The sequence below is a fragment of the Osmerus mordax genome, chromosome 11, assembly GCF_038355195.1.
Source record: "Osmerus mordax isolate fOsmMor3 chromosome 11, fOsmMor3.pri, whole genome shotgun sequence".
NCBI classification, from domain to species: Eukaryota; Metazoa; Chordata; class Actinopteri; order Osmeriformes; family Osmeridae; genus Osmerus; species Osmerus mordax.
Window position 1 is genome coordinate 16710966 of NC_090060.1, and position 144179 is coordinate 16855144.

At 46.2% G+C, this 144179-nt stretch overlaps 6 protein-coding genes across 6 annotated transcripts in view; 3 read left to right on the forward strand and 3 right to left on the reverse strand.

The window, feature by feature from the left end:
- Positions 1–239: 239 nt before the first annotated feature.
- col4a4 (collagen, type IV, alpha 4) lies at positions 240–28130 on the forward strand. The gene is made up of 48 exons (XM_067245690.1): positions 240–549; positions 1263–1397; positions 1802–1844; positions 3978–4049; positions 9605–9739; positions 9837–9881; positions 10051–10167; positions 10745–10813; positions 10911–10946; positions 11054–11116; positions 11209–11244; positions 11335–11376; positions 11900–11980; positions 12063–12107; positions 12226–12288; positions 12974–13018; positions 13176–13229; positions 13328–13427; positions 13721–13729; positions 14053–14157; positions 14443–14598; positions 18830–18919; positions 19235–19395; positions 19492–19564; positions 19648–19754; positions 20064–20247; positions 20372–20440; positions 20536–20643; positions 20979–21197; positions 21365–21523; positions 21809–21976; positions 22183–22326; positions 22412–22519; positions 22637–22818; positions 22926–22989; positions 23305–23382; positions 23472–23579; positions 23665–23772; positions 24296–24367; positions 24846–24974; positions 25067–25174; positions 25279–25434; positions 25568–25675; positions 25777–25914; positions 25990–26106; positions 26232–26420; positions 26560–26843; positions 26950–28130. Exons 2-48 carry the CDS (start codon positions 1351–1353, stop codon positions 27205–27207), a joined length of 5052 nt encoding a protein of 1683 aa, XP_067101791.1. The 5' UTR covers positions 240–549; positions 1263–1350; the 3' UTR covers positions 27208–28130.
- On the reverse strand, positions 15715–31803 carry LOC136951337 (zinc finger protein 678-like). Its single transcript, XM_067245691.1, has 2 exons — positions 30691–31803; positions 15715–15903 (listed from the first exon to the last, which is right to left on the reverse strand). Exon 1 carries the CDS (start codon positions 31801–31803, stop codon positions 31030–31032), a length of 774 nt encoding a protein of 257 aa, XP_067101792.1. The 3' UTR covers positions 15715–15903; positions 30691–31029.
- LOC136952298 (zinc finger protein 135-like) lies at positions 16247–18411 on the reverse strand. Its single transcript, XM_067247021.1, has 2 exons — positions 18296–18411; positions 16247–17452 (listed from the first exon to the last, which is right to left on the reverse strand). Exon 2 carries the CDS (start codon positions 17228–17230, stop codon positions 16349–16351), a length of 882 nt encoding a protein of 293 aa, XP_067103122.1. The 5' UTR covers positions 17231–17452; positions 18296–18411; the 3' UTR covers positions 16247–16348.
- Positions 31804–38093: 6290 nt separating the features above from the next.
- Positions 38094–50292, forward strand: irs1 (insulin receptor substrate 1). The gene is made up of 2 exons (XM_067247008.1): positions 38094–41673; positions 47815–50292. Exon 1 carries the CDS (start codon positions 38540–38542, stop codon positions 41657–41659), a length of 3120 nt encoding a protein of 1039 aa, XP_067103109.1. The 5' UTR covers positions 38094–38539; the 3' UTR covers positions 41660–41673; positions 47815–50292.
- A 7421-nt stretch (positions 50293–57713) lies between these two features.
- nyap2a (neuronal tyrosine-phosphorylated phosphoinositide-3-kinase adaptor 2a) lies at positions 57714–71702 on the reverse strand. The gene is made up of 6 exons (XM_067246921.1): positions 71500–71702; positions 65564–65856; positions 63814–64929; positions 61065–61277; positions 60298–60410; positions 57714–57941 (listed from the first exon to the last, which is right to left on the reverse strand). The coding sequence occupies exons 1-6, from the start codon at positions 71700–71702 to the stop codon at positions 57714–57716; spliced, it is 2166 nt and encodes a 721-aa protein (XP_067103022.1).
- A 10815-nt stretch (positions 71703–82517) lies between these two features.
- Positions 82518–144179, forward strand: part of LOC136951810 (histone-lysine N-methyltransferase MECOM-like) — a 113806-nt gene continuing 52144 nt past the window's right edge. The window contains exons 1-2 of the mRNA XM_067246418.1: positions 82518–82576; positions 118804–119144. Coding sequence (XP_067102519.1) covers positions 82540–82576; positions 118804–119144 — 378 coding nt within the window. The 5' untranslated portion in view covers positions 82518–82539. The remainder of the gene's footprint in view (positions 82577–118803; positions 119145–144179) is intronic.

Here is a 144179-nt window from a genome sequence, read left to right on the forward strand (position 1 = left end):
GTGAAGTACCTGCTGAAGATTGAGCGGCTGTAAGACTCAGCTCATTGGCCGAGCTTCTGTAATGCCTTTAACCTAACTAAGATCCGATTTGTCTGTTTAACTCGCAAGTTTTTTTTCTTTTTACGAAATTGTTCCAAATGTTGTAAGGTGCACCTTATTGTCTACTCCAACATGTCACACGAAGTGCCCTATGAAGTAACCCGATGTGAAATAGAATTAAAGTGTGCATGATCTGACAAGATACTTTGCGCTTTGGGGGATTGATAGGGTAACAAGTGCGGTTGCTCAGCGATGGAGTGCTTCCTTCGCACTTGTTGAAGTCTAGAGTGTTTCTGTAAGGTTTAAGGCTTGTTAGTTACATTTTTTTGTTGTTTTATTTTCTGCAACATGAAACTATTGGACATAGGTCATTTTTAAGTAGGTTCTTACTTTAATCATAGGTGAATGTGATGTTTTTCTACTCAAAAAGCAAGTGCAGGGACAACGACAGTGATATTTAAACTTCTGAAACAGTGTCTGCGTCGAACATCACAGTGGACAACGCTTAGGGTAAGTCTGATTTGACTTTAAAGAAAATGTTTTATCTTGTCAAGGTGTGTGGACGTGCCTCGATGCACATTATTTAGTTGTTCAGTATGGCAATGGTCAGAATTTCCTCTAGGCTACGTAGTTTCCGTGAATGCGTCTTTTTCATTGATATATCGTGGGATTCTGCAATTTATTAGGCTAATATACTCCCTTTTTCCGTTACTTGTTACATTTTTACATAGCTACATTAGACTACTTGGTTTTTAGGCATTTTGTGGCCATTTACAGACCATTCAATTTATATGCATTCCTATTCTGCAAGACCAGATTTTTTTCTAAACCCGCCAAATCATTCAAGCACCAAATTCCTGTTTCTTTCCTGTTTCAATGCAATTTGAAGTCATTTACATCTTAGAGTTATGTGGAGTGAAGTGTACAGACCATGTCTGTGTTGAAGATCATGATCATGCCGATGAGATGGGCTGTATCTCAGCTTGTCATCTATTAATCAGTGGCTAAATATTTTAATCCAGTGCCCTTTTGTGATAAACCCAATCTGTGCACCAAATTTATTTTTTCTGTAATGACATTCAGTTCATTGAGAAATTAGCTGATGGTCACCTCTATAATTGTTGAAACAGCATTGAACTGACCAATACCCTGATCAGATCAATCTACCTGGCCTCTACCTGTGGAGATAATCTACTAGGCTACCATATGTGTTCGCATCCTAGGAGAGGACAGGAGGTGGGGGTCGCATCCTTGGCTGTGGAACAGTCAGAGGCCAAGGACTTGAAACAGGAAACGCCCCGAGTGGCGCAAATGACATTCTCTATCTGCTGGACCACCTGTTGCAGCCGCCATCTGGGGTGAGATGCCTAAACGTTCATATTCTCTCCCATCGACAGACTGACTGTGCACTCTCACTGGTCGGTTTCTCTGGATCGGAAATAAATAGTTGGCTGATACTGTGTCTGGTTCATGCTATCCACCAAACCCAGTTGTTTTAAATCCAAGGAGAGGCGTGAATGTGTGTACACTGAATAGAGGCCTGTACTTGAAATTGTACTTTTGCACAATGTGTTTGCCCAGTTTGTCTTGCTGATCCATCCGTGCTTCATGCTATAAACAGAGAGGATCTGCATAGGCTACATAGCAGAATGAACATTCAGCATTTTTGTAGATGACAGAACAGGGATGGGATGTAATGAAACTACATTTGAGTAAAACAAAAATATTTTGACCTAATTCCTGTCCCTTTTCTTCTGTCCAGGTGGCTTGTGTTCATGTTGGTGGTGGGACAGACCGTATTTGGGGTGAGTGTATGCATTTTAGTATATGACTAAGGTTTTACACAAGAGTTATGTATTATTATTGTTCTACAGTATTTAGGCATAATTATTGATGGCAGTCATGTGATTCACATGATTACTTCCTGACTCCCTCCTTAGTTCCCAGAGGTTGAGTAAGGTTAGGTGTTGGGAACCTTACTCAAACCTTTTTGGAGGACCTATGAAAGACCATGTACAGAACCAAATGTGATATTATATATTTCAAATAGTTCCCTGTATGTCCAAACATGTCAGAAAGAGTGAGAGCATGACCAAGATGGATACAGAACATTACTCCTGATTTGACAGAACTCCAGATATGCACATTCTTTCATTGCATATGAAAATTAAGCCTTGAGAGTAGAGGCTTATCGCCAATCTAACAAGATAAAGGCATCTCGTCTGCATGCCTGACTAGTGCTCCACAAGCACAAGGAATTTTACAAGCCTCTTTTAACAGAGGCAGGCTAAGGAACATGTTGCTGTACCACATAGGTGTTCCACTGGTCTGGCGGTTAAGACCCTCTCCGATCCCCCATTACCACCCTACATACTGGGGTAGGTGTTGTGGGTGGTGCTTATGCAGAACAGGAGGTGATGGGGGTGGAGGGGAAGGTGCAGAGAAGGTGTGGGGTACAGAAGAACTGCACTTTGGTATATAACTGATTAAGTACCATTAATCCTAAAGACTACCTACCTTTGTTGAGTGGTGTGTATGTGTGTGTATATGTGTGTGTAATGAGGGAACCATGACTGTCAGTCATGCGTCCACACGAGTTCTCTCCATCCTCTAATCAGTAATCTGTGAGAGATTTTAAAGTGAAGCATGCAATCACAATGATTTGAGATTCATCAACCTTCACATCTCTAAACCCACAGAGGTGATGTCATCATGAATACTTACATCATTAGATCCTCCATAAACATCTGTCTCTGTTTAGTGTAGAAGTGTTAGGACGGTGTGAGATGATGGTGCATGCTTTCTTTTGAGCAGAGCTTGGTGTGCAGCAGGGCCTAACTGTCACAGAGGGAAACAGTAGTGTAAAAACTCCTATGTTGTGGGTAGCAGTGTCTAAGACTGTTGCCATGGCATCTCCAATGCTGTGGTAATTATGGGATAGAGGAAAACGGTTCTTCTCCACACTTAAGTGTTAACACCTCATTATTCACTATGCTTTGTCTAAGGTAGATAGTACCATATGCTACAACGAGCATGTGCTCTATGCTGTTTGGGATACGTTTTTTATGTGTTTCATGATGTACTTTAGGCCGTTAATTTCAAAGTTTTCATTATTTTGTTTTACACATTATAATGTTTTATTATCATATAAATATTTCAGTGGTTGGGACTGCTGGTCATTTGGAAGTCTAATACTAAGGTTGTTATCCAACCTTGTGTCAAGAAGTTAGGTTAGATAAAGGTAAAGCGTAGAATACTTTATTGTTATTGAATACAACGTCATTTTGTTCGGCAACTCTCAGACAGCTACAAGAGCAAGAGTATTTAAACATAAACCACTCAAAGGGATTTAAATTAAGAAGATAGAAATAATGATGTAGTATAAATAAACAAAGAGAACACACTGTAAAATGTATACACAATTGCACATACATATTATGCCAAGGATGGGCAAACAGTCAGTTACCCCCTAATTAAAGGTAAACGGATCCAGGAGATGGAGAGATGGAAGATAAAATGAAACGTGATTTTCAGTTGGTTGATTGAGCTCTGTCTGAGCTCATTGCAGAGGTCAAAGGGCAAGTTAATCATCATCCCCCTGGCTCAGGTTGTTCTGGGATTAGAGCAACAACAACTGAATTGTTGTTCCTCAGATCGTCAACATTGTATCCTTGATGATTATTTACTAAGCTCTGTTTACTGGATCATGTGGGCAACACAAATGTAACAGCAGAAACCACTAGATATTAATGCCCTGTGTTAACAACAGTACTGTTGTATGTTTTCATGTTCTCATGTTAGTTACAAATGTTCTTTGTTTTTGGAGTTCCAAAGAGATAGTTACTGATGATGTGTGACTCTTAGTTATAGTTACGTTAACTCACTAATGTGTTTCTGTTTTTGCGTTCTGTGTGATACTGATCAGTTATGCCTTGCAGGGCGACATATTGGAAGAATGTGGTGGACGGGACTGCACCACATGCCAGTGTTTCCCTGCCAAAGGAGCACGGGTACGACTTCACCCCCCAACACCATCCACTCACACCTCCATCACCCCAACCTTCGCTTTCACCCTCCACCATGCACAACACCACCCTTAACCTGACTACAGATCAATCATCCTCTACATTGTTGCTCTATGCTACCGTCTCGCTAGGACTATGAGGCAGCATGGCTGTAGATAGACAGAGGTAAATATTATAATTGTAAATCCATATTTTCTCATGCCATCTGGCCTCATCACCCACCGACCGTTTTTCAAAGTACACAATGTTTGCTATTGTAAACATTGAAATTGGTCCTTGTGATTTCAATCTGGCATTAGGCGTATAAGCATAAATCAACAGGGGTCTTTATGTGAGGGCCTGGAGAACAAAGAAAGGTGTTAAACTTCTCCATGTGTGTTTCTGGGGAGAGGGAAGTGAAGCATAGCCCAGTGGTGTGTTAATGGAGTAAAGAGGATTAGTGTGAGACGCAGCTAATGGGATTAGCAGTATTCTGTGTCAGGAGGCGATATCCCTCACAGAACAGCCCAGCCTTCTCCAGGCCCCCCAAGTCCGGTGAAATGTTGGCACATTGACCTGCTTCTGTGTCAAGGGGCCGTAACACTCATATAGCCATATATAGGTATAGGTATAGGTGCCCGTGTCCAGCGCTGCACTCCCACAACCAGGTGTGCCTCAGTGAGGTGTGCGTCCGCACAACGCTACACTTTCTCATCACATTTTGTTTAGTTTCGTACTTTTGAAATGTTTAGTATATTCCGTACGTTAACAGTGTGACGAGGCATAAGCGTGCTGGTTTCCGTTTGGTGGAATGTGGCAGTGTGAGTACACAGATGTTGCAAAGACGCCCAGAACCCCAATGATATCCTTTAACAGAAAAGTGACATATTTACTGCCCCCTTGTAAAGTAGAGGTGCACAATTACAGTGGGATCCGCAGTAAAGTAGTCCACACAGGTGCCCGGAGAATCTTCAAGAGCCTAAACGCACACTTACACTTACACGTGTTACTGACACACGCTGGACAAGGCAGACACGCAATATTCAAATGTACAGCACTCAATTTACAAACGCACACACTCTCACACACCTGTTCCTTGATGGACAGCCTTTTCCAGAGTCTCCCTCTTTAATCAGAACCCCTGTTTGAGGAAGACCGGAGACATCTCTGGAATGTGGAGCTCATAAATTAGTGATGATCCTCCTAAAATCCCCTCCCCAGATTCCTGCTACCACCAGCAACCTACCCCGACAACCTCACCAGTCCTCAACCATTTAACAGGGCCTGGAAGTGGGTTCAGCCATTTAACAGGGTCTGGAAATTGGTTCAGCCATTTAACAGGTCTGGGAATGAAGGAATAGTGACCTAACGGGGAAAGTTGCAGGCACAGCCATCTGCAAAGTCCAGGATGCTTAATCTGCAGTCACCCAACATCTGGGAGTGTTATATATCTATATTTGTTATATAAAGACATGTTCATACCAGTGCAATTCCCATTGGCGGCACATTTGTGCAGATCCATGGCTCCATCAGTTAGTTCAGCTCAACATGGCGGCAAACGCGTTTTAATATTTATTTCTCGCAAGCAGCTCATCCAAACAGTCACATCCTTGGGTCCTGCTGACTTGTTTCATCAACTGCCAGTTCTATTTGTAATTGAGTTAATTGAGATCATTAAAGGCAGGGTAGGCAATGTTGTTGAGAAGCACTTTTTGTCATATTTGCCGAAAGTAACTTCACTTCTTATATACATTTACATTTAGGCATTTAGCAGACGCTCTTCTCCAGAGCGATTTACAGTAAGTACAGGGACATTCCCCGGAGGCAAGTAGGGTGAAGTGCCTTGCCCAAGGACACAACATCATTTGACACGGCCGGGAATCAAACCAGCGCCCTTCTGATTACTAGCCCGACTCCCTAACCGCTCAGCAATCTGATCCCCTATATATATAATATATCTAAAGGTTTGATGGTAATATTACATCATTCCGACATCTGTGGGCGTCGCAATACTGTAATAAACACCAATCTTTAAGGGGTACACTGACTATTGATTGGACGGGCTACCTGTTTGTTTGTCTACCTACCTGCGCGCACTCTGCCCCTCCACTCAATGCTCGTTACTGTAGTTTTGTGGGAGTGGCTTTAAAGGGAGGAGGCGGTATATTTTTGTTTGAATCGTGTCAAAAAGAAGCTAAAATATCTAGCTTCGCGCAACTTGCCTACCCTGCCTTTAATATAGTTAGATAAACAATTTTATGGGAACGTTGAAGGGAGACTGTGTTCATCTTCTCTCCCGTCAGCTCACAGTAATACAAATCTTATTTGCGATAAAGGTTGAATTTCTAATTATACTGGCATTATATAAACATGACATTAGACAGATCAGATGGGGACACTGTCTCCTAACCTCTTTAAATTCATACACAGCGAAGCTGGACAAAGTAGTTAAATCTACTTTTATTATGTTTTGTCTACAGGTGATATTTATTATCATATAATGTTAATAACAGACCAGCATCCTGGTCTATAATGATAATCTTAGAAGAACACTAATAGTACTCCCTCTCTTGCTAACTTCACTCAGTGGGACTAAATAGACCATGTCCCTCATGCTAGCCCTGACAGTACTGATAAGTAGACCAGCATAGAGGCAGGACTTCTCTGCATGTTCTGACTTGTAGTCGTTCTCGCCCCATTTGCACTTTTTTGGGTCGTTTGAAAAAGGATGTGTGACTGACGGTTGACACAATCATTACCACTAGCTAGATCAGGTCATGCTACGAAGAAAGGCTTTTGGAGAAGAGTTAAATGCACTAAATTAAATGGGCTGAGTGATTGGTGTTTTTACATTGGAAGATCTTAATTCTGTTGTGTATGTATGTGGAGGCCCTATAGCCTATCTTTGGCTCTGGGGAGATTACTGGTCAACTCACAATAAGCTACAGAGCTCATTTGTGATGAAGATTGAATTTGTAAAATGTAGCCTACTTAAGACACTATATAATGCTAAAAGTAGATTTAATAAATTCCACCTTAATACTGTATAGTATTCCAACTATTTTATAGAAGAGGAAAGCATGCAAAATCACAAGTTGGAAAGTTTGTGTTCAAGACATTGAAGTCCTGTGACTCCGACTGTGCGTATAGTTTGTTGTTAGTTAAAACTCTTCAAACTCTTTGAAATGTTTTTGCGTCAATACGACGCGCGCAAACCATCATTTGAACAAGAACACAAATATTTTCATCGTCAGCTGCGCCTATTGTGAGAGCTACGCAGCCAGTATTTTGGCCCAAGAGTAGCAGTTTTGCATACAGAGAAGAGGGAGGAGGAATGGGGGTTTACATTTAGTCATTTTAGCAGAAGCTCTTATCCAGAGCGACTTACAGTAAGTACAGGGACATTCCCCCCAAGTAGGGTGAAGTGCCTTGCCCAAGGACACAACGTCAGTTGGCATGACCGGGAATCGAACTGGCAACCTTCGGATTACTAGTCCGACTCCCTCACCGCTCAGCCACCTGACTCCCCAGGGTTGATGAGGAGGGGTCTCTGGTATGGTGGCACAGTGTTTGTTTGGCCCAGAGGGCGGAAGACAGAGGAATGCCTGGGATTATGGAGGAGTCTGATGGCATTTTTGATCAGAACATGGAATGTTTGTGCAGTTGTGTAGACTCTAGGCTACTGCACAAACCAGACCAGAAATTCAATTATAGTTCCGACCTCCCTGGTTGGAACTCTAATTGAATTTCTGGTCACTCCTTTGTGGAAGTGATGGACCATTTTGTAAGAGAAATGCAGCGACTACTATAAGCACAGACAGTGAGGAGTGTGTTTTTCAAAGAACAATGTGGAGAACGTGATATTGAAGAAAGTGTTGACGTGTCAGACACACTAGAACACACAGGGACACAGTCACATGCTTCACGGTTTGAAAAAAAGACCACAGAAGCTAAAATATACTGGTACTTACTACTTATACTTACTTACTACTTAGTTCTGAAAGCTCAAAAAGAAAATCTTGTTCCTGGGAAAAAATGTTGACCCTAATAGACACAGGCTTGTGTATGCTGGTTCACACACACACACACATACACACACACACACACACTCGTATACACACTCTGACCCAGACATTGACCTGTGTCTCACATTCCCACAAGAGGCAACGGACTGACCTCTCCATCATGTTCTTCACTTCTACACAACACTGTAGCCAACGTGTAATTATATATGATTTGTGAAGAGAGTGACATTCAACAGTCCTTTGATGCTTCTAGTTAGGACCATGACTAGTGAGTGTCCATGTAGAAACACTCCAGGGCCGGGTGAGAAGTTGCATCTCTGGAGGCGTACGTGGACAGCTGGCTGTCCAAATACGCCTGTGTTTGGCGCGGCTGCAATTCGCTGTGCCAGCCTCCCTGGCCAGGCTCACACAATGGTTGTTGTGACAAGGACTACGGGGGAATCAGGGGGTCTTAGTGATTATCACAGTTCTGCGCACCCGGAGAAAGACAGCATGCTTAGCATAGAGCTGCTGTCACATCCACTTCAAGCACACTAGTCACACCGGCTGTAACCCCTGGAGCAACACACACTCTCCCTAAACATTGACCAAAATACACACACAAATACACACACACATATATACAAACATACACACACTCAGTCACACACATACTTACATACATCCCTCTTTTATACAGATTCATAATGAAGTTAAACACACTGAACTGGGCTATGGATTCGACATGCAACAGTTGCCTACCCTGTTAACTGGAAGGTATACTGTATCTAGTGTCAGAAGAGGTAGATAAAACAAAGTGAAGCAGGCTTGTCTGTCTGGATACAGTCAGACCCTGAGCCTGGTCGCTGTTTCAGTTTAGAGAATCAGAATAAAACAGGATAAAAGTCAGGAAGTAATTCAGTCATAATTGTCTGTGCGTGTTCATTTCTGCTATAGTGCCGACTAAACTTTGCATTATTCTCCTGTCACAACCAGCTGTTAGACCTACCATTAGACTAATTCTACCCCTCCTCGCAGCAAGGTGTGCGATTGAAGGTTTGTGTGTTTTACCCACTTAGTGCCCCCTATTGACAAAAATGTGTCAACTTTAAAACACAGTATTTTACATTTTGTAATTTAGCTGACACTTGTATTTAAAAGTCATGGTATGTTGTAGAGGGGTTAGTAGTAAGTGAATACCATTCATCTTCAATAGAGTCAACTTTAAGAAGGAGTGACATTTGCAGTCATGGTGCTCGATTTTCTGTACTTTTTATATTGGAAAACATTGTATAAAAGTGTCTGTCAAATGGATAAAATATCAAATGTAAATGTAGATCATTATTTTATCAATACATTTTTCTCTCATGCATACATTCTATGTTCTATAAGGGTAGAAACTTCCACCATCTGGTAGGTTGGCCTAATGAATCCTATATGTTTACAGCATGAGCACCTCTGTCATTCTGTCTGTGACTGAAAAATGTAGGTATTCAAATTCAATAAAAAATATCTATTTCATCCATTTAAAATAACTTGCTGTTTTGTGTGGGCTAGGGTCCCCCAGGTGCTCCAGGTAATCAGGGCCCGGAGGGGAACCCAGGCTCCTATGGCCCTCAGGGGCCACCAGGAGAACCTGGACATCGTGGGGAGGAGGGGTTCCATGGGGTGTCCGGTCCGAAAGGAGATGAGGTAACATCACTTTATTACCGACCTTATTATAAACACAAACAGAGAAAAACGTTTGTATTCCTAAATCCTTACCTGGGATTTCTTGGTGCTGTTTCAGGGTATCTCTGGGGCTCCAGGATATCCCGGATTAGATGGTCTTCCTGTGAGTATCGTTCAGACCATTCCTATATGCCGAACTGTAACGCATAATATGGTTGTAATTGTAAAAAAATATGTTATAATGTGACTGTGAAAATCAGTACTCGGTGTGTTTGTGGTCATGGAATGGAGCCTGTGTTCATCCTGATAGGTCTACTGTTTGTGTGTTGCAGGGCTATCCTGGGCCAGGAGGTATCCCAGGCCTTCCAGGGCTGGATGGGTGTAAAGGGGCTATGGGGGACGCTGGGTTCCCAGGCATCCCTGGCCTTAACGGGCCTATTGGAGCTGTGGTGAGTAAAAACCCCCATCTCAATCCATAAGGCTAACATGAATGTCCACAAGGCTAACATGAATATCCATAAGGCTAACATGAATGTCCATAAGGCTAACATGAATGTCCATAACGCTAACATGAATGTCCATAAGAATATCATGAATGTCCGTTGTTTAACATTGGTATCGTGTAATTGTGAGGAAGTATGCATCACTGGACTGGATAAATCACTTGGCCGGAAAGTTGAAGAAACTTCTTACTACATTCCTTGAATGTTTCTGTGTAGGTGCAGTAGCTTAATTTGTCCACTAGGAGGAAGTACAAAACAAAGCATATTTCCTGTTCTGGTTCAGGGGCTACAGGTTTCAGACAAATCTACTTAGAAAAGCCTACCATTTATGTGACAGAGAAAACATGCTTACTTAAAGTAAAAAATAATACAATGTAAAAATCTAAAATGTCACTAGTAATTAAAAAGCTAACTCATCTATTTAAATTGGCTTGATTTAAATCAGCGATGTGAATGCTGCATTGGAGTAGGTTTACTGTGCCTCTGTGGTTTTACCTGAGGCTGTTGGCATTTGTATCTACAGGGTTTTCCAGGAATTAAAGGAACACAAGGAAGCTCTGCTCTTCAGTTCATCCAGTACCCTGGCATACCTGTAAGCATTCTCTCCCAAATATTGTAGTTGTACAGTAAATTATTTCACTGTCACATGTCCAGGATATACTGTATTAGTAAACTTGCTTCTCTGATAGGGTGACCCTGGGCCTCCAGGAGTGTCTGGCCTGCCTGTGAGTATGAGGACCACTTAACGATACTGTACCGTCGTTATATTGTGTATGTACAGTTGGTCATTTTCATATTTCACACAACTGCATTCAAACTATCTCACTGGCAGGGTGAACAAGGCCGTCCAGGTCTAAGAGGTTCTATTGGGCCAATTGGTTATGATGGGGAAGATGTGAGTAGTACTATTTCTATCAAGTCAATAACTATATTGGTTCAGGAGCATGAATTTGAGATGCATAATACTTCCTGTCTTTCTCCAAGCAGGGTTTCATTGGTGCACCTGGGCTAAGGGGGTCCCCAGTAAGTTCACCAAATACTTTTGTGTTTAGGTTGACGTTTTACATACCGAGATCTGCTCCAACCCTGTGCTTTATCTTCCTGTTCTTCTAGGGAGAGAAAGGAAGATCGTTACCAGGACAAAAGGGAGATGAGGTAAGCCCCTGTTTGTATGTTTGTGTGGTTAAACGCCTGGAGAGTCCTGGAATAAAATCTGCTCAATGAATAAATGTAAATAAAATCTCAGAATAGTAATGGAACTGCCAAACCTTGTTTTAATAACACAAACGTTTGAGGAAATTATGTTGTCATGGAAAAACAAAGGAAATCCGTTTGTCCAAAGGCATGGGCACCCCAACTACTGCTCTTCATTGGACTGTTTTTACATTTAGTCATTTAGCAGACGCTCTTATACAGAGCGACTTACAGTAAGTACAAGGACATTCTCTCCGAGGCAAGTAGGGTGAATTGCCTTGCCCAAGGACATAATTTAATATTGCACGGCAAGGAATCAAACCGACAAGCTTCTGATTAATAGCCCGATTCCCTAACCGCTCAGCCATCTGACCCACCTTTTTGGAGTATGTGTGCACCACAACGTACTAAGTCTCTTTGTGTATAGGTTAAGATATCATAGACAAAGACAGTAGTTTGACATCCTCCTTTTTGTTTCTGACAGGGAGACCAGGGAACGCAGGGCCCCCCTGGTCCATTTGAATTTGTGGACCCTCCAGAAGATTTCTACATCAAAGGAAGCCAGGTGAATATAATAAGACATGCCTATATGCTTTTGTTACACATTTTTCTTTCATGCTTTCATGTGATGCTTGTTTGTATTTTAGGGGGACCAAGGTATGAAGGGGGAATGTGGGCCCAGAGGAATGAATGTGAGTGGGTGCTCAACACGATACACAATGAGCATGTGTCCATGGGTGTATAGATTCACTTGTTGGTGTATCTGTTCAATTGCCGAATCAAATTGTAAATTATCCTTTCATTTTCCAGGGACTTGACTCTTCCCTAGGAATTAAAGGAGAAATGGGAATTGTTGGATTTCCCGGAGTCAGGGTAAGAGAAGTAAACCTTGGTTTAAATACTTTATTTTTTTCAGCTACCTAAAACTAATGTTGGTTTACTTGTCTGGCACAACCAATGGGATGCTTCCCAAAATCCAACCCACCTGACTTTCAGATGTCCATGCATGACCGTCATGTTGACTCAAGCACATGCTTGGTCGCCATCGTGTGGTTTTTTCCCAGCATTGCATGGTTGAACATTTTCTTTTTCTTAAGGGCAGTGTTTTAACCCTTGTGTTATCTTCGGGTCATTCTGACCCATCAGTCATTGTGACCCACCGTCGTATTGCGACAGATTTACCGCATACAAAGACAAAGTGAAGCATTTTCTTTTAACAGCTAGGCTGTCTCAGACCCCCCACATTGCAAAGGTTAAAAGAAAATTATTTTAATTTGTTTTTGTATTGGGTAAAATTGGGTAAACACAACGATGGTTCGTTATGAACCTTTGGGTCATGTGACCCGAAGGCAGCACGAGGGTTAAGACATCTTTGGGGTGATTGTTATTCCTTTGCCAGAATTACAATTTTTTGTACAATACAAATTGTCAAGATGTTCCCAATCGTACAAGCTTGATATGAAGGCAGGTTTGCATGTTTGTACCTAGCACTGAGTCCTCTAAACACTAACTACCGCCATTGTCATCCTCAAATCCTCACAACTATTATAATGTTTAGGGCTTTCCTGGATTCCCTGGTCTACCTGGCTTACCTGGAATAAAGGTATTTGTCCTTGCCAAGTCAACTTGAACACCCTTGCATATGCATACATATTCTGTAGATGATTTCTAAATATTGATCTAAATTCAATGTTTAGCTTATGGAAACACAGCTATTTGTACTTTATACTTTATACTTTAATAACCGTGATTTTATCCAGGGGCTTTTCGGGAGCCGTGGACTACCTGGTCTGATTGGAAATGAAGGACCGAAGGTAAAAAAAACTATGCCCTGGTGTCTTGATCATCACTATTAGTCCCCAACTTTTAATGCCCAGGTCATTAACAGGACTTGTTTGGGGTTCTATCCAAGGGCTTTGCAGGGGACCCAGGCCTCAAAGGAAGCACAGAGTTCCAGTACATCAATGATACAGGTCGGGGGGCCCCTTTCTGTGGGACTCACTATCTTTGTTGTTAACAACCATCTTCTCTTCTTTGTAGCTAGAACATAATAAAGCATGGAACCTCATGCACTCATGTGGGACATGTCCAAGTAGATGTATGTCTGTTCCTTACTCTCTGTTTACCTCACTATCAGCTTTCCTCCATTGTCACGTCAGATTGTTTATGTTCATGTTGTTTGTTTTGCATGCTGGCATGATGTGGCTGTTGTTTGTCTCTTTATATGATGTCGTTGTTGTTTGTCCCTGGCATCACCATCATGTGTGTCATGTGTCATGATGTGTCTTCCCTGGGCATCATGCAGTCTGTAGAGGTGAGCACATCATTCTGCCTAACATCATCCTGTTTCCTAAGACACACCTGTACAATACAGATCAATAACATGTACCAGCAGATGAATAACTGTTGATTATGTACTGTGTGTCCGTTGATCTGTACCCATCTCACAGTTGATCAATAGCCATCAAAAACATCTTTACCTATTATTCTTCTCGGTAAAGAGGATGGACTATTTGTTATGCTTGTGTATAGCTGTGCCACATAAACGAAACCCCTTAGTAACACTTCACATTCTCATCTTAATATTGTCAGTGAGCTGCCTCAAAATTCTAATAGTCGTAACCATCGTTCTCACAGGACCTATGGGAGAGCTGGGGTTACCAGGACAACCTGGTCTCCCAGGAGATGTTGGGGAGATGGGGATGCATGGTCCCCCAGGATTTCCAGGAATATCCATCCCAGGTGAGTGGTCGGGCACACTTGCAGCACCTCTCTCGTCCCTTTCTGGATAGATAAATACTTTATTGATCCCTCAGAGGGAATTTTTTATGTCACAGCAGCATGTACAGAGATACAAAGTATTAAATATAATTTTAAAAGATGCACATTCTACACAATAAAATACAATTATTGAATACAAATAAATAAAATAAACATAAACTAAACTTAAACAACAGTGCAATGAATTGGGACAAAACAACATACAATGGTTTGTGTTTAACCAGTGTTTGTTGCTACTCTGCTAAGGTCCAGATGGGAAACCTGGTGGACGTGGAGTTCCTGGGGAAACAGGGTCTCAGGGAGAACCTGGGAGGTTTTATTCTGATGGGCCTTCAGCGGGGGAGCCTGGTAAACAGGGCCTTCTAGGAGCTAAAGGACAGAAAGGGCAGCAGGGCTTCCCAGGTTAGGCTCTGTTTTTTCCCCTCCTCTCTTCACAGTGGCTCTCACAGTTTCACATACACATTCCATAAAATATACTTACATTTAGTCATTTAGCAGACGCTCTTATCCAGGGCGACTTACATTAAGTACAGGGACATTCTCCCCGAGGCAAGTAGGGTGAAGTGCCTTGCCCAAGGACACAACGTCATTTATCACTGCCGGGAATCGAACCCAACAACCTTCTGATTAATAGCCCGACTCCCTAACCGCTCAGCCATCTGACCCCCTAATTACATGACATCAGTGTGAAAATTATTTCGCTTCACTCTGTTGTGGATCATGGGATGGGGGTGTGGGGTGTGGCTACAGGTACAGTTAACATTTTGAGTAATATATATTTTTTTTTCAAACTAAAATATACCGACAATATGGTACTCGGGAGGGGGTGGGGGGCAGTGAGGGGTGATTGCATCAGGGGGGCCGTGCCCCAGGCCCATGGTGTTGAACCTGTATACACCCACTTAAATGAATCCTGAAGTTAAAAAACCAGCATTGACATAATGAATTTTATGTGCTTATATGTATGTGCGTTTCAGTGTCCTTTTACAAATAGAAATGGGTAGAAACTGGGGGGACGGTATGAACGGCAATGAAATATACCGGTATGAATTAGGCCTACAATATGAATCTTGACTATACCGTGAAATCCACGGTAGAGCCATCCGGAAATTGTATTGTCACAGCCCTATTCACACCAGGCATGGCATAAAACTACCGTATGGAACTTAAACCCAAATATCGCGAGCAATCTATGCAAACGTTGCAATCAATCTTCCGCACACTCATAATCAGTGGTGTAGATGGAGTAGTTTAGACCATCGTTTTCGGCCTTTGTCGTTCATTTTTTAAACTACACAACTTCCGACATTTACAGGGACTTAAAGGTTGGTTAGAATTGTGAAATGTTTATTGTAGAGATTTGTTACCACCAGTTTACTGCAAATATTGAACAAAGTTTTCTTCTAATCCCATAAAAGTAGGCTACTGTTGAAAGCTACATGTTAGCTCTTCTTCCGTGGCAAAAGCACTGTAGACAAATTCTCCTCATGTGACAAACCTGCCGTAGACTACTCCATCCAAAGTATTCTTCAACAATGGATAAAGATCGGTGGTGCATTGGACAACTGATCATCAAATTCAAGTCAAATTTATTTGTACAGACATTTTTACAAGCAATGTCACAGAGGGCTTCACATACGCCCATAGAACTGCCCCTCAACCAACCTAAACCCTCAAGGAAGACAAGACAAAAAAAATAGAAGAATCCTTCAGAGGAGCAGTTCAGTGCTCCCCTCCAATTACAGTTGGTGAAAGAGAGGTGCAGAACACAGCCTGTTACGTCCCTCGCCCTGTTTGCATGTGTGTTCTGTCTTGTGTGTTTGTCTAGTGTTACGGCCTTTACCCCAAGACAAGGTTCGTAACACAGGCTAAACAGTCTTACATCAATAAAAGTTAAACAAAATGGAAGAAACCTTGGGAGGAGCAGTCTAACAGTAGAGTATTTTAGCTGTTTTAGTTGTAGGCCGGTAGTTCTTCCAGCTGTAGGTCATACAGACAGCTTGGCCCCAGACATCACTGCTTTGGAGTTTTTCTACTGTGCAGGTGACTCTTCAGATGGACCTTTGTTTTACCTGAATAGTCACAGAGGTCACAGCTGTAGGGCTAATCTCCAGTATGGATCCTGAGGTGATTTCTCAAAGTGGAAGTCTGGCTAAAGGTTTATCACAGAGATCACAGCTCTAGGGCTTCTCTCTCCATTGTGAACCCTGCAGTGATCTGTGAAACTTCTATCACTGCTAAAGGTTTTACAACATAGGTCACAGCTGTAGGGCTTCTCTCCAGTGTGGATTCTGCAGTGAGTTCTCAAATTGGAAGCCTGGCTAAAGGTTTGTCCACAGAGATCACAGCTGTAGGGCTTCTCTCCAGTGTGGACTCTGCTGTGAGTTCTCAAATTGGAAGCCTGGCTAAAGGTTTGTCCACAGAGATCACAGCTGTAGGGTTTCTCTCCAGTGTGGACTCTGCTGTGAGTTCTCAAATTGGAAGCCTGTCTAAAGGTTTTATCACAGAGGTCACAGCTGTAGGGTTTCTCTTCAGTGTGGATTCTGCTGTGAACTGTGAAACTGCTAGCACAGCTAAAGGTTTTACCACAGAGGTAACAGCTGTAGGGCTTCTCTCCAGTGTGGATCCTGCGGTGATATGTGTAACTGCTGGCACGGCTAAAGGTTTTACCACAGAGGTCACAGCTGTAGGGCTTCTCTCCAGTGTGGGTTCTGCGATGAGCTGTCAATTCCCCAGTCTGTTTAAAGGTTTTACCACAGAGGTCACAGCTGTAGGGCTTCTCTCCAGTGTGGATTCTGCGGTGAATTGTGAAACTGCTAGCACTGCTAAAGGTTTTACCACAGAGGTCACAGCTGTAGGGTTTCTCTCCAGTGTGGATCATGAGGTGACGTCTGAAATGGCCAGTGTGGCGAAAGGTTTTACCACAGAAGTCACAGCTGTTGGGCTTCTTTCCAGTGTGGATCCTCATGTGCTTCTTGAGGTAACTGGATGAGGAAAGGCTCTTCCCACATGTATCACAGTGATGTGTCTCCATAACTCAGCTCTCTTTTTGTTCTCTGTCTGGTCTCTCTGGATCATGTATCTTGTCTCTGGAAGTTATTTTCTCTCTGGTTGATCCTCTCTCTAGTTACTGCTGTTTCTGGTTGAGTCTCTCTGTAGTCTCTCTGGTTGAGTCTCTGTAGTCTCTCTGGAGTCTTAAGGTGTCTCCTCTGTCTAGTCTCCGCCCATGATCAAGTATGATTGGCCAGTAGGAGATCTGAAAAAAACACTTCAAAGTTAAAGGCAAGGTAGACAAGTTTAGCAAAGCTAGCAATTTTAATTTCTGTTTGACACGATTCAAACCAAAATATCCCATCTCCTCCGTTCAAAGCCACTCCCACAAAACTACAGTACACAAACAGGTAGCCGGTCCAATCACTAGTCAGTGTACCCCTTAATGATTGGTCATGTTAATTACAGTATTAAGACGCCCTCAGATGTCGAAATGATTTCATATTACCGTCAAACCTTTAGATATATTGGTTGCTATCAAGACATGAAGTTACTTTCGGAAAATATGAGAAAAACTGCTTCTCAACAACATGGCCTACCCTTTCTTTAATTACTACACAATAATCATTAAATGTAAATTAACAATAAAATGACTTTGGATTGGAATTGCAAAGTTTTTAATCCAATAATATTAATATATCTATTGCATGTGTCTCATTTTCTATATAAAAACGGATAGTTACAACATAAATCACGGAATGTTATGAGCACTCAACTATTGGCTCCACTGCAGCAATACAGAACACAGCACACTATCTTTATGCTGCCCACGAGGGCGGTCAAATTAAAGTTCACAAAACAGGAGTAGCTACGTACCTTGAGACTCACAAGACTGTCTGCATCTAAACAACATAACATAACATTACATACCCTTTTTTACAACGTACTATAGTAACATATACCCAAGACAAACACTGAATCTAGCTAACAACACAATGGAAATAAAGCTAGGTACCGTAGCTAGCACCGAAATGAGTTTAAAACCAAGCACAAAGTCGCAAATCCTGGATACAACGTCAAAAGCAACGCATATAATGCTAGCACTTACCTTCATAGTTGTTAGAACTGCAAGAGTTTTGATCTATAAATACATTAGGTCTCAAAATAAATGTTAAAACGTAGGGAAACTTCCCGTTACGTATGACAAACTACATTGATTTAAAGCTCACGTAACCGTGGATACAAACTAATGACTGTAAAAAGTCAATGATACAAAAACTCGAGATGCAGTTACACATTTGTAACACCAGGTGGCACCAGAACGGTTAAAAGGCTACAATGATAGGATTCTTCTCATTTAGTCATTTAGCAGACGCTCTTATCCAGAGCGTTCTCACCAGATCACTGTTGATACAGTTGACAATATCAATATGAATCCGTTTACATTTCATACTGGTTGAAGCTGTTTTCTTGCGGGTCAAGATGGTAGCCTTGGTAACCACATTTGAAAAAAGTTGATCAAATGTGTTCCTTACTGCGTATGTAGTTCATGTGACGGATGGGCTGGTAAGAGATCAGTCTGATTTCTGGTCATTCAGTTGGTGTTTAGGAACCCATACCCTGTGCTCTGGGATTTTGGCAGGTCTGTACTGCACAGCAGGAGAGCCAGGGGAACCAGGGCAAGATGGAGACCAAGGTCCACCTGGGGGTAGAGGGTTCCCAGGTTACAAAGGTGACTTTCTGTTATTTATTAATGTGTTTGTTGATTGATTCACTTATCTTTCATGCACCTTGTTTAGTACATGTCATTGATCATATAAATATAGTACAAAGTTAGCTTTTGGCTTCCTCATCTTCCCCATAAGAGCATCAGTTCCAAATAAAATTGGGAAAAATTCACATAAACAACTTTTCCCATGCATTTCGGTACATATATCTCCAGTCAGTGATCTATTTACATTTGACACACTCACATCATTGCTACCGCTCACATCTGTTGCAGTGTGTGGGGGCGAACACTGAGATGTGTGTGTCCTGGTGTCTTTAGGTAGTGCTGGTGCCTGTGACTGTGGGCCTTCAATACCTCTGGTGGGGGAGCCTGGTTCTATCGGACCCCCAGGGTTTCCTGGGTTACCTGGCATCTCAGGGCCAACTGGACTGAGAGGCGACAGCGGTTTTTCAGGAGAACCCGGAGAACGTGGACCAGCCGTGAGTGGCGGTATCGCTCCTCATGTGCCTTAGTTCACCCAATGTTCTCTCGTTCATGAACAAAAACGTTTAATGTACCGTGTGTTTTTCTGTCAGGGACTGCCAGGGTTTCCAGGGGCTCGAGGGTTCAAAGGTTCGAAAGGGAACCTCTACATAATGGATATCAAAGGTAAGGGCACATGTGAAAGAATCTTGTTTTGGATGGATTTTTGTGACTTTGAATGGAAATATGTTGGTCTGTATTGTCTCTAGGAAAGAAGGGAGCAATGGGCTCCCGAGGGCCCCCTGGTCAACAGGGAGCCACAGGAATGAGGGGACCAGATGGTTTCCCAGGTACACCTGGCGATGAAGGCCCAAAGGTATGTCTCCCAGGTCTGTCAGCTGGGTTCAGTTTGCCAGTCTACAAATGAACATGGCCCAAAATTAAATGTGTCAGGTGGCTGAGCGGTTAGGGAATCGGGCTAGTAATCTGAAGGTTGTCAGTTCGATTCCCGGCCGTGCCAAAATGACGTTGTGTCCTTGGGCAAGGCACTTCACCCTACTTGCCTCGGGGGGAATGTCCCTGTACTTACTGTAAGTCGCTCTGGATAAGAGCGTCTGCTAAATGACTAAATGTAATGTAAATGTTTTTCCTGTTTGTCTGTTGGTTCTCCGTCTGACTGAAACAGGGGGATAGCTTTTCAGGGTTTCCTGGTGAGAGAGGTTATCGAGGATTGGATGGGCCTAAAGGGTTCCCCGGACCCGCTGGTTCCCCAGGTTTGGATGTCATAGGTGCTGTGGGACTCAGGGGGCCCGCGGGGGATGCGGGCCCCCCAGGATTCAGGGGGCCTGTTGGCCCCAAAGGAGTCCAAGGTCAGGAGCCTGCTCAATGCTTCACTTTGTAATTCATGTTTTATAGTATTGTAATGATCTCGTCTGTACTAATGACTGTCCTCCATTTTGTGTTTTCCTTCCCTGGCCCCCTTGTTGACTGAAGGAGATACTCTGCCCTGTGTGCCCAGTAATCCCGGAGCACCTGGAGAGAAGGGAGATGCTGGACAACAAGGTAACGTTGCCTAACCACTGTCTTCTCACCAGGGTTGGGGTCAGTTTTGTTTAAATCCAGTGGCCGTGTCTCAAGAAATTGTATGTGCTCTCTAGGACTCGCTGGTGGGACAGGTCCCCCTGGGTACAGAGGACTTCCTGGACCTGACGGCGTAAAGGGACAGAAAGGAGACTTAGGGCAGGCAGGACCAACTGGAATCAAAGGTATATCTTGTTTTACATATACAATCACAGTAAGAACACAGTGTGAAGAACACAGGGAGTCAGGTGGCTGAGCGGTTAGAGAATCAGGCTAGTAATCAGAAGGTCGCTGGTTCGATTCCCGGGCGGCAAAATGACGTTGTGTCCTTGGGCAAGGCACTTCACCCTACTTGCCTCGGGGGAATGTCCCTGTACTTACTGTAAGTCGTTCTGGATAAGAGCGTCAGCTAAATGACTAAATGTAAATATGCTTATATATAAGACGCATAAAAACATATACTTAAAATGTGATGGAATATGGTTAAATAAGGCATTATGCTCTCACCCCCCCCATGCAGGCTCTGTGGGGTGTGAAGGAGACGTAGGAGATCCAGGCAAAGAAGGCCTGAGCTATGATGGTTCTCCTGGGTCCCCTGGCCTAAGGGGCCCTACGGGGCTCAAGGGCCCAGTTGGAGACTCAGTCCCTGGAGCTCCAGGACCAATAGGACTCACTGGACCACTGGGCCTATCAGGACCTAAGGGAGTTCCAGGGCCACCTGGTCCAACTGGATTAACAGGTACCAGAAACAGACAATATGCAAATCCATATTCCTTGTATCTCAACTTTAGTTTTATAGATACGATGGTTGTTACTATATTAGACCGTAAGGATTGTGTCAGTTGTTAATCATTGAGCAAATAGTATTATATGACTTGCATAGTTTAAAGGACTGCCATTGCACAGGTGAAGCAGGTTTGCCAGGTTACGTGGGGACTAAAGGGGAGCATGGAGAGAGTGGTGCTACAGGCAGAACTGGATCTCCTGGACCCTCCCCCTTGTGTGAAAGCGGGGCCAAAGGCATCGCAGGGCCCCCTGGACCAGCAGGGGATCAAGGCCCTCCAGGTAAGTCAGGTGGCTGAGCGGTTAGGGAATCGGGCTAGTAATCTGAAGGTTGCTAGTTCGATTCCCGGCGTTGTGTCCTTGGGCAAGGCACTTCACCCTACTTGCCTCGGGGGAATGTCCCTGTATTTACTGTAAGTTGCTCTGGTAAAGAGCATCTGCTAAATGACTAAATGTAAATGTAATGTAAGTACCGCCTACATGTATGTGTTCATCGCAGGCACCTGTGATGAGGTAATTTTGGTCTGTTGGCAAGTAGTCAGGTCATTCTGTGTGTGGCTGTCTCAGGTTGCGCTGGTGTGAAAGGTGATGTCGGACCAGAAGGTTTGCCTGGCACCGGCCCTAAAGGGATGGTTGGGAAAAATGGATCTCCGGGCTTTCCTGGGTACCCCGGGGCACAGGGTCCCACCGGCCCTATAGGGGACTCAGGTGTACCAGGAGCAGATGGGCAGAAAGGTTAGAGAAACAGTGCTGTACCAAGCGAAGAGAGCTTGCTTTTCCAACAATGTCATACAATTGCAGAAAGTTATGAATAATACATAGTAAATCACAATTTCCTCATGTGGCAGACACTTTTATCCAAAGCAACATACCAATAGTGCATTTAGAACGTACAGCAGTAGTTCTAGGTTGATTGCCCCAATGTGACTTCTAACGTGAAGGTCAGAGAGGTGCACCTGGAAGAGAAGGATCCTCAGGGGACCCAGGGAGGAACGGGGCCCTAGGACCTCCAGGGAGGAAAGGGGAGAGAGGCTTCGATGGCCAACCAGGCTTCCCTGGAGACGAAGGAGTCAAAGGAGGAAAGGGTATGTTTATCTAATCTTAGTATTTTAGCTAGCATCATGGCAAATGGAATCGAATGGATTCTGATGTGAGGAGCTTATCTTCCAGGTAGCAAAGGGGCCATTGGGAACCCTGGAAACACTAATCCTATCCCCATCAAAGGATCGCCAGGTCCTCCTGGGGCACCTGGTCTTGATGGTTTCACTGGGCAACGAGGTGAGAGAAAGACGCAAATCTGTTTACCCTGATTAATTATCAGTTTAATTAGTATGTACTGTATGTGTTTTCCAAAGCATGATCCGAGGTAGCTAAACATTGTTATTCCCCTCTCAGGGAGTAAGGGTGTTATGGGAAGACAGGGTGAGCCAGGATATGCAGGGGCTGGTGGACCCCCTGGTGTGGAGGCTGGACCTCGCGGGCCATCTGGCTCCTGTGGGCAGCAGGGGGACACTGGCCTACCAGGTTTTACGGGACAGAGGGGCATCACCGGCTTCCCTGGAGAACCTGGAGACCAGGTAGATGCTCACAGTTAACTGTGTTTAACACATTCCTTTCCTGTTTGAGTTCCTTTAGCTGGAGGGTTCACCTTGTGCAACTTGTGCGACTATGTTTCTGCCCAAAGGGTGACCCTGGGTTAACAGGTCCGTCTGGCACGCCTGGCTTCCCAGGATACACTGGCATCAAAGGTATGAGCATTCCCACAACACTGGGAATACTGTTTATTTAACAACATGAATCATTTGTGGAGTGTGGAGTCAGTTGGCTGAGCGGTGAGGGAATCGGGCTAGTAATCCGAAGGTTGCCAGTTCGATTCCCGGTCATGCCAACTGACGTTGTGTCCTTGGGCAAGGCACTTCACCCTACTTGCCTCGGGGGAATGTCCCTGTACTTACTGTAAGTCGCTCTGGATAAGAGCGTCTGCTAAATGACTAAATGTAAATGTAAATTTGCCAAGATGTGGGTGCTTAGCTGAGGGTCACACATAGTACACTCCTTTACAGGTGACAGAGGGGACTCCATTGGTGCTCCACCTGGTCCGCCTGGTGACAGGGGACCCCGTGGGGAAGACGGGATACCTGGTAATGTAGAAGTAGGAGAAGCACATGACGAATAGACAGCAACAAGGAAGTTTTATCTCTGAGGGATCTGTAACTGTCCCCTCCCATAGCTTCATCTGGTGAGAAAGGTGATCAAGGAGAACCAGGATTCTCAGGCGCACCAGGGCCTAAAGGGTTGCCTGGCCCTCCGGGATCCATTGGGCCACCTGGTCCTCCAGGTAAGAACATGCATTGGAAAGCCTTGTAGATAGACATACACACGGTGAAGCAGCAATGGTGTCCTCACTCCTTTCTCACTGGCAGGTGTCTTTGGACCACCAGGACCTGGTGGGAGGCCGGGGGCCGAGGGCCCCCAAGGAAATCCGGGAGTGCCCGGTCTCGAGGGAGAGCAGGGGCCCCAGGGACTCAAAGGTTTGTTTGAGTAGAGTTGAGCAGAGGTTTAGTTTTAAATCATATATATACACAATCATTTTTTTTCTTCATATTTAAAAAAACATTTTACATACAAAAGTACAAAGTTGGCCTTGCTGACATTTTTCCCCAAATTTACTAATTTAAAACTACAATCAAAGACACTGACACAATAGTACACAAAAACATTTTTGATTAATTGTTGGTATTGACTTTTTATTACAAACCCAAACTGAAACATATGCCGTACTCTCAAATCAGAAAATGCATGAAACAAAATCAACTCAGTCAAAAGCATCAAAGCAATGGATGCCAACAGACTGAATAAACTTAGATAGAAGAATGGGTCTGTCAAGTCAACTGATAAAGAGTCTCAAAGAGTCTCATACTCAAGTCTAAATCTCTTCAAATGAAGCTGTACAGTCAACAGGAAGTTGCACTTCTACCATAAAACTCTACTGTAAATACCCATTCAATGAGCTTGACATTGTCCTGACTGGAACATTGTTGTGTTTGCCACCAGGTCCTCCAGGGCCGCTGGGCCTACATGGGCTGGATGGGCTGAAGGGTGTGAAGGGAGATGTTGGAACAAGAGGTAAGTAGGAGCAGAGAAATCTGTATTTTCTACTTCTTACATTTTCAAGCCAGGCTCATTACTTTTTTTGTCGTGTCTGTGTGACAAAAACATTTGGGGGGACCAATTTTTTTTGAAAAAGGTTTACTGAAAAAAAGAAATTGTGAAAAGTTTCCAAAAAAAAAATTGGCGAAAAGTTTCCAAAAAAAAAATTGGCGAAAAGTAAAAAAAATAAATATTTGGCCGAAAACTTTCAAAAAAACATTTTTGCAAAAACTTTCAAAACAATATTTTTGAAAAAAGTTACAAAACTATTTTTTTAAACAGTCCAGAGTCTTTCAAAACATGAGTATCTGACGTCTACTTGAGTGAAGGATGTGTGTGTACTTCTGCCATCTCTGAGTAGGAGTCAGCATTTGTGTGTTCTGAAGAGAACAGAATTTTATTAAAACTTGGATTGATTGTATTATACACACACACACACACACATATGTTTCAGGACCTGGTGTGCCAGGACCTCCAGGGTATGTGGGGCCAAAAGGAGACAAGGGATCCAGAGGCTGTCAAGGCCCCCAGGGGCCAATCCAGTCTGGGCCACTGGGGCCAAAGGGCCAATCAGGATTCACAGGTACAGATATCAAACATATTGGCAACCTAGATGTCTGTGACGGTAAAGTGGACTTCTGTGACATGGTGTGACAACCGAATATCCCCGTGCAGGTAGTCCAGGACCTATGGGTGCCACAGGCCAGCCAGGTGTTGATTGTACCAACCCCATTCCAGGGCACTGTGGAGAGGCAGGCTTCCCTGGGCGAGATGGAAACCCTGGTCAGAACTCGCCCCCACCCCGCCACCCCACCCACCCCCGATAAACAAACATTCCATACCGTTTTCTTTTCATGCAAAGTTATTGTGTTGTTATTTTAATTCAGGCCCACTTGGGGACATTGGGCTTCCTGGTCGTGCTCTGCCAATGACTGGAGACGAGGGGGATAATGGTGCGCCTGGGTTTCCTGGGCTGAAGGGGGAGAAGGGGTCTCTAGGAGTCTATGGGCTACCTGGCATTGCAGGATTACCTGGCTTCAAAGGTAACCCTTACTCTGAAGCCAGCTGGTATTATGTTTGTAATTACTCATCTATCAGTTTAACCATTGCTGTCAAATATATTGATGTTGACATGTGCTGTATCATGTCTAAACATTTGTGTGGCATTTGCATTAGGTGAGCTTGGTAGTCCTGGGTTAATGGGGATTCCAGGATACAGAGGACCCTCTGGAACTTGCGGCCCACCTGGATGTAAGGGGGCCCAGGGCCAGAAGGGAGACCCAGGTGAGCTAGTGGTGGTTATTTTGAAAAATTGACACAACTGTGAACTAACGAAACACTACTACCCCCTCCACTCTATCTGACTGCTAGTTCTCTATCCACAGGACCAAAAGGAGAAGTAGGGTCAGTGATGTTTCAGGACAGCACATCAGCCCCTCCTGGGCCCCCAGGAGCTCCAGGTGTACCAGGCCAAGAAGGCTTTCCTGGAGCCCCAGGAGTAAATGGCAGAGACGGACCAAAAGGTAAGGTCTAAAAACAGAAACAACATAATCTCCATTAAAATACTGCATGCACCGATTTGCATAATACTCTTGCAGGGAGGAATGGACCTTTGGGGTCCCCGGGTTTTCCTGGGCCAGATGGTCCTCCAGGTCCAGGTGGGGCCCCTGGAAACAGAGGAGCCCAGGGAGATAGGGGGGTCTTGGGTCTACAGGGTGAGTCACAAGAGCCTCTGCATTTAATTATTGATCGTAGCATCATATAACCATGATTGTGTTCCTGACACATGCATTGTGACTGGTCTCGAGTCTTAAGTCTCTCAGTCAATGTTTCATCACAGGGGAACAAGGTCCCACTGGAGACCCTGGAAGCCCAGGACCAAGCACCGTCTTCAACGCTGGCTTCCTTTTAGTGATGCACAGCCAATCAGAGACTCTCCCTTCGTGCCCAGCTGACATGGCAGAGCTGTGGACGGGCTACAGCCTCCTCTACCTGGAGGGCCAGGAAAAAGCTCACACACAGGACCTTGGTATGTGGCCCTACAGCACTACTCTCTCAAAAACACACTTATGTCTGTTTCTAGCCGACGTAGATGGTGAAGGAGAGTGTATCTAACCAGTGACCATACAAGGGGAGTCATCAGATGTTTCCTGTGTACCCCTCACCAGGCCAGGCAGGCTCCTGCATGCGCCTGTTCAGCACCATGCCCTTCTCCTACTGCAACATGGGCACCTGTGACTACGCCAGCCGCAACGACAAGTCCTACTGGCTTTCCACTACGGCAGCTGTGCCCATGATGCCTGTGGCTGGCACAGAGATAAGGGAGCACATCAGCCGCTGTGTGGTGTGTGAAGTGACCTCCCCGGCCGTAGCTATACACAGTCAGGACACCAGCACGCCACAGTGCCCCCCCAAATGGAGGAGTTTGTGGATGGGGTACTCTTTCCTTATGGTAAGAATAACAATGTATTTTGGGCCTTAACGTGTTTACCTCTCGCCTTATGCAAGCCTGTGTGTGGAAGTGCCTGTTTGTAACGCATACGCACTGAACCTTCCAGCACACAGGCGCTGGTGATGAGGGGGGTGGGCAGTCTCTGACATCGTCAGGAAGCTGCCTCCGAGACTTTCGTGCCCAGCCTTTTGTGGAGTGTCAGGGACCGCGTGGCACGTGCCACTACTTTGCCAACGTCTACAGTTTCTGGCTGACGCGTGTGGACAGGAGCGGACAGTTCAGCTCCTCCTCACAGGCCACGATCAAGGATGAGAGGCAGCAGCGCCTGAATGTGGGGCGTTGCAACGTCTGCATGAAGGAGTAGTCCAGTCCTTCTTGGTCGGGTGCCTTCAACAAGGTCTGCCTCCAGCACACATCCTAACAAGAACTGCACTGAAAATGCACTGCGATTGGTACAAGAGGCAATTTCACACCCCTACTGGTCACAGAGGCTGTGACCGTGCTTGCTGGTTACCTGCAAGTCTGTGAACATTTACTATTATATTCCTAACTTGTTTTATCCAAAGCTTCTTCAGCAAACATACTTGATTATTATCCTTTATATTATCCTGTGCTGATTCATTTACAAGGATACAGTAGTATTAGATTCAGCAACTGCAGTATTTTGTTTTGTAAATTGGCTGAAAGCTAATAATCATGTATTATGTACCCAGGATTTAATATTTTTGTCAGATTACCTCAATGGAAAGGTTTAAAACAAGTGGCCTACACAATTATAATATGTCAAAAGTCAATTAGATCAAAAACTTTTGCACATTTAAAAATAAAAATAAATGACAAAGATAACAAACAATATTACACAGTGCGGGGAGAGACAGAATACCCATACATAAAGCTAACAATTTCACAATAGTACAGAGTACACAAAATTAATGGACGGAAAAAAATTATATGACTACATGAAAGTGATGACAAACTAACAGCAACAACATAAAAATACAAAATTACTCTGTGTGTGACGTGCAAGAGTGTTTGTTTGTGTGTGTGCGTAAGTGTATGCATTTATTTGTGAGAGAAATACTGGTTTATACGCCTGTATTGACTCCTGAGCAAGAGTAATGAAACATGTCACTTTGAGTGAAACAAAACATGGATGCATGAACAATACATGGGGGAAATAACTTACATAACAGCAGTTAATTGTTTTTTTCAAGAATCTTTTGTAACATTTTATATAACATTTTTTCCAGGTTGAAAAAGCCATGCCAAGATTTGGTACTCATAGATCTTATCTTATGTTCTCATGCTCTCATGTTAATTACACTGCTGTGTTGCTTAATCAGATCAGTTAGTGAATCATCACATTATTTGATAATATTCCATCTGCAGATGTTATATACAGCAGATTTTCAAGTAACTATCAAAACGTATTAATTAGTCATATAAAACTTACTTTAACACTGAACAGTTGCTGTTTCTGCATAAAAATGGTTTCTTTTTGAGCATCTACAGAAAATCTACAGGGGATATTTGAAAGTTTTATTATGAATTATTCTACGTCACCTCACTCCCGCTTTGTCAGACATGAACATGTTGTACCCACCGAATGCTCTTTTTAAATACTTTCTTTTACTATCTTGATGTGTGTATAGTACTTAACTCAGTATCATTAATTCATAATTATGTAGAGATGTATGTATTAGTTGCCATTCTGTTTTCATTTTAGATTGTAAGAGCTGTTAATGAGAGGGCTGTGGTCAGTAAATCATTTAGATTTCAGTCATCTCCCTGATTAACTAGGTTATTTTCAGTTGTTCACCCATCTTAAAAAAAAAAAATCCTCCTCATTAAACTCCCCATACTGTTTCATACGTGTCTGAGTCTTCAGACCTTTAACACACAACATATGTAATCTAATCACACACATAATTCAGTACACTTTATAATATTCTACATAACATGGAGTAAGACTGAAATTGGAGTCTTTAAATATTTTCCTGTAGGTTTTGGCATTATTTTCTGTTGTATGTAAATATGTTTGAACTGTCGAAAGTACAGGATTGCTTTATATTTTTACTGTAAATGTCAAGAGTATTTATTTAGGTAGGAATTATTGTGGTGCTATTTTTTAAAATGGTGAATGCATGTTATTTCTCGACGAGAGAAATCAAGTATAATGTTAGGTGACTGACAATGTTTGAATTGACTTTAGGCTGTGGATGAGAAAAATGAAAACATTCACATCATTTTTGAAAGTCTATTAGAGATTGCAGGTGTATATAATAACCATAGTTGCCTGTGAAAGGTTATCCAACTCTAATCCTCTTCCTTGGGGCTGCTCCTCAGAGCAGCAGAGTAACAGCTGGACTAGAGCATTCTAGTGTCACTGGAATGTAGTTTGTACTTGGTGTACTCACTCAGCTGATCTCTCAACTTGACTGACATAAATACACCCTCCTCTTCACAAAGCAGTGTCCTGAGTGTATTTGATGTTACACGCAGCAGCTCTGAGTTTAGTTTGAGTTACGAATGAGAGGAGTTCTTCACAGCACATTTCCATTTCCCCAAATTTAAGAGTTGTACCAAATGTTCAGCTAATGTCCTGCTCTCATTTGAACTGACAAATAAACACAGACTGATGCCCCCCAAGACACTCATCTCTGAAACATTGATGACAGTTCTGTCAGCACTCTTCAATCCTTATAGGATAACCCTTTCACTAACAAACATATTCCTAATCAAACAGTATTATTAAATACATTATATGTGGACTGTTTTATGGGTAAATAAATACATGTAATTCCCAAGATCAATTGTCCTTGTGTTATTCTAGAAAAACCCTGTTTGTATTTACATATCCTACTGTGTTCTGATAGAAATATGCCGGTATGAATTATGTTTCCCTGCTCCAACACACCTGATTCAAATGAATGGTCGTTAACAGGCTTCTGCATAAGTAGTTAACGACCCATTTATTTGAATCAGCTGTGTTGGAGCAGGGAAACATCTAAAACGTGCAGGACAGGTGGTCCCTGAGGACCAGGGTTGAAGACCTCTGGTAGACCATCGTTTTCAACCTTTGTCGTTCAGTTTTTAAACTACACTTCCGACATTTACAGGAACTTAAAGGTTGGTTAGAATTGTGAAATGTTTATTGTAGAGCAACAGATTTTTTTACCACCAACTTATTACAAATATTGAACAAAGTTTTCTTCTAATCCCATAAAAGTACTGTTGAAAGCTACATGTTAGCTCTTCTTCCGTGGCAAAGCACCGCAGACAAATTCCATTCATGTGACAAACCTGCCGTAGCCTACTCCATCCAAACCCAGCCGAGTGCAGCAGATTATGGCCGGTGCGGATTGCATTCTATTGAAACAAATAGACTACAAAAATAAAAACTTATCTATCGTGATATATAGCCTAGTTACCGTCCGTGCTACACAATTATAGTTTTGTACATTTTAGGACATAGGGCTGCCTATGTTTAACTAATCATTGTTCCTGTCTTCATCTTCCAGTGACGTAGGAGAGAAGGGTGTTAACTGCCCTATAATTAGGCTGTTATCTGGTAAATAAGACAGTAAACCCTTTTTTTCAGAACCATCCAGTCTCTTGACCCTTTACTTACAAATGTAAATACAGAGAAGTGCGTCTGTATTCTCCAACAATGGATAAAGATCAGTTTGCATTGGACAACTGATCATCAAATTCAAATGGATTTATTCGTATAGCCCCTCTTACAAGCAATGTCACAGAGGGCTTCACATACGCCCATAGAACTGCCCTTCAACCAACTGAAACCCTTAAGGAAGACAAGGAAAATTTGAGAAAAAATTGAAGAAACTTTGGGAGGAGCAGTTCAGTGCTCCCTTCCTCCAAAGACAGTTGGTGAAAGAAAGGTGCAGAACACAGGCTGTTATGTCCCTCGCCCTGTTTGCATGCGTGTTCTGTCTTGTGTGTTGGTCTAGTGTTACGGCCTTTCCCCCTGTACAAGGTTTGTAACACAGGGTAAACAGTCTTACATCAATAAAAGTTAGACAACAAAATGGAAGAAACCTTGGTAGGAGCAGTCTAACAGCAGAGGATTTTAGATTTTTTAGTTGAAAGCCGGTAGTTCTTACAGCTGTGGGTCATACAGAAGTTCTCTCAGGTGGTGACTGCTGGGACAGCTTGGCCCCAGACATCACTGCTTTGGGGGTTTTCTACTGTGGACACGCATGTGACTCTTCAGATAGACCTTTGTTTTACCTGAATAGTCACAGAGGTCACAGCTGTAGGGCTTCTTTCCAGTGTGGACACTGCGGTGAACTGTGAAATGGTTAGCACGGCTAAAGGTTTTACCACAGAGATCACAGCTGTAGGGCTTTTCTCCAGTGTGGATCCTGCGGTGAACTGTCAATTCACCAGTCTGGCTAAAGGTTTTATCACAGAGGTCACAATTGTAGGGCTTCTCTCCAGTGTGGATTCTGCGGTGAATTGTGAAACTGTTGGCATGTCTAAAGGTTTTACCACAGATGTCACAATTGTATGGCTTCTCTCCAGTGTGGGTTCTGCGGTGAACTCTGAAATGGCTAGCTGTGCTAAAGGTTTTATCACAGAGGTCACAACTGTAGGGCTTCTCTCCAGTGTGGATTCTGCTGTGAATTGTCAAACTGTCAGCACGGCTAAAGGTTTTACCACAGAGATCACAGCTGTAGGGCTTCTCTCCAGTGTGGATACTGCGGTGAACTGTGAAATTGCTAGCACGGCTAAAGGTTTTACCACAGAGATCACAGCTGTAGGGCTTCTCTCCAGTGTGGATTCTGCTGTGAGCTCTGAAATCACCAGCCTGCCTAAAGGTTTTACCACAGAGGTCACAGCTGTAGGGCTTCTCTCCAGTGTGGATCCTCACGTGCTGCTTGAGGTTCCTGGATGATGAAAGGCTCTTCCCACATGTATCACAGTGATGTGTCTCCATAACTCAGCTCTCTTTGTTCTCTGTCTGGTCTCTCTGGTTCCTGTATCTAGTTTCTGGAAGCTTGTTTCTCTCTGGTTGATCCTCTGTCTTGTTACTGCTGTTTCTGGTTGAGTCTCTCTCTGTAGTCTCTCTGTGTGGGTCTTTGTGTAGTCTCTCTGGTTGAGTGTCTGTAGTCTCTGTGAAGCTTTAAGGAGTCTCCTCTTTCTAGTCTCCGCCCATGATCAAGTATGATTGGCCAGTAGGGGATCTGGAAGAAACAGTTCCAAGTGAATGAGAACTCAGCTTTCACATATGAAAGAACTCCTTTGTCATAATGGGCCACTTTGCATTTGTAATGTTGATCATTTGGTGAGAGGTGTATGTTTCTCAGGTTTATTTTTTACTGGAGAAACACAACACAGTGATAAAAACGTTATCTCTGGCATACAACTCATCACAGTAACTTGGTTTTCTTCAAAATACTGTTAGCATGTATGATTATTACTACACAATAAGCATTACATGTACATTAACAATAAAATTACTTTGGAATGGAATTGCAAAGTTTGAAATCCAATAATATTAAATATCTATTGAGTCTCATACTGTATGTGTCTCGTTTTCTACTTAAAAAGGATAGTTACAACATGGAAAAAAAATCACGGAATGTTTATGAACACTCAAGTTACAGTATTGGCTCCACTGCAGCAATACAGAACACAGCACACTATCTATGCTGCCCACGAGGGCGGTCAAACTAAACTTCACAAAACTGGAGTAGGCTACGTACCTTGAGACTCACAAGACTGTCTGCATCTAAATAACAAAAATAATATTACATACTGAAGGATTCATGTGTCTATTCCAATATGTAATGATGGTATTCAATGACACAAATCTGTGTTCTAGAAAGAGTGGTCTGGAGTCGCAGAGGTCCGATAATATCAGCTTTAATGCAGCAGTTGGAAATCAACAAGTACAGAGCTCTGGGGTTGTCTACGTTTCCCTACCCGCAACAGAGTTTGGTCTGGTTCACGAAGTCCAACTGGCTATCTGTCCCTCCCCAGCATATATTTATACAGTGCAATTGAAACACAAGTATCAAAAAAGGGTTCAGCTTGTTCTCTCGTGCATCAGGGAGTTGTTCTTGCCTACGCGCGTCCCACCTGCTCGGGTGCCGTCTCCACCCGGTTTCAAGGTTGTTTCTGAAAATGAAGAGATAGAGACACAAAGAACAGCCTGCTTCCCACACCCAGTGTGATACCCGATGTTTAAGCCTGAGCACACTTCTAATTTCATAACTTTAATAAGCACAATGCATAACTTTAATAAGCACAATATGTTCTTTAATACACTTTTCACAACGTACTAACATATCCCCATAATAAAGACAAACACTGAATCTAGCTAACAACACAATCGAAGTAAAGCTAGCCAGCTAGCACCGAAATTAGTTTAAAACGTGTGTTAGAACTGCAACAGAGCTTTGATCTTTAAACACATTAGGTCTCAAAATAAATGTTAAAACAACAAACAAAAAAGTCAATGATACAAACACTCGAGATGCAGTTGCACATTTGAAACACCAGATGGCACCAGTACGGTAAATAGGTTGATGCATGCATCATCTTATTAAATCGTTCACTTGAACTGTTGAGAGCATATTGAAGAGAAGGGCATTTCAAATTCTATGAATGTATGTGTGATTATTTAAGGAAAATCATCCTTTATCAAGAAAATTTTCAAAAAGCAATTTTTACAATAATCTTCGCCGTCCGTACAACTTCATTTTCAACCACTTTTATTACAAGATAGAGGAAAACGTATGGCATATGAAACACAGGCCTACTTTTTTCCACAATCAAATTGGCCAAACAAGTAATATATATTTAGCTTAAAAGGTACTGAAGTTTCACAGAAATCTTCAAAAAACGAGGCTATACAGTAGGCTACTACTACGGTCAGTAGCTCACTGATCGTATAACTTTGTCCGAAACTCGCGTTACTCCTTAAAACAAATGCTTCATAACTAAAAAGTTTAGACTTTTAATTGACAAAATGGACATCTTCCAGTGAGGTAGGAGAGAAGGGTGTAAATTGACCTGTTATCAGGCCATCATCTGGTAAATAGGACAATACACCATTTTGTTTCAGAACCATCCAGTTTCTTGAGCCTTTACTTACAAATGTAAATACAGAGAAGTGCGTCCGTATTCTCCAACAATGGATGAAGATCAGTGTGCATTGGAGACTGATCATCAAATTCAAATGTAATATATTCGTATAGCCCTTTTTACAAGCAATTTCACAGAGGGCTTCACATACGCCCATAGAACTGCCCCTTAACCAACCTAAACCCTCAAGGAAGACAAGGACAATCTGAGAAAAAATTGAAGAAACCTTGGAAGGAGCAGTTCAGAATGAGAATTGTGTTTAATCGGCAAGTAAGTGGTCATAAACAAGTAATTTACTTTAGTGGGCAGGTGCATACAGTAAACATACAATGAATAAAATAAAAATGTAGAAAATGTATAACAAAATACTGGCAGAGCTATACAAGGTAATATAACATACTCAGTGCTCTCCTTCTCCAAAGACAGTTGGTGAAAGAGCTGCAGAACACAGGCTGTTATGTCTCTCGCCCTGTTTGCATGTGTGTTCTGTCTTGTGTGTTTGTCTAGTGTTAGGGCCTTTCCCTGTACAAGGTTCGTAACACAGGCTAAACAGTCTTACATCAAAAAAAGTTAGACAACAAAATGTTAGGAGGAGCAGTCTAACAGGAGATGATTTTAGATTGTTTAGTTGTAGGCCGGTAGTTCTTCCAGCTGTGGGTCATACAGAAGTTCTCTCAGGTGGTGACTGCTGGGACAGCTTGGCCCCAGACATCACTGCTTTGGGGTTTTTCTACTGTGGACACGCATGTGACTCTTCAGATGGACCTTTGTTTTACCTGAATAGTCACAGAGGTCACAGCTGTAGGGCTTCTCTCCAGTGTGGATTCTGCTGTGAACTTTCAAACTGCTTCCACTGGTAAAAGTTTTACCACAGAGGTCACAGCTGCAGGGCTTCTCTCCAGTGTGGATTCTGCGGTGAACTGTGAAATGGTTAGCTCTGCTAAAGGTTTTATCACAGAGGTCACAGCTGTAGGGCTTCTCTCCAGTGTGGATTCTGCGGTGAATTGTCACACTGCTTCCACTGGTAAAAGTTTTATCACAGAGGTCACAGCTGTAGGGCTTCTCTCCAGTGTGGATTCTGCGGTGAATTGTCACACTGCTTCCACTGGTAAAAGTTTTATCACAGAGGTCACAGCAGTAGGGCTTCTCTCTCTGGATCCTGTATCTAGTCTCTAGATGCTTGTTTCTCTCTGGTTGATCCTCTGTCTGGTTACTGCTGTTTCTGGTTGAGTCTTTCAATAGTTGAGTCTCTCTCTGTAGTCTCTCTATGGTTGAGTCTCTCTGGTTGAGTCTCTCTGGTTGAGTCTCTCTAGTTGAGTCTCTCTGGATGAGTCTCTGCAGTCTCTCTGGTTGAGTCTCTGTAGTCTCTCTGGTTGAGTCTCTGTAGTCTCTCTGGTTGAGTCTCTGCAGTCTCTCTGGTTGAGTCTCTGTAGTTTCTCTGGAGCCTTAAGGTTTCTTCTCTATCTAGTCTCCGCCCATGATCAAGTATGATTGGCCAGTAGGGGATCTGGAAGAAACAGTTTCAAGTTAAAGGCAGGGTAGGCAAGTTGCACGAAGCTAGCTATTTTAGCTTATTTTTGACATGATTCAAAACAAAATATCCCACCTCCTCCCTTCAAAGCAACTCCCACAAAACTACAGAAACGAGCATTGAGTGGAAGGGCAGAGTGCGCACAGGTAGGTAGGTAGACAGACAGGTAGCCGGTCCAAACAATAGTCAGGGTACCCCTTAATGATTGGTCGTGCTTATTACAGTATTGCGAGGCCCACAGATGTCGGAATGATTTCATATTACCGTCAAACCTGAAGATATAGTGGTTGCTATCAAGACGTTCAGTTACTTTCGGCAAATATGACAAAAAGTGATTCTCAACAACATTGACTACCCTGCCTTTAATTACTACACAATAAGGATTACATGTAAATTTACAATAAAATTACTTTGGATTGGAATTGCAAAGTTTGAAATCAAATGGATTAATATACTCTAATGCATGTCTCATTTTCGATTTAAAAACGGAGTTACAACCTAAATAAGAAATTACGGAATGTTTCCACTGCAGCAATACAGAACACAGAACACTGTCTTTATGCTGCCCACGAGGGCGGTCAAATTAAGGTTAAAGTAAAGCTAGCTAGCTAGCACGGAAATGAGTTTAAAAACAAGCACAAAGTCGCAAATCCTGGATAACATCTAAAGCCATCTGGGAGTCAGATGGCTGAGCGGGGGAATGTCCCTGTACTTACTGTAAGTCGCTCTGGATAAGAGCGTCTGCTAAATGACTAAATGTAAATATAACGATAACACTTACCTTCATAGCTGTTAGAACTGCAACAGAGCTTTGATCTTTAAACACATGAGGTCTTAAAATAAATGTTAAAACGTAGGGAAACTTCACTTTACGTATGACAAACTACATTGAATTAGAGCTCACGTAACCGTGGATTCAAACCCATGACTGTAAAAAATATATGATAAGGACGCCCTGTGACACAGACGGCTTCTCTTGCAGCGCGGAGCCGTACCGAGCATCTACCACTAGCCACTGTCACGTACCACTCGCTCCACTGGCACGTAACACTAGTTTACAGTACAGTACAGTTTCGGTTCTAACTGCCTCTCCAGATTAATGTAGAATTGTAGTTCTCTAAAGTCACTGTTGTAGTTGTCAAAAGTGTGCAGACTTGGGTTTACGTAATCGCAACATCGATCAAAATACAACTTGTCTACAAAATCCAAAACTGTAAAAAAAAAAAAAATAGACATACAAGTTGACATGTGTAAAAATGTTTTATTATATTACTCCGTCTCTGCTAATCTGTCGATACGACGAGGGAGTCCCAGCCAGGATAGCTAGTTACCACAGCAGAGAACCACCACCTCTGAATTGGTGTTACATTTTGATGCTGCTGTTGTGTTGGTATTGAGTTATAGCCAATTTATTATTTATTTATTTATTTTTTATTTGGTAATAAAAAGTTAAACTGGCAAAAACAATCGCGTTTTTTTCGGGAACATAAAGGAATTATGCTTATAGGGCACCAAAATAGCTAGCAGTGGCACTGGGTGTTTGCCCAGCCCAACCGTCAATATTTTACGAGTTGGGATGAAATTGGGTTGGAATATCACAAATCGGGGGGAAAAAAACCTTCTGCCGCCTCTCACTGAAGTTATTGGTCACACGTGGGCCCGTGGAAATGGAACGGTAGATGGCAGCATATAGCCTAGCCAATAATAGGCTACTATGTTTTGATAGGACTTTGATAGTTGTCTACGTTAACACTGGTGGTCCCCGAAATTAGCATGTTTCAACAAGGCTTGCTGTCAAGATCTAGGCCTACTCGGTGGCATATGCAAATAGGGGACATTTTGTCTAAATGTACCTCAAATAATTTTATTACTATATTAGACATAATTCTGCTGATACATTCATTCTGCTGATATATGTTACGTAGGACGTTTTTTTAATATATTTTTTTACACCGAACGGATATAGATGCAATTGTGATTGATTGACTTTTAGCCAATGAGATCATTACACCGAGTGTCTCTACCTATAGGGAAAGGCTGCTAAGATTTTGGTGCCAAGGTAGGTTGTGTCCCAGGCATTTTCCGATGTAGTCAACACGTTTTGTAAGCCGGCGTTCGCCGCTTTTTTTGTCCAATATAGATGACAATCCGCCCAGAGCAACAGCAGGCACCGGTCTTGTCACTAATAAGGAGGACCAATCATATTCATCCTATATCTATAAAATTATTGATTATAACAAACAGATTATGTCTTTCCGCTGTGATATTTTTGGACAGTTAATTGATGTATCTTAAATGTTGACGTGGCATCGGTAGGCATATTGCGGTCTTTAGTATTATTCGTTTTATTTAAGTGTAGGCTACACCCTTCACCGGCATTTCCAGTGTAGGTTACTGGATTTTGACGGCAGTGGAATCTCATGAACCTCGTTTTATAAAATAGCGGCTGTTCCTGTGAAACAAAACGTGCATACCTACCCTAGACTCGCCACTCATTAATCTCCAGCTCAGACTGGGATCGGTGGACAAGGATCCACACAAACAACCACGGTGCCAGCCAAATCGGTAGCCAAATTATACCTGGATCCGTCACGCCCGCTCAAATTTGATTACGATGGACTTGTTTTTTAGGAAGCGATTGCTTACGTTCATAGCTATATGTTTTTTATCTTGCAGTTTTGCGGAATAGCTACAACAAACTTGGGTTCCATAATAATAATGATTGTCTTGATAAGAACTCTGGACTGAAGAGTAAGTTTACACCATCAATAGATTTGTTTGAATATATCATGGAGCATAATTTTCAAAGATGTGGAGCCTGGAGATTGTACCTCAGTGGCGACAGTTTGACAGGGTCCTTTCTGGCTGCTTGGGCCACTTTATAGCATAACAAGGCTTAATAGAAATTCTCCGAAGCCAATTGGAGAGCTGAATTTCCAACCATGGTACGTTCATAGAAAGCAACCGAACGTACGTTCAAGTAGTAGTCCAGGCTACCATATGATCTGGAGAAAACATACCTGCTTTGCACCCGGATGTACATGTTTCCAAAATGGCAAGTCTTATTACTGAGCAGAACTGTTTTTCAGACGTAAGAAAGGTGGGCTATTTAAGGAAACCTAAAAGCATGCACAAGAGGTTTTTTGTCTTGCGCGCGGCTAGTGCTGCAGGACCCTCGAGGCTCGAGTACTACGAGAACGAGAAGAAATGGAGACACAAGTCTGGAGTGCCCAAAAAGGTGATTCCTCTTGAGACATGCTTCAACATCAACAAAAGGGCTGATTCTAAAAACAAACACCTAGTTGCCCTTTACACCAAGGAGGAGTATTTTTCCGTTGCTGCAGACAGTGAGCAGGAGCAAGATTTATGGTACCAAGCACTAGTGGATCTACATAATAGAGGAAAGGTTCACAATGTTGTAGCTGGCAGTAGGATTGGGGAAGAGAGTTCTGGAGAACACATGCCAGGACCAGCCTTTTCGGAAGTCTGGCAAGTTATTTTAAAACCAAAAGGCCTTGGACAAACCAAAAATTTGATTGGGATTTACAGATTGTGCCTCACCAAAAAAAACATCAGCTTTGTAAAATTGAATTCAGATGCTGCAGCTGTCGTGCTCCAGCTAATGAACATACGTAGGTGTGGCCATTCAGAGCATTTCTTTTTCATTGAAGTGGGGAGATCAGCAGTCACCGGGCCTGGAGAGTTCTGGATGCAGGTGGATGACTCTGTAGTTGCTCAAAATATGCATGAAACTATTTTGGAGGCCATGAAGGCAATGAGTGAAGAGTTTCGTCCCAGGAGCAAAAGTCAGTCCTCCTCAAACTGCTCCAACCCTATTACAGTGCCTTTGCGACGACATCACCACAACAACCCGCCCCCTAGTCAGGTTGGGTTGGGCAGGAGGTCCAGGACAGAGAGTGTCACCGCTACCTCGCCTGTAGGCCCGAAGCACAGCCAGTCTTTCAGAGTCAGAGCATCGAGTGATGGTGAGGGAACCATGTCCAGACCCCTCTCTGTGGAAACAGGACCAGGAAGCCCCAGTCCCGCCAGGACCCAAACTCAAAGACACCGAGGGGCATCCCGGCTGCACCCTCCCCTGAATCACAGCCGGTCTATTCCCAGGTCTTCCCGGTGCTCCCCCTCCGCCATCAGCCCTGTCAGCCTGTCCTCTAGCTGCACCAGTGGGCACGGCTCCACCTCCGACAGCCTCTACCCCCGCCGCTCCAGCGCCTCCATGTCTGGCTCCCCGAGTGACGGAGGGTTCATCTCCTCTGACGAGTACGGCTCGAGCCCCTACGACTTCACAAGCTCCTTCCGCAGTGTCACACCGGATTTGCTAGGCTACACACCGCCCACGACGGAAGAAGAACTGAACAACTACATCTGCATGGACAAGCAGGCCGCGCTGCCCGAAGGGAGGTCTGGCTGCAGTCGTCCTTGTGGTGCATCCCACTGTCTGGAGGATGCAGAGCAGGAGAAGTGTTTCAGAAAGCGAACGCACTCCTCGGGGACCCCTCCTCCTCCGACACTTAACCAGCGAAACACCCCGTCTCAGTCATCCACGGCTTCTGTCAAGGAGTACACGGAGATGATGCCTGCTAACTCCTGCAGCCACGGGTCGACTCACAGGGAGGCGTCCTTACCAGCCTCAGACTCGTGTGCAGACAAGGGCCTCAGCAACCTCACTAAGGGGAACGATAAGGTGCCGAAAGACGACGGATACATGCCCATGTCTCCCGGTGTGAGCTCTGCCTCCAGTAAAGGCACAGACTACATGCCCATGAGCCCTACATGTGTGTCTGCACCCCAGCGCATCATCAACCCCCGCCAGCACCTCAGAATTGACCCTAACGGCTACATGATGATGTCACCCAGTGATAGCTGTTCTCCAGATATAACTACCTTTGGTAAAATCTGGGCCCACGGGGATCATCTTAAACCCTCTGTGGACAGCATAGACGAGAAGGTGTTATCATGTGGAGATTATATGAACATGTCCCCAGCCAGCGGCTCCACCACCAGCACACCGCCTGATTGCTACTTTAACTCTGTCGATGAGCCAAACAGGTCCATGTACGCCTATTTCTCTCTGCCTCGCTCCCTCAAAAAGGGTCACAGGGAGGCAGAAGCGAGCCCCCTGCACCTCTCTCTCAGCTCTGGACGCCTGGCCTTCGCCGACGACTCGTCATCCACAAGTAGTGACAGTCTGGGCGGACTCGGGAACTCCCAGTTTGCAGCCAATCCCAAGAGAGCTGAACGGATAAGACTGGATAGACCAGCACACCTCTCTCTGGAAGACAAGTCTAGCACTCTGTCCAGTGCCCAAGATGGCCCCTTACCCTCAGAGCCCAAAAGCCCCGGTGAGTATGTTAATATTGAATTCGGTGACAAGGTGTTCTCAGAAAACACCCCGTCAGAGTACATGAACATACACCTGGGAGCCCAGGGCAGCACGCCCAGGACTGCAGACAAATCTCCACTCAGCTCAGATGATTATGCAATACAGAGAGAAGATTACGCCCCTCCTTCTCCAGTTCTGGTCTGTGAGAGCCTGCAAGGCCGGGGCTACAGCACTATTAATCCGGGGGCTTCCTGCACAGAGTGCTCTGACACACAGAGAATATTAAACACCTCAGTGTCCAACGATGAAGCCAGCTCATCCTGTGTGTTGCCTGGTCCCGAACTATCCTGGCTGGGGGCGGGTCCTTGCTCGGGGCATGTAGGCCTTCTTGGCCCTTCGTCGGGGCTGAGCGCTTTTACCAGGGTAACGTCCAGCCCCAACTGGAAGCAGGGAGCCAAAGTGATCCGGGCAGACAAGCAGGGCCGGCGTCGTCATAGTTCAGAGACCTTCTCCTCCAAGGGGAACAAGGGGACAGTCGGCTCGACCGCGACCAACACGCAGGAAGTGAAGCGTCACAGCTCTGCCTCGTTTGAAAACGTGTGGTTTAAGTTGGAGGAGTCGCAAGTTGCCCACGGGAAGAGGGAGTCTTCACTAGGCGCCGGTGCCAAGAATCATAACGAGTTGAACTACATGGACCTGGACCTGGACAGAGTACAGCCCCCTCCTTGGTGGGGTTGTAGCCAGACCAGGTGGCAGGAGCACCTTGGTAGAAGTGGGCCGGAGGACTTAAGCGCCTATGCCAGCATCAGCTTTAACAAAGCTGAGGAGTAACAACTACAGAAAAGGTGAGAGGCATTTTTTTCCACTTTTTTTTTTTTTTTTTTTTACTTCACTCAGCTTCGTGGGGTTCACAGTAAACAATTTGGTATCATTGGACCACGAATAAGTGTCAAGACGTGATGCATTCAGTGTCGTTGTGTAGGCAGGAAATGTATCCCGTGAGTAAACTTAATTGACGGAAGAAGCGTACTTGGTCACAGAACGTCATCTATGCAGCTGACCCACATGTGTCTGCGTAAGGGTTAGCCGTCGCAACTCTTTGAGAAACCGTGACTTGAAAAATTCGGTCCGAATCTGCACAGCAAGTGTTGTAGACCAGTGAGCAGACCACTGGGCTGGTGCACTTGGGTGTCACTTCATGTTGAAAATAAGGTCATCCTTGTAATGTGGGGAGACTGTGCATACGAGGAAGTATAGCAACTAACTCCATCTTTTATATAACCATCTATGAGCCAAGGTCTGGGGATGAGGTAAAGATGATCCTGGTTCAAATGAATATGGACTGTGGTTTCAACAATATTAGCACACGATTACTGGATCAGAAAAGAAAAGAAATGTCCATGAGGGTTAGTAACAACAAACCATCTTTGGCAACAGTGCAGGCATGAACATAAGTGCCTGGAATTGTGTATCATAGTGGAGGATCTCCAGGGGTGACATCTATAAAGGCGCATACATACAGGAAATGGCCCTCTGAAACATGCTTATGGCTGTTTCTACTGTCAGATGTATATCAATAAAACTCCTATGTTCGAGAATACTTGTACCTTTGCACGGTTTCGACATCATGCTTAAGCAATGATAAAGACAATTTACTGGGCGTGTAATGGCTATTTCTTAATGAATATTTATAGCTCACTCCTATTTATTGTAAAATAGATTGTTTTCATTTGGGCCACTAGTGAATTATGCAAAACACAACCAATGAATCCAAATTCCCCACGTTATCGAGAGGAAAGAAGAGTTCCTACTCATCTAACCTGGGGTCCTTCTCCGCCCTCTGCTCTCACTCTCCAGTGGCAGAATAAACGTCCCTCTCATTCACACACCTGTCATTGACTTTACGATGAGTAACAAGCGAGTGTATGAGTAAAGTTCATTACTTTCCCTGGTATATGCGAAACTGACCCTTTTTTTTAATGTTGTATTTGAGATGCATGTAGCCTGCAATGCATGTCTTGTATCAGATGGGTCTGGTAAAACACAAACAGTCCCTAATCACTTTAATCCTATTAAAACTCTGCACATTTTGGTTTTGTCAAATGCTTTTATACATTTGGCCACGGGTTGTGCTTCTGCAAGGCTTGAGCTCTGCACGCTGAATCTTCTCACGGTGGCGTCGCCCTCCCTTTGTTGTGCCCAATCCTGTCTTTATTGTACGAAACTTGCTCAAAATCGGGTGGCCTTGACACTCATTTAAGTAGACGCAAAGCAAACTAGGAGGGGGAACGATGGACATAGGAAAGCGGGTTTAAAAATGTTGGAGGGGGGTTGGGGGGGTGGAATAGCCAGTGGAATGTGTGTAAAAGGCTAAATGAGCACATTGTTTGTAGCTCCAGGGATAGAAATCTGCCTCTAGAATTTACACCGGCTTTTGTACCTGTTTTACTGGGGGCTTATTAAAGCTTCTTGGTGGAGCAGTACGAGGCTGAGAGGAGGGACGAGGAAAGGGAAGACGACAAACAGAGAGGGGAAAGAGCACCTAATATTTCTCCTTGATGATACCTCAGTAGGTGTACAGTATAACGCTGTCTGGTCTATCTGTTTCCGTTTTCTACGGTTAGATCAAGCCTCCAGCTATACAGCTTATTGAACATAGAGCTGCTTTGATGTGACGCCAAAGCACAGACCATAATAGAGACTACATGCGTTTCAGCTCTCAGGGCTTGCTGCCCGGTGAACCTGAGGATCTGAGAAGGGTTAGCTGTGCTGCTAAACCAGGGAGCTGCTAAACCAGGCTGCGGCGGGAGCAGGCTCGGTCCCACCCCGCCCCACCTTTCTCCCCGACTCACTTCCATGGAGTCTGCCTTGCCAACTCCAAGTCCCCGAGTGCATTGTCCTCGCATCACCTCCTCGGCCTGCAGTACCGGGCCAACAGGCTTGGTTGGACTGCATACACTACACTTACTGTTTAGCCGTGAGGTCCAGCATGTCTCCACCATGGTCACCATCACTGGGTTCCTGTAACTCGGTTATTGAGTGATCCTTAATATTGAGCACAGGCGTTTGTCTCTGTGTGTTATGGCTTTTTATAATCGTGCAGACTGCGGCCTCAGGCTTTGCTTAGTAGACTAGGTTTCTGTCTTCAATCCTTTCCTACCTAGTGGGTATATAACGTTGATAACTAAATTAACATGTTGGATCAGTGTTTCCTTTTTCTTTAAATAGTTTGAGTTCTCGTCCAACAAAGGACACAGAAAAGAATCTGTGATGTCCTTCAGGTATGTGGTTTAACACTGAACCTTGTGGACCACCCCCCCCTCCCTCCATCACCCACACAGAGACTGTTTGATCAGCTCTGAGATCACCCTGTGGCCTCTAAACCAGGACTGGAGCACAAGCTGAAAGAGTTTGGTTTATATCCTTGCCGCTCTCTAAACCCTTCATAACAGGGGGGCGTCAGGTGGCTGAGCGGTGAGGGAAGCGGGCTAGTAATCTGAAGGTTGCCAGTTCGATTCCTGGTCATGCCAAATTACGTTGTGTCCTTGGGCAAGGCACTTCACCCTACTTGCCTCGGGGGGAATGTCCCTGTACTTACTGTAAGTCGCTCAGGATAAGAGCGTCTGCTAAATGACTAAATGTAAATAACAGTAACCACAATAATGGTGAACTGGAAGCCAAGCACAAGGAGAGGGTGAGATGTTTGGATCTAGAGAGTGTCTAGAAAAAGTATATTGTACTAAATGCATTTTTAAAGTATGTATTTCCAGCATGATACACCCTCTAGGTTGCTATGTCTGGTTCCCAGCAGTCCCTAACATGGCGTCCTGCCAGTGTATAAGGTTTCGAGAAGTGCGTATGTCCTATTTGAGGTCACAGAAACATGAGTGGAAAGTTTTTGTGACGTTTGCCGGCCGTGGCATTCTTCTATGTGCACCTACTACATTAAGGCGCTATGTCGATCTGTGATGTCTGTGCTCAGGTACTTCAAGCTGCTTGACTGAGACACAAAGCTTTTAGTGACCCTTTCATAAATCTACCCCACTCTGTTTCACATTGTTTTGCCTTTTGTTTGACTGCTAAGTCTAGTGATCTCCAGAAGACTCACAGATGCATGCGAGTTGTTCAGTTCTATGTTGCATTTTATTATTGTATAGACTGAATTCAGCTGATGCAGAAAACGGTGCCAATGATGAATGAAAATGGTACCTAATAAGAATGTAGTTGTTGAACTAATTAGTGACTTGTGGTAGCTTTGAAAGGACAGTTCAGGCATTTGATTAGCCATCTTGGTTTCTCTGTGGAAGTATTTGGGAGTTGCTGCGGAAAGGGGCCAAGTAGGGAGCGTGTGTCTCAGTCTCGACTTGTTTAAGTAGGAAAAACATCTGGATTGTGTGGGAGTGGGAAGTTTTTCCTTTGCTCAAAAGAATGACATATAGGCATATAGTTCTCTCCCACATCAGACAAATGTTAATACTAGTGTTTGGTTCTCTTGATGAAAGCCACTGAGAAGGTGTGCCGTTTTACATATATATATATATATATATATATATATATATATATATATATATATAAAAACACAGATTTTCGATTTTGGTGTTAACTAAGTTTGGGACATCGAAAATCCATTTTTCTAATCTCAGTAGCATCAAACAGCTTAACAAACAGTGTGATCCTTTATGTGATGGTTTGTGCTGAGGTGTGGTCTGTGTGTTTGTCACTGGTGTTACATGTTTGTTTCTGCTGTGCAAGGGAGAAGGGAGTCAGTTAAAGGGTCACATACATGCACCCTAACCCTAACCCAGACATAGTGAAAGCCTATGTAGAGGGAAAGTTTATTTATGTTCCTTTCCAAAGTAGTTCCCCTTTCAATATATATATATTTATTTATTTAACTTTACAGACCACTAGAAAATGCATGCCTTTTTCTATTGTTTGTTGTGAGTGAGAGAAGATCAAATTGAGAGAGATTTTATTGATATTTTTTCGTATTATTTAATTAGATGTAAACCAAATACAGAAATATCTTGTCTGCCTGAGTATTTTGCCCATTGCATCCCCTGATTCTTTATATCTTATTGGCTGTCCTGCCTCTTCACCCTTGATGGCTTGCTGTCTTTTAATCAACTTATTGTTTGATACTGTCCCTGAGTGATAGTATTAAGAGCATAGCCTGCTCCGCAGGAGAATTGTCATACAAAATGTATGAAAGCTTATTGTAGATGTAATCATCTATGGGTTTAATACAAATAAAATATTACGCTAGTAAAATATTCATGCATATTTTTTTAAAAATAATAATGCAGTGTACTGTTTGTAGTTGAAAAGGGCGTTTGAATTTCAAAGCCCCGCATGTCCGCATCTGTTCTAGTGTGTGCGTTAAGCACAGTATGCTACTACACGGGCGAGCGACGAGAGAGGGAGGATCGTTGAGTGTTCTGTCGCTGAACATGACCTGCGCTCTGACGTAAGTCGGAGAAAATGTCAACGCACTTTGTGGTCACTCATCTGTAATAGTAATGCTATCCTCTTACTGGGGATATGCTGGCTAAATGTGGTCCCATGCTCCCCTCTCACGCCCCCCCCCCCCCCCCCCCCCCACACACACACACACACACACACCCTGATTCTGCTTCCTGCTGTACTGTAAAGCCAGCAGGAGGAGATTAGGTAGCACCCCTAGCTCACTACCGTATTAGGAGCTCCTGAATCTATGACCAGGTTCCTTTTGTATGTGTGATTGCGTGCACTGTATGTAGTGTACCGTATGCATGTGTGCATACATGATTTCACTCTCAGTTCTGCCTGCTGTTATTGCTATGCAAGCGTAGGGTGCTTAATCATGTTGGCTATTTCAGACATGATGAGGTGTGTGTGTACGTACGTGTATGATTTTTGAGCACATGCAGCATGTGCTCATTGAAAAGCTTCTTAGTTGAAGAAGCGGACCAAGCGACCACAGTTTACCATCTGGAAAATTCCTGTACTAATAGCAGCATCTAGAGCTTTATACTTTGGCAGTGTTGGAATGTCATCTTAAACTGTCAGTTATGTGTTTGGACTTGTGGCTTTCAAGTTCATTCTTTGCAGTGTACTGTAACATTTAGGTTTTCTAAGTAAAGAGCAGAAAGCCAAATCAATTTCAGATCTAAAGAAAGTAAGGTTGGGTGCATAGGGCTGCTGTCCTCATATCCTTGTTTTGCGCTAAGGCTAGGAGCAGGGCATGTCTTTATAATATTATATTTATAATAGTCTTTTTTACTAGGGTTTACAGTGTCACTTATTGCATTACAGTATATTTCTCATATCCATCCAGTATGGAACAGCCAATCAGCTCTTGAGTTGAAGCTCACTCCAGCTGGTCTGGTCTGACACCCTTTTCAGTCTCCTCAAGTACATGCTGTTTGTCTAATGCAGGGGATCAGGTTTGCCCACGTCAGTTTCCTCGGCAAGGGAATGACGGAAAACTAGTTTTGATGAATCCTAAATGAAAGGTTGAGTTATTTAGTTATTATCACAGTATCTTCATGCACAAACAATGTAGAGCTGATCAGGGAGAGTCAGGTGGCTGAGCGGTTAGGGAATTTGGCTAGTAATCTGAAGGTTGCCAAATGTCGTTGTGTCCTTGGGCAAGGCACTTCACCTTTCTTGCCTCGGGAGAATGTCCCTGTACTTACTGTAAGTCGCTCTGGATAAGAGCGTCTGCTAAATGACCTGCTGATGCCCCACGTCAGGCAGTAAAATAACGCCGTACTACACAAGGATATCATTGCATAACAGAAACGTTAAATGGTCTGGACAGACTCATCCCTTTGATGTGCTAAAGGACAAGGACAGAAATATAGTAGGCCTACATTCTTACACTGACACACTGAACAGATTCTTTCAAATCCTCTTGATGTCAGGCCAAACGGTGATGTCACCCAAATATTGTCCATGTCTAAGGTGCTATCCGTTTTCTAATGCTGTTTTTCTCTTCATTACAGAATAACGATCCAGCTCTTCAGATGGTTCCAGGCTGTAGATCCTTCCACGCCTGAACGTATCTTTCCACTGGGTGTTGCTGATCGCACGTCACAACACGTATCTAATCTATAGCCATCACCACTCACAACCTCACAAACTGAACCTAGGTACAGCGGTGCTGCGCACGTCAGTACATTACATTTACATTTAGTCATTTAGCAGACGCTCTTATCCAGAGCGACTTACAGTAAGTACAGGGACATTCCCCCGAGGCAAGTAGGGTGAAGTGCCTTGCCCAAGGACACAACGTCATTTGTCACGGGCGGGGAATCGAACCAGCAACCTTCTGATTACTAGCCCGATTCTCTAACCGCTCAGCCACCTGACTCCCTAGCAGTCGCCTGCAGCTCAATGCCACGCCGCCTCCGCTCCGCCGCTTCCTCGAAGAAGAAGCGGCAGAACCAGGCGGCTATCTGCCCAACCTCACCTCAGGACACAGATCGCTGCCATACAAAACCGCACTGGAATCCCTCCCCCCCCCCCCCCACCCCAAGACCTTCCAGCCTTATTCTCTTCCATCTCCGCCCGCATACATTAGCTTTAGTCCATTTTAGTTATGGTATTTGTATCAGTTTGAATACTGTTTCTCCTATCCCTCTGGTCACGTCTGCCTTTTTTTTAGCTTTTTATTGAAAAACAAGTTGGCGCAAGTCGGCTGCTACCATGACAACAAAGGTGCTTTGCCTGGGACTCCATTGCATTCTTCAACGGATGAGGTACTTGATCTAGAGCCTTACAAGTTCCATGTTCCAGTGGGACTAGACCTCAGCATGTCAATGTTACATCAGTAAGACACTCTCTGACATATCAGGGTCCTATCTACAGATTGGATGACACAGCAAAGCTTTCGGTACTAATAATGATACGAGACTGTAACTCTTTTAATGTCAGTCTGACTTGTGTGTTTGACTGAATGACTGCTAGTAATAACCATTTTGGGCTCCTTTTTGTGTTGCGTTGCTTTTCTTTAGACATATCAAACAAGAAACCTCAGGCTCTGCTCAGAATTGTTGAATAATAACAAGGCCAGTCACTAGTATATTACTCGGGAAAGGTACTGTAGAATCACTAGACGATCTAAGGCTATCCCACCTGTCTCTCAGATAGCGATACATCTGGAGAGACTTGGAGACCAGTTGAAGGCTGTGATAACATTAAATTAATTAAATTATTATAATATTTTTCAGGAGAAAAAAAACGGTAACCGATTCGCAATTCAAGATGTATGAAAAATAATAAATTATACTTACTGCGGAAAACTGTTATGAGAAACATTTGTATAACATTTTAAGGTTTGCTAACAAATTGCTATATTTAAGCTATAAAAGTGCTTGCTTTAAATTGTTTGTTTTTTTGCTTTAAGAGTTGATGACATTTATGTTCCTGATATTTGTATGTTGATGATGTAATAGAAGCTTGCCTTGTCTTATTACTTAGAGTTGGGTTGCTTTTGAGTTTTTTTTTATTGGAGGAATCAAACTGATTCAAGGTACTGCTTCCATAGAGTGCAAATTAATTTCATACACGCATCACAGTGGGCCAGATCCTGGGAACTTTGAACTCTTGATTCTGTGTGCACATCATCTGTTAGTGGCAGTTGGGCCTGTGTGCCATTTTAATAGGCTCTGGCTGTTTCTGTCACCTAACAGGCTTAGCTGTGCTCAGACATCAGCCCTCAGTGCTATTTTCACAAGCAGAATAGCTCCTTACTGGGACGCAGTGCAGAAACACTGCTCTCACAAGCAGAGTAGCTCCTTCTTACTGGGACGCAGTGCAGAAACACCGCTCTCACAAGCAGAGTAGCTCTTTCTTACTGGGACGCAGTGCAGAAACACTGCTCTCACAAGCAGAGTAGCTCCTTCTTACTGGGACGCAGTGCAGAAACACTGCTCTCACAAGCAGAGTAGCTCTTTCTTACTGGGACGCAGTGCAGAAACACTGCTCTCACAAGCAGAGTAGCTCCTTCTTACTGGGACGCAGTGCAGAAACACCGCTCTCACAAGCAGTGTTTCCTTTTCACCCTGCTTCCCCTCATCATGGGAATCACCTTACAGTACATTTTATATGGTCTCACACGGGATCAAGTAGCTGTATTAATTGACATTGAAACATTTCCACCAACCCGGTCATTCACTGTAAATAATGTATTGCAAAAAAAAATATGGATCAGTGAAATGCATGAATGGATGAGTTGATAAACTGAATGATGGATGAATGGTGTGAAACATCCACATGGATGACAAGTGACTGCATGAATATTGGATTAACTATTGAATGACCAGATGATGATGATGATGATGAACAACTGAATAGATGTACAAATATGGGAAAGGTTGAATGCAGGAGATGGGGCTCTGCTTGTCCCTAACCTCTCTTTTAGTCTAAGAAATTCATTCAACTTTCTGGAACTTACTCTGTAATAAAATCTTTTTCGCACATTGAGGTCTTTATTTTTGACGGTATTTGCTTGGTGTTAAGGGTGCGGGGAAGGTGTGTGTACATTTCTCTCTTTAAAGTTTGTGATACGAAAGGTCACAAATACCATCTGTCATGAGACATCGGTCACAAAGTGGAAAAGGAATTTTGTACTTAATTCACTTTGAATGAGGGTGACTCAAATTAGCTCTAAACATCAGGCGCATCAGCAGTTAACAGTGAATTAGACGGTCATACTTTGGATGAGACGGGGGCAAGAACAGTGGAAGGGGGCATTCACGATACACTACAACACACACAAACACGTCTCTGCTTTGACCTACCAGTGGAGCCATGAGTCAGGACTGTCAACCTTGAGGATTTTCTCTGAGTCATCTCAGCCCAATGTTCTGTTCTCTTTAATCTACCTTTCCTCCAACTATCACAATGTCTATGCACCCCTTTATTGCTAAATCAACTAAATTGACTTTTGTTTTTTATACTGCCTCAATATATTCTAGTTTCATTGTACACACACGATAATATACTGGCCTTTAATGGAGTACGACAACTGCACTCAGTCTAAGTTTAGCCTGGCATCTGCACAGCACCCGGCCAAGCCTCCACACAACTGCACCGTGTGTCAGTGGGCGGAAACAGAATTTGAGAATGACTGGAGCAATGTCAACACAAACACTCAAGTAGCTTTGTACGGGTGTAATTATTGATCAAACAAAAATACATCAAAGACTTCAACAGAGGTCAATAACCTAAGTAGAATTGTGTAGAATTAGAGAGAGACACAGAAAGAGGGAGAGAAAGATTGAGAGAGGGAGGAAGGGGGGGAGCAGAAAGAGGTAGAGAGGGAATGGTTTTCCTCGTCCTCCTTCACATAGAGTGACCTGGACAATGTCGTGGCAGTATGGAATGACGGCGGTACCCTGATCAGAAAGCTCACAGTTGCACTCTACCCCAGACACCTTAATGTGAAGTCCAAAGAGAGAGTGCTTACCCTCTCTGGCCTTGATGAACCCCTTCACCCTGCTAGCTCTGGGATAAAAACCAATAGCTGCCAAAACCAATAGCAGGCTGCTAGCCTGGCTAGATCATACAGCCTGCTAGCCTGGCTAGGTCATACAGGCTGCTAGCCTGGCTAGGTCATACAGGCTGCAAGCCTGGTTAGGTCATACAGCCTGCTAGCCTGGCTAGGTCATACAGTACCAGCATGCTAGCCTGGCTAGGTCAAACCGTACTAGCCTGCTAGCCTGGGTCCAGCTATAAACTTGGCTCTGCTGGGCTGTGAGTCTGGAAGGCTGATTAAGAGCCTCTCTGAGACGGTGGATTGAGACAAAGGAAAGGACAGAAACAGTGAAAAAGGGGGGTGGAATTTGAGTGTTAGTGTGGAAAGAGTTGTTTTTCTATAGTGAAGTGAAAATATTTAATGTAGGTTATCACCATAATGTGGGGGGGAGAGGTGATTGCTTGTGTTCCCAATCAAACGTCAGTATCCAGTTTCAAACAAGTTTTGCCAGTCAAGTTAATTTTCAGTAGACAACAGGCTTTCTTCCTATTTCTGTGTTTTGTTGTGTCTTTGCTTGTGTTTTTGCTGGAGTCGACGGCCGGCATTGTTTGTGTCACATTCACGGTCAGTTTCTTTGGACACTGGCCCTTCTGGGTGGTGAGACTGTTACCACGACGACCGCCAGGCATGCGACTCTCCTGGCCCTCATCCTGGCCCCCTACACACTACAGATCTCCCATAAGCCTCTGCTCTCCCCACACACCCTACCAGGAACAACAGGTCTCAACATTCCATTCCCGTTTCCAGGGCTACCCCCATACCGACAACACAGCCAAGCTTCTTAACCCTTTGCTAACCTTCCCTCGCCACTTCCACTGTCACACATGCCACACACAGGCGCATACGCACCCCCCACCCTCACACGCATCACACCCTCTTACACACACCAAAAATAAAACACTTACCATTCACTTTCATGCGTGTCACACACGTCACTCACACACACTTCTTACATATTACACGTTTCTCTTTTAAGCTGCCGATCATTTACCGTGACGCAACGTGACACGATGTAACGCAAAGCACCGTAACATAACATGTGCTCGGGGGTCCGCTTCATGTTTTTACCTCAAGGGGGAGTTAAGCTGCATTCAAATTTAAATTTAGTCATTTAGCAGACACTCTTATCCAGAGCGACTTACAGTAAGTACAGGGACATTCCCCCGAGGCAAGTAGGGTGAAGTGCCTTGCCCGAAGGACACAACGTCATTTGGCAATCGAACCGGCAACCTTCTGATTAATAGTCGATTCCCTAACCGCTCAGCCATCTGCCCCCTCAAATGATCACTGGAACATTCATAGCTTAGTCTGGTGTAAAACTTGATTGCATTAATGAGCTTTTTGGTTGGCTCCAACCATTCACATTCCATGAGCCTTTTAAAACTTAAGTTCTTTGACTCAAGCATGTGACAACCACCTCTCATATAAACATTGCTTTAGCCAGCTAAATCACCGAAAAGCAAGGTTTTCAATGGTCACACTACTCGATTGCACGAGAGACACAGAGAGAAATAAAAACTTGTATGCAACATCAGGATCCAGGCCTGGCTTTGAACCCTAACCCTAGCCCCATTTGTCTCTGCACATGGGAAAAACAAAAGCTCACATGTCTATTTGCTTATGTGTGTTTGTGTGTGTGAAAGTGAGAGAGAGATTTAAAGGAAAGGAAATGGTTGAAACAAATAGACATAGATAGCTGCCATTAGTTGGCGTGTAGGTGACTGTGTTGGGTTGACCCTGACGACATGTGAGTGTGAGGGAGAGGGCAGGTGAGGTGAGATGTTGTTGGTCAGAAGAGGGGGTTGGTGTGAAAATGCCTGAAGAGCCCTTCGGGGGTTGTTGTTCCCCCTTGGAGCCAGGAACAAGTGAGTCTTAACAGGCCAGACACATCAAAGGATGCCTGCCTGCCTCCAGCCTATTGACGAACGTAGGAAGAGGGGACACACAGGGGAGAAGGCCTTGGGGGTCAGTCTGCTTTGTCTAACAGAACATGTGCAGTGCTGGGAAGGCCAGGATTGAAGATGACAAAAGGTGGTTGGTAGTTGATTGTGAATTTACCCGTTTCTTCCTACCCCATGACGCTACACATCCCTACACATGTTTTTCGTCCTGTCATGCCATTGTCCTGTCAGGGTTTGAGGGGTGACCTAGTGGTCACTGTGTTTCATGGCAGCGCTCAGCTGAAGTGCATCTTTCTGTCAGCAGATTTTTCCTTCTCACCACCTGTTCCCTGTTGTGCGCTGATTACACCCCTCTTTAATACCCTCTTTTTTCCCTCCTTCTTTGCCGAAGACTTTTGCGATGTGTAAAGACCAGTTCCATATCCTGCGATACATTCTTTTGTTCCAGCCACGTTGAGCCGCTTCCCTACCCTTCCCTGGACATATTGGACTGCCTTCCCGATCTTGGACCCTGCCTTTCTCGTCTACGTTTTTTGGATCACCCCTCTTTGAGTTACCTTCTACGGCTTGCTTTCTGTTTTGTTTCCAGAGCCTTGCTTGTGAGATTTCAGTTGTCCTTTAATAAACTTTCCGTTCCGCACTCCGCTTTTGGGTCCTCCTTGCAGCCAGCCGTGACATGTCAGTTAAATGGGACGTCTCTCCTACAACTAACACCACGTGTCAGACAAAGCTTTTGATAATTTAGGTGTTTTGCTGTTTACATTTGTGAGATTTGTGGTATTTCTGTGGTGATCTCATAGGGCAGGAATGAATCTCACTGGGACTATTTAGCCTGCTAAATGAGGGAGAAAGGGAGCCTTGGCAGGATACATGGGCCCAGAATCAAGATTTTCACTGGGAAATGCATCTTTGTTCATCACCAGCCCAGCCTGACAGCCAGAGCCTGTTTGAACTAGTCTTCTGGCTGGCTCAAACACTGGACAGGCACATATAACAAAAATACACTTTTTGTTGAAAGTTTAGAAGGTAAAAAAAAATTGAATAAAGTTTAGAAAAGTTTTCAAAAGGTTAAAACATACATCGATATATTTTTCCCATCAGGACCTGATATCTGTGGTCAGAATATGTGACCTCCCTGTTACATGTCTGAAAATGTCTGACACACCAACTAAACCATTTCAGTTGTCTTATCTGTCCTTGCTATGTATAACCTGAAGAAGATCACCCATCTGGTTAAGGTCTGGACCTGGAAACAAGAGGTCACATATTTTGATAGCTGTCGTCAGGTTGAATTTTTTTTTTTGATAGCTGTCGTCAGGTTGAATTTTTTTTTTTGAAAGGTTAAACAAATCTTTTTGAAAGAAAGTTTTGATTTTTTTTTCTCTCAAAAGGCTTGAATATATTTTGAAACTTTTTCTTTGAAACTTTTTTCCCTCCATCTTGACCTGATAGCTGTCGTCAGAATATGTGCTCGCTAGCTGCTATCATTTAGACTGGCAAGGCAACCTGTATGTTGATTTAAGTTCCAGATGAGCTTCAAACTCTCCATGTACTGTGAGTGGTTAGACTCGTTACCAGGGCATAACAAGCACACCACACTGAAATGCAAAAACATTTATTTCTCCCATAGTCAATTAATTCCTCAAAGGAATACATTGTTACAATGATCATAATCTTTTTTTGTCTTTTGACATATTCAGAAAAATAAATACTCAAACACTCTCAGTGCAAGAAAGACAAAACTGTGACATCACTGTGTTTTCATTTTCATCTCTTTCACAGTGTGAAAGTTTACACAAAATAGAATATATATACATCCTTAGATTCAGTATTTACCTTCTTGGGAGCGGGCCAGTGGAAGCTAGACAATCATAACAGAACTTTCCTTTGTACATTACAGTTGATAAACATACTGTTTAGAGATGGTTTGAATGGAATGGACATCACCGACAATGTAGTCACTTGTTAAACTTCAAACTGTTATGCACCGAATGTTACAGACACAAAATAGTATCATTTGGTGTTAGACATGCTGTGTCCTTTCCATTTATTACATTTTTTAAGAAACAAACCTTGTGCATAACTACCTGTATTGTGCCTTTCTAGAACTCAACAGTAAGATAAACTCTGTGTGTTCATCTGGCCGCATTTTTTAAATGTATTTTTATGCCATCAATGTGAAAAATAATACTATGTTGTTCCCCCTTCAAACACAAGCTATGTGTTGATGTAACCTGTAATCCCATCCTAACTCTCATCATTTGTCTGATTATGTCATCAGATTATTTGTACCCTTTCGGCTCACAAGTGACCATCTTTCTTAGTCACAGTGAAATCTGGTCTCCAAGGCAATGCATTTATCAATCGATTCATCAATTGATCTCTTTAGCACACACTCTATGCTTGTTTGTGTATGTGTGCAGGTGTGTGTACATAAGGTCTGTTTCAGGATAGTGTGTATGTGAGTGGGTTTGTCATGGGGGGGGGGGGGGGGGAGGGGGGCATTGTTACAGGAGACAATAAGTCAATAATAAATTGATAATAATAAAGTCATTGATAAATCAAACATGGGACCAATAATTCTGCCTCAAAGGATGAAGAACAAGAGGAGAGAAGAGGACACAGCAGGCACCTACGGCTCAGTAGATACTATCCTTATTAGCAGGCATATCTATCACCGTTATGGTCTCACAATTCCCACAAACTCCCACCAGGCAGTTACCCTATCCATGTCCATATCTGATCCCATGGCTGATTACCGTAAATGACACATCTCGCCAATCAGTTAAATGGCAACAAATAATTGTGAAACGTTAAATTACACTGTCCACCAATCACCAATGACTGTCAGATTCCTCACCTGGATCAAAAACGATGTGGATGTACACATCTCAACACTTGAAATGGTGGGAACTAACCCCAAGAGGGTGTTCCAGAAACCAGGGTGTTGTTCCAGAAACCAGGGGGGTGTTCCAGAAACCAGGGGGGTGTTCCAGAAAGCAGGTTATGCAACATAACCAGGTAAGTTAATTCCCCAGCTGACACCCAGAGTTGTAGCAACATAGCAAGTAAGTTGCTACAATATTGTGTGTCAGCTGGAGAGTTAACTTACCTGGTTATGTCGCATAACCTGCTTTCTGGAACCCCCCCCCCCCTGAGCCACAGGAAGTGCCAAACATGAATTACACTTTCATTGGCCAAACAAGGTTATAAAGGCAAAGGTCAGAGGTCAACACTTCTCCACTTCCTTCTAGTGGAAACAGAAAGGTCAGAGGTCATTACTTCTCCACTTCCTTGTAGTGGAAACAGAAAGGTCAGAGACACTGTGGCCAGAGTGTCAGTGGGATAATGCCATAAGATGTGCCTGGCAGTAGGCAGGGAAGGGTTCCTATCCTTTAACATTGGATGATTCCTGTCTACCTTCTTAGTCTTGTGTGTCTGCTCCTAAGTCTAGTCTGCGAGAACTCTGTACCCATGTTGCTAATGATGTCACTAGTTAGACTTCCTTCACAAATCACACTGACTCACCCTGCATCTCAAACGGTAACATCTTTTTCCTACTTGCCTGTAGATACTGTCAATGTGCTTAGATAGTACTTGTGGTTATAACCAGTGTGCTGAAATGCAATCTGTTCGGAACAACCTTGTCACAGTGTACCTTAAAATGGGTTTGACCAATTTGTTTGCCCACTATTGTATTTCTTTTTCCACAGGTGACAAAAGGTTGTGGGGCAGAATTTTCTGAAAAGTATCCTGGATGCTACCACTGGCAGTTTTGTATCAGACTGTATACAACGGGACATACTATATCTTTGTCTGATATGTGATGCAGTAGAATGCCATCTAAGACACAGGGATGATTTTTTAGACAACCACAGTCTGGATTCAAACAGATCACAACAGCATTCCAATACCACACCAACTGCAATTCCAAGATGCCAAAATATATTCAATTTAAAATATTTTTTTCCCATTGCAATAAGAAAGTTAATCTTTTAGATTTTGCATATAAAAACAATGGTGCAGTCACTGAATTAGCTCAACATACTAACTTTTTCAAAACAAATAAGTGTCATTGCAACTTACTGTAGATGCCAAAACAAGCTTGCGAAATCATTTCACAGCTCACCCGTAGACCACAATGTCCTCTTTAGTCCTCTTTCAGTTTTTCTTTTATAAAATATCTAAGCATAACAAGCATATTCAATATTAAGACAATTATTTTAGAAAAATATTAAATATAAATAGTAATTAGAAAGCAGGGAGATGTCCGCGATTTGCTACAATGGGATGGATCCCTCTGCTCTGATTGGCCGCCAGTTGAATGCCCTTAGTAAACAGACTATGTATATGTCTGTTTTTTTATTATGCCACGTAGAGTTTACACCTGTGTGTGTGCGCGTAGAGTTTATACTTGTGTGTGTGTGTGCATGGGCAGGGCGAGTCTGAGGACAGGTCAGGGTCAGATGGCCGTGTCCCAGAACACGGTGGTCTGTGTGGAGTAGGGGGGGGGCCCGTGCTTCTTGCCTCCATTGCTCTTCCTCCAGCTGGGCAAGATGGGCATGCTGTCCTGCTTACACAAGTTCCTGTCGGTCCTCTGTCTAGCCTTGATCTCCCGGCACAGACTGCGTTTCTTCTCTATCATGTCCATCATGGTGCTGTCTCCATATGCCCAAGGCATGGGTGGGATCTGGGAGAGAGGGGAGGAGGTGGGAGAGAGGGGAGGAGGTGGGGGAGAGGGGAGGAGGTGGGAGAGAGGGGAGGAGGTTGGGGAGAGGGGAGGAGGTGGGAGAGAGGGGAGGAGGTGGGAGAGAGGGGAGGAGGTGGGGGAGAGGGGAGGAGGTGGGAGAGAGGGGAGGAGGTGGGAGAGAGGGGAGGAGGTGGGAGATAGGGGAGGAGGTGGGGGAGAGGGGAGGAGGTGGGAGAGAGGGGAGGAGGTGGGGGAGAGGGGATGAGGTGGGAGAGAGGGGAGGAGGTGGGAGAGAGGGGAGGAGGTGGGAGAGAGGGGAGGAGGTGGGGGAGAGGGGATGAGGTGGGAGAGAGGGGAGGAGGTGGGAGAGAGGGGATGAGGTGGGAGAGAGGGGAGGAGGTGGGAGAGAGGGGAGGAGGTGGGCCCACATTGGTATTGTCACAGGTTCACCGTAGCGTACACACAGTAAGAATGGGTGTGTCTATGACTATCTTTCACTACATCTAAGGAGAAAAGTATGTTTTGTTGGTGCCTGGGAAATTAATGTTTTTAGTTTTTCAAGGAGTGTGTAAAATACTGTGCGTTATTTTGGAGCTTGTTCGTAACAGTGTTTTGCCTAGCAGTGAGCAGAGGCTGTGTTGCCTTGGACAGTGTGTTAAGGAGAAATAGATATGGTAATGCCAGACATCATGTGAGTACTATAAAAGGCGTACACTACGAACACCATGAATTAAGCAGACAGCACATTCAGTTCAGCAAGACCTTCAAGCAGGCTGTTTTCTTATTGTGACATGCGCCCCATCTTACTCAGAGACATGTACACACATGCACACGGTCATTCAGATGACATAGTCACAGGGTTGCAGTGTTTTACATAGACACAGACACAAAAAGGAGACAAACGTGAAGGAAGAACATACAGTTTTGACAAGATTTTATTGACTCGATTTTTTTTATCTGATCTGTTTTACGAATTGACATTAAGATCCTGTTTTTTTGTGTGTAATTAGAGGCTGCGAGACCAGTGGAATAACTAGGGAGTCAGGATGAATTGACTTTTTCTGCGAAATGCGATTGGTTACTGACCACATCCTGACTCCCCAGTTGTAGACATATATACAACATGTGATATGTTAGATAACTAAACACCTCATACACAAAGGGCTTCTTAAACATTCCTCATATGCTGTGTTCATACATCAAACGTTTTATTTTTATTTTTTAGAAAGGACAGTACAAAACAGTTACAAGTTCATGTCTAGGTAGACTAAAGGATTAGTTCATGTCGATGTAGATTAAAGAGTTATTTCATGTCAGTGTATATTAAAGGGTTAGTTTCTGTAAAGACTGATGGCTTCGTTAGTTGTCGTAAAGACACTGGCACAGTGAAGGTCTAGGTAAGGGCTCAGCTGAAAGTGAAAACACTTACGGAATGACAAGAAGGGATGGGTCTAGGGGGGGGACAGTATACCTGTATTAATTTGCATTATGGTATAGATTTCACTATATGGTATAAGCGCTTTAGTGCACTGCCATAGCTAGCTCCTGAAATTCCAACGGTAGGTAGATGGGCCAAGCAGAACTAACAGGAGCAAGCAGAGCTAACAGGGGCCCAGAAAGCTATAGAGAACGGCTAGTCATGCTAGGAAATGTCTGTGGCTTCATTTGATGTTTTCTTAATAAAATTCAGAAGATAAACGGAATACTTAACTCAGCGTGTAGGGAGATATTATTAAATTATTCGATTCAAATTAAATTGGTAGTTATTTTGAAATTGCTAGCATGGCTCACACAAATAATATTAGACAAAACAAACTTCCAATTTTTCTTATCTAATGAAATAGACAGCCGTCCACAGCCTTCAGACAGCGACGTGTATAACAGCTGCTCCCCCTGTATTGCTATGAGGTGACTGTGCAGATTCACATTCAGTTTTAAACGCATCCTGTACCATACAGAGTCCTAGGCTACCTAATCCAGTCAGTTGAAACTCAGTAATTAATTCATGGAAACGAGCAGTTACTGTCCCAGAGTATTGCACCAGTTTTAAAGCAAGTTTTATTGAAACTTGAGGCTCCCCTGGGTGTCCTAAGAGAGGTTCGATGTCTGTATTGTGAAGCAGCAACTTGAGAACATACATACACAAAACACACACCAAGCAGAATGCATCCGTCACGATGCACACAAGACAAAACAAATACACCAGTAGAAGGTGACAAGGAAGGACGGAATACTGGTGAGGGTGGGGGGGTGGTGTGGTGGGTGGGGGTGGTGGGGTGGACAGACATAAATACGGACAGACGGGGTTCCACACGCTCGCTCTCTTGCTCTCTCATTCAGCGGTGTGTGGCAGTACCTGGCAGAGGCCGGCGTAGGGCTCAGAAGGCTGGCGTTGAGGCGTTCCTCCAGGAGAGGGCACTCCCGACGTAGAGGCTGAGCGGCCCAGCTTACACACCACCTTGGGCTCTGCTGGGGACAGACGGGCACATGTTCTACCTACCAATCGCCTTCGTAGATGTCCCTCCCTTTAGTACGTATGGTTTGAACCTTGCCGCTGGCATAATAATGGGTTTGGGTGATTATCATATAGCATGTATGGCAGGGGTGTTCGATCTCGGTCTTCAGGGTCCTCAGGGTCCACTGTCCTGTATGTTGTAGATGTTTCCCTGCTCCAGCACACCTGTATGTTGTAGATGTTTCCCTGCTCCAGAACACCTGTATGTTGTAGATGTTTCCCTGCTCCAGAACACCTGTATGTTGTAGATGTTTCCCTGCTCCAGAACACCTGTATGTTGTAGATGTTTCCCTGCTCCAGAACACCTGTATGTTGTAGATGTTTCCCTGCTCCAGAACACCTGTATGTTGTAGATGTTTCCCTGCTCCAGAACACCTGTATGTTGTAGATGTTTCCCTGCTCCAGAACACCTGTATGTTGTAGATGTTTCCCTGCTCCAGAACACCTGATTCAAATGAATGTTCGTTACCAGGCTTCCACAGAGCTTGATAACAAACCCGTTCATGAGAATCAGGTGTGCTGGAGCAGGGAAACATCTAAAAACACACAGCACAGTGGACCCTGAGGACCTTGGATCGAACGCCACCAACGTATGATATGAGTATTACCGGAAGCCCCGCCCCCCAGCATCATGGTGGGACTGACTGAGGAGCGCCCGATGCGACTGGGTGTGGCGGTCTTGGCGGATGATTGTCCGGACGGCCCGTCCCACTCGTGGTGGTCGTCCCTGGTTCCTCCGTGCTGGGCCCCCCGCTCTTTGCTCTCATGCCTGCTGAGGGGCTCTGAGCTGTGGCTCCTGGAGCGAGCCTCCCCTGACGGGCCTGCCAACGCATGCGGTTGTTACTGTGTCATGGCGTGTGCTGCATACCTCCCAAACCTAAGAAATTTCTACCGCGAATATCAACAAAAGACAGCAGTTTGCCCACTGTTGAAGTGCAATAGTGGGATCCTATTGAAAGAGGTAGTTGCTGTGACAATCCACTGAGTCTTGGTATGAATATCAAGCATTTTTATAAAATTAAGCCACCTTCAGCATGACATACCGTACTCTGATTGTGGCATTTTGATTAGGGCAGTTTGGCCACAAGGTGTCACTGTATGACTGATCACATCAGTGTTTGAAGAGGGTGGAGACCAGAACATGCCTCTGGTGGATTCAGTTAAAAGGATGCCCCGTTATTTTCAAAAACAATCTAAAGAGAAGAAATGCAGGCGTAGATAGTATTTAAAATCCTCCATGCCGTGTCAAGACTAGAAATACTGCAATCAACAACAATCTCAGGGATCTTCCTATATTGAACCTAGTCTAACAGGTCCGCATTCATTGGTTGTGGTCCAGAATTATACATCACTTATTTACCTCATCCTTCCTTTCAATGCTCATAAAGTATATTTTCCCCTCGTCCTCCTCATCACTCCATTCCTGTCGACCGCTGCACCGATCTGTGTGCTGCTCTCGTAGGCTACCCATTAGCCTTCGCATTCATCACACTCCATGCACTCGAGGCATTAAGGAAATTGCTTTGCTAGCAGATGAAAGCTTTTCAATTATTTTTGCTTGCAAGTGTATGATCTGTAATAACCTTCTTGAGCATGAAGCAGTTGACAGGCAAGTTGACGGACCAGGGGCTGTGAGGACATTGGGTTCCTGGTCAGGGTAGGCCTTGTGCTAGCTAGGTGGACATGTCAGACAGGTCCCCATGTCGGCACTGCTATCCTGCTGAATTAACATCAATTTTACTAGCCACAAGCAAACGGAAGGAAAGAATATGCAGGGAAACTTGCCTTGCAACTACCATGTTATCTCCGTGCTTGTGTGAACATAGACGTGTGTTCTCCGCTTCCTATTCTGGTGTAGTCACACTGCTCCTCAGTATGTCAAAGGAAGCACGCAGTGTCAGACGCAGGCGCAGCTACAACATTAAGCTTACACACTGTCACAATGCTAAACGAGAATACTACGCCGCTACGGTAGATTAATAAACCTACTGACCTAGGAAAGCTACCGAGCATCCCCAGGACACAATCACGTACACAGTGCTAAAATAATGTGGCCATATGCGGCCCTTACCACCTCAGAATGTGGTCTTAGCGATCGGATCTTAGTGAGTGCATTCACATTTACACCTGTACCTGGACTGAGTTGTCCGCATGTGATCAATCACCAAGACGCATACCAGAAATGAACAGGGCCGATGTCTGACTTACGCCTACCATCTAATAGGCCTACAATTACATCAAAATACTAAAGTTCAATAGCTGGCATCCTAGCAGCTAGCAAAGTTTGTGAATGGGATAAGTAAAACATGAAGAGACATTTCTTGTAGTCCATGGTAAAAGTATACGTTCATACAATAAAGAGCATTTTATCTTTTCTCCCTTTTCTACCAAAAGTAACCGTCTAAACGCAAAGGGACTAAATCGAATGCGTTTTGCTAAGTTTTAATATTTTATTTTCACATTTTAGTCATTTAGCAGATGCTTTTATCCAAAGCGAAATGCAAATGGTGCTTTTAGTAGCCTAAGTATAATCAAGGATCAGAAGTGCACAATTCAAACTGTATTGTAATGGTTTGGTCTTTTTGTCAGCTTCTTTCGCGTTGTCACAGTGACTAATTCTGTCAACCTGCATCCGACAATTCAGACCACGTGTGGATGTAAACTTCCAACATAAATCAGTGACGCGGTACTGCCGTGACAGCTTATGGTAAAGCGGAGGAGGTTCGGAAAAAGTCTGGGTCACTATCTAATCTCTTCTGAAATCGACCTCCCTTCCCTTTGCTGGAACAGGCTGTGTGCAGACTGCTGGTTCACTTTATAATGTTCTATGTCATACACACAATTAAAATGCATTATTTGAATCCACTCATTTATTTTATTCAACCATTCAAAACACGTGACAATCTCACGTACAAAAATGTATAATATTGTTGCACTATGGTATTATTTTTGTTTACTGTACCTGGTAGCTTAGATGTGGTCACTTTGTGATGTGGCTAGTAAATACAGACTGTTTCTTGACCGTGACCAATCAATACTGTTGGAACTACATACTTCTGATCCTTGTTATTCTGCTGTATTTTCTCCATGCATTATTTATTTGCACATCACATTGCACATTATAAGCACATCTGAGATGTGGTTACTTTGCTCTGAGACTGGTCAATAGGACACACCGTTCCTTACCCCTGAACAACAAAATGCTATGCTACACATGTATGCACTTCTGATCCTTGATCTTCTGCTGTAATTCCTATGTGAACTGTGTATGGCACTTTAGATTAATTTTTTTATTTTTTATTACTGATGCATAATGTATATGTTATGAACGGTCAATGTAATGAACTCAGTACTCACAGTCTGCAGAGTCCTTGGCCTTCCTCCCTGCCGGAGGCTTCTTCAGCATGTTCCTGCCGCTGCTGAGCAGGTTGGTGAGTTCATCCAGAGGGCTGGTGGGTGTCCGCGTCCAGGACACGTTCTGCACGGAGCCATGAGCCGAGGAGGAGCCAGTGAGCTTGCCCCCTCCCTCCTGGCCCGAGGACGCCTTGGCAGCATGGGCCACGGAGGAGGCGCTGCGGGGCATGCTGCCGGTCATCACAGCCTCGTACGGGGGCGGGTGCTTGAGGCTGAGGGGGGTGAGAGAGCGGCCCATGCTGACAGGGGACGGGCAGGCCGAGTGACTGCGTGGGTAGCCGTGGACCAACGCAGAAGACTTGTACAGGTTGGAGGGCAGGGGCGGGGCTGAGGAGCGTCCCGAGGTGGTGATGGTGTGTGTGGATGTGAGATCCCTCTCTCTATCCCTCTCTCTCTCCCTCTCTCTGTCCCTCTCCCTCTCTCTCTCCCTCTCCCTCTCTGCCTTCCGGTGGTGTGAGGAGGAGGGAGCAGCCTCTGTAGCGGCAGGCGAGGCCCCAGGCTTCAAGACAATGTTGTCCTGCATGAGCAGTTTGGTGACATCCAGAGGGGTAAGGGGAGACTCGTCAGAGTTGGGGGAGCATTGGACTGGGGCTGGGGGGAAGACCAGCAGAGGGGGACGGTGAGTCAGCAGGTTGGGGAAGGGAGCGGGGATGTCACAGAACGAGCCGCGGGGTGTGTAGGACTGTCCGGGCTCCATGTCCAGGATGGAGGGGGTGACACTGCCCCCCTGCTCCCACCTGGAGTCCTGGACCAAGTCATCAAACATGGGGTACTTCATCTCCTCGTACACAGACTCACCCTGGTCATCGTCCTCTTGACTCTTCAGGTCCCGCAGGATGTTTCCCACCATCTGGATGTACACGGGCTCGTCCTCGTCCGTGTCCTGGGCTGGGCTTTGGTTCTGGGAGAAAGACTTCTCCCTCTTGGAGGACATCTTGTTGCCGTGGTTCCTGATGTAGGACTCGTCGAACGAGGTGCTGAGCTGAGTGTTGGGGTTCCTCTTGGGCTTGGGAGGAGGGATCCTCTTGTACTCCTCGCTGAAGGGGCGGGACTTGGAACCTGGGAGTCACAGTCACACATTATGATGTCATCTGTCTGGAGCTCAAGCGACGGAGCACATGAAAGGCTTTATATGTAATGCATGTGCTGCACTCTAGTCAGGAAGCACGCTGAAAGCTTTGGGGTATATTGTCGTACCAAACTCTAGGGAGTGCAGAGTTATGCTTTTACACTTCCCATCCCTCACTGTGGTGGAGAGCCCACGGGATCTGTACGTCTGTGTAAATGTGTATATGTGTAAAATATCTATATGTATACATAGGACTTTCACTGACGTTACACTAGCCGATGCTGTGATGCAAGCATTCATTATTGAAGGTGGAGATGAAAATCCCACAGACACACACAGTACATCTCATTGTGTTCTCTGTATGACCACCAGATCAGATCAGACCACCAGATCAGACCACCAGATCAGACCACAGCTCAGACCACCAGATCAGACCCACAGCTCAGACCACCAGATCAGACCACCAGATCAGACCACCAGATCAGACCCCCAGATCAGACCACCAGATCAGACCCCCAGATCAGACCACCAGATCAGACCACCAGATCAGACCCCCAGATCAGACCCCCAGATCAGACCCGAACAGTGTGATCATCGCTGTCCCTCACACTCCTGAACACTCACCATCGATTTGGTCCAGTTTATTGGGGATGGACCCGCTGTTGACCGTCTCGGAGGAGATGCTGAGCTTGGTGTTGGGGTCTCTCCTGGGTTTGGGCGGGGGCTGCTTGCGGGAGGTGGGGCTCCCGTCATCGTCTCCAGCCCCTACAGAGTGGAGGGACTGAGAGCGCACGGTGAACCCTTGGCCGCATGAAGAGGGCATCCGGTCCTGGGGGGCTGGCATGGTCATGAAGCCCATTCGGAAGTGCTTCCCCGCATAGCCTCCCTCTGTCGCTCTTGCCACATCTTCACCGATCCTGCCAGGACACACACACACACGGTGAGGAGGATCGGAAACATAGCACAACCACAGACAACCACAGACAGTTTCTTAGGCAGGGTAGGTACGTTTGAAAGGATTCTACATTAACATTTAGTCATTTAGCAGACGCTCTTATCCAGAGCGACTTACAGTAAGTACAGGGACATTCCCCCGAGGCAAGTAGGGTGAAGTGCCTTGCCCAAGGACACAACGTCAGTTGGCATGACCGGGAATCGAACTGGCAACCCTCGGATTACTAGCCCGCTTCCCTCACCGCTCAGCCACCTGACTCCATTCTAACCAAAATATGCCAACCCCTCCCTTGAAAGCCACTCCACCTCTGTCTGAGTACTGCCAGGAGGTAGCCAGAGAGACAGACAGACAGACAGACAGACAGACAGACAGACAGAGAGACAGACAGACAAGTAGGCCGCATCATTGCATTCGGTCCGAATACCATCCAATCATTACGTTTGGTTTGAACCACATGATTGGGATTTTCTCCAGTTGATATGTAGTTAAAACCTCCACTAGGAACAAGAGGCTGTCTGATTGATAATCAAAGGTTGGGCTAGGGGACCAAAAAAAAACCTAATAATATCAAACTGCCTGCAACCAAAATCACTATTCATCTAATTACAAATACACCTCTATCTCTCTCTCTCTCTCTCTCTCTCTCTCTCTCTCTCTCTCTCTCTCTCTCTCTCTCTCTCTCGCACGCACGCACACACACACACACACACACACACACACACACATTGCCTTCATACAGTACATACACTCATAGCCCTGTCCTGCTCTTAAGGTAATTAGAATCCTAATTAGAGCCATTAGAACTCAAAATCTGGCCTGTTGTTCCAACAGTCATCCACTGCATGCTAAATCATCAGGAAACCTCAATCAAAAGAGTAAACACACACAAACAAGTACTCAACCTTTAATGTGAACCTCATGAGAACCTCTCCATGGTTACCTCTGCCAGGGTGTGGTCTGTGTAAGCGCAGGCTGTGATTGGTCAGTTGCTACAGGAGTGGGAGGTGACCGCCCTGGGGGAGCCCAGCTAATAGACTGAGTGGAATGGTTATCTGTTAATGATCTGAGCTGTACAGCTGCAGACATACTGCCCTCCTGGGCTTAATACCTAACAACCATTCAGAGACATGTGGCCAGAAACCACAAACCACGCAAGGATTACTACATCCAATCAGAAAACATTGACGTTTACACACGCGCATGTACATTTGGACACACATTTATGAACCCACACACACACGTCATGTGCAACATACCACCAAGTGCACTCTTCAGAAGCCACAGTTATGCTGCAATGAAACAGGATGTGTACTATTTAACCGACTGAATTTTCCCCTGTGGGATAATACATTTACATTTACATTTAGTCATCTAGCAGACGCTCATATCCAGAGCGACTTACAGTAAGTACAGGGACATTCCCCCGAGGCAAGTAGGGTGAAGTGCCTTTCCAAAGGACACAACGTCATTTGGCACGGCTAGGAATCGAACTGGCAACGTTCAGATTACTAGCCCGACTCCCTCACCACTCAGCCATTTGACTCCCGATTAATACATTTAATCTTGACTCTGAAATACCCTCATTACCAATTAGTCGGCAGCAGTACTGCACCCAAGGTGCGTTAAATGGAGTGCATCTATTGATTGATGCTTGTGGGGAATCACGCCTCTCCCTGTTGGCCTTCTATGGATCTTAGCGCTAGCTTAAAGGAATCAAACATCCTGATCATTTCATTGGTCGGTTCTTCTGGACTGTCTGTCTGTGGGGGGTGACCTGGGGTAGCTGGGTTTCATAGGGTCAGGCCCCAGTTCATAAACTAAACTCAACATGATGGAACCCTAACCCTAACCCTGCCCACGGCTGGGTTCATCCTGACAAACAAGTCCTGGTTCTGACAACTGGGCTGCAGCAAGCAGGGCTGTCCAAGTTCACAACACACACAGTGCCACCGAGTCAGGGGTCACACTGCCTTGCCAAAGCCTGCAGCTTGGCAGAGAGCATCATGGGAGATGCGTGAAAGGGGTAGGGAGGGAACGAGGGTGCCGGGGACGAAATAAAAAAACAAACATAAGCAGGCACACATCAAGGTCACGTAGCTGCCTGAAACACAGAACCGGGAGAGAAATGTGCACGAACATGCATACGCAAATGCCTGCATGTTCAAAAACGACGACACAACGGAAATAAACTCAACAGGATGTTCTCTTGTTCAGGTTATTCAGGACATTCAGCTGAGATCACAGAACCGAACAAACATCAAACGTGCACAACATGCTACCTAAGTCTCTTAATCCTATGACTGAGGACTGACAAAGCCAGTAGTAACAATGCTCAGGGATACAGACAGAAAACCAACAGCCACATAGCAAAGCACTACAGTAAATGCTAGCAGTAAAATCCATGTGACCTAAATATCTGCATCCTATTGGCTTGTCTGCATGGGCACTCTGAATGGAAGTGCTTAATCCGCCCCAGGCTGATTATCAGCTCAGTAACTGGCAACAGCTTCCTCTTACTGCTTGTGTCTCCCAACCCCACCCAACTCCACCCAACCCAACCCACACCCACCCACCCAACCCCACCCACACCCACCCAACCCCACCCACCCACCCACCCCACCCCACCACACCCAACCCCACCCCACCCCACCCCACCCCACCCCACCCAGCCCCACCCAGCCCCACTCAACCCACCCAACCCCACCCACACCCACACCCACCCAACCCAACCCAACCCAACCCAACCCAACCCAACCCACCCAACCCCACCCCACCCAACCCAACCCACCCCACCCTGCCCCACCCAATCCCACCCAGCCCCACCCCACACAGCCCCAATCCACCCCGCCCCACCCAACCCCACCCAGCCCAACCCCACCCAGCCCAACCCAACCACACCCTGCCCAACCCCACCCAACCCAACCCCACTTAACTTAATGTTTTAAGACCGTATGAACAATGGCTTTGAAATGATGTATTAACTGTTCATGTTAATATGTATGTTGGTGATAACCTGGCAGTGGTGCTTGTTCCTGGAGTCAGCACCTACTCGCGGATTGCAAGGGGCTTGAAATGAATTCTCTAGTATGTTTTTAGACATCTATGCATCTTTCTAGGTAGAGGTGTATGTGTCAGGTGAAGCAGCCACTGTTTGCTTGATAGAGAGAGAGAGAGACAGACAGACAGACAGAGAAACAGAGACAGACAGACAGAGAGAGAGAGAGAGAGAGAGAGAGAGAGAGAGAGAGAGAGAGAGAGAGAGAGAGAGAGAGAGAGAGAGAGTCAGTGGGCTGAAGCAGTGTGCTAGTAGCAGACGACGAGGCTGGTATCCAGGGATAATGTTCCAGAAATAGCATTGGTCCAGCCCTGTCACAATACCAGCCTGACATACATACTGATGCACACGAACACACCAAAATCACAGACAAAACTCCGGTTTGTGGTCACTAACAGGCTTCTTCCTCCATCCTGTCCAAGTCAAACGTCAAAATGTATACACAGATTAGTCCATTATGGCTCTTTGGCCAATTACAGTTCTGCCCGACAGATTACACAGTGATACTGGCCCATGAGACAAAATGACAAAATAAGTCATTTAGCAAAACCATACATTCAATTAATAATAATATTAAAATGTTCTTCATACTCAGACTGTAAAACTATGATGAACATTTGTCCAAAAAACACAATTTCTTATCTTTGGCATAACCTTCACATCTAAAAAGTGTCTGTGCTAAATGGAAAAGTCACAGTAAACTCAATTACCAAAAATATTTTCAGCTTGAAAAGTGAGGTCCAGTTGATCCTGAGCCGCAAATGTATTTTCGGATATGAGATAACTTGACTTTGCAGGCTTTCCTTTTCTCTATCTCTCATCATATTCCCAATTTGTCAACCCAATTGAGGAGTGTTTTCAGAATTGCAATGGAAGTGGCTTGATCAGAAACCTACATTAACTTCTGATCCTTTTCTAGGTAACAGAGGCCTAAGAAATGCTGTTGGATCTTTTATTTTTTATTTTTTTAGTATGATGTATTATAATGCGTTTTGAGAGTGTTGTGCTCCTTGTCTGAACTAAACCATTAGGCCTGTACTGGGTGTCACTGGGTGTCCATGACCAAGCCTGCATCATCCTGGAGAGTGAATCTCATTTATCCCATTAGAGACTGAAGGGCCACTTCTGTGCCAGAGAGGAGAGCAGAAAAAGAGAGAGGGTGAGGAAGGGGAGAGAGTGAGGAAGGGGAGAGAGTGAGGAAGGGGAGAGGGTGAGGAAGGGGAGAGGGTGAGGAAGGGGAGAGAGTGAGGAAGGGGAGAGAGTGAGGAAGGGGAGAGGGTGAGGAAGGGGAGAGAGTGAGGAAGGGGAGAGAGTGAGGAAGGGGAGAGAGTGAGGAAAGGGAGAGAGTGAGGAAGGGGAGAGGGTGAGGAAAGGGAGAGAGTGAAGAAGGGGAGAGGGTGAGGAAGGGGAGAGGGTGAGGAAGGGGAGAGGGTGAGGAAGGGGAGAGAGTGAGGAAGGGGAGAGGGTGAGGAAGGGGAGAGAGTGAGGAAGGGGAGAGAGTGAGGAAGGGGAGAGGGTGAGGAAGGGGAGAGAGTGAGGGGAGGTTAGGAGAGGAGCAGAGGGCAGCACTGGCGCAGCATGTGTTGTGCTTGCTGTCAAGACAGCTTCACGTTTCAGTTCTGCAGTGTTGACAGTGAGCAGCGTGGAATGTGAAGGGGGGTCAGCGTACAGCGGTGTTCACAGGGACTAAGAAAGAATGACGTGAGAGAAGAGAGACGGGTAGGAGAGAGAGCCTACGCAACGTGAGAGGGAAAAATGTGATTGAGTGTGACGAGGAAAGCGGTGGAGAGGTGAGCAATTTGTGTGGAGATGGGTTTGACTATGGGACAAATGCTCAACCTCTGAGCTATTCCCATCCCGGCCCGGTTATTCATATGTGCTCCAGCATATTCACACCAATCACCAATCGACATACACATCACAAGGGGACACATAAAACAGAAGCAAACCATGTCCATCATTGTATTTTCCTGTCGTATCTCTTCCCAATCCAAACATCTCAGACGTGGGAGTTCCATAGCCGATAATGCCGTCCTAGCTAACACGGAGACTTCTTATTAAGATTGTTCTGTTTCAATATTAGACCTGTCCTACTGCGGCTCATAAAAAGAGAAGGGGGGGGGGAAATCTCTCCAAAGTCACATTCAGCTCTCAGATGTGTTGTGGCCCCTAACACAAGGAAACAAGCCTATTTCATATACTGAAACTCTGGTCCAATCTGATTAAATAGTCCTTCATTGTGTGTTTTTCATTTATGAGTTTAATTTTGACCACTGTGTAAACATTGAAATACTGCACAAATATAACACATTGGTAAGACGTAGGGGTCAGTTGGCTGAGCGAATAGGGAATTGGGCTAGTAATCAGAAGGTTTCAGTGCCAGTTCGATTCCCGGCCATGCCAAATTATGTTGTGTCCTTGGGTAAGGCACTTCACCTTACTTGCCTCGGGGGGAATGTCCCTGTACTTACTGTAAGTCGCTCTGGATAAGAGCGTCTGCTAAATGAATAAATGTAATGTAAGAACCTTGGAGAACATTTCTTGTCCTACCTCTTTATGGCTTCTTCCTGCCTCCTTTTCTTCTCATGTTTCTCTTGAAGGTAGGCCCAATTGGTCTCATTTCTCACACGGTCGCTTTCACGGGCAATGTCCGACGCGTTCTGGATGACCAGGCCATCATACGCCCTGAGTCCACTGTCCTCCACATACTGGAAAAACCTGCTGAAAGAGGCCTCGTCCTTGTTGGTGTTCATTGTTCCTCAAAGGCAATTGAGTAGAAAGCTCTGCAATCAGACGATAAGAGGAATAGTCCAGTCAGTACTAACAATGTTAGGAATAGGAGTAGTAGGCAGCACATATAAAGGATTTTTAGAGAACATGCAAAGCAGTTTGACAGTTTGAGATTTGTGTAGGATTTGCATGGAGTAGTACAAAACTAAAGAGGGTACAATTTCTGGGGAAATTGTAAGGTGTGCTTGTGTCCTATAGCCTAGAATTTCCAAACTACTTACACTTGGCTCTCATTTTTACAATAGGCTACTTGGACCGTGTATTGACAAAACATTACATGTTTTACCAGGATAACTGGATCTAATAGGCCGTTGAATGTTTCTGATGTCCCTGTGTGTTTATACTTTTGACTGGGGATAACAACGAGATCAGTCAGACTACAGAATGTTGATGATGTCAGGCTACTTATGTATAAAACAACTGCAGTCTAACCCGCAATGTGGGGGTTAGACTGCATCTTTTAGCCAGTAAATTCATTTTTGCTGAATGATTGAAGGGTTAGACAACAAAAGTTCTAATGAAATAATCACCGACTATCAAAACGGAAATGACTCCATCCTGGCTCCACCCATTGGCACTTATTTGCTTTTCATGTATGCTTCATGTTTTGGCTACCCGCAATGTTTTTGGGGATATCTCGCTGTTTATGATCATTGACCTATGAACCTTTTGTAAAGCTCTCTTGTAAGTCGCTTTGGATAAAAGTGTCTGCTAAATGACTAAATGTAAATGTAATGTAAATAAAAGATTGAGGAAGGCAATTTCCTTTTACGATCTTATCATTTACGTATGCCAGAAGCGCAATCGAACGATCATTACGCTTCAGTAACAACATCACTGTTTGTAGACTCGGGGGTCATGTGACAGGATATCCGCGCTATAAGTAGGGAGAGCCACCGCGTGGCTTGCGCCTAGTGTTATCCACTCCAATCGTTTGGATATTGGCATCGATTGCTCTACTGGATTTATGATCATTTGATGCCCCTCTCGTGGTTTACTGCTTTAATAATTTATCAGTCCCATCACAATATTAGCTCAACAGTGCAAATACAGGGAAAACAAAGCTGACAAAGTATTAGCTAACTGGTTGATAGTTAGCTGGCTACCAGACGGTACATGGCTAGCTTCAGACAATGACCCCCGGACCGGTAAGTAACTTGATGTTATCACCCTGACCTGTGCCTGTCGCATTTCTACAGCTGTATTTTTGTTGTAGCTAGCTAGCTATCTCCCAGAAGCTAACAAGCTACTGAACTGATGTTCTACTGTTGGTAATCGCGCTCAGGTTTGTGACTTTGTGACGTTTGTGACTGTGGCTAGCTGGTTAGCTACCGTTAACTTAACCTTTCGCCACAAAAACTTTAATTATGCCTAAACCGTGCAACGGAACCAGACGATACAAGCAACGCTTTCGGTAACAAGACGCACATTTTGACACCGACCTTGTCTATGTAGTGCAGGGAGCAGTTAGGGTGGGTAATACATAAATATATATGGGAGACAATATAGGTTGTGTTTGACAATGACACTCCTCAGAAGTTATTGTGATTAAGCTAACCACAATACATGTATTTTGCTGGTTGTGGTGACCACATGAGAAGGTGGCTAGCAAGATAATATTGGTTAAATAACCTCTCTGGTTTAGAGCATCATGGCCAGCACTTATTTCAGACAACATCACTGTCTGTTTAGAAGGAAATCATTTTGTGGGAGTGTGTCACCAATAAATGTCTGTTCATTGAGATCAGTGGCAGATGTAATGTGTGTTCACCAGATGAAACGAGAGCAGCAGAGAGAGAGAGTGAGTACTCATTGTGTTGTGGGTGACTTTAGGGAGGCAGGTTATCATCCTGTTAGCTACACTAGAGACCATGAAGAGCTCTGATTGGATGAGCAGCCACTCCTCAGCTGCAGTTACATCATGCTAGAGACAATTTAATCATGCCGCTCTCTTTCTCTCTCTCCTCTCTCCCTCTTGCTCTCTCTTTCTCTCTCCTCTGCATCCTTCTTGTTTGGAGCCGAGGCAGTGTAAGGGATCACATACCCTCTTCCAGGAACACCACAAGATGTGCTTGTCCTCAGTTTGACAGAGCAGGGCAGTTTTCCATCTGACCCCATCCTCCATTTGCCCCCCCGCTGCTTGAACACTGCCTCTCTTTAGTCTAAACCCTAACTGTCCCAGCACCCCTCCTGTCTCTGAGTGTGGGGGATGAGTTTGGTAGACTAAGAAAGGGAGTGTTAGTGTGTGTGTGTGTGTGCGCGTGTTTGTGTGTGGGTGTATGTGTACACAGAATAGGACTGGTGGTGCATGAAATCGAGCTTCTCATATCATGTCTGTCTTTTCATCATCTCTGTCTGTGTTTTCATTTGCTCTAATCGTTGGTCAGTTTGCTCCTCTCTTTTTCATTTTCGTCCCTTTCCTTTTTTCTCTCCTCCTCAAACCTTCTCATGCCCCTGTATCCTGAAGCACTCACAGCTGCGTTCTAAAAATGGAACAGGAGAGAGCAGAGCTGTATCCAGGCAACAGCATCTCGCGGCGAGTGATGACATAATGCAGAGGGAGTTCCTAATTCATCGTTTGAGACACATTTGTCACGCATCACAGAGAGAACCAGATGAAATTCTCTATCTGCAGTGATCTGTTGTGCTCCAGTGCATAAATAAACTATCAACACAGTCGTATTGTACAGTAACCACATAAAACACAGTAACAGTACTGCTGAGGCGAACACTGACCAAGCGGTAAAATGGACACTGACAGATGAACGCAGTAACAATGAAGTCAGATAAAATGGAAATAAAATCCACAGTAAATATGGGCTGTTGACTGGATGTGAACACAACCAACCGAACGGGTAGTAGAGAAGCATGATCAGCAGAAAAGAAACATTGTTCACATGGACACTGTATGTATAGCGAATGACGGCACATCCAAAAAAAACAAAAAACCCCAGTCTAAGAATCACCCAGTTTACTGTAATACATGCTAATACTTAACCAGCTGAACCCAGAACCCATGACAGGCAGTCTGGCGGTGAGCAGAGGTACTTACGAGGTACGTGTTTCTGGAAGCTGCTTCAGTCCGATCAACATGCAGCCTTCAGAGAGCACCTACTGATGCAGAGCCTGACTGAGGATGAGCGAGCCCAGCTCTGCTGCTGACAGCCGTGGCCAGGCACGACGAGGAGGCGGAGGAGCGTGCTGGCCATCTTTGTCTCGTCTGCCGACAGAAAAAAAACCCCCACCTCGCAGTTGGTGGGCGACTGGACAGGAAGGAGCTGGCGACAGAGCGGATCCCCTCGCTTCGCGCCGCCTCAGAACGGCTCACACAAACTCCCGAAGCGCTCTCTCTCTCTTTCTCTCATGCGCACACACACCCCCCCGTTAACGCACACATCCTCGAGTCGCCGCTAGAAATGGCTGCAGTGCTGCCACAGCGACCTAACAGCATCCCGCTCTCTCCCGGTGGCTCCTCCTTCTGCTGTTCCTCCTCAAACACATGCTTCTCCACACACACACACACACACACACACAGCGCTCTGACATGCGGATACACCCTGCGTCAGGGTTGGAGGTGTTGCCTGGTCCTTTGGTCTGAAGGTGACGTGTTGCTCCAAGGTCCTACGCGTCTCTGTCTCTCCGGCAGCCTGGGGATCACAGCAGCTGAGTAATCCCTGGGACCGAGCGGCGCACACAACAGACCATGTGTGTGTTTGTTCCTACCTTCCTCTCATCTCTCCCTGCAAATCTCCCTCTTGCCGCTACTCCCTCCCTGCCTGCTTGCTCTGTTTTCCTCCCTCCCTCCTTCTCTCTCTCCCTCTCTTTTTCTCTCTTCCTCTCCCTCCCTCTTTCTCTCTCTCTCTCTCTCCCTCCCTCCCTCCCTTTCTCTTCTCTCTCTCTCTCTCTCTCTCTCTCCCTCTCAGCACCACACACAGTATATCAGGACCAAGGACAGCTCTGAGCATGTCGCTAAGGGAGGGAGGGAGGTTTTGGAGGTGGAAGTGACCTCGTTTCCGACAGTCCATCACCGTGACAACCAGTTTGCTGCGTTGGGAGCTGAATTTTGCACAGCCAGACATGGTCTGTTGCTTAACATCGCACACATATACATGCACACGTTCAGTATATGGCCACATATACAGATATATACATCAGCTGCATTCTGCAGTATACACTGATCCATTGCTCAATAAGATTCCCCCAATCCCCATGCTAACCTGTGAATTTGTGAGTACGATGTTTTGTTATCGTCATGACAATCATAATTATTTTCATCCTCGTCACTAAGCTAGTTGGAGTCTTCGTGCTGGCTTTGCTTGTAACCACCATCAAACCTTGCAAGTAGCTATGCTTCTTATCTCACTCCTTTTCTCACACCAGCCATCCTTGCCACTGACTCATCCAGTTGTCTTTCTTCTTTCCTCCTCTCTCCTCCTCTCTCCTCCTCTCTCCTCTTCTCTCCTCTTCTCTCCTCCTCTCTACTGTTCTCTCCTCTCCTCCTCTCTCCTCTTCTCTCCTCTTCTCTCATCCTCTCTACTCTTCTCTCATCCTCTCTCCTCTTTACTCTTCTCTCCTCCTCTCCTCTCTCTTCCTCTCTACTCTTCTCTCCTCTCCTCTCTCCTCTTCTCTCCTCCTCTCTCCTCCTCTCTACTCTTCTCTCCTCTCCTCTCTCGTCCTTTCTACTCTTCTCTCCTCCTCTCTCCTCTCTACTCTTCTCTCCTTCTCTCCTACACGCTCTATTGACTCCATGTTCTGGGTTTCCCCTCCTTCTTGCAGCAGACAGACTGTGTGTGTGTGTGTGTGTGTGTGTGTGTGTGAGAGAGAGATGCAGTGTGTGTGTGTGAGAGCTGCAGATTAGGTTGTCTGTCTAGACCATTAGAAACATTACTCACTCCAAGCAATTCAAGGAAAGGACACCCCCGCCCTCCCTTTATGACATCATCTACTCCACCCACAAATTCAGTTAACCCCAACATACATACCCAATCTGTCCATCTCTTCTCTTACACATGCATATATATTATAGGTGTATTTAACACTATACAGTGGAAAAGATGATGACGACACTGTGCACAGATGCGTAAGGGGACAATCTGCTTACATTTTCACTTCACTTGGATTTTGTTTTCCCCATACACAGTTCAGAGATTACTGTAAACAAAAGGGATTGTCATCTATTTCGCAAGCTTTTTGTGTTAGCTCTAAACTTGTGCTGAAATAGAACTGTGACAATCTACAGCACCCTTAGAGGGCGAGGTGGTGAAATGCACCATAGTACTCTAAAAACCTCTGTGTAAACAACTGACGTAAACTGCAGCTCAGGACACAGAGCGTTCTAGGTCATGGACATGCGCTCCATAATGACCATGGAGGCTGCAGCCCAGATTCAGCAGCTGCCAGGAGCAGATCACAGCCTGACTACATCACAGCCTGGCTACACTAGATCACATCCTGGTTACACTAGATCACATCCTGGCTACACTAGATCACATCCTGGCTACACTAGATCACATCCTGGTTACACTAGATCACATCCTGGCTACACTAGATCACATCCTGGCTACACTAGATCACATCCTGGTTACACTAGATCACATCCTGGTAACACTAGATCACATCCTGGCTACACTAGATCACATCCTGGCTACACTAGATCACATCCTGGTTACACTAGATCACATCCTGGCTACACTAGATCACATCCTAGCTACACTAGATCACATCCTGGTTACACTAGATCACATTCTGGCTACACTAGATCACAGCCTGGCTACACTTTATTTTTTAAATATTTTTTTCAACCTTTCCAAACTTTTTTTTCATAACTGTTTCAAAAATATTTTTCAACCTGCTGACACATCAAGCCACGCCACACACCAAACACACACACTACAGACACATCAGGCCATGCCACACACACACCACAGACACATCAAGCCACACAAAACACACACCACAGACACATCACGCCACACACAAAAACACACACTACTACAGACACATCAAGCCACGCCACACACCAAACACACACTACAGACACATCACACCACACACACAACAGACACATCAAGCCACGCCACACACCAAACACACCACAGACACATCAAGCCACGCCACACACCAAACACACACTACAGACACATCACACCACACACCAAACGCACACCACAGACACAGTCAGGTCTTCCCAGGAGCAGAGCCACCACAGCCAGCCTTCTTCTTGTCTCTGTGCGCCCTCTAGTGGCAATACAGACTCACTGTGCTCCCTCTAGTGGCAATGCAGACTCACTCTAAAGCTGCCAAACAGCAGAATGACTCCTCAAATCGAACCCTTCTTGTAAATTACCGTGGCCCTATAAATACACTGCTGGAAACTACTGGTATCCAAGCTATCCACCAGTAACGAGCAAGGCACATATGGTAATGATGCATAAGACCCAGCCGAGCTCAACACGAACAGAGATCGGGGTAATCTTGGAAGTGAGTCATCTTGGGTGCTTTTAACCTATTGTTCCCTTCCTCTCCTTAAGTAGATCCATTCAATCACTACCTGGGTATCATCATATTTGAGAGGAGACAAATTGCTGCACCACAATTGCTGATGTGTGAACCAAATGGTTTAAGGTATTATAAGAATGCAATTCATATTCATTGCATATGTTTTTCATCCACCACCTGTGATGCCATTAATAAGGCTGTTAGAGGGTGTTAAAAATAAAATGTCCTACTCTAATACGTTACTATATGTCATTTTATACATTAAAAGCCTATTTACCAAGACATATGGACACATCCACGGCAGGTTCATTGAGGGGTTTGACATCTTGTCAGGGTTGACATCTTGTCAGGGTTGACATCTTGTCAGGGTTGACATCTTGTCAGGGTTGACATCTTGTCAGGGTTGACATCTTGTCAGGGTTGACATCTTGTCAGGGTTGACATCTTGGGTTTTGAACTTTCAGGATACATCTATGTATTCACCACCACGCGTCCTTTCTTTGCTTTGAAGGGGTCTTCTCTCACCTTCCTCAGTAATGCGTCAACAAGTCTGTCAAAAATATATTAACACTGAAACAGCTTACATTGAGGATTATTTCTCTCCTAACTCTGTAGGACCAATATCACTGTCATGAAACATACACACAAAGCATAGTGTTACAATGTTTACAGAATTTGATTTCGATTCACAATATCATCTTGTGAAATCTTAAGTTTAGTTGAATGTTTGTTAATTTTGTTTATTTTTTTCATGAACTGTCACTCAACATATACGTCTTATTCCAAATGCACAGCACCTCTGAACTATTTACCGAACTTCAACCGGGAAGCAGATCAGCACATGGTCTGGCTCTACTGGAAGCACAAATAAATAAACCTGATTACTTTTCACATTGATTAGTCGTCAAGTGTTTGTTGAAGAGACTACAGCAATGTAAAAGTCAATCAGAATGAACGAGCACGGCCGTGTATCTCCAGTATGTGTAACATGGGAGTCAGATGGCTGAGCGGTGAGGGAGTCGGGCTAGTAATCTGAAGGTTGCCAGTTCGATTCCCAGCCGTGCCGTGCCACAAATGACGTTGTGTCCTTGGGCGAGGCACTTCACCCTACTTGCTTCGGGGGGAATGTCCCTGTACTTACTGTAAGTCGCTCTGGATAAGAGCGTCTGCTAAATGTAAATGTAACATGCATCAGGGCTCAGAGGTCTTGATGGGGACTAGACAGCCCAGAGCCCCATCAAGACCATAAATGCATCTGCTGTCTGCTAGAGAAGAGATTAAGAGTTCTCAAAGAGCTGCTGTTAAAATGCACTTTTGCTGCCTGGAAGATGTTTGTCATTCAAATGTCCGTCTTTTCATTCCTGCAGTGAGAGTAGCAGTGCCGTTTGAACACTAGATGGTACTATAATGTCATTATTGTGTTTATTTCTGAGCGTTAGAGCTGCACAGTATTAATATCACAGTTCTTGTCATTGCTTGATGTTATACTTATTAGTCCTTTCATTACCAACTGTATTGTTGTTTGTTTCATCAAATCATGTGCAATTAATATTTTAATGTCAATATTTTGTAATGGTGATGTTGGTTCCTCACATGTTTGGCTGTGTCCTTTCTTTTAAAGTATATTCCAACTTTTATGAGAATTAGAACCGTACGAAACCCAATAAACTTGTCTGAAAAATTATATAATATGTTGACTTAAAATGTCTGGGATGGTAAACTAGACGACACGATGAATTGTATAGCATCATTCTTATATTGAGAGTTTGTGATCGTTTCTTTGGCTTGAATCTTTTTACTTTTTGAAGATCTACCTAGCCTACCTTCAGTCTATGCTTTTTATTTGTTTCATATTTTATAATTATTTTGCAATTCAGTATTGTTCATGAGCTTTAATGGAGTGTGTAAGGATAGGACTGGATAGGATGCTGCAAAACCATTCCCTGCATGCAAGAGAGGCTAAGCTGTTAAATTTCTCCACAAAGGGGCACTGTGTACTGGGGTATAAACGGCATTTATAGAAGCTTGCACCTCTGTTCTGAGTATGTAGGACTGGCAAGGTATAATAGAATGACATTTTGACAAAGTTTTTGCCTATTTGCAAAATTACATCTGATATTGATTTAAAATATTTGACGTGATGATACTGTCAAATGTCAAATGGTCTTACTTTTTAAATTCTATTGTATTTTTGTATTTTCTAAATTTGAAGAAAAAATTATAGTGTCAAATATTCTAGTTTGTTATTGTTTTATGCATTTTGTTACCATGTAATACATTATTACAACATAATTGCTTGTTTAATATTCTAATTATTTTTCTTATGATTACACTTTTATTATTGTTATAATTATTGCTGTTATATAATTGCATTTATATGTGTTTGCCAATTGTCATTGTTTCATCAAAGATTATCATAAAGAATTAAAACAATTAAGTTTCATAGCCACATATGCAAACCATGACTATGATTATAATAGACTTATAATTATTTGTTATAAGTTAGTGTATTCTTTTTTCCTGTCTCTTGTATTTTTTGATGATGTCTTGCTGCAGCATTGATAAATATTCCTGTTGATCACTTGATTGATTACCTTGCTCAAAGGGTCACACGGGCGCACCGTAATTTCCTCGCGCCCGAGGCTTTCTTTTCACTTTTATTCTGGCACCTATATGCTACAAATTATGTTTTTATTTTAACCTCTAAACCACCTTCTATATACAAAGCCTTCTCGTCATCGAACCATCGCATGGGCACAACACATCGTTTTTTCTTGTTTTCTGAAAATGTTAGCAATGGCCAATTATTAAACATTTAGGATCTAATTAGGTTAACATCAGATCCAGGCTCTGACTTGCTTGACCTATTTTGATGTGATAATAATTTAACTAGGTTACTTTAAGGGTCTTGAACCCAATTATTTTTTATTTATCATTACAATCCCCACGGGGTTGTCCAGATCTCTAGGCGTCACCAAGGTATCAAATTATAGTAGTTTATGGATTTGAAAGTGATCTCGTACCATTCAAACAATACATTTCTGTTCCCATTTAACTTAATTGAGCGCGCTTCCTTCAGCTGTAGATCCGAAATGTAGCTTTTCTGCTTCGCGTGCTACCTCAGTGCAGGCAGGGCCCTCTACATGGTAACATTTTGTCATTAGCCTACTTTCGAGGTAGGCTAAGGTAAACTACAATAAACTAACAACCTGCCTTGACTTGGTAAATTAAATGGGAAGGTAACTTATGTATTCATTAAAGTCTCAATGTCTCATTTCGATGATCATTTGGAATCGATAAATTGAGTTCACAAAGTTCATTAAAGGGTTCACGTCGTAGGTCAGCATTACCTCATGCAAATCTAATTAATGAGCAATTAACTTAATTATATTGTTTCAATTCATTGACAGTCCGACACACTTCTTGCCGATAAAAGTCAAGCAACGTTTTGAGAAGGTGTCATTTGAAATGAAAACATAAAAATAAGGATTTAGACTCTTATACGCAATGCTGTTGTGTAGGACTATAAATTAAAAAGATTTATATTATTTAAATTGTTAGTAGCCTACTGTAACCTATCAATTTGAGAATTGTGACACTTAGGCTATATTCCAGTGGGCTTTAACCCAACATTTTATAACACGTGATTTCTGTGTCTAGGCCAGTCCGGTGCTGGAAACAAAGCACAAGGGCCGATATAAAAATAATTCTCATATAATTGCCACCAGCATCTGAAAAGCCTTAGCACTGTTAGTCCCGAGCGCTCTAGTAGACTGTGAGTGTGTGTGCGCGCGCGCGTGTGCAGGCTATGTGAAAGGGGGTGGAGGGGTACAGTTATCAATTATTTCAATTCGGGAGGTCTCTCAAATAGAAAAAAGCAAGCACAACATTGCTCATAAGCTTACAATAGAATTTTACACGTAACTACATTTCAATACGAAATGTAGCATTGTAAAAGTCCTAGAATTGTTCATTTTAATTTAAGTTTGCGTCTCTCCGAAGGTAAGGACCGTGACGACTCCTTTCTTGAGCCAGTAATCTTTGAAGATCTGACATGAAGGGATCTATGTGAAAGTGCAGTCTGACAAGACCAGTAGGCTAATATCAAGTGATAAATCGTTCCAAACTTTTTGGCGGTGGTGGCAGTTTCGCTATGCGCATGTGCGAAGGTGTCCAAACTGACAATGCTGGAGAGATAGCGAGTCTGGATTGAGAAACACAGAGAAAAGGACACAGAAAAAAGAAAAACGAGGAAAACATCCAAGCAAAAATCAAACAAACCCACGCCGAAAGACTAGCATCATGAGGTCCAAGGGCAGGGCACGGAAACTGGCCACGAGTAGGTGCAAAATCCCTTTCTTTGCCTTTTGAAACTGCCATCTTGTACGTGTGTATTTTATACCGCAGGTAGCAGTGCGTTTGCATCTAGAAACAGTATAGCAATATAGCCTACAGTTGCCATTTATATCAATTGAAATGTACACTTGCGATGAGTTAAAAGGACGTGTTGGTTCAGGGTTTGCATATTGAAGCTGACAACCCGGTCCGTTCAAAAAAGTATAACAAAAATTAAATTGTCCTTGTTAGTCGTCTAACTTTGAAAGTAGTTGTGCGGACGGCGGAGCTTAACTTTATACCGAACTATTATCTAACGAAACTATGTTGCATGTAGTGGGCGCTGTAGCGTTGGACAATCCTCCGTCTAGTCTATGCTGTGGTAGCACGCACTTCGACTGGTCACTGTAATTTGCAGAAGCAACTTTGAAAAGGCAGGTTCGCTCATACAGACTACGGGAACGAAAGATGCTAAAGCAGGGACTGACAATAAAATATATACAGGTACCATAGCGCGTTTGTCAGAAATGGCAATAAAGGACTTTGAAATTACTGCTTGCTGGGTACGTGCGGTGTGTCACATTTATGTTCTGTATACAGTGCATTGTAGGCTATTATGTTGTAGGCTAATACACTTTCATCTTCGTCGTTTTATTAGTCGTTGTACAGAACCGCAGGCTATGTTAAATGTTTCTTAAAGATGTTGAATAAATGAATACGCTAATAAATGTAATTAGTCTAATCCTTAAGTGACGCTAATGTTTTGAAGATCAGCTAAGCGTATTTTGCCATTGATCAAATCAATTTAAATCAATTTTAGGTACGCTATTAAAATAGCTCAGCTGAAGGGTAACCTACAAGTTGTTCTCTTGAGTGTTTCCCATAACCTATATAGATTATTTTGGGGTGGTGTAAGTGTGTAGCCTGCTGATTTTGACCTTGCAAAAACGGGATGCTAATCATCAAAGTCGTCATGATTGCTGAGAAACTTACGTTCGATTGGTTTCGAATTGTTTTTTTATTTTTTTTATCGTAGCCAATTACAAGGCCTACACAACCCGAAGCAATAGGGCAGCTGAACAAAACTTCGTAAAACTATGTTTAGCCTAAATTAGGATTATTTTTAATTGTTTTCATCCTAAAAGTGTAATTGTCTACACAGGCAGGTTTGCGATGATTTCCCTGCAGGCTATAACGGTTATGAGCGCAGCATGTCTAAACAATTTTCCCGGCAGATGTAGCCTAGTAGGCTATTGTCTTAAGTACACCTCAGTCTTAAGGACTGTAGCCCCTGTTGTTAATATATTTGTAGGCTTCTAGGCTATAGGCCTGTTTTCAAAGTTCATAAAGCCCAACCATGTTAACACTTTTTGTTGTTGCCTAGCCTTGTTGTCAGAATTCCCTAATATTGTGCAAGATAGGCTATTTAGATAGTCTATCTGTATAAATCCGCATGCAGAAAGAAAAGGAGAAATAGGCGCAAGCGGTGAAATCAGTCCAAAATAATGGACTGTAGGCTATTAATTCTTTCGAAACTATGTTGACACGATTTTGAGTAGCCTAAGTTGACCGTGTGGTTGGCAACCTATAGCCAAAAGGCCCAGATGTGGACAATATTAGGACTTGAACTTTTGATACCATTGCGCACACATAAACATTCAAACAAGATTGAAGGCGGGCGAGAGAGAGTTTATTTTCTAAACTGGTGTTTGGTTGTGTCACATAGAAATCTGGACCGCTCTTTCAAGCATTTTTGGAAGTCCATACCTACAATCTAAAAAAGGGGAGGGGAGAGTTTGGGCGGTGTATTTTTTATTCAAGATGTAAGAAGAAGATTTCTAAATCATGAGTCAAAGAAATGTTCTAAAGCGCTCTGGTGTGAACTTCTGAACATCACTGAATATTAAAATCCACAGACTTCTCATAAACCACGTGTTTTCAATGTGTGCTTGTCATAACTGTGTAAACTGGTATGTAACCATGTTGTACCAAAGAAAGTGCGAAAATATAATCGCAGTATAGGTAGGTTAGATTATAACTTATAAATAACGGAAGTAACTTGTATTTAATATTTTTCCTCACTGATTTGAATGATAAGTGCATTCTGCTTGGAGACAGCGCATTGCGTAGAGAGCCGTGCATAGGACTGCTTATAAAAGGTTAATGGATAGGGCCATTCAAGTGAGAGGAGGCGGAAAAGTTCCACTGTCCTGGCGCAGCAATCTTTTTATGTTTCCTTCGCTTGTTTAAAAAATAAACATATGTTCCTCAGGTGCATAAGTAAGCAATCTAACATAATTTGCACAGTCACGGGACCTTTTCTCCCCCAGTTTCAGTCGACCCAAGTTTTCACTAATGCGACCTATGTTACTGTCAACCGGTTATTTTGTCTGGTGTATCAAGTTTGTATTTGAGAAATAGATAACAACGTATTTGACATGTAAATAATGAAATAATTAACTAGTATTAGAGAAATAAGAAAGTAATTTTTGAGATGGAAATGATTGTAAATATATCTCAGAATTGATAATGTGTATGTGGGCTGTCTATAGTAGGTATTAATGGTAAGGTGTGTTGGTCCTGGGGTATAAAGCAACTCTCATACAACCTCTCTCATCCATTAACGCCCCTGTAAGCTGGAGTGTCTACTGTCAGTGTTGCGTTGGGAAGAGCCCCCCCCTCCCATACATATACAGACACACGCACACACAGACGCACACGCACACACACGCACACACACGCACACACACGCACACACACACACACAGACACACAGACACACACACACACACACACACACACACACACACACAAGACACACACACACACACACACACACACACACACACACACACACACACACACACAGACACACAGCCTTCTCATCAGGTTTCTAGTGTTAATGACTGAGTCTATGACCACATATTTGGCTGTTAACACAGTTGTGGTGACTAGGTTAGGGTTTGTTTATGTGATTCTGTCACACTGTTGAAGGATGACAGGGGCTTTGGTGCCTGGTGTCCAGCCCAGTGGGCCTCCCATCTCTGGCCTGGTGTCCAGCCCAGTGGGCCTCCCATCTCTGGCCTGGTGTCCAGCCTGAATCTAGTGGGCTCCCATCTCTGGCTTTATCTGTGCACTATAAAAGGACCTGATAAGTGATGGCGAATTAACTTTTTTAGTTTATGGCTACATTGTAACTGTGTTTGAAAAATAAGCCTTTGTTATTGTGATATTTTGCTATGTGGCACTGCAGTGTTAAGGTCAGGGAGGGGGGTGGGGGTGGGTGCTGCAACTTAGACAGTGTGGGAACACCAAGGGAGGGCACTCGTCAAGCCTGGGAACCTCTGCGTGTTTACCACAGGGAAACGGCACCAACACAGAACAATGAGCTAACCTTACCCCTTCTAAATAAGAAGTCATTTCTGCTTTCTTCAGACAGGTCAGGGAGTTAGAGATAGGGAGTCCATACAAAGGCCTGCAGTCTGGCCTCAGTCTGGCCTGCTGTCCAGCCAAGGCTGAGGTCATTATCCACACAGCACTTGTGAGCTAAGCATATTTTCATACAGTAGATTATGTTTGTGTGGGAGTGCGTGAGAGGGCAGGCATGGAGTGGACAGAGAGATTCCTAATTGTATATTGGATGTGAGAGTAGTGGACAGAGTAACATTTCTGGTACTGGATGTCGTATGAGTTATTACTGAACAACTGTATAGGGTTAGAAAACGTACATTAAAAGGTTAACCAATGACGGTATTTACGTAAAATGTTATGTTTTTGCAACACATTGCTGCTTGTTTCCCCAAAGCAGAAGCACAATGAGGTTTACGCTCCTCGCTGCTCTAAGAAAGGTGTGGCTGCCAGTACTTCAGTCATGTCACACTTCAATCAGTTTCCTGGAGCAAGTGGAGAGCAGATCTCCTGGTTATTCTAACACACACACACACACACACACACACACACACACACACACACACACACACACACACACACACACACACACACACACACACACACACACACACACACACACACACACACACACACACTCCCCCTGAGTAATAACCAAACGGACGTGTTGAGGTGGACACTTCAGTCCATTATGGGGCCGCGATAATATTCTGTGTGTTTGTCCTGGCAGTCTTTTCTATCCTTACGCTGCTATGCAACAAACAGGAATTATCCAACAATCAGTGTGTGAGGCTGGTGATAACAGTGTGTTCCAGTGTTGCGGAGCGGGAGGGTGGGGCAGTGTCAGGGCGTGTGTGTATCCGTTGTTCATGATTAACTCAGGGGAGGAAAGGGAGATCAGGTCATGCCCATTTGTTGCTGGGCCAGGGAGGACTGAGGGGGAGTGGCCAGGGGCTCCTGTACACCTTTCATCTCCGCCACACCAAGTCTCACTATTCAGACGGAACCTCATTAAGCTGTGACCTTTCCCCCCCAGGACAGGACAGATCAAAGCCGGGCCTTCTTGGCGAAGTTCCTCTGGAACATCGACCTGATTGGTTTTGATGGCACCTGTCTTGTCCATGTTCAGTGGTTGATGTCCGGACTGAGCGGGATGTAAACGTTCGGTCGTCTCGCCTGTCTCAGGTGTGAGGGACTAGAACCCGCGGTCCTCTGGTTCCCGTAAGATGTGTCTGAATCACTTCCTCGTTCTGCAGGGGTGTGTATGTGTGTGTGTGTATGTCCGCGTGTTTGTTGTCGGTCAGCGGGGGTCGCAGTGTGGAAAGAATGTGCCTGTTGAAAGGAATGCTGCGCTGATTAGTGCTCCATACCTGCGAGCTGGCTGGACGTGAGGCGGCCCAATGAGACAGAGGAAGGGGTGGAACAATAGGACAGTGGAGATTCCTTTCTGCCGCACATTCCGATGATCCCGCGGCCAGGGCCCCTGTTACCCACTTTGATGAGAAGCTCTCGGTGCTTCCTGGGATTGTGGCTCCTCAGCAAACACAAAAACAAAGCTGCCGTGGGGCGAGGGGGAACAGGAGCCGGCTCACCGCAGGATGTCCTGTTTTGATTAAGGTTAGCATCCCCAACCCTGCAGAAATATTGTTTTAACACACAGAAGAGCATAGTGGTGACCCTCTCTGTGACCTGGGACAATGTCCTCCCTGATGAGACGGGAATGAAAGGTGTGCACCTCAAGAGTTCCATCACACAGGAAGTCGAGAGATAATGAGGCAGTTAGGAAGTCGGAGGGCGTCATGACAACAGGATCTGGAGCAGGTGCAGGTCTGGGAGCAGTAGAATCGGGAGAGACACTGCAGTCTAAGTTTAGGAGCACACACCAGTCTGAATCTGGCCCTCTTTCTCCAGCCCTTATCTATCTTTCTTCCCTTGTTTGGAGTCGGGGAGAGCAGCGATGCGACGAGGAAAGCTTTGTTGTTCAGTCTCTGCTTGAGGGCTTAGCCTGATAGGAGGATTTCACTTGTTCCAGTCAAGTCCACTGAGCGAGCAGCCAGGGGCAGCCAGGGGCAGCCAGGGGCCCCCAGGACTGGGCCTGGACGTCTCTGTCAGGGCCGTGGCAGGCTGGGGCCACGCTGCCCCCTGTGTTCAGCGGGTCAGTGGACAGGCTAATCGATTTATCTCTGTTTCACACAGACCTTTCTCTTTCCCTCATAGCTCTCTCTTCCTCTTTTTCCATCTCACGGTCTCCTCTCTCTCTCTCTCTCTCTCTCTCTCTCTCTCTCTCTCTCTCTCTCTCTCTCTCTCTCTCTCTCTCTCTCTCTCTCTCTCTCTCTCTCTCTCTCTCTCTCTCTCTCTCTCTCTCTCTCTCTCTCTCTCTCTCTCTCTCTCTCTCTCTCTCTCTCTCTCTCTCTCTCTCTCCCCCACACACACAAATCCTCTCTCTCACTTTCTTTCTTTTATGGTCCTTTTCTTTCTGTCTTTCTCTTTTTCCCGTCTCTCCGCTTTCCCCACATTGAGGGTCAGGGTTTAAATTTAGCCCCTGTCCCGCCGCACCCATGGTCCCTTAGGGATGCTGGGCGGAGGAGACCTTGTTTTCCTGACCGTCCCCCCTTGATGAAGTGTCTGAATGGGGGACCGAAGGCTTTTGGAATGGACTGGAAACTTCCCATTCATCAGTGTAAAGAGATACTGTGCTGACACTTAACAGAGGGACGGCCAAGCATAACACGGGCCATGTGGGCCAGAGACTCGGTCTGTCTCTGCACAGACGGGCTCATGTGGGCCGGAGACTCGGTCTGTCTCTGCACAGACGGGCTCATGTGGGCCGGAGACTCGGTCTGTCTCGGCACAGACGGGCTCTTGTGGGCCGGAGACTCGGTCTGTCTCGGCACAGACGGGCTCATGTGGGCCGGAGACTCGATCTGTCTCGGCACAGACGGGCACATGTGGGCCAGAGACTCGGTCTGTCTCGGTACAGACGGGCTCATGTGGGCCGGAGACTCGGTCTGTCTCGGCACAGACGGGCTCATGTGGGCCGGACACTCGGTCTGTCTCGGCACAGACGGGCTCATGTGGGCCGGACACTCGGTCTGTCTCGGCACAGACGGGCTCATGTCTCCACTGGGGAGCTGCACCCATGTACTCTGAACCATAATTACACAGACTGAGCTTAAGATATTCTCTTTTCTGTCTGTCTGCCTGTCTGCCTGTCTGTTTCTTTGCAGCTGGGCATAGTTGCCTGTTCAAGCAGCTTGGAGAGTTGGGGTGGTGGTGACCCATTGCTCTGTGTCCTGATTGCCCTGCTGCCCTGGTCTGGTTGGCCAAGTAAGGGCAAGGTATAGCAGGGCATGACAGGGCAGTGCTGTGCAGGTGTGCAGTCCACTTCTGCCCACACATCAATCCATGACAACTGACAGTTTAATCTGAGCAAGCAGACAGGCCATTACTGAGCATGTGGGCAGCCAATCGCATCAACGATCAATGACAAAGGCTGCAGTGGGTACTAGAGAGAAGGAATGAGTGAGGGAGAGAGATTGTGGGGGAAGAGCGAGGGGAGGGATGAGGTGTACTAGGAAATAGGTAGTTATGAAAGTGAAGGTCAGTTCTGGAGAGGTGACAAACAGGCTGTCAGGATCTGAGAGATTGAGATAATCCTTAGATGCTGCACACACACACACACACACACACACTGTTGTGCTCGGTGAAATACTGCCCCCATCACACACACGCACACACATATACTCATCACAATATAGTTTGATTGAGTGTAGTTGGAAAATTAAATGCCAACATGGCTTTTTAAGTCATGCTGTGGGTCTCAGTCCTAGCTGTGCAGTGTAATCACTACTTGTGACTGAAAAGCTAGTTTATGAAAAGGCCCCAGCTTCAGTGGGACCCATCTTATTGGTGCCCCTTGGTGCCCCTTGGTGCCCAGCAGTAAGACCCAGTCTTGGTTCTGACCCACTCATGGAGATCCAGTTATGTTTGCGCTGCTCCATTTATAAAGGAATTCATGTCTTTACCACACTTCACTAATTAAGGTCTATTTCACCTCTTCACCCAATGTTCTTAATTTTTCGGAATGTTTACCAATGAACTAATGGCCCAGACGAGGATTTGGCCTTGGCTCTGATAAAACAACATAGATGTCTCCCTGAGGACTTCTGCAAACCAGCTGCTCGTTTATCCTGCGTTATCTCTCAGCAGATCAACAGGCCCCCCTCTCAGCTGTGCCCCTCTTCCCTGCCCTGGGTGGACACCTTTGAGTGATGATGACTCATTGCTAGGAGGTTGAACTCTACACCCCTCCAGTCTTTATGGATTTGTCTTTGGCAGAATCATGTCCCTCAATGCCAAGTAGCTGTCCGTCTCCATGACTGTGTGTGATAAGGCCAGACTGCCCAGGCTCAAGCCGGGGCCTTCCCCCCTCACCCGGCTTGAGACCCCCAGGTTCAAGCTTCATTCTCAGTCCCCCCCCCCCCCCCTCCCTCATACTTCCACCAGCCTTCTTTCTTCGTTTTTTTCTCCACCAGGCTTCAGATCTATAGGACCTATTTCCATGGTTTCTCTCCCCACTTCAGACCCTCCAAACCTGGTTCAGTGGGCTGATAGTGCCCAGCTGACACACTGTGAACAGCACAGAGGGATCGCCTCTAGTGACTAGGCTTTGCTTACCCTGAGAATAATTGTTACCTTGAGCAAAGTGTTTTAAAGTTTTTTTTTTTGTGTATTATAACAGATTTAACTTGTTTTTTCTTCCAAATCCTACTGGTGCTAGTGATGGACTTTGCACAGAAGCTGCTTTTATTTCCTGCACGTCTTCCTGTGTTATTTGATGTTTCTTTGATAATTCAATCTGTACAAAGGCTATTCCGCATGGATCAGGGTGTTAAAACTGTTGTTGTGGTCATTCACATTCAATCGTCCCTCCAATAAAAGTAATTTCTTTGTCTTGATTTGATCAGTTGCAAGAGAGGGTTTCAGTCCAGGAGTGTTTCAGCCAGAGGTGTAAATGTTTAAACAGGTGAGGGGTGCATCTGTCTTTGAGGGAAAACGACATTACTCAGACCCTGTTGGCACAATTGACATTCACTGTTGGTGTTAATGTAATAACTGGAGTAATGTAATAATTTGGCCTGGCCTATAGCTTGGGGGCTGATGGAACATGGAGCTTGGTCAGGGGGAGAGGAGGTGTGTCGGCTCAGGGTGGGGGAGAAGGGTCTGCGTCTGCAGGGCTGGGTAAGAGGCAGTTGGGAGTGGGCGGAAGGCCTAAGTCTAGTACAGTATGGTTCAGGTACAGACCAGGGGAGCGTGGAACCCTAACCCTTACCCTAACCCCAACCTTACAGCAGGCTCTGAGGGACAGGATATATGACCACAGACACGCACGATGACTCTGGGGATCCTGGGGACCGCGGAAACGTCCCTCTGATAGCGATCTGTTCCCATTATTATTACATCCAGGTTTGATTTATAATGCTACCATGACCTCCCTCAGTATCAGGGGTGTGATGATTTAGTTAATGCTGCGGCTTGCTGACTGTAGAAGAGTGTCATTTGATGTGTAGGTGTGGTTGATGGTAATGGAGAAAGACATGGAGATAAAAAATGACATGTCCTGTTTAACTGTAGCTGTACGATGTGATGTAGGCTCTCTGCACAGGTTTCAGGTCCCAGGACGCGTCACTTCAGAATGGATCTTATGATCGACAGTCTACCCTATTGATTTTAGTCATTAAATTGTAATGGTGTACTATCAATGGCCACTTGCCTATTGTTGGAGATTTAAAAGGCACTATCCATGCTACTATGGCTGGGTCCTTGTGGCTGCTTAACAAGGTAATTGTGACATATTGAGATTTCCTCTATGATTCCTCACACAGAAACACCATGTCTGTAACTCTCTCCTGCTGGTTGGGTTTTACTCTCTCTCTCTCTCTCTCTCTCTCTCTCTCTCTCTCTCTCTCTCTCTCTCTCTCTCTCTCTCTCTCTCTCTCTCTCTCTCTCTCTCTCTCTCTCACTCTGTCTCTCTCTGTCTCTCTCTGTCTCTCTCTCTCTCATCATCTCTCTCTCATCATCTCTCTCTCATCATCTCTCTCTCATCATCTCTCTCTCATCATCTCTCTCTCATCATCTCTCCATCTCTACCTTCTCTCTTTGCCTCTCCGATTTCTCCAACTTCTCCCCTCTCCTAGCTTCTGTTAGCTTTCGTCCTCTCTCTCTCTTGTGTTGGTGTTGTTCCTGCTTATTATTTCAGTCCTTAGACTTCATTAGTCATGTCCCTGTCAACTACCAGCTGCATACACACACACACACACACACACACACACACACACACATACACACACACACACACACACACACACACACACACACACACACACACACACACACACACACAATTCCACATGCTGAGGTATGGAACACATCAGCCAGAGGTCAAGGGTTGACCTCATTACCCAGTTCTAGTGAAAACGTTCAGTGTGTTTTATACGGTGGTATCAGAGAGAGACTGCGCTCCCTTCTACCCCTTCCCCACTTGTAAACCAGATCAAGATGGCTGGAGGGGGGGTGGGAGTGATCCCAAGATCAGGTCTACTTGCAGCATTCTCATTGGCCGGCCCCAGAGCATGCTGTCAAGGTACAGGGCTGTCGTTTCTTGACGTTAAACACAACGTCTCTAAATAACATCATTAAAGCAACAGCCAAAGCATTTTAATTTTCTTTTTAGTTCGTTTCCTGGCCCCATCTGCTCCTTGAGAGGTAGAAGCAAGCTTTCAAAGCGCACCCTTGTAGTTCAGGACAGACAGGAAAGAGTGGGAAGCTAAGACGAGACGGGTGAGAGAGAGAGACAGAGAGAGGAGAGAGAGAGACGAGAGAGAGACTGGGAGCAGGTGTGTGTTTTTACATTCTGTGTGATTCATCTACGTCTGTGCCTTACTCAGTGATACAGGCTGAAATCAGGTAGTGGCATGTGGTTCCTCTAGTGTCTGGAGAGGTAGGGGTTTGTGGAGTATAGGTTTGGGGGAAATCTGTGATGAAGTGGTACATTTACATTTAGTCATTTAGCAGACGCTCTTATCCAGAGCGACTTACAGTAAGTACAGGGACATTCCCCCGAGGCAAGTAGGGTGAAGTGCCTTGCTCAAGGACACAACGTCATTCTGCACGGCCGGGAATCGAACTGGCAACCTTCAGATTACTAGCCCGATTCCCTAACCGCTCAGCCACCTGACTCCCGGTGGTATTGTAGGTACAGGGAAGAAGAGGGGGATGAGGAGGAGAGGAGGATAGTCTGAGGGTATCGAGGGACTGGCTACATGCTGCAGTTTATGGTTTCTGCAGGGGTGTGTGTGAGAGAGAGAGTTTTAAGGGCAGTCGTTCAGAGGTATGGAGGCTTCTTAATGTGGGCTTGGAACACAACATCTACCACTGTGGACGAAAACACAATCTTTGATTTTGGCTGAGAGCACAGCACATTCAGACTCAGAACACTGTGTGTTTTACTGGGACCAATAACACATTCTTCGATTGGGTCTAAAAATACATCAACTTCCCATGATGGTAAGAACATGACATCACTGCACGTCACTCCAGCACTGAGCCCCACACAGATAGGATTACCGGTGAGGAACCATACACAAGGCAGAACTGACGTAAAAGGTAAAGTAAAATGTAGCCTGGTGATTGACACTTCAGTCAAACATTGGGGAATTTTATGGTCATGCATCCAGAAGGAGCTGCTTCCGTCAGCCTCGGCCCGCTCTGTGAGAGCCTCGCCTGGACCTGCCAGCGCTCCCAGAGAGCTGCAGCTGTTTATTGTAAAAGAGGTGTGTGTGTTTATGCTCCGAACAGAGCAAAACAACCTGGAGTGTGAGCCGCTTCTAAAATAATCCGGCTGAGGTTCTTACAGCACTTTTACACAGTGACGCTATCGCATCCATCACTTTTGTATCATGTCTTTCCTCCATTGTCCACAAGTCTGACATGTCAAGCTTTTCTGTTCAGATCTTTCTATAAAGCTGTGTTCATTAACTTGTATTCATTATCTATTCAGAGTTTCCTCAAACTTCTCCACTAGAGAGTTATGTTAACAGTAGGTCTGAGAGTCCCACGCAGTGGTCACGTATGCAGTTTGTCATCAGTGGGATGAGATAAGGCTGGGAGCAGAGTCCCATCAGCCAGCCGCTCACCTGCCTCCCCTGCATATAGCTCCACTGAACCATCACCGCCCGATTGTGTCCCCTCCAGGCAAACACACAGACACAGACACACAGACACACACACACCCTGCCCCCTATGCCTGTCCGCTCCCTCCTCACCCACCTCAGTCGGGGCTGTGAAGGAAACATGAGGCGTGTGGAGATAGCCAGCTACCCGTCGCCTCTCCTCCTCCCGCCAGTCACCTCCGGCTGTGGGAAAAGAGAGGGGATGCGGCCTAAAAAACAGATCATTGTCCGCCTCCTAGATTAAAGCTGGAGAATGCAGCATTGTCTGCTGAATGGCTAAACCTTCCTGCTGTCACTCAAACACTGCGCTGAGCGCTACTTGATGTCTAAGAGGCTTATCTGTGCTGAAAGGGCCCTGGCTGCTGCTGGGAGAGAGGACGTAATGAAGCGTGTTTTCACTGAAGGGAGAAACCTGCTGCTGGCGGGACAGCTGCAGCCCCCCCCTCCACCCCCCCCCCCCCCCCCCCCTCCAACACACCACCCCTCACCCTCCCATCTCTCTCTCTCCATCCATCTCTCTCTCTCTCTCTCTCTCTCTCTCTCTCTCTCTGTCTCTCACCCTCCCATCTCTCTCTCTCCATCCATCTTTCTCTCTCTCTCTCTCTGTCTCTCTGTCTCTCTCTCTCTCTCTCTCCCTGCCTCTGTCCCGTTCCTTTAACACCCGTCTCCAAAGACTTGTCATTTATCTAGTCTTGCAGAAGAGGCGGTGCTCTGCCCGTCTAGGACAACCCCTGTGTGAGCGTGGGGGAGGGGGGTGGTGGTGGGGGTGGAGGGTCCTGGGGGGACAGGGGACAGGGGACAGGAGACATTGTGTGGATGTGCTCAGGGACCTGGCTGTTGTCCGTGCTCAGCCGTGTGTGTGGGGGCTGGAGCCTGCTGATGTGGCCCCCCCCCTTTGTGCTCTCCTGGTTGAGAAAGGAAAACTTGAAGTGCTGACTGCATTGAGGGCCAGAGGGCTTGCCTCGCTGAGAGGGTTAAGCCATGGGGTGTGTGTGTGTGTGTGTGCAGGCTGCCCTGTATTATACTACAGGGTGTCAGTGTGTTTCTTTGCCGTGTTCATATACTCATGCGAAGGCCAGCTAACCAGACATTAAACTTGAAGTGTACTTTCTGATTTGTTTTATTCAAAGAGAGACCATGCCTTTTTTTAAATTATATTTTTTATGAGCTATTCTATTCCAAATGTTTGGCACAATATGATAATTGTAGAGCCTCTGTGTTTAAAGATGTTGTGGCTCTGGTGATGATACCTAGCATTGCTGGCACGACCCAACCAGACCTCTAATTCTGAGGGACTGTGTGCTGGTTACCCTGTGGATGGCAGTTTGCTTTCCCCAATCAAGGGGTGCTATCAGTTTCTGTGCCCTGCTGCCCTCTGTGTCTAAAAGGGTAAACCTGACTGGGGTAAGCAACGTCTACATTTAGTCATTTAGCAGACGCTCTTATACCGCTAAACATCTACCCAGACTTAGATCCACTAGCTCCTCAACCCTCAGATCATCACTGTCTCTCTGCTGTTTGGAACGTAGTGTAGCCCAATACAAAGTCAACATCAGTCTTTAAGTGAGATCTACTGCGGGGGAGGTGTAAATGCTGCGCCGTTATGAAGATGACTTGTGGTCGTGCTTGACCAGACTCTGGCTGCAGGTGGTCAGGAGCAGGTGACAGGCGGTTGGTTGGCACCTCATCAGAACATACACGTCTTACTTCCTTCCAGAAAAGGTTAAATTGAGTGGTTCTCCGCGTGAGGAATGTGTTCCTTTCTCTCCTCTGCTGGCTTTCTGTCCATGTGCCTTCTCCCTAGGCTTGACCTCTGACCCCGGCATCTTGCTGAGCTAGCGCCGCTCTCGCCTCTGCTCTGCTGGGTCGGGGGTCGAGTGGGCTGGAGGGTCTCAAAGCAGGAGGGTAGGGGGGTACTAAGTGGTGTAGCCCAGCTGTGAAGTGCAGCCCTCCAGTCCATTTGGAGCCCCCACCCCTGCCGCGTCATGGTAGCCTACAAGAGGCCCTTGGGAAGCGGGCCTGCTAGCTTGGTGCTTCTCGTTCTGGTCAAACATGGAGGTCGGAAGGTTGCAGTACCAGACCGAAGGGAAACACAAATATTCTATTGAATGTATGTTTATCAAGTATCTCTAAGTGAGAATTTCTTTTTGCGACCTGTTGAACAATTACTGTAGGCAATTTTTTTTGTAATTCTTTTATTGAGGCAAATCTCTTACAATATCCATTTGATGAAATCCTGTGTCCTGTGATGTTTTGTATTTTTTTGTATTATAATTTATGTAAAAAAAAAAGAAAACGATTCCCGACCATTATCAGTAGATATCAATTATTCACACTGCACCATCCGTCCATGCATGAAAGAGCAAGGAAATGGAGAGTTGATTTGAAGGTTCTTTTTAGTAAACATTTAAAAGAGTGCAGAAAGGAACAAAAGCGTTGAGAAGGACTGTTTTGTTGCCCCTATTTGAACCTAAATAGGCGGTCTGTCGACTGAGGCCTTGGCTTCAAAGTATTATCCCACACATGCAATTACCATTTCTATCAACTGGGGATAAAGATTATGCTTTTTGGGTGTTCCTCTGCGTTTCTTCCAGTGGATTCACTCGCTGAATGTGACACGTTTTGTGTCTTCCACCTCCTTTTGAATGTAAAAGTTCTCTTTTCTGAGAGCCGGCCGTGGACACTCCTCCACGAGGCTCAATAGACACTAAATCTTTCAAGGTTAGGACTTAACCTTCCCTCACTCTAATTCATCTTCAAACTTTAGTCTGAAACCAATCAATATCAGATGATTGGTAAACAATGTGCGGTGTCTGATAGGTAGGTACCGAGGGCTCTCAATGGGATTGCAAATGCTTTGTACGGCCAGAGTCGCTTTTGCTCTAAAGCAGTGTCACAAAAAGTGAAATTACCATTCGCTTGGAATGATGCCATTCATCTTTGTCAGAGCTCCAAGCCCAGCACGCAGGCCACTACACTCAAATTAATTCCTTGTTTTGCATCAGCTGAATTTACCCAAATCCAGGAGGATGGCTCCGTCTGGCCCTCGCCTGCCTGCTTTAATGTGGCAATTCCATCTGATTTCACTCTGCACCAGGTCCTGGGCCTTTATTTACTGCCTAATTCCCAAAGAAAAGGAAATAGATATGAAAATAAGTTGGGAAAATAAGATAAATCTGGCGCTGAGATTCTAGATGCCTGTTTAGACCCGGAGAGGGATGTAATTCACAGTCTCGGCTCCTGGGAGTGGTATACAAGCCGATTGCCGATTTGTTATTTTATTTTGCCGTGCCTTGTGCAGAAAGGTAATGTCTTCCCAGAGGGTCTTGGACATGCAAAACAAAGGGAATGTTTTAAAGAATATTTGTCTCAAATTGAAGGATTTATTTGCATTCCGCTATGAAATGTAAGAATATAAAAGCAACCTGATTTCAAAGGGATGCACAGAGAGCTCCGCACAAAGCAAAGTGTGTTGTCTGGTATCTCTGCCAGGGTCACGTACAGTTCTACTGGTATCTCTGCCAGGGTCACGTACAGTTCTACTGGTATCTCTGCCAGGGTCACGTACAGTTCTACTGGTATCTCTGCCAGGGTCACGTACAGTTCTACTGGTATCTCTGCCAGGGTCACGTACAGTTCTACTGGTATCTCTGCCAGGGTCACGTACAGTTCTACTGGTATCTCTGGCAGGGTCACGTACAGTTCTACTGGTATCTCTGCCAGGGTCACGCACAGTTCTACTGGTATCTCTGCCAGGGTCACGTACAGTTCTACTGGTATCTCTGCCAGGGTCACGTACAGTTCTACTGGTATCTCTGCCAGGGTCACGTACAGTTCTACTGGTATCTCTGCCAGGGTCACGTACAGTTCTACTGGTATCTCTGCCAGGGTCACGTACAGTTCTACTGGTATCTCTGCCAGGGTCACGTACAGTTCTACTGGTATCTCTGCCAGGGTCACGTACAGTACTGATTGTTTTCTCTCTTCTTCAAATGATGTCCAAGCTTGCTATGTTGACTTTACAGTGACAGTTCTGATGGGAATTTAAAGAGTAGGTTGTCTTTCCTTGCCCTCTCCTTGCAGGACAGACTAGAACTTCCCCCTCCTCCCCTCTGGCTAATTTATGGTTGTGCTAACCGTAAATGCTGATTTGTGAACCTTGTGTTTGTGTTTATGGAACATGGTTAGTCTATTTTCCTCCCCATCTTATCTGATGAACGACATGGCTGACAGGGTTTATTTAGATGTTTGCTTTTTCCACGACAAAGTATGATAAAGTGCAATTATAAGGAATGCCGAAAGAAGCAGTGGGTTAAAGGGTGCTTCCTGTCTTCCTGTCTTCCTCTGTGGTATGGGGGTTGGGTGCCTGTCTTCTCCTGTAAAGGGTAACAAAGGGTAAAAAAAGAAGAGAGAGAGAGAGACAGGGAGAGAGACAGGGAGAGAGACAGGGAGAGAGACAGGCAGAGAGACAGGCAGAGAGACAGGCAGAGAGACAGGCAGAGAGACAGGGAGAGAGACAGGGAGAGAGAGAGAGGAGGGAGGCAAGAGACATTGAGGATAAGTGGGGCAAGGACTCCGTACTTCACTACCTCAGACAGCTGCGCCTCTCCACAGCCCCTTCATCAAGGACTCATTTTGTCCCCGGGTTGCTCCATTGTCCTGCGAAGGGCCCTTCACTCCCGCTCAGAGTCTCCCAGTGCTGTTCAGAGCGGGCTCTGCCCAGCCGTCCCCCGGCGCACAAAACAGCAGATTCCAAAGCACCAGCCCCTCAGCATTCCCCTGCCCACAGCGGCTGAAGAGAATCCTCCAAGACTGACCACCACTTACTCACCGAGGAGACGCTGGCCTGGCGGAGGCGCAAGGTTGGGGGGGCCAGGGTCAGAGAGCGATTAGAGTGCAGAGTGGTGCTGCCCTGTTCACATTCCTCCTCCACAGCAAGCCTTTGAGAAATGAGTTCCACTGGACTCTCTGGGGTCTGTGGGTGGAGAGGAAAACGGAGGAATTATCCCCCTCTCTCTACCCCATGCCTGTCTTTCCGAACCAGTTATATTTATCTTGGTGGGTGTCCTTCAGAACTCGCAGTGCAACCATTGCATTACACCTATTCATTACCTTCCCATATCGTGGTCGCTACTGACGTGCTCCCTGTCCCTGTACAGACAGTTAAGCCTGGCTCTACCTTATCTTTCACCCTTTAACCTCTTCTTTGATTGGAGCTCGATTGATGTATCGGACATTTATAACAATTTATTCTTTGCATCAATCTCATTTTTGCAACTGTAATGATTAATTGTATGTAAGTGCTTCATCAAACGCATGGATGCTTCGGTATATCATGTATGTGATTGTGTTCTGTTGTTCATGTAACTATTGTGCCACATAAGTGTCACAAAGTAGAGGTATATTTTCTGCAAATAAGTTAATTACTAACCGTTACGATTTCAGAACTTTGATTGCATGTAGTTGTTGATTTCTTTCTCAATGATTAACCTTTATTTAAGCAGGTTACCCCATTGACAAAATAGTTTTTTTTTCATACAAGGAACACAGTTCAACAAATGCACTTCAATGAAACAGACAAAACATAGCTATTACACACAATTAACACAGACACACACACACACATTGTCATGCACAACCCTACCTTTCTAAGGTTAGCATGGTCCAGACTTGTGCTGCAGTGTGTTTCTAGCTGGGTTAGATGTGGTGTTGGAAGTGATTAGGGGCGAGTACGTCTGGCCCCTGGTGATGTTAGTAATGGGCAGCAACACATCAAAGACAAGCCTGTCAGAATGATCTGGATCAAACCACCCCCATCTGGAAAACATAAGACTTTTCACTCATTTAAACACCATACACACACACCATGCACACAAACACACCATACACACACCCACACATCATACATACACACACACTATACACATACCATACACACACACACACCATACACACACACATGCAGCTCCTGTCTCTACTCAGCACTCACTGCTTATTGCAGCACCTTCACCGTGTGTGTGTTCGTGCATGTGCACGTGTGTGTGCGTGCATGTGCACGTGTGTTTTAACCATCTATTTTGCACACAAAGTAATACAAATATGGATTAATAGACAGTGTATTTACGATCGCAATATCCATTACTTAATGTTGTATTTGATCAAATTAACATTGCAATCAGACAAAATGTGAAAGATAATATTGTTCTGCACTCTGTAAATAGAGAATCAAGGCCTACTTCCCCTTTAGCATACAGCAGATAAGTATCTTGTCCGTGAGATAGAGCTGAACATTTTAGACAATGATGGTGAGTAGTCCACTCTAACCATGTTGACTCGATTCCACTCTTGTACTGCACAGTGTACTAAGTGTGTTTTAATTGGCTGAGAGCCTCCTTTCCAAAGCAAACTTCCGCAGTGTCACCATAGGGCGGTGTATGGCTGCCGGACCTGTGACTGAGCAGGGCGCGGCGCTGCCTGACGGCTCCCGGCCGGTCCGCTCCATCGCTGATCTGTCTGATATACAGTAACCCTCCATTGTGTGTGTGTGTGTTTGCGTATCCATGATGTGTGGATGTGTCTGTGTGTGAACACCCCTCTTTTGTACGAGAGCTTAGCAAATAGCTGTTCTCACCTCCTAGTGTGAGTGCTTGAAAACTAACAACGGGGCCTGCGTGCCAGTGTGCGGTCATCCTCGGTGTGGCGTGCACACTCAGGCAAGGTTGTGACCTCTGCTTACGCTAATGGCCTTATCGTCCACAGATGGATGCAGTGTACTTATTTACCTGGTCGCTATTTACATTTACATTTAGTCATTTAGCAGATGCTCTTATCCAGAGCGACTTACAGTAAGTACAGGGACATTCCCCCGAGGCAAGTAGGGTGAAGTCAGTTGGCATGACCGGGAATCGAACTGGCAACCTTCGGATTACTAGCCCGATTCCCTCACCGTTCAGCCACCTGACTCCCGCTATGGAGATAGACATTTGTAGATCGTTAAGGGGTCTTCTGTTTAGAGACTTCAGTCAGTGAGAAAGCTGTTGAAAATGGAGTGGAGTGTAAAGGAGGAGGAGGTTTGAGCACGGCGCCAATATCAAACTATGAAACTAGTACTTTTGGAAGAACACGAGCATCTCAGATATTCGGTTTCCACTTCGATCTTCACAGCAAGCTTACACTCCAACCCTCTGGAAGCTTTTAGAAACCGTAATATCACCACAACATAATTAGCTGATTATAATTAACTACTTAGAATGAACAAAAATTTTTTTATGGATGGTGACCCAGCCCCCCAGCTCCCCCCCACCCCCCCTCCCCCGGCCCCCGGCCCAGAGCGACTGGCCAGTCAGTGGGTTTCCCATGACTGCAACCTACAGTGTCATGATGATGGATGGCTGCGTTGGCGGGGGCTGCCCTCGCTCACTCCTCTGGGACGTCCTGTGGACTGACAGGCACATTGTGGCGCCCGAGCAGTGTTGCCCCGCCCACTGGCACTAAACGGAGCCTCTAGAAGATGCCTACTTTGCCAGCTGCACACATTCAGATTCATTTCTCCCACACACACACAAACACGCACACACACACACAATAACCCACATACTGTACAACCTTTATTCAGCCACTCCTTCTGCCTTCATAGTCAATCCGTATTCCTCTCTTAACAATAAGGACACATTAATCAACATTAGTTAATGCCTTCATGCAGTTCACACTATGCATTTATGAATATACATACATGCCAATTCTCCCATGGAGAGACACATAAAAAAATAACTTTACTTAAGGAACATGATCAGTATTCAGGATCAACTTTATAAAACCCAAGACAAAATAGCCCAAAAGATTTAATGAAGACTGTCTAGTGACCCTTTCTGTCACTTTCTGTCACTTTCTGTGACACATTGTCAACTTTATGAACCTGTATACATATTTGTCAGTAGGTTACTAGCGTTCCCTAGGATTAGTAAAGCATTATTGTAATGACTATATCCCTGGACATTTGTCACTTCTGACCTTAACTGTGAGGGAAAAATGCCCCTGACCATGCAATGACCACAACAGAGTCATGTTCCCACATGTCTCCACACCTCACAGAGAAAACTGTCCTGCTTCGCAGTGTTCCAGCTAGTGTATAACAATCCACCGGATTGTTTATTTGAATAAAACAATGTTATACTCACACAATTTTCCAAACATGTTTGCCACGTGATAATTATTCTTTGTGTCTCGATGCATGTTTGTGTTTGGGCAGTTTGGTGAGGCTGAGGGTTGATTTCATAGAAAGCTTGTGTGGTCCATGTCTAGCTTGCACTGCTAGGAAGACTTTACCCAACATCCTCAGGCACGGTCTCTGTTTCTCAGGAGATAGGTCAGAGGTCAGAGGTCATTTAAATAGATTGAGACAATAGAATATGATTCTGGACAGAGAGTGAGGGTATGAGTGACCGTGATCCTTGTGACCCTGTCTGGTGTGTTTGTAAACAGGATGTCATCAGCACTAGAAACAGTCAGACAATGAGGTGTCTGTGAGTGTGTTTGTGGAAAAAAAGAGAGCCTATTTATTTTTATTTAAGTATTGTAATCGGCACACCATATGAGCAAGTAAACATACTCAACATAGTTAAAGCTGTACATTCTGCGTGATAAAGTAACTGCTCTTTTAGAGGGGTGTTCAGGTTAACTTGGTCATGTCACACAGACTTTTACAATATGAAAGGGTTGGGTATGGTTCAAACTTTCCGATGTTAGGGTAAGTGCTCTCAGCTGTCAGCTTCTATTGTAGCGCCAGGGTTAGGGTTAAGGCCTTCCTCCAATTAGTGTCTTCTGTGGACAGGAAGTGCCTTGGCTCGACTAATCTGTCAGTGCAGCCAGACCATCTTTGCCTCTGCCACTGTTTCCTCAGATAAACCTTAAGACCGGGCCCCTCCCCCCCCCCCCCCCACAGTATCTACATCGCCATAGCGATGCCCGTGATGACAGGTGTTGATTGAGCGCTAGTCGGAGGAAGCGTAGAGAAGGACACTTCCTGGCAGACGGTTTTATCAGTGCAGGAGCAGAGAGGTCAGCGAGGGCGACAGAGTTATCATGCTCCACCGGCCCCACGTCTGGGCTCCTGGCTGGAGGTATGCTGACCAAGGTTACTGGCTCCCTCATGTAAACACTCGATGACTTGTGGAGAAATGCTGAGACTATCAAGTTTTCACGTGTTCTCTCCATTTGGTCCCGGCTGCCTTTTGTTTTAAAGGATGGTTGATGCACCATTCTGGGACTAATTGCAAAGACACTTGAAGTTGTTCCTGCAGTTTAGGAAGTTTAAACATCCTGCGCAGAGCTGAACTCAAAACGACTTTCAGCAACTAGCAAGGCAAGTACGCCAAAATGCGTAGCTTGGTTACAATTATCCACCCTACTTTGTCAGAAGTGTACCTCACAATAGTGAGAAAATAAGAGAGTGAAAGGCAGAGACAGGAAGAGAGAAAATGAGAGAGGAGGGAAAGGAGAATGAGGGTGGGGGTGGGGTGGGGGTGGGGGTACTCCACACCAGCAGGGTCCAATTCCTCCACTTGAGTGCTCAGGGCCGGCAGCGGGCTGATTAGACCCACACCCCCAGCCGTGCCGTGCGGGCACTCTGCAGCAGGAGGACTTCAAATGTGCTGTACTCCTGCCGCCCCCAAATAAAGCCTGACTGCTCCTAATGGACAGGTTTTAATCTCCCTGGGTTATTTGAAGATTTCTCCAGCCACTGCTGGCCACTGCAGAAACAAATTCTTATGCTTTGTTGATTAAAACCTCCCGCTCTCCACCGTCGCTTATCGTCCAGCCACGAGCTGCTCTTTTTAATTAAAAGTGAGACACCACAAGTGCGCAATTAACAGCTGGTAATTACAGAGCTCCTAAGAAGTGCACCACTCCGCCTTCATTTCAATTATATAATGGACAAGTGGCTTTTTGATCTCTAAATTAGTGAACCCTTGTAATATTTGTTTTGTGGCAGATTTGGAGGGTTAATGGCGGCCTGTGGTGGCCTCTTTCCCGTGATTGATGTAAGAGCAGAAACGGGATATTAAAACTGGGAATAGTCTATCAGGAAATGCAAATTGCAGGATGTAAATGAGTGGGAGCTTGGGTGGGGGCTGGTAAACCGTGGCGTTTCATGTATGGAAAACAAGTGCACACTCTGCCGCAACCTGATTAGTACATTTGAATTTAAAAGTTTAATTAAGTGCTTTTCATTCAGATCGTTTTGGAGAGTGACACATAACATTAAACTGTTTGATACTTAATTTGGTTAGCGTTTGATTGCAAGCATGCATGGAGAAATTTGCTGCACAAGGGTGGAGGCATTGAGTGCTATCCCAAAGGAGGCAGATACCATGGAGTTCATTTTAAACCTTTGACTAAGAAGTGATGAAAATGCATTTAATGACAAATGCGCTCTTTGAGCATATAAAGCGGAACACTTGTTCAGTTTTAATTAGTATTGATTTCCATCTTTGTACATGGCTGTTGTATTGTTAGTTTGGAGTTAGCACATTCCATCAATATGAAACAAACCTAGCTTGATTGATTTGGCTCTCTGAAAGCAGCAGGTGGAATTAGAGGGACAATTAACTGCTGAGTCTTTGGGGGGGACTTTCCATTCTGTCAACGTACCAAATTGTTCTAAATAAATTCAATAAGGATATTGTTGTTGCTGATTATGGTAGCATTTTCTGTGCCTGGAATGATATGTAGAATAGATTTTATTTTTTGTATTTTTTTTTAAATTAATGTATCTTTTAAGTTGCTAAAAATATAATACTAGGCCTCTATGTAAGTAGTTGTCAACTATCGAATGAAGAATGTAAGTATTACAACCAGATACAAGGCCTGTTCATTTTGGGAACCAACCACATACTAACACAAATGGCTTGCTTTTGTACAAAGAAAAAAAGAGTAGCGTGATTGTAATGCCACTAAATGTTTAAACATATGAAACACCTTTATAAAGTTGGACACTGGAATAATAACATGTTAATGAACTGCCTGTTCAAGTTCTTGTTCCAATAATCTATAATTAACTCCAGAGTGTGACAACAACCTCAAATCAATCCAACACTTTTAAATTCGGCTTGGAAAAATATTGGCTGTTTATTGTGAAATAAACACGAAGTATTTGAATCCAAACCAGGTTGTTACATAATAGTTTTTAAACAAAATCTCTCTCATCACAAAGGCCTGTACTGTATAGTTTGGTCTACACTTATTTTCCCAAAACGATTGTAAAACAGTTTGCTGTATCTCAAGAGATCCCAAAGCCCTTTGTGCAAATCAATTCATATTATAAATACCCTGCCACTAGCAAATAATTATACACATCTGTTGGGTAATTATCAAGGTAGACATACCTTAACATATTTAGCATCCTGGCTAGCTCTATGTTTGCCCCATGACTACAGTTAATTCAATAACTTAGACTGTTTGCAAGCTATCAGTGCAGGAGCAAGTTTAGAAGTTGCTAAATGTTTTACTTTTATATTTCATATGACACCATTCGCATTGATCCTCCATAGCTGAAAGGCGTGAAGTTATTTGCTACTAATACGGATGAACGCTAATTGTATGAATGTTTATATTCATTTGTCATGTTTATACACATATATATGTATACGTATATATGTTATACTACTGTACTTTTATACTTTTTGATCGTAGAGCCGTATATGTTTATTGTTTGCACCTTCCGGCCACAGTAAATTCTGTGTCTGTGTAAACCTACATGGCGAATAAAACCAAATTCTGATTCAGATTTTTATTTTTGTAAAAAATTTATAAATTTATATATGATTTATATATTTTTTCCATATTTCTTTTTTCCATGAGCGGTCACCACTGCAAGTCCTATGGTTTTGAGCCATACTCCTGCCACATATCAATGTCACACAGTCTCGGTTCTCAAGATAATCAAGCCGCAGACACACACACACACACACACTCAGAGAGATTCCTGCAGTAATAGTTAGATAACGAATCCATGGAAAAACCAGGGTAAAACCCCTTAGATTACTTTGACTGTTTAATAAAACAAATAAAACAAACAGATAAATTAAATTATGCAGCTAGATGCCACGCTCATTGCCTCCCTCTTTGACAGTAGTCTAGCTGTGTAAAGTCCCTGGGGTTTTACATCCCAGTGTGAAACATGATTTCTTCACCCGGAGGGAAGGTCTTGATTGTAGCCAATAAATTCCAGTTGTGTTTGGTACGATATATTTGGTAAGATATATTTGTTTTGTGAGATGTTATAGAACAAGCCTACCGTGAAAAATATATGTAAATTAGAAAACATTGCGTCGTTGTATCGGTAGTTAGGGTTGTGGTGGTCATTTCAATCTGCTTTCCAGCAGATTAGCCTAGAGTAATAGGGAATTCTGGCATATTGGCGATAAAATAAGACAGTAATCAAAGGAACTAAAAGTTCAGCCTCCCATCGTCCCTAAAGTGTATAGACGCATGTGTGTGCCTTCTCATGGTCTAATCTAACTTGCTGTTACTGTCATGTTCCTCTCGATCCCTCACTGTCTCCCAGCATTTTCTCTCCAATCTCGCTGTCACTTGGCAGCTGTCAGTCCTCATCAGTCTATCAGCTCCCTCGCCACGGCAACCCTCCTCGCGCTACAGACTCTAGCGGCGAGCCGTCATAGTGCGCTCCGGACGTTCACAGAAAAGCTGAAATCGAGGTTTTAGAGTAACAACTGGCGAGGCTGTGTCAAACCGAGACTCAACAATCAGGAAGCAAGACAGTCGTGTCCAGCCGGATCAGATCCAGCTCAAGGGACATCGGCGTCCAGAAAACATGATTACATTACTACACATTATTCCCTTCCAGTGTATCGAGGCTTGTTGTGTTGCTTGAGGGTCTGGGAGGTTCCAGAAGTTTCAAAGGGACCTCCTCTTCCAGACCACTGCAGACTCAGATCCATGTCCTGGACCTGAGAGGAACTTCAGGCCCAGGCTGCATGACACCTTGTTGTATGTAAAGGCCTCTAACTGGTTCAGAGCAGGGCTGACAGACATCAGAACTTGGGAAATGTTACTGGATATTCTGAAATTGACGTTATGAGTGACGTTGGATCATGTTTTTTAATAACCACAAATAAGCAAGAAACCTGTCTTAGTTTATACAGAATCGGCTATTTAAAATAAATTAGACCAACATACTGTAGAGTGCTGGAATAAACAAGGGCTCATTGAATGATTGGATTGCCCTTTCTTTTGAGGCTTTTAACAAACCATATCTCATTAGTTTTTTTATTTACTCAAGTTTATTTACTGAAGTGTGGTCAAATCAAAATGAAGAAAAAGGGGGAATGTTATTGAGAGTGATGATAGAGCAGAGAGGGCTGATGGAAAGAGTTAGGATGAGGGCCTTCTGAATTCATGATCCTATTGTGTGACATAAACAAAGCTCGTTGTGATAACCTTTCACCTCTAAGTATAAAGGACCAAACATGGACACAAAAGCTCTTTCTGTCCAGTTTAAAGTGGCTGAATGAGTTAGAGAAAAGTGTTAATTAAATGAAGCTGACTGACCAAAGACCATGTAGAAAGCTGTGGCTTTACTGACTTTTATTTTTATTCTTATTGTTTAATTGTCTCCGGCCTATTCTCTGCATCTATCTGCATCACCAGCTGTTTCTGGCGGAAGGGATCCCTCACTGAATTGCTCCTCCCAAGGTTTCTTCCATTTTTAGTTTTTCTATGCCTTCTCTGAGAGGGTAGGCTGGTTATAGACGCTGATCTGTGGGCATCTGTGAAGCCCTCTGTGACAAGGCTAGTAAAAATGGCTATGATTTGTCCTGGCTGATTCTAAATTCACTACCCTTGTAATGACAAAAGGTGGAAACACATTACTGCAGGGACACATGAACTCAAGATATCTAGACTAGAAATTCTTCTGATAATCTTCCTAAGTAATCAATATCTGAAGTCAAGAGTAACGTGAGCGACATTTTAACAAAATGTTAGCTCATATACAGCACAAAATAAACTAAACAGAGTAAGTGATACATTTTCGTGTGTTTTCTGCTCGTGTGTGAGTGTATGTGTTCTGTGTGTGTATGTGTTCTGTATGTGTGTCTGTATGTGTGCGTTTCTCTGTGTGTGTCTGCAGTGCCCATGTGTGATGTGCCAGAGTTTGTCAGATGCCTCAGACTGCGGCCCGTGGGCCATTTGTCATCGGTTGGATTCATTATGTTAGTCCCCTTGTCCCCGGCCTCGCGGTGTGATCACTGCTGACCCCCTGTGACAACTAGAGCCCTTCATTATGTCACAGAGGCTGCCCTGTCAACACTGCAACTCTCTAACTGTCTGTGTGACACCCTCTGTGGGACCCCAATCTCTCATCTGGGTGTCTCCTTGTCTCTGCTCTGTGTGTCTGTCTTCGTGTGTGTGCCTGTCTCTCTCTGTGTGTGTGTGTGTCACTGTATAGTCAATGTTTTAATTTTGTTTGTAGAAACAAGATTCAATTATATTCCTCAATTGAGTAAAGGTGAATGCAATTCTTAACACAAATCCTTCACAAATTGTCTTAAATTAATCCTACCTGCTTCCTCGTTGACTCTGTTGAATTTATCTCTAAATCGTTCAAAAAAAATGTGACCCACTAAGTAAGTGGGTGGTGAAAATGGTCCCAGCCAGGCAACTTAGCCTGTGCAGTCTGTCCAGGGAGACCCCATGGACCCTGAAAACTGTGTGATTAGTGTTTTGTCTGCAGACAGGTGACAGAATCACTCTTCAAATATTTTGTCTTCATTTTATGGGTCTGCATTGCAATTAGGGAGCAGCAGTTCATTAGCGCAGTCCTTCATGTTTTATGCATGGACTTCATTCAAGACTTTATTAATGAGCTTAGCTTGGGCAGAGGACAGAAAACCTCTCCATGGTCGTCGTGCTCTGCATGTGTGTGAGAGAGACAGAGAGAGAGAGATGGAGAGAGAGAGAGAGAGACGGAGAGAGAGAGATGGAGAGAGAGAGATGGAGAGAGAAAGATGGAGAGAGAGAGATGGAGAGAGAGATATGGAGAGAGAGAGATGGAGACAGAGACCGAGAGAGAGAGAGAGACGGAGAGAGAGAGAGACGGAGAGAGAGAGAGAGACGGAGAGAGAGAGATGGAGAGACAGAGAGAGAGAGATGGAGAGAGAGAGAGAGAGACAGAGAGAGATGGAGAGAGAGACAGAGATATGGAGAGAGAGAGATATGGAGAGAGAGAGAGAGAGAGAGAGATGGAGAGAGAGAGAGAGATGGAGAGAGAGAGGGAGAGAGGGAGAGGGAGAGAGAGAGAGAGAGAGAGAGAGAGAGAGAGAGAGAGAGAGAGAGAGAGAGAGAGAGAGAGAGAGAGAGAGAGAGAGAGAGAGAGAGAGAGAGAGAGAGAGAGAGAGAGAGAGAGAGAGAGAGAGAGAGAGAGAGAGAGAGAGAGAGAGAGAGAGAGAGAGAGAGAGAGGGAGCATATTTGTAGACAATGCTCCACTGGTCATGTGTCCCTTTAAACTGCTTTCCCCTTAAACTTTAGCGATGGTGTAAGAGCCACTACAGATGGTATTGCGTGTTATCTAATGCAGGAGCTTTAGAAGTCCAATAAGGGTGACTAACTCCACCTTCATCTTAACAAACTCCATCTGTATCCAGCTCTGAGACAGATGAGGCCAATTGAACCCCGTACGTGGGTGCTCTGTGATGGATGTGAAGGGGTGCTGGTGTGAGGGGAGAGGTGTGAGGCAGGGAGGTGTGAGGGGAGAGGTGTGAGGCAGGGAGGTGTGAGGGGAGAGGTGTGAGGCAGGGAGGTGTGAGGCAGGGAGGTGTGAGGCAGAGAGGTGTGAGGTGAGAGGTGTGAGGCAGGGAGGTGTGAGGCAGGGAGGTGTGAGGCAGGGAGGTGTGAGGCAGGGAGGTGTGAGGGGAGAGGTGTGAGGCAGGGAGGTGAGAGGTGTGAGGCAGGGAGGTGTGAGGCAGGGAGGTGTGAGGCAGGGAGGTGTGAGGGGAGAGGTGTGAGGCAGGGAGGTGAGAGGTGTGAGGCAGGGAGGTGTGAGGCAGGGAGGTGTGAGGCAGAGAGGTGTGAGGTGAGAGGTGTGAGGCAGGGAGGTGTGAGGCAGGGAGGTGTGAGGCAGGGAGGTGTGAGGCAGGGAGGTGTGAGGTGTGAGGCAGGGAGGTGTGAGGCAGGGAGGTGTGAGGCAGGGAGGTGTGAGGGGAGAGGTGTGAGGCAGGGAGGTGTGAGGTGTGAGGTGAGGCAGGGAGGTGAGAGGTGTGAGGCAGGGAGGTGTGAGGTGAGAGGTGTGAGGCAGGGAGGTGTGAGGGGAGAGGTGTGAGGCAGGGAGGTGTGAGGCAGGGAGGTGTGAGGCAGAGAGGTGTGAGGTGAGAGGTGTGAGGCAGGGAGGTGTGAGGTGAGAGGTATGAGGCAGGGAGGAAGAGGCAGGGAGGTGTGAGGGGAGAGGTGTTAGGCAGGGAGGAAGAGGCTCCACCAGGGACTATACCCCATCAGCAGGTTATTGATGTCCCAAGCACCGTCACTTTGGGCAAACACAGCTAACAGGCCATCAGGAACTGGAGAGTGACTCATGATCCTGTATCACAGAGGTGTCGTCTGCACGAGCGATGAGCTACTGGTCAACAATCTACTGTTGGGCCTCCATAAATATTTTATCAAGCATAATGGAAATTGTCAAATCAATCTAATTGTGTAATACATTAGGAAGACATCAAAATTAAACAAAGCACATATGCTATAATTTCTTTTTACGAGCGGGCCCATGGCTGAGCACCCTTGGGGCCTCCAGAGGGCCGGAGTTGGCAGGGCCCAGTCTGGATAAACGTCCCCCTAGCCGGTACTGCACAGACCTGCCTCACACACATTTCATCAAAGGATCAATTCCTCAAATGTGGACAACTGTGAGCTATAATTACATTAGGGCCTGATGGCATTCATCCACAACAAGAGTGGGAGTGAGAACAGGGAGTTGGAGGATGTGTGTGTGTGTGTGAGAGTGTGTGTTGCATTATTTACACCTGATTTATTTTGCAGCAGTAGATTAGATTGATCTCCATTTTATCAATTACTGTATAATTTTCTCCTGCTGTAAATTAAAAGTGGAGTTTTACAGTTATTGGAGGTAAGGATTCTACCGCTGGATATTGACATTGTTACACAATATATTTTTTCCCCCAAAAAAAATATTTTGTTGTATGATTTTCTTGTGCATGAAGCTCCATTATGATGCAGCTCTCCGGGTGTTTTTTGATTGGTCGCTCTCTGTCTGTATGTTCTGACAGACGGATGAAGATGGAGGAATGGAGGATAAGAATGGTGTGAGCACCCAGAACAAACAAATCAAAAGCTTAGGGTATGTGACAGGGAGGGGGCTGAGCTGGGATTGGATGGAGGGGAAGACAGACGCTCCTGATGGGATTAATGACCTTGTGTCAACACACTCTGGAGACGTCACTTCAGAGTAGAAAATAGTCCAGATCAATACCTTAAGACTCGCGCGAGCACACACACTTACACACACAATCTCTCTCTTTCTCTCTCTCTCTCTCTCTCTCTCTCTCTCTCTCTCTCTCTCTCTCTCTCTCTCTCTCTCTCTCTCTCTCTCTCTCTCTCTCTCTCTCACACACACTCGTGCTCTATCACACACCCACATATTGGATATAAATGCACACAGACACCATTGTATGATCACATACAGTAGCTGCCACACACAGAATCTCTGTCACTTTGTAATATCTTAGCCAAATTACTGTTCAGCACGGCGCATTTAAAAATCTATTCCCAGACTGCCTTGTTAAGTAGCTGAAAGAAGATGCCACATGGTGCTCCCCATTTCTTGTTCTATCTACTCACCTGTCACCTGTCCTGTCACCTGTCTGTCACCTGTCTGTCACCTCTCCATTCCTCAGTGCCCTCTTCCTTCCCTCTCAAACTTCCTGTCTTCCCCCTCTCTTCTGTCCTGTGTGGCAGTTTCAGGATCTGATGCCCTGGGTGCCTCCTGATGGATCGCTTGTAAAAACATATTTTTTTTTTATTAGATATTTATCTGTTTGCCTTCACCTTTGAAAAGCGTGAATTAGTTTCCGACTGCAGTTCCATCTCATTAGGCTGAATGCACGGGTGAAACAATCATAAACTACTGGCGTTCAGCCTTCACTTAGAAGCTCCTTTCACGCAGGTAGAAGATCAATTCTGCAAATTGGGTTTAGGGAGAGTGGGAGAGAGAGATAGAAAGGGCGAGAGAGATAGAGAGGGATAAAGATGTACTGTATTTAGTACTACAACATGGTCTTTGACCCTGAAGGTGAATGAGCACATCCATTATACAAATATTACACAGATTCTAAGAGTGCATGGTTGTCAACATTGATAGCACTTTAAGATAATATTGCATTCCATCCAGAATACTGGAACAAACAGATGTTAAAGCATTCTATCTACTACAGATAACATAGGACAACAACATTACAATAAAATACAGAATTATTGAATATATTCAAGTATGTGTATCTATTAGCTTAGGAAATAAATATTTCAATATCTATATATTTAATGTTTTATCGCTCTTATATTAAACAAAATCAACTGATTAGTGCCAGTCTTGTTGGGATAAAAGGCACTGCATAGCTTTGAGTAATTTGTATCTAGACTTTTTAGAAGCACGTGGGTCTATGTAAAAAACAAACAAAAAATAATACAGTATTATAATGTATTATAATTCCCTCACAGACAATGAGGGTTAGCTTGGCTTACATTGTATGAATTTATAAAAACAAAATAGCTATCATAGAGTTCGTGTTTTACTATATTTCTTCATCTTAACACACACACATACACACACACGCAGCCACACATATCCTCTCTATTCCCATCGCTACCTTGTATAAACATACATCTTTATCAAGCGCCTGTTGTCAGACAACATTAGATAATTAATAGGCCATTTGTCAGCCCTGTGAGAAACATGTTAAAATCCCAGTGCTCCCAGGATAAATCCAGCTGTCTGCTCCACCGGCTTTGTTGTGTCAGCCTGCCATCGCCCATACACATTTACCATTAAATGGGCCTCATTATCAATCACAACTAATGCTAATTAATTAGGTATATGGAGGGACTGCGTCGAACATTGTGTTGTTGTGCGGTGTTAATTGGCAACTTAAAGCTAGGGCCTAATAGAGTGTTTTCCATTCTGATCAGGACTAGTAACATGCAGAAAAAAATGGACAATGTGCTCATTAATTAAGATTCTGGAAGTGCTCTGTTCTAGTCACTGTTTGTGTGTGTGTGTGTCTCTGTGTGTTAGACTTCCAAATAAAAGTATTATCAGTATCACAAATAGGCTGTTTGTGTCATAATGCAGTTACCTAAGGCACGTGTTGTTATGTTGTATCCGTGTTTATGATGAGGGGCTGGGCGGGGCACTGGGTCGTGACCTGGCTGGGAGGCTGGGTAAAGACCTGGTTTAGGAGGAGAGGGCTGGATGAGGGGTGGGGTGGTGGGGGAGGAGAGGCTGGGTGAGGGTTGGGGTTGTGGGGGGAGGAGAGGCTGGGTTGGGGTGGTGGGGGGGGAGGAGAGGCTGGGTGAGGGGTGGGGTGGTGGGGGGGAGGAGAGGCTGGGTGAGGGGTGGGGTGGTGGGGGGGAGGAGAGGCTGGGTGAGGGCTGGGGTGGTGGGGGGAGGAGAGGCTGGGTGAGGGTTGGGGTTGTGGGGGGGAGGAGAGGAGAGGCTGGGTGAGGGTTGGGGTTGTGGGGGGGAGGAGAGGCTGGGTGAGGGGTGGGGTGGTGGGGGGGAGGAGAGGCTGGGTGAGGGGTGGGGTGGTGGGGGGGAGGAGAGGCTGGGTGAGGGGTGGGGTGGTGAGGAGAGGCTGGGTGAGGGTTGGGGTTGTGGGGGGGAGAAGAGGCTGGGTGAGGACCAGACTGGGGGCTGTGAGAGGACCTGGCTTGCTTCTGTTTGTTTCTGTCAGTCAGCTGCAGAGGAGGCCCAGTGGGCTGCCTAACTGAAGGATTCCACAAAGCAGGGCTGAGGCCTTCATTAAGCACAAAGCCATAGTTAATTATGAGGCTTACTGCCTCTCCCCAGGGCACAGCTCTACAACACCCACCATGGACATGTATGCATACATGCACTGTAATTAGCAGTGCTTATAAACCGCAGGTCTCTGACTGGATATTGTCAGTGTCGGACTATAGGAAATCTAGTTGCTGTCGTTGAGCATCTGATCAGTTAATCTGTTGAAATACTTACATTTACATTTACATTTAGTCATTTAGCAGACGCTCTTATCCAGAGCGACTTACAGTAAGTACAGGGACATTCCCCCGAGGCAAGTAGGGTGAAGTGCCTTGCCCAAGGACACAACGTCAGTTGGCATGACCGGGAATCGAACTGGCAACCTTCGGATTACTAGCCCAATTCCCTCACCGCTCAGCCACCTGACTCCCCATACTTGGTACAGTTGGCAAGGGAAATGAATATCAACAATGAGAAAGCGGCTGGATGGGTCACTGATTAGTGACAGGTTGGATGAAGGGTTAAGCTCTTCTCTAGTAGTGTCTGTAACAGCCTGGGCTGCCCAGGTACACTGGCACACCAGAGTCATCCCTCCCGCTCAATGTCCTGCCACTCATCACAGCTGTTTAGATGGATCAGAGCTCGATCCAATTGTCTATGATCTATTCAAGGGTAAACGCATTGATGTTGATTGCGGTTTGAGAGTTTTGAGATGAGCGTCTGGTTATGTCAGGTAGCAGGTTACATCAGCTGGCTCGCATGGCCATCCTGACGGCCCGCTTGTCAACTAGTGAGTCACACAAAAGTCTCTTCAACAATGCCAAAACTCAGCCCTCGATGAGACCTGTCCTCTGGTGCCTGACAGAACAGACCTGAAGGACAAACATGGGGGGGGGGGGGGGGGGATGGCAGGAGAAACGGAGAGAAGGAGGGAGAGGGAGAGGTCCACAGGTAGGTTATTTCTCTGTAAACATATGTTTCCAGATGTCCCAAGGGTGTGTGCCTTGGCGTCCCCTGGCAGGGCCGGGTCACCCTTCCATTAGGGGCTTTGTCACGGTGATTAATAGCTCCTTCTATCATCTTTAATTCACTCCCTGATGACGGCCGTGCGCGGTGCTCGGGGTAATGGCGTGATGTATGAGTACGCCCGGCGCCTCGTGCCAGAGGTGAAAATCATTCCGCCCATGCAGATAGGGGCCCGCGAATAAATATTTTCCGTCCTAATAAAAATTAATGAATTTGGTGTCGAGAGCTTCGGAACATAGGATATTAATGTGTGCGCGTGTTCGATAGTAGTCATGACATGCAGTGTTATGTGTTTTTTATAGCAGATTTTCATGTTAGTTTTTTTCCCCCGTTTTATTTTATTTTAAATTTGGTTACAATGGGCCTTACACATTTTTGTGTCTGTGTAGTTTGTTTGCCACACAGAGCAGAAACTGTCTGCTTCTACCAAGGCATTGTCTTACATAATTAGAAAGAGGATGTCTGTACACAGCAATGAAGTCATGTCTGAAACTGAACAATCGAATTATATGGCACAATCACAGATAAATGAAAACAAACAGAGATACTTGGTGGTGGCACCCTTAGTGTACCTTTCTGAATCAGAATCAGAATCAGAATCAGAAAGGGATTTATTCGCCATGAAAGTTTGCACAGACAAGGAATTTGCTTTGGCAGGAAGGTGCATACAATAAACATATACCTAAAATTTAAATATGTGGACTAACTAACGAAACATACATGTTCATGATTCAAAGTCCACGCGAATGAATTGGCTAGGCTAGGATATTCTGGTCTAATATTTGAACTCAGCTGCCAGTTTGAAGAGAAGCAATGTAGAGGCAGTTACAGTTCAAATCACTTTGTCTCAACCATGTACTGTAGGAACCTTCCCTTCCTGGCCCATAACCAAGCAATACAGTCCTGCTCAGAACGTCATAACTCTCTGTGCTTCAGGCTGGGCCAAAGGGTCTGCTTGCAGGCCTTTCTGACCCACCATACCAAGCCCACACAGTGCTTGTGTCAGTCACAATGGTCCAGCACACTGATATTCTGTAGGAAGACAGTGAGGAATTCTCTGTTTGGATTGTAGACCCCTAAACATGCATGTCCATACCAGAAGAGGTTGAGTAAAAAAAAAAAAAAATTACTTGAACAGGGAGGGAACCTAAACTTAAACACATCTAATCTTTGTCTTATGAGATATTAGGCTATCCTGTAAAAAAAAAAACATGAAAAAAAAAACCTGACAGGAGCATCTCTGGTCTCATGTGCAGATCTCTCCTCTCTCATCCTGACAGCTGGCTTCCTCCTTCTGTCTTTAGGTGTCCTGAGACCACAGCTCACCAAAACATGCACACTGACCTGTACAAACTGACCTGGGGTCACTAGGTTATCTGACAGGTCCAAACCTCTGTCCACAAATTCTAATTCCCTCAAGGCTTACCTTGGACCCAGTGTGATAGGTTGAAATCTAGTTAGTTTCCTGACTGGCCACAGATCACGTACATCGATCCTTTAAAACTCAGGACTTAAATGTGTACATGTGTAATCAGGAGAATTCATGCCATAGATTATTGTGTTTTCATGGCGTATTTTTTTTAAACATTTTGCAAAGTGGACCGTGCACATTTTTGTGTCGGTGTGTGTTTTTATTGCTGGACTCACCTGTACTTTACAGGCATACAACTTCCTCCTCGGTCCCTGTTTCCTCACCTAGGAGTCAGAGGTCAGAGGGAGCCTCTGCAAGAAAATCTAATGGTCTATTGTGCGTGTGTGTGTGTGTGTGTTTGTGAATCAAAGAGCCGGTCTTACAGCGTAGTGGTGCAGAGTCACACAGGCAGGCAGAAATGTTCTAGAGCAGCTCCGGGATGGGATGCAGAGCCTCATTAGCCCCGCCCCCCCTGTCAGGCCCCGCCCCCCTGTCAGGAAGTGTTAACCACAGCTTGCCACAGATGCACAGGGGGAGCAGCTGCCTCCCAGGGGTCACTTCCTGCGTGTCTGTCTGTTAGTCAGTTGGTCAGTGTGTTGGTGACTGAGTAAGACCCTCATCAGATGGGCTCAGGGCTAGGGCTTGTGCCAGGGCCAGGACTAGGGCTGGGGCTAGAGCTAGGGCTAGGGCTAGGGCCAGGACTAGGGCTGGGGCTAGGGCTAGAGCTAGGGCCAGGGCCAGGACTAGGGCCAGGACTAGGGCCAGGGCCAGGACTAGGGCTGGGGCCAGGACTAGGGCTGGGGCTAGGGCTAGAGCTAGGGCCAGGGCCAGGACTAGGGCCAGGGCCAGGACTAGGGCCAGGACTAGGGCCAGGGCCAGGACTAGGGCCAGGACTAGGGCCAGGACTAGGGCCAGGGCCAGGACTAGGGCCAGGACTAGGGCCAGGGCCAGGACTAGGGCCAGGACTAGGGCCAGGACTAGGGCCAGGACTAGGGCCAGGACTAGGGCCAGGACTGGGGATAGGGCTGGGGCTAGGACTAGAGCTAGGGCCAGGGCACGGCAGAGGCCTGGTGAAGAGACGTCCCCTAGAATCAGAATCAGAAAGGGTTTTAATCGCCATGAAAATGTGCACAGACAAGGAATTTGCTTTGGCAGGAAGGTGCATACATTAAACATATAGGAATCAAATAAAATCAATAAAATCAAATCTAATCTAATCAAAATTTAAATATGAGATCTAACTATACTAAAGGTACATAGACTAGCAATACTCAGAATAATAAAAATACTATAAAATATAAAGTTGCCATAATTTACAATATAAAAATACAAAAAATACAAATATATATATTTAAAACCCACTACTGTGTGTGTCTGGACTCAGGGTCTCCATGGTTACCCTCCTTGCAGCATGCCCAGACTGGGGTCAAAGGTCAGGCTGTCCTCTCTCACTGTACTCATAATCAGCCTTGCACTCCCGCCACTCCCTCTGTTTTCACACCGCACACGGGCAGTGGAGGTCAGGAAAGAGAAATATAAAACAGAGAGAAGCACAATGCTAAACTAAACCTCACCAACCCTAACTGAAAAACAAACAGTCAGAACTGCTGTCTTTGTGCTCTGCTATCCACGGTCAGAAAACAGAACCCAAACTGTGTAATCGGATACCTCAGTGTGCTGTTACTGCCCTGATTTACCTCAATAACATTTCGTTTGTTTAAGACTTCCCCCAAATCTAACAGGAATTTGTGTGTTTCATTGTTCAATTTGTTATGTGCTACCTGTTGCTCTGGGTTGAAGCAATGGAAGTATAGTACAGTCTCTCTCATGCAGCTTTTTAAGGCCTGTTCAACATCATGGAAAGATTACTGGCTTGAGCCCTGCCATCAAGTTCTTCTTTTTCTCCCCCCCCCCGTCCACCTGTCTCTCTCTCTCTCTCTCTCTCTCTCTCTCTCTCTCTCTCTCTCTCTCTCTCTCTCTCTCTCTCTCTCTCTCTCTCTCTCTCTCTCTCTCTCTCTCTCTCTCTCTCTCTCATCCTCTCTCTCTCTCTCTCTCTATGTCTCTCTATGTCTCTCTCTCTCTCTCTCTCTATGTCTCTCTCTCTCTCTCTCTCTCTATGTCTCTCTCTCAGGTGACAGTGATGAGTTTGCCCTCTACCCATCAGATGTTGTGGAAGACGTGTGTGCTTTGGAGGGAGACCCCAGTCTGCTCCCCCCTGCTGCTGACCACACGCTCTCTCCAGCTCTCTCTGCTGACGCCGCCTCTCCCATGGACCCTTCCGCCTTTCACTCCACCACCCCGCCCCCCCAAAGGGACCTGCCCCTTCCTGCACACTTTGAGCTGCGGAGGTCAGGCGTGGCTGGCGGTGGCCTGGGCGTGTGGACCCACAGGGTGGTTGAGGCGGGGGAGCGCTTCGGACCCTATGTGGGAGAGCAGCGGCTTCGTCTGAGGGACCCCAGCCAGGGTTGGGAGGTAGGACAACAACCTGTGTGTGTCTGTGTGTGTGTGTGTGTGTGCTGGGTGGGATACAACCAGGGATACAAACACCAGGAAGGGAGGGAGGGAGGGAGGGAGGGAGGGAGGGAGGGAGGGAGGGAGGGAGAAAGAGAGGGAGAGGGGATAATGTGCTGAGCTGGGGAGGAAGTATGACAGGGGTGTCATGATATTCTGTTGACTTTATATCTCGTCGGCCCTCTGTTTTGACATCATGATGAAAGTGTTCAGCTGGCCATTTGTAGCTTGGTGACGTAATTCCATCTTCTCAGCTAAGCCACCGGAGAGACCTAGTCAGTGCTCTGGTCCCTGCTCTTAACTCAATTAAAATGGAAAGCCATAAATTCTGTCTTTATCCCAGTTAAAGACCCACAGCGGGAATCGGCCAATCACATATTGGTCATTCACGGCCGACAATCAAATGGAGGGTCACAGGCGCAGGTCAGAGGTTGGAGGTCAGGCCTTGGCCCTGTCTGTGTCAGCTTCTTTTACTAAGTTGGAGAGGGAGGCCAGGGGAGGGAGGCCAGGAGAGGGAGGCCAGGGGAGGGAGGCCAGGGGAGGGAGGCCAGGAGAGGGAGGCCAGGAGAGGGAGGCCAGGAGAGGGAGGCCAGGGGAGGGAGGCCAGGGGAGGGAGGCCAGGGGAGGGAGGCCAGGGGAGGGAGGCCAGGGGAGGGAGGCCAGGGGAGGGAGGCCAGGAGAGTATCAGACTAATTGAGTTCCACTAAACATATCCTCCCTTGTATGGGTATAACATTTTACTCTTTGTCACACACCAAAAACAGCACACAATAACGGCTGATGCAATCACAGACCACAACGTTTATAAAATACTTCATAACGCTCATGAGAATCATGCTAAGTCCCGTCACATCCCAAACTCCTACAGGACGTTAGCAGATAAATACTTGGTTTAAAGTTTGCTGCTCCAGGAACCTCTCGTTTCCAATCTGCAAAGCTATGAGATCGATTGCTCTAATAGCTGAATAAATTCCCTTCTCTCTTTACATTTCGCTAACATTGGGTTTTACTATGATTGAAAAAAGTATCTGTCCCTCTCTGAGAGATTTACGGTTGGTTGAACAAGCGCTCCGTCTTTTTTTTCCCAGGGAAGGAAATAAAGGAAAAAGGTTTCCTGAATTTTAATCCGGGGGTAATTTATGTGAAGCTCAAATAATATGTATTTAAAAAGATGAGGATCTGTGAGGGGGATATTCTAGGGAAGGATGGGATCTCAGTGAGGCAGCACTGGATCATTATGTTTAATTACCTCCCTGACAGGGTGCCATAACTCTTTCCATTAAGTAAATAAGTTGTAAAGCATTTATGATGAAATGCCACATTATTCAGAACGGATATTCAGTGATGACATCCCAGCATTAAATATGGTAAACGCCATTAAGCCACCCTCCTTGTCTACTCCGCCCCCCCCCCCCTCCCCTCCGCCCGCATCCCGTCAATATGCCAATAAGCTGAGGTCTGTAAAAATGGATTGATTTGGTAAATGTGAGTTAAGATAGATCTGTTTGCTTTCATCATCAATTCTGGGTGCATGCTGGGTGATGTCATTGACCAGGGAGCGATAAAGAGCGGCCCATCTGGAGAGTATGATGGAGGGCCGGGAGGAGAGCTCGCCTGACAGGACTGGAAGCCGTCGCTACTCGCTATCACCATAAATTTGGGGCTTTATTCATAAAGGGAGAAAAAAAGAGTTATGGCTGAGATGCTTTATGAAGGCAGACACAGTGACTGATGGGGAAGATAGCCTGGGTAAATAAGAGAGAGAGAGCGGTCAGGGCTGTGTGTCCCAGGACCGTGTGTCCCAGGGCCGTGTGTCCCAGGGCTGTGTGTCCCAGGGCTGTGTGTCCCAGGGACCTGTGTCCCAGGACCTGTGTCCCAGGACCGTGTGTCCCAGGGCCGTGTGTCCCAGGGCTGTGTGTCCCAGGGCTGTGTGTCCCAGGGCTGTGTGTCCCAGGACCTGTGTCCCAGGACCCTGTGTCCCAGGACCGTGTGTCCCAGGGCTGTGTGTCCCAGGACCCTGTGTCCCAGGACCGTGTGTCCCAGGGCCGTGTGTCCCAGGGCTGTGTGTCCCAGGGCCGTGTGTCCCAGGGCTGTGTGTCCCAGGGCTGTGTGTCCCAGGGCTGTGTGTCCCAGGACCTGTGTCCCAGGACCCTGTGTCCCAGGACCGTGTGTCCCAGGGCTGTGTGTCCCAGGACCCTGTGTCCCAGGACCGTGTGTCCCAGGGCCGTGTGTCCCAGGGCTGTGTGTCCCAGGGCTGTGTGTCCCAGGGCTGTGTGTCCCAGGACCTGTGTCCCAGGGACCTGTGTCCCAGGGCTGCATGTCCCAGGGCTGCATGTCCCAGGGCCGTGTGTCCCAGGACCCTGTGTCCCAGGACCCTGTGTCCCAGGACCGTGTGTCCCAGGGCCGTGTGTCCCAGGACCCTGTGTCCCAGGACCCTGTGTCCCAGGACCGTGTGTCCCAGGGCCGTGTGTCCCAGGGCTGTGTGTCCCAGGGCTGTGTGTCCCAGGACCCTGTGTCCCAGGGCTGTGTGTCCCAGGGACCTGTGTCCCAGGGACCTGTGTCCCAGGACCCTGTGTCCCAGGGCTGTGTGTCCCAGGGCCCTGTGTCCCAGGGCCCTGTGTCCCAGGGCCCTGTGTCCCAGGGCTGTGTGTCCCAGGGCTGTGTGTCCCAGGACCCTGTGTCCCAGGACCCTGTGTCCCAGGACCCTGTGTCCCAGGACCGTGTGTCCCAGGGCCGTGTGTCCCAGGGCCGTGTGTCCCAGGGCCGTGTGTCCCAGGGCTGTGTGTCCCAGGACCCTGTGTCCCAGGACCGTGTGTCCCAGGGCCGTGTGTCCCAGGGCTGTGTGTCCCAGGGCTGTGTGTCCCAGGACCCTGTGTCCCAGGGCTGTGTGTCCCAGGGCTGTGTGTCCCAGGACCCTGTGTCCCAGGGCTGTGTGTCCCAGGGCCGTGTGTCCCAGGGCCGTGTGTCCCAGGGCCGTGTGTCCCAGGGCTGTGTGTCCCAGGGCCGTGTGTCCCAGGACCCTGTGTCCCAGGGCCGTGTGTCCCAGGGCCGTGTGTCCCAGGGCCGTGTGTCCCAGGGCCGTGTGTCCCAGGGCCGTGTGTCCCAGGGCTGTGTGTCCCAGGGCTGTGTGTCCCAGGACCCTGTGTCCCAGGACCCTGTGTCCCAGGGCTGTGTGTCCCAGGGACCTGTGTCCCAGGACCCTGTGTCCCAGGGCTGTGTGTCCCAGGGCCACATGTCCACACCATGTCCACCTGCACTACTCAAGGTACCACGAGAGACAGGATGTGTGTGTGAGAGAGAGAGAGAGAGACACGTTCGTAAACTCGTCCTTTTCATTGAAAAACGATAAATCTGTCTCAGTTGTCGCCATGCCACGACGCTGAGAATAACAGATATGAGATGGATGATTTGGAATTCATCATTAGCATGAGCTCAAAGGCACCCCTGTCCAGACCCTGCCAGCCCTGTCTGAGAGGTGAGGCTCATTGTGGTTTCATCTGTGTGGGTGCTCTCTGCAGTGGCAACCACTCTGCCCCAGGGGATTATGGGTCCAGGTTTCCTGAAGAAAGATCCAGCCTCCAGCTTTTTAGCAGAGCTGGGGGGGGGGGAGTGGAAAGGGGCTGCCCCCTGGCCTTTGTGCACCTCGTGAGTGAGGGGTGGAGGTGGAGGTTGTGATAGAAATCGGAGGCGGGATTAGCATTGCTGGTGAATGGGAGCGAAGGATTAGGTGCCTGGGCAGGGCCAGCCCTGGGTCTGCCTGTCCCAGGGAGAGGTTGGGAAGCTGGAGGGCTTGGACGTTGGACGAGGAGACAGTCTGAGAGCTTAGGACTGGATTGAGCGAGGGGCCAGGGGGAGGGCCCGGGTGTGGGATTGTCATTCATACCCGATGTCAAGGGCCCAGACAGACCCAGAGCCCGTTTTAGGCAGGTTAGGCCGGAGGCAGGCGAGGAGAGAGAGGGTAGGTTTTTTGTGTGTGTGGAAAAAGCTTCTGTCCTGAATGAATGCTGATGTCCACCACTGTCCCTCTGTCCTGCCCACTGATGGCTTGTCACCCTGTCACAAGCTCGCTCCCACCCAAAGGCTCTAATCCCTGAGGCAGCATACATACTGTGAGAGGAGAGCCTGCTCACAGTGCAGCTTAGAGAGCAAGCTCTGGGGATGAACCTCTCTGTCACTCACCAGTCATGAATGGACACACATCCGTGCTCTCACGCACGGCATTTAGAAATTCTAAAAACTAACGTCTGCTTTGGGAGGGATTTGAAGAGAGCATGGCATATTGTCCTTGAAATACTCGACCAGGATCTTGGAGTATTGGGACCATTTAGCTTCAGTGGGAGTGCAGCTGAAATGTTTTTAACAACTCCTAACTACTGTAGGATGCTGGAGGATTGGCACCACACACCCAATCAACTTAAATGTAAGTTTAGACACAGTGAGGTTTGAGGTTTTCATAGTACAGAAAAAGGATACTACTGTTTAGGTTCTCTTAGTTGTTTATGACTTCATAAACAGTCCACAGAAGGGAATCTGATCCCTTCAGTCCGCTGCAGAACACAGCAGTGCTGTGGATGTGTGTCCGGGCCCTCTCAGTTTCTAACAGTTGTGATGAAAGCAGCTTGTGTGGAGAATATATAACATATATATAACATGTTTGCACTTCATGACAGTCAAAGGATAGCTGCTCCTGCTCTTGATCCTCCTTCTCACCCCTTCTCACCTCCTCACCCCTTCTCCTCCTTCCTCTCCTCACCCCCCCTTCTCCCCCTTCCTCACCCCTTCTCACCCCCTCCCTCCTCACCCCTTCTCCCCTCTCCTCTCCTCACCCTCCCCCCTTCTCCCCCTTCCTCATCCCTTCTCTGCCCCCCCCCCCCTCCCCTCTCCTCCCTCCTCAGCCCTTCTCATACCCCCCATTCTCCCCCCTCCTCCTCCCCCCTCCCCAGCCTCTGCTTTGTGTTGGGAAATAGAGCTGTGGCCAACCAGCCTAATCAGCTTAAAGGGCTTCTGCACCCCCATCCTCCACCCCCATCCTCCACCCCCATCCTCCACCCCTGTCCCTGCCCGATCCCCAGTTACCTCACACCCTGACCCAAGGTCTGGGCCCACTTCCAGCTTTGCTCTCAGTCAACCCAAGCTCATCCCTGCCCATCTACCCAGGAACGTTTCCTCTCCCATCTCCTGACCTCCAGGGCCCCCCCAGAGTCCTTGGGCTTCGCCTGTGCTCTCTCCGTCCGGTTAAAAGGCGCAGTGCCGGGGCAGCAGTGCGCCTGTGTGTGTTTCTGGGTGGCTTTGTCTCATGTGAGGCCAGTGAGCGGCCCTCCAGTGAGCGGCCCTCCAGTGTCTCTGGAGGTTGATTGTTTTGGAGAAATGGTGTCCATGGCAAACAAGACAAAACACCCCCACCCAGGCACACACACACACTCGATGTAATCCCTTTCTCTGAAATAATTGTTGATGTTTGGTGCTGGTGCAGTCTGTTTTTATGGAAGTTCTAATCTTGTGTGTCTCGTGAGAATAATGAGGGTTGTCAAAGCACATCTACACAGACAGAGAGAGAGAGAAACAGAGAGGGAGAGAAACAGAGAGAGAGAGAGCACAGTTTTTAATACCTACCTACAGCACAGCTATATAAACTGTATAGACTAGACTACTGTTTGAAACTTGAACCTGAACTTTTAAAAGTTTAAAAAGTTTCTACCTAATCCTCGTCTTTTAGGTAAATAACGTAGTTATATTTATATCCACTTGTAGTTGATTATCCTCGGAAAAAGTGCATGATTAGATGACATGTCATTGCAGTTAATCTTATAAACTATTGTTCCGAATTTAGTTTAAAATGAAAACACGGAGCTTAAGTCTCATCTGATGTTGTCATGTCCCATCTTAACATTTTGGCAGGTAGAACAAACTGAGATATCTAAGATATTTTGTGTAATATGCATTTTAATCCAGTTTAAGTTACCCCTCCCCCTCACACACACACACAATATTTTCATAAAATCTCAATAAAATGCAATAATTGACAGAGACACTCCTTGCTCTGCATTTCTCCACTTGTCTCCAGAACACTACGTTCTCAGCCGAGAAAAGAAAAACCTTCAGATTTCCTCCTCCCCCTCCCCCCCCCCCCCCCCTCCTCCGTCTCGTCCTTTTCAACCTCACTAGTCTCTCCTCTGTCGTGTCTGCGGGTTCCCAGCAGGGGGGGGAAGCTAGGTTAACTAATTGAACAAAATCTGAGTGGATTTTGCAAGACAAAGGTTGGCATTAGTGGGGCTGCACACAAGGAAGGTCCACCCACCCCTCCACCCACCCCTCCACCCACCCCTCCACCCACCCCTCCACACACCCCTCCACCCACCCCTCCACCCACCCCTCCACACACCCCTCCACCCACCCCTCCACACACCCCTCCACACACCCCTCCACCCACCCCTCCACACACCCCTCCACACACCCCTCCACACACCCCTCCACCCACCCCTCCACCCACCCCTCCACACACCCCTCCACCCACCCCTCCACACACCCCTCCACACACCCCTCCACCCACCCCTACACACACCCCTCCACCCACCCCTCCACCCACCCCTCCACCCACCCCTCCACACACCCCTCCACCCACCCCTCCACACACCCCTCCACCCACTCCTCCACACACCCCTCCACCCACCCCTCCACCCACCCCTCCACACACCCCTCCACACACTCCTCCACCCACCCCTCCACCCACCCCTCCACCCACCCCTCCACCCACCCCTCCACACACCCCTCCACACACCCCTCCACACACCCCTCCACACACCCCTCCACACACTCCTCCACACACCCCTCCACCCACCCCTCCACACACCCCTCCACACACACCACAATAGCAGGTAAAAGGGGACCAGAGGTCACAGGCCCTCATTAGATCTTGTGAGAACAGAGGTTCGGGTTTGGACAGGGGGGGTTACCTGCTAGAATGCCTCCGTAGAGGACAGGAGAGGGACGTCTCTCCACCATTAAGCTGATCTCTTTGGACGACCCACTTAGCCCAGACGACTGACGGCCAACCGGATCCCTCATGCTGGGGAACCCAACGCACACTGAAGTGGGCGGAGGGTCCTTTCACATGCCATGTATCCAGACAGACACACACAGAGCAGAGTGGTGTGACACTAGCATGTGCGTGGCCGTACAGAAAGTATATAAAATGCGAACACTTCCTTAGAGACTCGTTGCCTCCGATGCCACCAGCTGCACTTGACCGAACTTTGTTCGATGAGAATATGATGGCACCTGTAGCCTGTAGAATCGCTGAAATCAAATTGACCTGCTAGTCTGAAGCTGCGAGCACAAGCTGACCCACAATACAAACCCACACCCTGAAGCAACCGCTGACTCTCACGCAAACATTCCCGGCCCAGGGCCTGGACGAACACCTTCTGGCCTCCGCAGACAGAAGTGAATACAAGACGGGTCTTAAACTGCGGCCAGGAAGTTGAGGTGATGAATTCCGTGTGTGGGTGCCTCGCTCACAGACACTTTATCCGGGGCTCCTCTTAAACACACTGCTGATTGGTTCCAAATGTCCCCTCTGCGAAGACAGACAGGGTTGCTGAGGCTGGAGAGCAGTCTACAGTGGTTTCATTGGTCCGGTCCAGAGAGGGAAAAAGAACTCTGTCCTGCTTTTCCTGAAAAAGACACACTGCTGCTCAACTACAAGTCAGATCACATTACCCAGGCAGTAAATCTAAGTACCGGTTAACGCAAATAATCTGTCTGATACTACTCTACAAACTGCTTTCTCTGCCTGTGGTCAGGGTAATTCAAACGTCAAGCACTCGGCAAACGGCAAAGTTTTGGGATGTTCGGAGCTACAGCCAGTCTCCCCTTCCTGTTCCAGTACGGCTCTGTCCTGTACGTTGACTCTCTTAAGGTGTTGAATGGACGGTACAGTATGTGAACAGTGTCTGTGTGGAGTTCTCTTTCCTTCTCACTGTCTCTTTCTCCCACTCTCTCACGCTTCTGCAGTTAGGGTCTAGTTTGAGAGCTCATTACCAGGTTAAGAGCTGAAATACAGGCAGCCAGTGTTTAGTCAGGACATAGAGCAGCACTCCTCCAACCCTCCTCCAGTTACTCCGTATTGCCTCCCCAATTAGTGTGCCACAGAACCAAGAGCAGGGCTGCTAGATCAGAGGAAAGGAGAGGTCAACTGTTATAAGGTCTTCCCCACACTCTGGTATTAAGTCATAACGCTTTAATTTGATCCATATGATAGCCATCACGTTGTTGAGAAGTATGTATTAGTGAGCTGGCCCGCTCTTCTGCTGTGTCCAGTACGGCTTCTACAGTACAGGGACTAACGGCTCAAACCAGCATCTCTTTACACCTCCGCCATTTGTAGCCGTGCAAACTCCGTTGGGGAACTGATGTTGCTTGATGTGTAGATTTTCTTTATAGATACTGTTTAAAACAACATTCTTTGGATTCAGTCCAAAACATTTAGGCGAAAAATCAGCTTGCAGCCCTTTGTACATGTGTTGCTCACCAGGTTTAATTTCCACACAGCTAATTTTGCTGTTTACTTTCCAATCAACTCCTAGAATGTTATTTCAACTTTGTTGAATTGGTTTTTCCAGGGTATCTTTTTCAATTCCACCATTGTTCATTGTTTGACGACATAAATGAAACAATCAAATGTAACTCTTATTGCATTAGAGGTCCAGCAAGTGTGTTGTATTATCGTTCTTGAGTCTGCTCAAGGCAGTCACCCTGAAAGTCACAGATAAATGCAGCACAGTCATCCGCAAGCAGGGTGGAACAGGTTGCTTGCCCTGCTGAGAGAGAGAAAGAATTGGAGGGGATGGGGTGGTTCCAGAGAAAATAAGAGAAATGAGAGAAAGCGAGTGTCGGATGAGAAATAACAGTAATAATGATAAAGGAGAGAAAGGAGAAAAAGAGAGAGTGTCAGGTTGAATAAAAGAACGAGAAAGAACAAGAGAGAAGTGTCCTGTCCTGCTAGGAGAGGGGTCCTCTGCACAGGGAGACAGAGAGAGAGAGAGAGAGAGAGAGAGAGAGAGAGAGAGAGAGACAGAGAGAGACAGATTTCCCAGAGGAGCGTTGTCGACCGTCCTTCAGTCAGTAACAGGATTTTCCGGCTCCAGCAGGTAGTCAGAGTGGGACTGTGTTCGCTGGCACTCATAGATAAGGGTTAATGCAGCCCGATGGTTCCTCACTCAATGGGGGGCTCTGGGGGGCTCTGTGCCTCCCTCCTGTCGGCCTGCTATGTCAGCACCGATCCATCACAAAGGATTTCTCCTGGGAAAAGCCCAGCAGCCATTTCTGACGTCTCCAACAAACTAATTGTTGTCTTCAGTTCTGGTGAAGTCTCTGAAGTCCTAACGAGTTAGCATCTTTCGCAGAGGATGAGAAAAAAGTCGCGCAAAATCAATTTCTCAGACGATCACGCTTTGTCGGCGGGGGAAACAAAGGCCCGGTGGAAACATCCAGACGTCCAGGAGAGGCGCGGAGGAGATCTCGGCAACAGGCTGAGGAGCATCTAGCTTCACCCTTCTGATTGTTTCCTTTCTCAAGTCCGCTTCCCTTCCTTCAAAGACACGTTATGACAGGCATTGTAATCTCTTCAGCGCGTTGGGGACCTCCTCCCCGGGCCGCTCTGCTCTTTGGCTCTGATTGGACGGTGGGACAGGCTCCAATTGCCACCCAGGACACACGGACATAAATCATCATGCTGGCACGGCCCGGCCGAAGCGCCCGCACTTCCTGAACGGCTACCAGTTCCTATAGGGGACAAAAAGGCCTTTGTGGGCTCTGGGCAGCAAGATCCTCTCTCTTTGAGGACTTGGGGGGGGTTTATGAGCACTGCTTGGAGAGACTGTGGGAGAGCAGGCCAAACCAGAGAGAGGGAAAGAAGAGGGGGGGGGGGAATTGGAAAGAGATGGATAGATAGAGTGGGCTTAAAGTGTTTGGTCTTTTTTGAAAAGTGGTGGATATTGAAGCTAGTGCTACATTACTTTTCTTGCTGAGGTTGTATAGTATATGCTAAAAGGTCACCAGGTGAGACTACGTAACCAAATCATTATGCAGGGAAACCCGTTCCATGGTAGATCCCCATGAACCCAGCTCTGTGGTTACTGGTGGAGAGTAGCTGTAGCTGTTTGGGTAGTGTGGCTCTAGACTTGAAGCAGCAGCTTCCAGTGCACCACCCTTACCAGAAGTGGCCTCTTTCTCTCTCTCTGTGTGTGTGTGTGTGTGTGTCTCTCTCTCTCTCTCTCTCTCTCTCTCTCTCTCTCTCTCTCTCTCTCTCTCTCTCTCTCTCTCTCTCTCTCTCTCTCTCTCTCTCTCTCTCTCTCTCTCTCTCTCTGTCTCTCTCTCTGTCTCCCTCTCTCTCTGTGTCTCTCTCTCTCTCTAACCCTAACCCTATATATATCTGTCTCTGTGTGTCTCTCTCTCTGTGTCTCTCTTTCTCTGTCTCTGTCTCTCTCTGTGTGTGTCTGTCTCTCTCTCTCTCTCTGTGTGCGTGTGTCTGTCTCTCTCTCTCTGTGTGTGTCTGTCTCTGTCTCTCTCTCTCCTGGTTTCCTGCTGCTTTGTCCCCCCCCATGGTTACATGGTTCCACCTCCACTGTCAGCCTGTGAAGAAGGACTGTTTTCCTTTGGACACAGATCAGGACCTGTGATTGGCCCCTGGGGGCCCAGGATGCGAAGCCTCTGACACACCCGTAAATCTGCTTGTCCCATCTTTGCAGCAAGTCTGCGACGAGAAGACCAATGAGGCGTGAGGATGAAAATTCCACCCTCGTTCTCACGTGAACCCCTAGGAATTTTGCTCGCAAAAACACACAGGGTTTTTGGACCCCAGTTTTGATTGGTGAGCTACCCACCCCAGCAACCCTGTCTATCTGTCCGCTCATCTTAAATGGCTTTCATTACACAGATTCCTGAGTGGGAGGATATCCACAGCAAGATTGCTTACTTAGTGTGTAGTCCTGTGTTTGTGCAAAATGATGAATGAAAACATGGTCAGTGTTGTTCTTCCGTCTGCGAGAAAGCGCTCCTAATGTCTCGGTGTTGATACGGTTATTCCCATAATCATCATCAGTCTGTCTTTATCCTGCTCCCTGCCACAACCACAGAATCCATAGAATAAAACAGCTGAGCCATGATTCCGCCTTCAGGGAAGTGTCTTAAAAAGCTTCTGGGAAAGCGTGTGGTTTTCAGGGCAGTTGGAGGAGGTTAGTGGAAGAGTTAAGTATGTCGAATCGAGCTCCTTCCCTGGTCAAAGCGAGGCCCTTGGATCTCTTCTCTCTTTACAGATACGTAGGCTAGCCACGTTAGCCAGATTTTTCACCCAAATGGAAATGCTGCCTGTCACCCCACTGCCGCCTCCCGCCGCTTCCCCTGTCCAATCCGTCACACCGGGCCGACTGCCGCGCAAATAGGCCTGCCACTCTCACTGTCATCAGAGAAACTGATGTCGTCTCGTTATGATGGGGCGGGGTGAGGTGTGCCCAGGACCTACCCCCCCCCCACCCCCACCCCCCCATGATGAGCTTCTGTGTGTGTGGGGGGGAGGGGGGGCGCAGGGGTGTGGTCTAACACGCCCCTATCCTTGATCCAGACTCAACAGCAACCATAAAGAGAAAATAAATCGTGTCCACCGCCTGGACTGGTAACCTAACGGCCATCATAAATAAGGCAGTCCTATTTGAAGGGGAAGATGGGGCATTAGAGCCTATTTACACTGCTGGAGCCATGCTATCGATCAGAAGGAGACGTCCCATAGATAAGAGCTGGATGATGTCATGGTTATTTATGTTGATGCCCGACAGTAAGGCTACAAAGGGGTTTCCAGGGCGATGGCTCCATTCGTTTTGGGGATGTGATGCATTCTGTCGTCAGGGAAACAATCAGGTGGACGGGTGGAGTTGCGAAGGAGCGACACGGATGCCCGCCTCGAACGCAGAGCAGCACAGACACTGCAGATGGATAGCGGTGGTGGAGGGGAGAATTATGACATCAGCCAAAGGTACAACCCTGTCCTCCAACCTCCCACACTGGATGGATGCCACAACTATAATAGAAGCCCACAGAAGGATATCGTACTGTGTCTGTATTCCAGGTACTGTTCACACTGTACAGACCCGGGTGTCTTGCACACGACTGTCATGGAGCCCCAACAAAAGCCAACATTGCAGTTCCATTGTCCAGCCAGCAGTTGTTTAAAAGTTACGAGAGCTAGTTCAGAGAGAGTTTAAGAGTTTAATAGAGAAAGAGAAAGATGGAGAGAGAGAAAAAAAGTCAGAGAGAAAGAGAGAGAAGGAGCGAGAGAGAGAGGCCTCACCTTCTGTTGTGGAGGAGAGAGGGAGTTGGCCGGTCTCCACTCTCTCTCCCTCTCAGTGTCACTAGCCCCTCAGCGCAGGAACATTACAGTGAATATTAGTGCACAAGGTCTGGCGTCAGTCCAGCCTACTGTCTCTACGAGCGGGCTGGTTAACAGAGGGGTTTGAACACCCGTCTCCCCTCCACCCCCAAGAGAACAAGACTCCACCCCCTACTCCCTCCCCCCTCCCCATATCCCCACCCCCCACCTTCTAAAAGACTCGAGACAAGAAAGGATCAACAACAACAAGTATGGAGCCGAAGTCCTGCCCAGCCCTGATAACAGCTGCTGTTTTAAATAAGCAAACACATGTGGCTGTTTGATGTCTCCTTATCACACCAACTTTAAACACTGAGAATTCTCCAGTGAGATCAAATTCCATAATTAATCTGCATTTTTTATATAAAACTTTCTTGCAAACAGGCACAACCGTATCCGACCGCACTCCGCCGCTTCCAGAGGACTTTCATAGTGCTTAATGGAGAGTGTGTAGAAGCCAGAGGAGATGTTTGTGCTCCATATGGAGTCGTTGTTTGGCTCCTAAACACCAAAAAACAGGCTTGTGCTTAAACGCTCTTTCATTACTGTTGGAGGTACAGCCGCCCCCTATCTGAGCTGCAACACCAGGCAGTCCCTGTGCGGGTGTGCTGGGGAGAGAGTCTACTGGGGCCGCGGTACATTTTAACACGACACGCAAGTTTGTTTAGTTCAAAAGAATAATTCCCGAAGAATATAAGAAGAGTGTTGAAATAGTAATAAGAGTTTTTTTATTGTAAACATTCCCGATGTGACAAATTTAACCTGAGCCTTAAATTTACATTACATTTACATTTAGTCATTTAGCAGACGCTCTTATCCAGAGCGACTTACAGTAAGTACAGGGGCATTCCCCCGAGGCAAGTAGGGTGAAGCGCCTTGCCCAAGGACACAACGTCATTTTGCACGTCCGGGGAATCGAACTGGCAACCTTCAGATTACTAGCCCACTTCCCTAACCGCGCAGCCACCTGACTCTTTTCAGCCCTGCATAATAACGTGAAACATGAAATGGACTATCATGAAAGAGGTGAGACAAGATAAATAGAGAGGGAGAGAGAGGGAGAGAGAGGGAGAGAGAGGGAGAGAGAGGGAGAGAGAGGGAGAGAGGGAGAGAGGGAGAGAGAGAGAGAGGGAGAGAGGGAGAGAGAGGGAGAGGGAGAGAGGGAGGGAGAGGGAGAGAGGGAGGGAGAGGGAGATAGGGAGGGAGAGAGGGAGAGGGGGAGAGGGAGATAGGGAGGCCGTGATGGGATGTTTAGGAAGGACAGATCCATGAGGATGGAGGTAGAGAGGGAGTCGCCCAGGACAAAGAAGCAGCGGGGCCGCTGAGGCAGGGTATTCAAGGAGCACACAGAACTGCAGGGTCAGATCTGGGTCACCAGAAGGCCGTGACCCGTGCGTCCCAGCGCAGTCCTCCACCAGGACAGAGCCTGTGACTTCATCGACGACCTCATCGACAACCTCGCCACGCAGCTTCCACAACTTGCTGGCGTCATGTGACCAGTGACCAGTGTGACATAGAGTTCAGGATTTTATGTGGTTTTCTTTGAACTTAAAAGGAAAAGATGGACCATGGACAACAGCCTTGATGTAGTACCAAACCCCTTCGCGCCTTTGTGTCCCTGCCAGAGGTTGTCTACTCGTGACCATCTATGTGGTGACCTTTCACCTCTGACCCGTGCTCCCGACAACACAACAAGAGCATCGTAGGGTAGGTTACCATGCCAACTCCTCTGGGTCATCATGAGGGCAGCAAACCCGTATAGTCTCAGGTGATACGGACGCTCCTGTCAACATCACACACACACACACCTTGTGTGTGCCCCCCTCCCCTCTTAACGCTGTTCGGATTCAGCCAGGACAGACAAAGGTCTCCAGTGCTTCACAGAGAGGACACGGTGCCTCACCACCCACCAGCGAGGAGGAGGAGCCGTGGGCCCCATGGCAGCCAAGACCTCACGACAGCCCGGCTCGTGGGAGTCGTCGAACCCTCCCGACCACCACCCCCCCCCCCCCCACCCACCCACCCCCTTTTGTTAGAGAGGGTTCCCTAATAAATCTGGATCTGGTAAATAGCCCATGAATAAAGGCAGATTTTATCCTCAGTGGCATGAGGGAGATTTAGTAGGGCAAGCAGCGTCGCTTCTTCTGAACTACTACAAAGTGGTCACTCAGCGGGCCTGAGGAGGCATAAAAAGCCTGCGGTAGTTCATTAAAGCTCCAACGTGAAGATGGCCCAGCCAGTGATTTACAGCAGACAGGTGCGTATATCCACAGAGGCTCTCGCCCAGCATCCTATTCTCTATCTGTCTCAATGAGGAAATAACCGACATCACTGGTTTCTAATGGCCACGCCACGCAGCAGGGTGTGTGTGTGTGTTTGGGGGGGAAGGGGAGAGAGAGAGAGGGAGAGAGAGAGAGAGACAGAGAGACAGAGAGACAGAGAGAGAGAGTCCGAGAGGTAGGGAGGGATGGATGAATAGAGGAAAACAGGTCAAGTGGACGACAATTTTTGTAAATGTAAACATGTTCTCATTTTCGCATTCCAAAGCTACAAACAGTAAGTTGAGTGCTAGTGAGATCATAGCCGGGACAAAGAGGCAGGCTCAGGGTGTCGGGCCCAAAGAAACGATATTGGCGACACACATATTAGCTGCAGGACCAGAAGGCTTAGCCGTAGGTATAGATCACTTTAGTGCTTTTATTTTCAATTTTCCTTTAAAACTGTAGAAAACATCTCCAAAGACAGGCTGTTCTAACTTGTGATCAGAAGGCGTCTGATTGCATAGAGGACTCTCAGCTTTCACTGGTGTTTAGTGTAACCAGTGTTCCTTCTGTCTCTTATCCATTTGTACCTTTCCACAAACATCCGGCTTCTCAGGGCTTTCTTCAGTTATCTCGGCCTTTGTGGCCTGTTGTTAATCTCTTACCTTCATGATTTTTTATCTCCCTGATTAAGTGACTGCCATTTGTGACTCGTGCACACTCTCACCTTGCTCCGCTAAGCCCTTCAGAAGTGGAACATTAAATATTTGGTTCCAGATTCCTCAGTGCTCTGTGCCAGTGACGGGGCTTTCATGAAACACTCTGTTTTGTTTGTCCTGTCCAAACACGGCTCTCACCTGAATCCCAGCCTTCAGAGAGATGTGTTCCCGAGCCTCAGGGTTAGATGTGTTCCTGAGCCTCGGGCCAGACACAGACGCGCAGGAACGCCATCGCTCCACCTCTGAGGGTGGCTGGACAGATCCCTCTCATACAGCACTGATATTTCTGTAGTTTACATAAAATATTCCTCTCCTCTCTCCCTCCTCTCCCCCCTCTTCTCCTCCGCCCCTTTGTCCTGTCTGGATAAAGATGTAGGGTCTGATCAGTGTGAGCTGATGTCCTAACAGAGTTCTAATGAGGATAGATCTGTTCTCTGCACCTCTGCGTGTCCCAGAATGCCGTTCTGCTCAGCCACTTATGAAAGACATGGGGGAGAGTGCAACGTGCTACGCCTCGAACATAAAGATAATATTCACTGTTTTATCCATCTCTCCCTGACAAATGACTGTCATTAATCAGCTGCCTGCTGTGTGTGTGTGTGTGTGTGTGTGTGTGTGCGTGTGTGTGTGTGTGTGTGCGTGTGTGTCCTCTAGGGAGATTCCAGATAATGTGGCTCTCTGTGTTTGGAAAGTGAACACACACATTGCTCATAACATGCCAGCTTAGATGAACATGAAGGACGATGACCTATTACCTAACTGAACGGTTGGTTCAAGTTCATGTTTCATTTGCAGTATATGATGTCTAATGATAGAATACAGCATGTTGACATGATACATGGTGTGTCACTGTCCACAGCCCACCACTGTCTCATCCCTCTCTGTCTGCTAAGCAGTACACACACACACTTACACACACACTTACACACACACACTCACTTACACACACACACGCGAGCACACACACACACCACCACACACACTTACTTCAGGACTGGGACCCCACTGTGGGGCGTGAGGTCCAGGACTGGGACCCCACTGTGGGGCGTGAGGGACTGGGGGTGGAGTGGCTGGTGAGAGGACATGATGAATTTGTCTCCTTCAAGTTATCGTCAAGTGCAGTCATTCATCGCTGCTGTGATGAGACTCGGGGCCAGACACACCTGGCCTGTGTGTTGTGCCTCCCCTGGCCTTCTCCTCCGACCCTCTTTACCTCCCAGCACTGCTCTGGCACACCTCTCTACAAAGCTGCCCAACACACAGGACTAATGTCCTGAGCTGTCTCTTGCCCTGACCTGTCCCCCTGGCCTGTCCCCCCTGACCTGTCCTCTTGGCCTGTCCCCCTGGCCTGTCCCCCCTGACCTGTCCTCTTGGCCTGTCCCCCCTGACCTGTCCTCTTGGCCTGTCCCCCCTGGCCTGTCCCCCCTGGCCTGTCCTCTTGGCCTGTCCCCCCTGACCTGTCCTCTTGGCCTGTCCCCCTGGCCTGTCCCCCCTGACCTGTCCTCTTGGCCTGTCCCCCCTGACCTGTCCTCTTGGCCTGTCCCCCCTGGCCTGTCCCCCCTGGCCTGTCCCCCTGGCCTCCGTCTAGCCTTAGCAAGGCCTGGCTCTCCTTGCCTTGATCCCCGAAGGAGCTTTCCCCCCTGGCAAAGTCCTCAATCCAGATGTGAAACACCAACCAGCAGGACCGCGAAAACTGTTACCTTCCTCAACAGCCTGGCCGGCCTCGTCCCCCCCCCTCACCCTCACTCTCAGTCACTACCAGGAACCTGCGAGCACTCGCTTCCCCTCCTCTGCCAGAGTAAACAAAAACCTGTTCTGGTCATTTACCCACTTCTAGCGCTTTGGCTTGAACAGTCAGGGAGGGGGTGGGGGGATGGGTGGAGATGGGGGCTAAGGAACCCTACCCTGTAAACCAGGGAGGTTGAACAGAAGGGGTGTTTCATCCGGGATGAAGGCTGTTGGAGAGGAGCCACTCACAGGGTGTTCAGCTTCTGTAGACCAATAGGGATGGCTGGGGGGTGTGGCTTAGCTAACAACACATATCAAATCGATGATCAAAAATCCTATAATTTCCATTCGATATTTTTGTGTGAAAAGGCAAAGATTCTCTTTGTTTTTGCTCTTTTTGCATTCGTAAAACTAAACCCTGAGGTTTGTGAGTGTGCTGTGGCGTTGAGGAGGAATATGTTTGAAGTGTGGCGCTGGGCGTGGCCACAGCTGAGGAGTGATCTCCTGCCCCACTGCCTTCTGGGAGGAAAGGGTGCCCTCACACATGAGAGCATTTACAAGGCTGGAGTTTTGGTGATGATAATTGTGGGCTTTGCGATGGCTTGCTTGTTAAAGTAGTAAGAGTGGATGTAATTACAGCTGTTTCGGATAATGCCAATCAGTGGCATTCACCCAAACACCCACCCCTAGGTCACATATAGGCAGGCAGGGCTCACACTGCCTCTGTCGGTCGCCACACTGGGCTGAACGCCCAACAACAGCACTGTTGTTCAGCTGACTGGTTAGCCATTGCAACAATACACTGACCAGCTCTGATACTTAACACCAAAACAACACTGGTTCTGTGTGATGTCACAGCTCATGTGTGATGTCACTGGTCCTGTGTGATGTCACTGGTCCTGTGTGATGTCACTAGTCCTGTGTGATGTCACTGGTCCTATGTGATGTCACTAGTCCTGTGTGATGTCACTAGTCCTGTGTGATGTCACTGGTCCTGTGTGATGTCACTAGTCCTGTGTGATGTCACTAGTCCTGTGTGATGTCACTAGTCCTGTGTGATGTCGCTGGTCCTGTGCAGGAAACCTGCACAAGGCTAGTGTATAGAGAGACTTGAGAGCTAAATGGCACTCTAGGTTAATAACCATCAATAAGGCCCTTGTAAACTGGGTCTGGCATCAGTCAGACGGCTGGAAGGAGCACATGACCATCTGTGTACAGGGCCAGGCCCAAGAAGAGAAACTTTTTTCTCTCATCTCTGTCTCGTCTTTGAATCCCTCATTCCCTCTCCACAGCGCTCTCCCACCTTCTCGCCTCTTCAGCCCCGTGTGTTTGTCCTCCAGCAGACGGCACAAAGAGACCGCTCTCCAGAAAGCCTGCCTTTTAATCACCGCATTTTCAAACATCATAAATTAATCCCCCTCTCCTCTTTGTTTCTAACCTCAAATATTTGGCGTTGCGTGTAGGGGCCTGTGGCTCTGGGCCCGAGGTGACCAGGACGCTGTGAGCCTGGCCCCGGAGCAGCTCAGTGGCCCTGTAGTCTGCTTAATTGAGATCTCAACGTGACATCTCAGAGCACTCGTAAATTACAATTTGTTGGCCAGACAGGCCAGGCCTCGGCAGTCTACACAGATGTGTGTGTGTGTGTGTGTGTGTGTCTGACTCTCATTACAAGCGTGGAGAGGGGGGGTTGGGTGTGGGGTGTGGGTGGGGGGTAGGGGTGTAGGGGAGAGTCTGTACGCCTCACACTAGCTGCTCCAGATAGTTCAACGTTGTGCTTCTGCCAAACCACCAATCCAGTCTTTACATACCACAGCCGGCTCCCACTTATACATCTAAATGTTCCTATTGTAACCAGACACTCTTAAGTGTCCAACCTCACAATGCCAACACTTTATTTACAAAGTTTTGTATCATAATGAGCTCCTCAACTTTTTATTACCATTACCTCAGTCAATGCAATGTTTGGCCTTGTGTACAACTACAATACACACATGCATGTGAGCGTGCTGTCATGATGACACACAGGCACACAAACACACAGACATGTGATGTTATTACTTCATCTTTTAGAGAACATTCTGGCAATCCTGGCTAGCAGTGGTTGATTGGGTGAGCTGGATAAAGTCTTGAAGGGGAGGGTGTAGTTGATTTAGTTTGGGGTTAGGGTTAGGTTAGGGTTTAAGGTTAGGGCCTCACCACACACATCCTCACACACATCCTCACACACATCGTTGAAGCAAACGCTCTTTAAACATGCCAGTTTGTTTTTAAGTATCTTAGCTATAGAGACTAAGTGTTGTGGTAGTGGTGAATGTGTTGGTCGGTTGTGTGAAACGCGCACAATGCTCGGTGGGGGTCTCGTTAGCGGAGTCATCTCATTGCACCCTCCTCCTGCTCATTTGCATACGTTAGCTGTAATTAGTTCTGACTTTCCCAGAAGTTGTTTTCCCGGATCATGGATTAAGAGGGAGGAGGACAGGTTAGACTACAAAGTGTCCAGCAGTGCGGCCCTGCCATCGTCCTTGCTCCTTATTGAACGCATGTTAATGTGTTAACGAAACCCCCAGAGCGGAGAGAAGAGCCATCCATATAAATGTCTAATTAAAATAATGAGGAAGAAGAAGGATGTATTGCTGTGTCACTATCGATCCGTTCATTCATAAACAGCAGCTAAGACCTGTCAGGGGGCACCGTAGCTTCCTGGAACAGCTCAAAGGAGACGAGCGGGAAATCAGAGAGGAACGTCGACCCATACATGCAGCGTCCGGCTTTGTTGCTGTGCGCTCACGCACACGAATGCACACACACACACAAACACACACAAACACAAACACACACACACAAGCGTGTAGTGTGTTGGTTTTACTGTAAGACCCGGCATTAACTCACCCTGACTACTCTTCAGGCTCAGTGACATAAATAACATAGCAGTATTAAACACGGGGGTGAAAAAAAAAAAACACATTTGATTTTCTTCATATGAATTCTGCATACAGCATCCATACTCAGTGAGTGGTTGAGATGTTGTGATTTCTCTCCCAGTTAAGTGTTGGATGTCTGGTGTACAGTCAGTGTGATGCAGGGTGGTTAAGTCACATCCTGATAGATTAGCTTGTGATTTACACTGGCATTGTTCTGGCCTCTGTTTGAGTTTCCTGCTGTGTCACACCTCTCTTTCTCCTACTGGGCACATTAGAGTTTCTGTCTGTTCAGACCTGCTGAACTTATCACGTCACTCTCTTCCAAGGTCACTCCTTTTACCCTTCATTTTCTCTGTTATTTGCCCAGACCAGGCAGGCTGGTAGACAGACAGGCAGTCAGGCAGGCAGACAGGTAGACAGACAGACAGGCAGGCAGGCAGGCAGGTCTGAGTATAAACTGTCCACTCCTTGCAGAATCAGGGCCCATCAATCATGTTAACATGTTAATTAGTGGGATTTATTTTATTCAGCAGAAATAACAGTGAGTATCCCATTACAGAGCCTGGCCTGGGGGCGCTGGGGCGCTGGGGGGGCTGGGGGGAGGGAGGATGGGGGGTGGGGGAGCTGTACCCCAGAGTAACACCCACTCTCAGTGATGTGGACATCAACCGGGAAGCAGCGAGGTCTAATCTTCACTTCTCAATCCCAGGGTATCAATAAGATTACAAACTAAAAGGCTGTATAGGGTTCCTGTAGATGAGCGTCTATGATAGGTTTCATGTTTCCTGAATAGCTGCTTAAGGACGGGTCTTCCTGTTCCATAATCCACTGGATGTGTTATTGCTTTGTCACCTGCTCTCACACCTGTAAGCTCTGTCCAGTTTCCTCCTCTCTTCTCCTGTCACATCCTGTTCTCTTCTCCTCCTCTCCTCTCCTCCCCTCTCCTCCTCCCCTCCTCTCCTCTCCCTCTCCCTCTTCTCCTCCCCTCCTCCCGTCCTCCCCTCCCTCTCCTCTCCTCCCCTCCTCTCCTCTCCTCTCCTCTCCTCTCCTCTCCTCTCCTCTCCTCTCCTCTCCTCTCCTCCTCCTCCTCCTCCTCCTCCTCCTCCTCCCCTCCCCTCTCTTCCTCCCCCCTCCCCTCCCCTCTCCTCCTCCTCTCCTCTCCTCTCCCGGATGTTCTGAGGGCCACTGACAGAGCACAGGGAGAGTGAAAAGCAGAAGATGGAAGCAGATGGAAACCCGAGGAGGGAATCTGATCCACCTTGTCTTCACCATGGCTTGTAAAAGAACCTCACGTTCCCTATCACTCTAGCTTACTGTGTGTGTGTGTGTGTGTGTGTGAGAGGCGGTCTGATTGTTTCAGCACCTGGGCCGGTTGTGTCCACGTACTCCAGCCTCCCAGCGTGACATGCTCAGGTCAGGTTTCTCAGCTCTCTTTGTGTCGGACGTGTTAAGCGATTCTTAAAGTGGGCCCTATCCAGTTTCTCTCACTCTCCGTTTCACGCCCCCCCCCCCCCCCTTCCCTGATCTGTCTCTCTTCAGCCATGTGCAGCTAGGGAAGAAGAGCATGGCGTGTTGCTGCAGAAGGGTGAGGAGGAGAGAGACAGGGAGAAGGGTGAGGAGGACAGGGAGAGGGAAAGGAGGAGGAGGAGAGGGGGGAGAGGGAGAGGGAGAAGGGTGAGGAGGAGAGGGAGAACGAGAAGGGTGAGGAGGACAGGGAGAAGGGTGAGGAGGAGAGGGAGAGGGAGAGGGAGAAGGGTGAGGAAGAAAGGGAGAGGGAGAAGGGTGAGGAGTAGAGGGAGAGGGAGAGGGAGAAGGGTGAGGAGTAGAGGAGAGGGAGAGGGGGGGGGAGGGAGAGGGGGGGGAGAGGGGGGGAGAGGGGAGAGGGAGAGGGGGGAGAGGGAGAGGGAGAAGGAGAAGGAGAAGGGTGAGGAGTAGAGGGAGAGGGAGAGGGGGGAGAGGGAGAGGGAGAAGGGTGAGGAGAACAGGGAGAGGGAGAAGGGTGAGGAGGAGAGGGAGGAGAGAGAGAAGCTACAGCACACATGTTGCTGGAGTTTGGTGGTGCTGTTGTCAGTCAGCCAGTCTCATCAACAGGCTCCCAGCTCAGCCTGCTCACAGCTGTTTTGGACCTCCATCCCATTTGCATTGATGATGTACAGCAGAGTGTGTGTGTGTGTGTGTTGAGAGGGGGGGAGGGGGCTGGGGGGCCACTAACGAAGTGGCCTGGAGATTGCATAAATGGATGCTTGCCAACTGCACCCCACCCCATCCATGAGCATACACTCTAAAAGCTCACAAATTCTGCTCCACATGACAATAGTTAGGTCAGCTTAGATAAAGCAGGGCCATTAGCCATCATGGAGCCTGGGGGGAGTGCAGGAAGACAGAGGGGCCAATAGGAAGGGAGATGAAGGGGAAGCTTGACAAATAACAGCACGGCTATAACTCTGGGTGGGAAACATGAGCATTTATTTCAACCAAGATAAGTGTTTTTGGTATCAAATGGTTTTTTAATGACTAGCCCAAGTGGCAGCCGTCATTAGCTGGCTTATTTGCATGGACAGAGAGAGAGAGACATAGAGAGAGAGAGACATAGAGAGAGGAGAGAGAGAGACATAGACATAGAGAGAGAAAGAGAGAGAGGCCAGGGTGGTGTGACATGGCTTGCTCTCTGGGGCTCTCTCCATCTCCCTGTCTCTTTACTACAGGGAGAGAGCGATGCAGAGAGAGAGAGCGATGCAGAGAGAGAGAGCGATGCAGAGAGAGAGAAGAGCGATGCAGAGAGAGAGAGAGCGATGCAGAGAGAGAGAGCGATGCAGAGAGAGAGAGCGATGCAGAGAGAGAGAGATGCATTGTTTGCTAGGAGCATCAGTTCACCATCAGGTTATGTGAATAATAGAACAAGCTGTTGGAAGTGATGGATCAGCTCTACAACCTCTTTTCTCCTTGGCCTCATCTCTCTCTCTCCTTCTCCATCTCCATTTCACTCTCCCTCTCTCTCTCTCTCTCTCTCTCTCTCTCTCTCTCTCTCTGTCTCCCTCTTTCCTTCTCCCTTTCCCTCTCTCCTTCTCTCCTTCTCCATCTCCATCTCTCTCCCTCTCACTCTCTCTCCCTTTCACTCTCCCCCCTCCCCCCCCCCCCTCTCTCTCTCTCTCTCCTCTCCCTCTCTCCTTCTCCATCTCTCTCTCTTTCCCTCCGCTGCCACTCTGTGGTTATGTGGTAATGGAGGCTCATCTGAGTGGTCGGTCATTGGGCTCTGAGGGTCAATCAGGAGCTGAGCTGGAGCTGTGTTTGTGGTCTGATGCTGGAGTGTGTGGTTCTACTGTAGGTGCAGTTGGGTGTGTGACAGTTGGTCATGAAGGCCTGCGGTGGCACTGGGGGTCTGGTGATGTCCTGGAGGTTGTGGGGATCTGGTGATGTCCTGGAGGTTGTGGGGATCTGGTGATGTCCTGGAGGTTCTGGGGATCTGGTGATGTCCTGGAGGTTGTGGGGATCTGGTGATGTCCTGGAGGTTCTGGATCTGGTGATGTCCTGCAGGTTCTGGGGATCTGGTGATGTCCTGGAGGTTGTGGGGATCTGGTGATGTCCTGGAGGTTGTGGGGATCTGGTGATGTCCTGGAGGTTCTGGGGATCTGGTGATGTCCTGCAGGTTCTGGATCTGGTGATGTCCTGGAGGTTGTGGGGATCTGGTGATGTCCTGGAGGTTCTGGATCTGGTGATGTCCTGCAGTTCTGGGGATCTGGTGATGTCCTGGAGGTTCTGGGATCTGGTGATGTCCTGGAGGTTCTGGATCTGGTGATGTCCTGGAGGTTGTGGGGGTCTGGTGATGTCCTGGAGGTTGTGGGGGTCTGGTGATGTCCTGGAGGTTCTGGGATCTGGTGATGTCCTGGAGGTTGTGGGGATCTGGTGATGTCCTGCAGGTTCTGGATCTGGTGATGTCCTGGAGGTTCTGGATCCAAGTATTGATCATCTTGTTGTCTCTAAGACTGAGCTGTGTACTTATTGACCTGCTAGCGGAAAAAAGCTTTGACCTTATCCAAGAGCCATGAATATCGACAAGTATATCAACTCATCTACACACTTCCAAAGACAGGACAGCAAGTACACACATTCATGTATGTATATAAAAAAATATAGACACACACACACAAATACAACAAGCACTCAGACACACTCAAAATAAGTAGCAGAGAGAGAATATAAACATTACAACAGCCTCATTTGAATTCCACCTCCCCGTGCTTTGCTGCCTGAGAAAGGGGTCGATAGCTCTTTCTGAAATGGTGGGAGATGTCAATGAATCAGTGACGGAGTTTGAATAACGAACAGCCCCTGGAGGAGCAGCGAGAGCCGGCTGGATGTGTTCTGCTCTGATCTCTGCCTGGACCAGCCCGATACAGCCTGATGGGTTATAAATCTGAAGGGTTGAGAGCCAAGTTACCTCATAGGCCTGGGTGAAGGCATGAGTGTGTGTGAGAGAGAGAATGGGGGGGGGGGGGGAGGATGAGGGAGAGAGATGGGGGACGGAAGAGAGGGAGAAGAAGAGAGAAGAAGGGAGAGAGAGTGAGTGAGAGAGGGGGAGAGAGGGGGAGAGAGGTAGAGAGGAACCTGGAAGAACCTGTTTGTTGCTTTGGGAAACATCGCCTGCATCTGTTTGTTGTGGATTTGTGTTCCACAGCTCAGTGTGCGGTAACACATGAACCTTAACTCCAAACTCAATTGTGATGTCATCAAATCCTGCTCTTTGTAGAATCCACAGTCTTGTAACTAATCCCAAGAGGAATGTGTACAGACAGGGCCCACCCTGCTCAGTATCAGGACCACACTTATCCTCAATATAAAATGCTAATATAGCACAATGTGTATAGCGATACCTATTGTAAACAACATTGTAGGTACAGTACAGACATTGCTATGTAATTTCTTGAAACTTTCCCCTCATGTTCTCA

Excerpts from the sequence above, each read along its gene's own strand:
- col4a4 (XM_067245690.1), top strand. The coding sequence starts at position 1,351 with ATGACATTCTCTATCTGCTGGACCACCTGTTGCAGCCGCCATCTGGG. Across the intron at positions 1,845-3,977 it reads TGGGACAGACCGTATTTGGG|GGCGACATATTGGAAGAATG; the intron begins GTGAGTGTATGC and ends TATGCCTTGCAG. Across the intron at positions 9,740-9,836 it reads CCGGTCCGAAAGGAGATGAG|GGTATCTCTGGGGCTCCAGG; the intron begins GTAACATCACTT and ends GTGCTGTTTCAG.
- LOC136952298 (XM_067247021.1), bottom strand. The coding sequence starts at position 17,230 with ATGGAGACACATCACTGTGATACATGTGGGAAGAGCCTTTCCTCATCC.
- LOC136951337 (XM_067245691.1), bottom strand. The coding sequence starts at position 31,803 with ATGGAGACACATCACTGTGATACATGTGGGAAGAGCCTTTCATCATCC.
- irs1 (XM_067247008.1), top strand. The coding sequence starts at position 38,540 with ATGGCAAGTCTTATTACTGAGCAGAACTGTTTTTCAGACGTAAGAAAG.
- nyap2a (XM_067246921.1), bottom strand. The coding sequence starts at position 71,702 with ATGAACACCAACAAGGACGAGGCCTCTTTCAGCAGGTTTTTCCAGTAT. Across the intron at positions 65,857-71,499 it reads CAGGAAGAAGCCATAAAGAG|GATCGGTGAAGATGTGGCAA; the intron begins GTAGGACAAGAA and ends GTGTCCTGGCAG. Across the intron at positions 57,942-60,297 it reads CCTACGCCGGCCTCTGCCAG|ATCCCACCCATGCCTTGGGC; the intron begins GTACTGCCACAC and ends CCTCTCTCCCAG.